This window comes from Taurulus bubalis, assembly GCF_910589615.1.
Source record: "Taurulus bubalis genome assembly, chromosome: 12".
Classification (NCBI taxonomy): Eukaryota; Metazoa; Chordata; class Actinopteri; order Perciformes; family Cottidae; genus Taurulus; species Taurulus bubalis.
Window position 1 is genome coordinate 16,844,134 of NC_136600.1, and position 143,098 is coordinate 16,987,231.

At 41.0% G+C, this 143,098-nt stretch overlaps 13 protein-coding genes across 15 annotated transcripts in view; 2 read left to right on the forward strand and 11 right to left on the reverse strand.

Annotated features, from left to right (window-relative positions):
* Positions 1–342: 342 nt before the first annotated feature.
* On the reverse strand, positions 343–4,951 carry LOC306744520 (uncharacterized protein). Its single transcript, XM_079227179.1, has 11 exons — positions 4,930–4,951; positions 4,678–4,747; positions 4,438–4,495; positions 3,993–4,103; positions 3,668–3,811; positions 2,474–2,570; positions 2,220–2,278; positions 1,564–1,680; positions 1,282–1,304; positions 1,095–1,200; positions 343–870 (listed from the first exon to the last, which is right to left on the reverse strand). Exons 2-11 carry the CDS (start codon positions 4,744–4,746, stop codon positions 539–541), a joined length of 1,116 nt encoding a protein of 371 aa, XP_079083305.1. The 5' UTR covers position 4,747; positions 4,930–4,951; the 3' UTR covers positions 343–538.
* A 4,571-nt stretch (positions 4,952–9,522) lies between these two features.
* On the reverse strand, positions 9,523–19,780 carry iffo1b (intermediate filament family orphan 1b; the record flags this gene model as incomplete). The annotated part of the gene is made up of 9 exons (XM_079227654.1): positions 9,523–9,622; positions 11,502–11,632; positions 12,140–12,229; positions 13,295–13,421; positions 13,511–13,698; positions 14,064–14,204; positions 14,742–14,837; positions 15,882–15,942; positions 18,810–19,780. The coding sequence occupies 9 exons, from the start codon at positions 19,778–19,780 to the stop codon at positions 9,523–9,525; spliced, it is 1,905 nt and encodes a 634-aa protein (XP_079083780.1).
* A 4,339-nt stretch (positions 19,781–24,119) lies between these two features.
* opn9 (opsin 9) lies at positions 24,120–27,689 on the reverse strand (the record flags this gene model as incomplete). Its single annotated transcript, XM_079227279.1, has 8 exons — positions 24,120–24,250; positions 24,366–24,897; positions 24,974–25,054; positions 25,797–25,911; positions 26,063–26,227; positions 26,454–26,627; positions 26,777–26,927; positions 27,569–27,689. The coding sequence occupies 8 exons, from the start codon at positions 27,687–27,689 to the stop codon at positions 24,120–24,122; spliced, it is 1,470 nt and encodes a 489-aa protein (XP_079083405.1).
* Positions 27,690–29,882: 2,193 nt separating this feature from the next.
* gapdh (glyceraldehyde-3-phosphate dehydrogenase) lies at positions 29,883–33,512 on the reverse strand (the record flags this gene model as incomplete). 2 transcript variants are annotated; one of them, XM_079227847.1, is made up of 11 exons in its annotated part: positions 29,883–30,210; positions 30,292–30,389; positions 30,478–30,561; positions 30,914–30,988; positions 31,095–31,250; positions 31,367–31,448; positions 31,672–31,787; positions 31,907–31,997; positions 32,118–32,224; positions 32,377–32,476; positions 33,490–33,512. In XM_079227847.1, the coding sequence occupies 11 exons, from the start codon at positions 33,510–33,512 to the stop codon at positions 30,141–30,143; spliced, it is 1,002 nt and encodes a 333-aa protein (XP_079083973.1). In that variant the 3' UTR covers positions 29,883–30,140. The 2 variants fall into 2 exon arrangements, with proteins under 2 accessions (XP_079083973.1, XP_079083974.1); XM_079227848.1 differs by lacking the exon at positions 33,490–33,512 and having other exon boundaries at positions 30,914–30,992; positions 31,099–31,250; positions 32,377–32,471.
* A 4,652-nt stretch (positions 33,513–38,164) lies between these two features.
* nppcl (natriuretic peptide C-like) lies at positions 38,165–38,756 on the reverse strand (the record flags this gene model as incomplete). The annotated part of the gene is made up of 2 exons (XM_079226946.1): positions 38,165–38,461; positions 38,658–38,756. 2 exons carry the CDS (start codon positions 38,754–38,756, stop codon positions 38,165–38,167), a joined length of 396 nt encoding a protein of 131 aa, XP_079083072.1.
* A 2,338-nt stretch (positions 38,757–41,094) lies between these two features.
* ncapd2 (non-SMC condensin I complex, subunit D2) lies at positions 41,095–59,940 on the reverse strand (the record flags this gene model as incomplete). Of its 2 annotated transcripts, none has more annotated exons than XM_079226899.1 (31): positions 41,095–41,287; positions 42,189–42,314; positions 42,414–42,582; positions 42,674–42,857; positions 43,588–43,668; positions 43,873–43,967; positions 44,053–44,230; positions 46,131–46,286; positions 46,997–47,120; positions 47,284–47,395; positions 49,252–49,412; positions 49,498–49,713; positions 49,803–49,878; positions 50,410–50,542; positions 51,305–51,441; positions 51,629–51,713; positions 52,381–52,555; positions 52,666–52,869; positions 53,265–53,383; positions 53,498–53,696; positions 55,383–55,470; positions 55,565–55,699; positions 55,782–55,979; positions 56,913–57,060; positions 57,195–57,318; positions 57,482–57,609; positions 58,549–58,694; positions 59,223–59,398; positions 59,508–59,566; positions 59,654–59,729; positions 59,823–59,940. In XM_079226899.1, 31 exons carry the CDS (start codon positions 59,938–59,940, stop codon positions 41,205–41,207), a joined length of 4,209 nt encoding a protein of 1,402 aa, XP_079083025.1. In that variant the 3' UTR covers positions 41,095–41,204. The 2 variants fall into 2 exon arrangements, with proteins under 2 accessions (XP_079083025.1, XP_079083026.1); XM_079226900.1 differs by having other exon boundaries at positions 42,183–42,314.
* Positions 59,941–61,469: 1,529 nt separating this feature from the next.
* ing4 (inhibitor of growth family, member 4) lies at positions 61,470–65,363 on the reverse strand (the record flags this gene model as incomplete). The annotated part of the gene is made up of 8 exons (XM_079228154.1): positions 61,470–61,827; positions 61,931–61,992; positions 63,133–63,277; positions 63,402–63,513; positions 63,621–63,735; positions 63,846–64,012; positions 64,796–64,867; positions 65,327–65,363. The coding sequence occupies 8 exons, from the start codon at positions 65,361–65,363 to the stop codon at positions 61,788–61,790; spliced, it is 750 nt and encodes a 249-aa protein (XP_079084280.1). The 3' UTR covers positions 61,470–61,787.
* Positions 65,364–65,990: 627 nt separating this feature from the next.
* Positions 65,991–71,833, reverse strand: nop2 (NOP2 nucleolar protein homolog (yeast)). The gene is made up of 16 exons (XM_079227217.1): positions 71,759–71,833; positions 70,717–70,831; positions 70,564–70,606; positions 70,401–70,486; positions 69,917–70,245; positions 69,389–69,602; positions 69,101–69,300; positions 68,837–68,926; positions 68,412–68,499; positions 68,177–68,317; positions 67,641–67,780; positions 67,457–67,546; positions 67,232–67,354; positions 67,046–67,143; positions 66,825–66,961; positions 65,991–66,733 (listed from the first exon to the last, which is right to left on the reverse strand). Exons 2-16 carry the CDS (start codon positions 70,820–70,822, stop codon positions 66,297–66,299), a joined length of 2,322 nt encoding a protein of 773 aa, XP_079083343.1. The 5' UTR covers positions 70,823–70,831; positions 71,759–71,833; the 3' UTR covers positions 65,991–66,296.
* A 295-nt stretch (positions 71,834–72,128) lies between these two features.
* emg1 (EMG1 N1-specific pseudouridine methyltransferase) lies at positions 72,129–74,101 on the forward strand (the record flags this gene model as incomplete). Its single annotated transcript, XM_079227027.1, has 5 exons — positions 72,129–72,278; positions 72,412–72,513; positions 73,137–73,278; positions 73,441–73,649; positions 73,732–74,101. The coding sequence occupies 5 exons, from the start codon at positions 72,129–72,131 to the stop codon at positions 73,843–73,845; spliced, it is 717 nt and encodes a 238-aa protein (XP_079083153.1). The 3' UTR covers positions 73,846–74,101.
* Positions 74,102–76,943: 2,842 nt separating this feature from the next.
* On the reverse strand, positions 76,944–81,481 carry kel (Kell metallo-endopeptidase (Kell blood group); the record flags this gene model as incomplete). Its single annotated transcript, XM_079227280.1, has 18 exons — positions 76,944–77,287; positions 77,375–77,464; positions 77,550–77,710; positions 77,819–77,886; positions 77,984–78,073; positions 78,157–78,263; positions 78,435–78,512; positions 78,604–78,702; positions 78,797–78,892; positions 78,983–79,100; positions 79,208–79,368; positions 79,449–79,640; positions 79,743–79,814; positions 79,919–80,077; positions 80,296–80,417; positions 80,519–80,818; positions 80,902–81,175; positions 81,467–81,481. The coding sequence occupies 18 exons, from the start codon at positions 81,479–81,481 to the stop codon at positions 77,141–77,143; spliced, it is 2,349 nt and encodes a 782-aa protein (XP_079083406.1). The 3' UTR covers positions 76,944–77,140.
* An 881-nt stretch (positions 81,482–82,362) lies between these two features.
* zyx (zyxin) lies at positions 82,363–97,301 on the reverse strand. The gene is made up of 10 exons (XM_079227864.1): positions 97,030–97,301; positions 90,481–90,716; positions 89,317–89,579; positions 88,330–88,425; positions 86,889–87,476; positions 86,383–86,524; positions 85,741–85,910; positions 85,305–85,483; positions 84,672–84,792; positions 82,363–84,571 (listed from the first exon to the last, which is right to left on the reverse strand). The coding sequence occupies exons 2-10, from the start codon at positions 90,701–90,703 to the stop codon at positions 84,458–84,460; spliced, it is 1,896 nt and encodes a 631-aa protein (XP_079083990.1). The 5' UTR covers positions 90,704–90,716; positions 97,030–97,301; the 3' UTR covers positions 82,363–84,457.
* A 7,525-nt stretch (positions 97,302–104,826) lies between these two features.
* On the forward strand, positions 104,827–122,153 carry fam131bb (family with sequence similarity 131 member Bb; the record flags this gene model as incomplete). The annotated part of the gene is made up of 8 exons (XM_079227173.1): positions 104,827–104,854; positions 115,229–115,266; positions 116,789–116,824; positions 117,234–117,336; positions 118,774–118,998; positions 119,164–119,304; positions 120,885–121,195; positions 121,881–122,153. The coding sequence occupies 8 exons, from the start codon at positions 104,827–104,829 to the stop codon at positions 122,151–122,153; spliced, it is 1,155 nt and encodes a 384-aa protein (XP_079083299.1).
* A 5,748-nt stretch (positions 122,154–127,901) lies between these two features.
* The window catches only part of clcn1b (chloride channel, voltage-sensitive 1b), a 23,644-nt gene continuing 8,447 nt past the window's right edge, over positions 127,902–143,098 (reverse strand). Inside the window, exons 2-23 of the mRNA XM_079227813.1 lie at positions 141,698–141,917; positions 140,403–140,534; positions 140,143–140,271; positions 139,861–139,994; positions 139,381–139,458; positions 137,411–137,489; positions 136,648–136,773; positions 135,631–135,715; positions 135,382–135,483; positions 134,832–134,916; positions 133,627–133,782; positions 133,426–133,495; positions 133,228–133,338; positions 132,423–132,636; positions 132,186–132,319; positions 131,095–131,276; positions 130,930–131,011; positions 130,752–130,834; positions 130,419–130,463; positions 130,189–130,293; positions 129,133–129,219; positions 127,902–128,877 (exon numbers count right to left, since the gene is read on the reverse strand). Of these exons, the coding sequence (XP_079083939.1) occupies positions 128,413–128,877; positions 129,133–129,219; positions 130,189–130,293; positions 130,419–130,463; positions 130,752–130,834; positions 130,930–131,011; positions 131,095–131,276; positions 132,186–132,319; positions 132,423–132,636; positions 133,228–133,338; positions 133,426–133,495; positions 133,627–133,782; positions 134,832–134,916; positions 135,382–135,483; positions 135,631–135,715; positions 136,648–136,773; positions 137,411–137,489; positions 139,381–139,458; positions 139,861–139,994; positions 140,143–140,271; positions 140,403–140,534; positions 141,698–141,917 (2,904 nt within the window). The 3' untranslated portion in view covers positions 127,902–128,412. The remainder of the gene's footprint in view (positions 128,878–129,132; positions 129,220–130,188; positions 130,294–130,418; positions 130,464–130,751; positions 130,835–130,929; positions 131,012–131,094; positions 131,277–132,185; positions 132,320–132,422; positions 132,637–133,227; positions 133,339–133,425; positions 133,496–133,626; positions 133,783–134,831; positions 134,917–135,381; positions 135,484–135,630; positions 135,716–136,647; positions 136,774–137,410; positions 137,490–139,380; positions 139,459–139,860; positions 139,995–140,142; positions 140,272–140,402; positions 140,535–141,697; positions 141,918–143,098) is intronic.

Consider the following 143,098-nt stretch of genomic DNA (forward strand, 5'->3'; position numbering starts at 1 on the left):
GTGCAGTATGTTTCTAAATGCAGGTATGTACTATTGTACACAAATGTTAGAGATATTTCACATCTTAACATTTATAGGTGTATTTATAAATAGACTTTTCAGATAATACATATCAAATGTGAATATTTTTAACATGCATTTCTATTTAGTTTTCTATATTCTAAATAAAATTGTGCTTTAATCAAAATGCTTCATATATGCAAAACATTAAACATTCAGGTCAAATACTTGAAAGCAAGCTGACAGGGCTTATTAAAGAGTATTTACATTATATTTTAAAGAATAAGTTACAAAGCAGATCACCCTCCAGCTGTTCCTCCAGAGTTAAAGTTTCTGGTGTGTTTTCTTGGAACCTGCCCATAAAATTGTCTCTGCAGAGCAGTGAGATGCCTTTACAGTTTGCAAAAGACGGAGATGGATCTACTCCACACTCATCTGTGGTTTCACAGTTTTACAGTTCCTTCCTTTAAAAGAATACGTCTGGGATGAGTCTGAACGTAACCACCAACACAAATCTTGTTGGGTTTTTTAGGATCCATCATAGCGACTCCTCTTTGGACATGTGGAAGTCTTTCCCCTGCTCCTGGGAGGGAAAAAAAACGCAGTCAATCTCCCCGCTCCTCTCCTCCTCGGAGAGGTGGATGCTTGGAGAAGATGTGGGATGAAACACAGGACAGTGTTTCTCTTCTTCTTCTTCTTCTTCTTCTTCTTCTTCTTCTTCTTCTTCTTCTTCTTCTTCTTCTTCTTTTTCTTCTTCACTAATCACTCCTTCAGCTGTCTTCTCACATTCAATTGTCGGTCCAACTTGGCCTGTAAACTGACTGAGTAAGCTAAAGATGACCGTCCCTGGATTGTGGACATGGACTGGACCTATAGGGATCATAACAAACAAAGAGTGCACTTAAAGGAATGTTTTAATCGATCCATTGAGGTTCATTAAAATATAGTTTACAGAGTAGGAAAACTCAGTCACAACTCAGACTCATTACAGTGACACAGCTGCATATTTTACATGTTTATGTTTTATTTTCTTAATGACTCCACAAAGTGAGCCAAGTATTTCACATGAAAGTCTTCATTTCACTCATCAGTACCCAGATTGGCTGCTGAAAGGAACGGTGGCGGCTGCTTTGCACTGAATGAGTCTCTGGGGAGCTGATGAGTTGAGTCAGTTGGCTTGTGAGAAGCATCTCTTCCTCCCTAAAGAAGAACATGTCCATCAGTGATGTGCAAAAAAAAAAAAAAACATGATATGGTGAGGCTTGGAAAATAGCTATTTACCTTATTGCAGATGTTTTTAATAGCTGGAAAACAATAGATGAATTAATTAATAATATAAAGTCAGTTTCTTTACACATGTCCACCAATGATGAATCAACATGTATATGATTTATAAAGCAACTAACAGTCTAAAGCTAAAAACTAGAGCTAAAGCTCACGATACATTTCAGGAAACTGTTTATTGTATCCCAGAAGGGGTGTGATCATAAAGTTCAAGGAGTTCGATTGATTAAACTAAAACACCAGAAACTGACTTTGTCATGGATGTAAACGCCACATTACCTTGCTTGAAACATGTTTCTTCTCTGGGGCGACGAACAAAGAGCAGGATCACAAGGGCCACACATCCCCCGACAACCACTGGACACAAGATGGCCGCCAGCTCATTGTTCGTTTTGTCTAAGAAAAATAAACAAGACGTAAGACTCTACAGCCACTGCTGGGCTATTAGCTAAATACTAACTTGCTCGCAATGACAATGTTAACATGCTGAAGTGCAGCAGGTAATATTAACAGGTTCACCAACATCGCTAAAGCCTGTTAGCATGCTGAAATGAGCTAATTATCACCAATCATAAAGTTCAGCTGAAGCTAATGTTATTAGTTTTGCAAATGTAGTCATAGACTAATTGGAGAAATTAGAATTTTTCCATTATGATACCGCAAAATCCAAAGTCAGGGATGAACCAGATTTCATCTAGTAGTTTGAGAGCTAGAGGGAACCTTCTGGTGGTGCCAGAGGAAAAGTCACGGCATCACCAAAGTCAGTAGGAATCATCCTCTCTGGGTCGTGAATGTCTGTACAACCTTTCATGACAATCCATCAGTCTGACCGACATTGCCATCACTAAGTCATGGTGCTAGCGTGGCAAAAAATCAATCATTGTGCCTTTTCAACTATAGAAATCCATCCAAAATATTGTGCAGTCTCCACATACCATCCCCTCTTCTGGGATGTGTGCCATTTCCTGCCGCTTGGCCTGACTGACGGCCACACCTGTGTGAGATAAGGATGAAAGTGTGAGGTATTTCAAATATGTGACCTTGTGAACAAAGACCGACTGCAATGTCTGAACCAAATGTTAAAATAATCTTAATGAAAACACTGTAACTATGAGAGCATTGTAAGTTATCTAGAGTTTGGGTGTCAGGTATTAAATATGTACTGTATCTAAGGAAATCCATGACATACTCGGGTAATCGGCAGGGTTTGGCGGAAGTGCTGCTTTGTCCGGAGGAAGCTGAGGATGGAGTGTGTTTATCTTTGCCTGAAGTAACAGCGGCTACTTCTGAAGAACAAAAAAACGTCTTTGGTTTGGTTTCAGATTTCAGGGGAAAAACACAAGAGCAAACAAAATCTCACTAACATGTCTTTGTAATGGCAACAAACTGTACAGCTATACATGAGAAACGTGAAAGGTGTTTGAGTCACACCATTTCATGGACAGCTGCTTTGTGTGGAAAAGTCAACGTAATACAAACACAATTCAAACCATTACGAGGGATCTGAGAGTTTAAAAAGAAAAATGTGCTCCACTAAAGTGAAAGTGCAGCTTGAGGCAGATAATATATGTGAGATGGGAACGTCATTCCTCATCGTCATCTTCTATTTTGGGACTTTGTTCTAAATTACTCCATTTCAGTTTTCACGTTTTCACTTATCTGAATACATTGAGCTGACAGCTGTAGTTACTTTGCAAATGATCATTTTACATTCTTCTTCTTAAAATAAGTATGAAATATCCCTGTTGTTGTGTAAAAGTCAAATTGATTGTTGTGACTCCCTGGGGGCCTCAGGGTGAAGGCTCAGACCATGAACTGCACTACTTAACGTCCGGTCAACGCTGACGCTCAGACCTTTGTTGCGTGTCATTCTCTTCTCTCTCCCCCTCATTCCCTGTCATCGCTCCTCTGGCAACTCACATGAAATGCATAAAATGTTCCACAGTTTTGGGAAAATCTCACACTTCATATATCTATATTTATTTGTGAATTTGCAATGTTTCATTATTTCTTATCAGCAACATTGAATATGTACATGGCTCTGTGACAGAAACCTTCTATCAAAATATATACAATTACTTTTTTATGTTTAAGTATATTTTCCTGCTTATACTTATACCTTACTTGGACTTGTTAAATGGATTTGCATTAATGTAGCGCCTTGCTAGTCTTCTGACTACTCAAAGTGCTAAACACTACATGTTAACATTATGACACACACACACACACAAACACACACACACACACACACACACACACATACACACACACACACACACACACACAGAGGACTTCAGTCATTCTCCTACAGTCAGTGAAAACTGTCATGAGGCCCCCTGTTGGTTGACAGAATTAAACCTCTTCCATTCTGCTCAGTATTTACCAGTCGTGGTTGTCCCTTGAATCTGGACACAGTATCTGCAGTTTTCAGAGTATGGGACCATTTCAGTACACATGAAACCATCCTCACAGACGCACTTCACATTTGTCTCTCTGGTGCAGTTCTGAACCACCTTCAGATGAAAATCTGAGACAGTGGAAAACAGAGAGAGATTTTAGAGATGTTAAATCACTCAAGAATTTCAAGAAATGCAAAAATATTTCTTTTCTTCTGTTTAATATAGAAACCCAAGGTCACATTGGGATCATCCTCATCAGTGATGGATGAAATCGTTAAATCAGTAGCAATGACTCATAGTTTTTTTTACCTGGTCTACAGTCTCCATAGCAGGGATGGCAGCTGGGCTCACGGTTCAACTCAGTTGTGTAATGTCCAGCAGGGCAGGACATGCACTCTGTGCAAGACTTCTGATACTTACCTGACAGATTAGAAAGAAACACAGGAGAAGAAACAAATGAGAACAACCGGATGAGACGGAGAGCAGAGAGAGGCTGCTCGCCCAGAGCACATATCAATGAAGGATGTGGTCATACAGCAGAAACTTTGTCTGCAGCGGGCCTTGTTTTTCATCAAGACAAACAGAGAGACAGGCAGAGAAAGATAGATATCGAATGCCTCAGTGCTTCAGAGTAATTTCCAAAGATGAATAATCACTGATTCATTCAATAAAAACAGTGAGTCAACACTAAATGAGGAACAGAAAGAAAAACAGATACAGAAATAGATGACGCTCACACCAGATATCATCTTACCTGCAGGGCACATTTGACATGTTCTGCCGCCCACAGTGTAATACTGGGTCCCATCCGTCTGTTAACACATTAACACAATTAGATACAAACCTCAATACTCCAGCAAAGTCCTGATTAACTTGAGTATTCATGTTTATATATTTGACAGCTATTTGTTATACTATATCAAACAACACTACTTTTTATTTATTTTATTTTACAATTATGTAAAATCGATAAACTGAAGATAAAGTTCACTACCAGCGGAAAGGTGAGCGCCAACTGTGCAGAGGACATCAAGAGGATCATAAAACATTGCACAAGTTTCATTCTATGGAGAAACATTTTGAAAATATTAAAACAAATGACTTATATCAAATGAGCAGTGAAAAAAAAAAACATTAAAGGAGCTGGTTCTGTAAAGTTTGGTGCACCAATAAAATATATCATATCATAAATAAGCTGGGACAATAAAATATCATGGAACATGAAGAAAACATTTAGTTTTTTTACCTTTGATATGATGCGCCCTTTGTTCTCCTTCTATAGTTTTGTTAACTTCCTCAAGGTGCGACTCTCTTTCTTTCTTTCTTTCTTTCTGTCCTCTCACTCACTGTTTCCTTACCTGGTGATTTCTTCCGGTCTCACGCCTACTGATCTCTACCAGTGAGCTGCGGTTCTGTTTACACGTTCGGCTCTCGCATGCAGACCTGTCTGCACTCTGACTAATGTTTCTGAATCAAAGCCTCATCACTTTCCGTGCAAACTGCAAAACCTGACAATGTTGAAGGAACAGACCATTTTTTATAGCGACGGTTACAATTTCATTTTTGATGACGGTATATTTTCAGTACATTACTCAGATTTCCTACACATTGTAAAATATGTTCTCTTAAAAGGTCAGTTCACACAAAGTAAAGAATAGAATGACTGCCTTGCAGATGAAGGCCTGCGCCAACCAGTCAAGTATCACTTTATATACTGTACTATTAGTCATTTGTGTAAACATTAGCAATTCAATAATTGAGTTATAGCCAAAAGTGTGTTTGATGCGGCCCCAGTGACCTGTGAAAGTCCTGGATTGAAAATCCTACTTGAGTGAGAATTGTTATCAGCTAAATATAAATCAAAAATCAAAATAAAAGTACTTGTCCTGCAGCAGTGATATATATATATATATATATATATATATATATATATATATATATATATATATATATATATATATATATCATATCATATCATTATATTTAGTTGGTTGAGGTACAGCTTTGTATAACTACTTTATATACAATTTGGTAGTTAAGGCCGGTGGTTCCCAACCTCTGGGTCAGGTCCCCTCAAAAGGTCACCGAATAAATAGGAGGGGTCGTGTTATGATTAAAAGGAGCAGGAAGAAGACAAACCAGAAAAGGTTTTGCCACTCAAAATTGTATAATATTTGGGGGGGATTTTCTCTGATTTTCTTTTTCTGTGTAAATCATTAGATAATCTTACCTCTACAACAGTTATTTGAATTAAATCATTTTAGAAGTTTAGAAGGAAAATCTCTCCTGCTAACCAGCTTCTAACAACTCATCGGACATCTGAAACATGACATTACCAACAGGTCCCCACCAGAAAGCGTTTTTCATTGGAAATCTTAAACATTGCGTCGTAATTTATAAATAAGTAAAAATATATTTTTGATATGATGACAATCTTAATCTGAAAAGTAACTAGATGCTAAATTAATCTACTGGGAAAAAATATTTTTCTCTGGAATGTGGCAAAGTAGAAGTATGAAGTAATGTAAAAATGGAAGCAACTCAAAACTATAGAACAACATTTCCGTAAATATACTACAATACACCTCTGCAGAAAGTTGGTGAGTTTCATTTGTGTCGCTCACATTTAAAACATCTTTCCAAAACAGTGTCCATACAGGGCTCACCGTCAACAGTTCCTTCTGACTGTTAATGCTAATTAACCAGAGCATCTGAGACATTATTTCTGGAAAGAGATGCTGCTGTTGGTTTGTTTTAATATAATTACGAGCCCAACAAAGCCAATTCCTTTCACCTCCATTGTTTCTTTTTTTTTCTAATTTTAGGTGAACCGAACCTTTAATTTAAAGACAGACAGAAAAGGCTAAACGGAAACACATGCAGTATGTTCCAAGTAATAACACATAATGTTGCTCAGTTGCATCTTTTATTCTTTCAGTCTCTCTTGACACGTTACATACTGTAGCTCTGCAGTGAAGCTTTTATTTAAGCCTAAATTACTGTCTTGATATTTAAAGCTGCATCGTCACACATCTGAAGAACATGATCACAAATCAGGATTATCAATCAAATTGTTCTGCGACACAAATTGAATCCATTTATTTTGTCTTCTCTTTAAAAACATTAAAGAAGGGACAAAAAAAACATCATATCTTGTCATTGACCACCATCTTTTCCATTGAGAAACAAAATAGGGCCATCAGATAATTGTATCTTAGTTCAAATTTCTTTCTGTGTGTGTGACTCTGGACATTCTTTGCTTGCAGTCTTTGAACACAAGTATATATTCAAAGCTATATTTCCTTTACACATATAATATCAAAGTCATTGTACAGTCATTTCACGAAAGCATTTGCATTTCAGCAGTTTTTTTACGCGACTTATTTTTAAATTGACTTTATTTGGCAACCATATACACTCATAAAGAAAAAGTACCGATGGAAAAAATAACTCCATTGTCATTTGATTTAGATACCTTACATTTTTGAGGTGATTATTTTTTAACAGAGAGCTCTGTCCCAAATGCCAAACACAGAGACAATATCAAATTGGACTTATGTTTCCTTCTTCTTCATGTTGTACATTTTTCCCAGTAAAAGTATTTTTAAAAACACTCACTATACAGACATAACATCCCAAAACAGACACACTGGCACATGCATACATAGAGACCCACTCAGCGCGTGAAAGTAAAGCTATACAAAAAGGGAAATGGCGTGTTTTATGTCTCACACAATTGATCTCTGGCATCCTCCTTCTGTGTTCAAACAGTAGCGGAAACACTGCGATTAGCACTCAGCTGAGTCCAACAGCCACACATGCATGAGTTTATACAAGATTAAATGATGTCCTCTTAACGTCTTTAAAGTGTTGAAGAAATATTTCAACTGGTATTGAGACAGAGAAGAAACTAGAGCCAGGACTATTTTTAGTGTCTGATAGAAGAGCAGTAAGGACAGTGGGGATTTACAGCAGTGTGCTAGTATATGTTTTACTGCAGCAGTGTACAAAGTTCATTGTTAAATGTACCTAGGAAAACATAAATAAAGTAAGAATGAGGTATGTGTTCGTGTTAAATTCATTATTCTAGTTCCCTACCTGCAACATGTAGAAGATTAGTAAACATAATAGAATAAATACAGTTTTCTATTTCCAGCATGTCGACATCTTTATGTTACATGTTTTACAAGTAATAGTGACGATTGTTTCATATACATTTTTGCTCTGCTCTTCCTTTCTATGTGCAAACAGGCTCAAAAATAGGTTTAGTTATATACATCAAGCACCTTGGTGAAATAGCCTCGGCAGCTATACTAAGTCTTTTTTTTCTTTTTTCTTTTTTTTTTTCAGCAACTTCCTGTTGATTCACAATCTAACCATTTTATTTTGGCACTAAATGGCTAACTTACTCTATTTTTTTGACTTTCTTTTGTTCTCCTTTAAGTGATTCAACCATGCAGTTCTGCTCAAACAATCCAGGACCTGACTCTAATCTTAGACATGAAAATAAAACAAATTAGTAATAGCGACACAGTGCATTTAATCACACGGTATGATTATTCCCAGACAGCAGAATGAAGAGCCAACACTGACTCTAGATCAGCTACATTTAAAACTGAAAACAAACATGCTTCCCTCGGACACTAACAACAACCATCTCTGCTATCACCTGGAACTTTGGGTTTGTTATGAAGCACCATTAAAAAACATGTGATGTTCAATGTATTTCAGATGTTTTTTGTTGTTGTTATGAAAAAAACAACCTTTTTCGTGCTCTACTTTGATATTTTCCAAATTAATTTTAATTTTTAATCTGACATTGATGTTGGTGGCTAATAATAATTCAAATGTTACCTTTCGGTGAGCCAGGAAGTCCAAAGCACATCAGCAACGAATAACATTGCTACTTTTTTACAGCGGTTTTTTTCCCATAAAATCTAGTTTGGATTCATGTAATTCACAGCAGATAAATGATGGATTGAAATGATTCTATTTCCTGTTTTCAGGATCGTACCCAATTCATATTTATGAAATAAGGTCTTTGCTTGTGGTTTAATTGGTTACTACACTGATGTAAAGCAAGCTCTGAATCTGCAGCTGAAAGGCAGGAAAATGCTGAATCATGACATCTTATTAGACTTTAAAGACTCAAGCTCCTCATTATCAATATAAAACTGACCAATCAAACTCAGAAATACACTCCAGGACAATCTTTGTTTCTTCAAGACTCAAAGTATCCCTTTTGTGTGTTCCTTTAGTGACACATTGTTAATAACAGGCCTGTAAATGTGTGTGGAGTGGACTTTACAAGGTCCTTACATCTACTGGTTGTCGTATTTGCTCGATTATCTTTAAACGCAGAGGTTATGAAGTGTGTTTACTGTGTTTAGATTAAATTATGCTATGCTTTCTAGTAGCATGCAGCACTGCACTGCAAGGACATCAGCCCATTTATTTACAATAATTCCTCTACTTTCTGAATCTTCACATTCCATCATAAGATTCACTTTTGAACTACTGCTGGCAAACATAAGGTGACAAGGTCCGACTATCAGAAGACTTCTCCCCTCTGCGGGACATCAGTGACATCTACATAAAGTAGTAATGACAGAAATCCAGATACTCAATCACAGTTTCAGCGCTAAAAAGTCTCCTCAGACCAAAGATGACTTGCGTGGACAGCAGGAAGAATTAACAAAATAACTCCCTACATGAAGAGGTTCATGTAAACATGGTGTTGCCATATTTACAGGTGCGTATTGCATCAGTGTGGTACTGTAGCTGGATGCGGGGCAGGTCACATGAGCACAACCCCCATTGCTGCCGGAGTGAGGAAGTGTCAAGATCGTCTAGTGCTCGAGGAAGAAGGCGCCGAGGATGATGACCTGTCGTTTTCTCTCTGGTCACCGCCCTCAGTGGACGCAGGCGCCTCAGAGTCACTGTGCGACACAAACACAAACATATGCTGGAATGTAAATAAATGCAAAAATGTGATTATTCACGTCTCACTCTTCTTTTTCAGTTTTTCTGTTCTTTTCTTTTCTTTTTCCGCCTCCAGGGGGTCGATAGCTTGCCAGTCAGGCTTTTTCTGTGTGTATATACAGTATATATATATGTATATATATATATATACATATATATATACATATATATATGTATATATATATATATATATATATACGTCAGCCTAGCTAAGATGCTAACCAACGCTTTGACTTCGACAGGCCCAAGAGGAGCGACGCGGCCACGGCAGTTCACGTTTTTGTTCCTGTAGTCCGAAGGAAGAACACTCAGTCTGAACAACAGTAGCTTTTTAATTTTTTTTATTATTATTTTAACAAACAAGCTATACCAGAAGTTGTCCGTCTGAAGTCTGTTTATTTTAGTTAGTTCTTGTAAACTTCTTTGCTGGCTGAGGACAGAGAACAGGAAGGTGACTATACTATCTGATGTCAGTGTTCTTCATTATTGATTATTATCATTTATAAACTTCACTCAGGAATGTTATTTTTTTTTATTGCCATTTAAAATTTGTTTCTAGTGATTCATTAATTAAACATGACTCATGTTGCTCTATATATGTTTTTAAAAGCAATCATTTAGTTGTGAAAAAGAACTGAGTGTTGCTAAAAGTAGCTCTTTGTAGTCATAAAATCCTAAAGATAGCTATACACTTGGAAAGAGAGGGGGAGCAAGGGTGATGTTGTTGCTTGCGATCTGAAATCTCACCACTAGATGTCACTAAATCTCACACACTGTTCCTTTAAATCAGGGGTGTCAAACTCATTTTCACCCCAGGCCACATCAGAATCATGGTTGCCCTCAAAGGGCCGGTTGTAATTGTACAGTAGCAGGCCGTGGATTTTCTACCTGCGCTTTCAGTGGATCAGCTGTTCGGCGCCCCCCACTAGCTAAAAAATTGAATTTATCTGTTACTGTGACATAAATCGATTTAATTTAGGGTTAAGAAACCCACATTACTCTATCAAAGATACGCACGTTATTATATTAACTTTGTTCAAAGCTTTTTTGTCACAGTTGGGAAGGACATAACTCTAATAAGAATATGCATGTGGTCTGGGGCAGTGGTTCAACTGGTCTGGCTGTAGGACTCACCATCACCCCTGAATGACCCGCCGAGAATATTCAATTCAATTCAGTTTATTTTATATAGCCCAAAATCACAAATTAAAATGTGCAACCTGTACACATAACTGTGTACAGCTTGCTGTTCCGGGACCTCACATCGGATTCAGAAAAACTCCCCCAAATAAAGATAGTTAAAACCCTTTCACAGGGAAAAAAGAAAGAAACCTTCAGTAGAGCAACAGGTGAGGATCCCTCTCCCCGGATGGACAGAAGCAATAGATGTCATGTGACCAGAATGAACAACGTAACAGAGTTACAGAGCATTACATGAATATGACAGGAATTGAATAAACGGCACTCTGCTGCATTAAAAATTCCCTTCAAAATAAAAGCACAGGATTTATTTATTTTGCCGATGCAAAGGCTCGTGACCGACTGAAAACGGGTCCACAACCCATTGAAAACGGGTCCGCGAACGACTGAAAACGGCACCGCGATTTCACGGCTTTCAAGCCGTCGCGGGCCACATAAAAATACGTGGCGGGCTTTGAGTTTGACACGAGTGCTTTAAATGTTTGTATACTGCCTATAAATGTTGTAAGGGGACTAAAGGTGAAGTCTAACGCTGTGGAACTAAAGATGGAATGTTACCAAAAGAAAAACAAATGGACCGACAGGACAGGCAGATAGATCATGTAGACTGAGAGCCAGCGTGTTTGTGTGCGTTACCTGTCTCCACTGTGTGTGATGAGTCTCCTGCAAGTCTCCATCTGAACATCTAGGCCTCTCTTCATCGAACACATCTCCATGTACTCTTGGAGGTGCCGGTTCATGTCACTCTTTGCTGTGGCCAGTTCCAGCTGGAGTCAGAAAACACGCAGTCAGTCATATTACACATATTAAATTATAAATGTTATGTGTGTTTACCATTAAAATGTTTGTTTACTTCTGTAAAACACTGTAAGGCGCTGGCTACATGCAGGACATACAGTATTACCACGCTTTACATGGCTTCATGTCTTTTATGTCATGTCAAAATAAAGAATAATTTCAGGAGATGTTTGTTTGCACATGTGGGATATGAAAAGAAAAGATGCAGTACAAAACAATCTAAGAAGAAAACAGGATGGACCAGTGAATTAAGTGGCTCTTGAGCCTTGGTTCAGGAATTCATCAAAGCATCATTAAAAGATGGAACAACTCTCTGTCACTTAATCCTGAGGCATCATGTAAATCATCTTTTGTGAATGTTTGAGCACTGAACCTAGACAGGACACTGGAATGAACAAATAACACTGACCATAAAATGAAAGAAAAAATTGACATGAGCAGGGATATTTTTTTAATTAAAAAAATGTGTGTCTGACCTCAATCTGGTCAATTGTCTCTTGGTATTCCTTCTCTCTGGACTTGAAAAGACATTCTGTGTCATTAATCACCTTTTCCAGACAATCATCCTGGTAGATAGAGAGAGAGAGAGAGAGAGAGAGAGAGAGAGAGAGAGAGAGAGAGAGAGAGATTTTTAATATGTTTGTGGTCAGGATATGGAAATACATGGGATAAAATGCTTGCAGTAAACAGAACATGTGTTTGTGTGCTAATCATAGCACAATCAGACTTAGTGAGGTGATACAACTATCAAAGTACAGATGGCTTTATGCTCCAATCAGCTCAAATGTCACCTCTCCTCAGCTGATTGTTCAAATACCACACAGCGGTGAATGAAATCCAATACCTACATGCATTTCTAGGAAACAAACACACTGAATACCAATACAGGCCAGACACAGCATCTGTCTGTCTGTCTGTCTGCCATGCTACAGTAGAGCAGTGAAGGTCAGTGTCCTTGCCTGAGACAAAACTGTATCGACCATCATATCCCGCTGCTGCTCTGCACATCCACTCAATCAGAACTTTAAAAGCTTCTTTGAAATCTGAACCAACAATATCAATACACAGCTGTTTGAAGGATGATAAGTAAAAAAAAAGGTTCAGATCCTGATCACAGACACAAATTCTACTTTCACAGTGTCATCAGAGAATTATAAAAAAAATAGATTAATAGGATCCTTTCTGTATCTGTAGGCTAGGCATGAATGATTTGTAAAAGTAAGATCAAAGAACGTTGGTGTGCATATGTATTGTTGTTAGTATCCTTTTAATACGTTTATCGTGGCAGAAAGTGTAACAACTGGTTTTCTTCTCATTGCTAACAAATATAAGACAAATTATATTGCAGATTTCAATCAATACAACTGGGACTTGTCATCAGGCGACTGTATGTGTGGACCGCTTTGCAAATCAATACACAAACGACCACAGAGCTAAATCATTACATCTCTGACACAGTTAAGAGTGTATTTCAAATGGTAGTGTTATAAGCTTCACAAAGTTATATGTTGTATTGAATTGCATGATGTGGCCTAGGTCTTGCCATTGCTTTTTCCATCCCCTGTATTTAGGCACAAGTTCATTCCTTTAAACCTGATCTCATTGAAATAAGTTCTGTGACAATGGCCTACTTCTCCTGGTGGGTGGGTGGGGTCAGGAGGCAGCGTGCATCCTGGGAAGTCCTCCCAAAGAAGAAGTGTCTCTTCAGTCTCCTCCCAAGCCAGACTGTCGCAATCATCCTCAAACTCACATTCACGTCTGAAATAAAAACATTATGTACACACACATTGGTAAAAAGGACTGACGGACGGTAAGATTATATCACATTTCAAAGTCAGACCACCCACAGTTGGTTCAGCATCCTCTGCATCTCCTCATTGATCTGATTGGCTGATGAGCCACAGCGCTCGTCATCTTTGACCACTCCCCCATCACTTTCAGAGGTGCTGACGGGTTCGTCACACTCGCTACCATTGAATGACAGAGGAGTTTGTTTCCGGCGGAGGTTTAGGGATGATTGGTGGTGCGGAGCCTGCTGGGACACAATCAGGATATATCGGCTTCAATATACCAGACACACTTTACCACAAAGTGACTTGATAACTCATGGAACTAGGGCTTGGCAATAATTCAATATGATAATGTATATCTTTCATTGGAATCATGTTGTGATGAAATCATATATCGAGGTATTTTGATCCACAATTAAGTTGTCTCGATCATATAAATAGGGTATAGGTATATAGGGTATTGGGTAAGAGTATACAGGCTACACAAGTGTAGAAATAGGCTTTACCGTGTGGTTATTTCATATAGACTATGTATTTATTGAATGACCAGAAAACATGCTATATCGTGATATATATCGCTATGGAGATATTGAATGACTAGTCCTGGTACCTGGTACATCTGGATCACATCTTCACAGTTCCTCTGCTGAGCTACGTCACAGAGACGAGCGGTGATGTCGATCCTGCGGCAGATGTCCATGTCCACCTTCATGGCTTTCTCCTGGATCTTACTGTCCAACTCTGACAAGTTCTACAGAGAGGATGGAAGGAACCATACCAAGAAACGTACCAATGCTAAATCAATGCTGTAAATGAATGCATTACTCGTGCTTCACATAAGCTCTTAATAAGAACAACTTTTGGGCTGCCCAGTAAAAACCTATCCGTCTGTTTTATAGCCTCCTTCAGCATGGCTGTGTTTCTATTACACACCTTTTTTTTAGGTGTTATGAGGTCAAACGCTATATCAATGGGGTCTTCCTCATAAACTAATGGGCTAGTTAAAAAGAGGCTTAAGGAGGATACACACTACACCTGCCAAACATGGCAACCCATAGTTGTTCTTATTACTCATGTATAAAGCATACGTAAATGGTCCAATGACTATGAGGTCACACTCAAGCCCTTCGTTACAATTTATGAACAGTAAATTATAATATCATTTTTCTGTAGTTATTTTAAGAGTTGAATTCCATATACCATCCACTGAAAAGCAGGAAAACATATAATTAGTTCTTGTGTGCATAGCTTAGAGATTATGTGACTGTATGGTTTGTACTGCGCTCACATTGCTCATGAGGCCTTTGAAGAGAACCAGCTCTGCCTTCAGCTTCTGAACTCTGACAGCCAGCTCGTCCTGACAGCCTTCACTCTCTTGCAGATCCTGCACGCATTAAAAAAGAAAAACATAAAGAACAAACATGTACAAGTGCAAACACGTAAACACCCACATGTCTTGCTGCATCTCTTTACAGGAAATTACAGGTCACATTATGCAAGCAACATAGTTAATAAAAGTCTATAGCTGCAAAGTGCACAAAACATTGTAAATCCTAAATGCATGATGTCCTCTGTGTAGGTCTAGATTTGTCTCATGGCATCATCATTCTCTCTGTTGACTTATTTATATCCTACAATATTTAAATCTTAAGTGTTTTTTTACTGCTTGTGGTCTCCTGTTGATGTGCTTTCTGCTAAATGGGGGCAGGTACAGATTCCTGGCAATGGCAGATGTGCTTTTCAAACACACCGGTGCATGTGTACCCACACCTACCCCCACACACACAGGAAGCACAAATGACAAATCAACCTGACAGCAGGTGAATTTGATATTTGTGAAAAGGGCTATTTCATTCAAAATACATAATTTCTATTACTTTTAAATGAGAATGGTTGATGCATTTTTAATCAGTTAATGGTCAGTGGCCAAAGAAAAAAGAAAACAATAATCAAAAGAGTGAAACAGTTTTGTATGATTTCGGACTTGAACCAGTGTCGTAGTAACACTGCACAACAGAAGCAATCCATTGTAGTAGCTGCAGCATACTGTGTTCAAACTAACTAATATTAATATTATCAGTGTAGCAAAAAGTCTTTAAATCTATTTAACCACTAACACACTGCTTATTGTTGAAGGGCCAGGAAAACACACATGGTGTAATGTTCATGGTATTTATAGTTTAGCTAAGCCACAGCTGAAGTATCAGTAGTTTTAATGACTCTGCCTGATGTCGAAACTTTCAAATGTAAAGTGAAGACTCAAAGACTCAGTTTAGACAGACTGCATTGTTGGGCTGCAGCCATGTCTAGTCTGCCCGCCTCCAAACCCCCCCCCCCCCCCCCCCCCCACCCCCCCACCCCCCCCCCCACCCACACACACACACACACACACACACACACACACACACAGACACACACACACATTTACCTCTTGTAGATCTGACATTTTCTGCTGCATATCCATCCTCATAGTGTATTCTTCTTCCCATCTAAGAGTCACATTGGATATAAAAAGTAAACAATATTTTAGTGGCTTGTAATGTAAATAGAGAACATACAGGCCAAGGATTTTACACACACATTTTTTAATGCATCTTCAACACCCACTTAGAAAGGCCACTACAGTATAAAGTTAAAGAGAACCATGACATGACAATTTCAGGAGGTTGAAAAGTCAGACGAGCTGAAAGGTACTTAAACCAGATGTTATACAATTTTAAGTGCATCTGACTAGCCATATAAAAACTACAGAAACCAAATTCCTCAGATGACGCTACTGTCAAGGATTTAGGATGCTGAACTACAGGTTGCAGTAACGTTTGAAGATAATTATGTAGCAATGTGGCAGCAAAGAGGGAGAAGAGGACGAGTGTTAGCGAGGTAAACATGGATGTGAACAATGCTGGATGCAAAATATACTTTGCAATTGCCAACGCATTTGTGAGACCTCGGGATACACACAGTGTGTTTTAGTGAGTAACAATGAACATAAACTCAACTTTTGCTTGTTTTACCTAGAAAAGAAAATCATCCCATAAAATTGCAATTTACAGGATCAGTCAACAGTCAGTTTAGTTCAATGATATTAGGATACAAATCTGGACACGAGTTAAATGAAACCATCAGATTTAAATGGGAAACGTGTGAGTGAGAGATTTGCTTATTCTCCCAATGATGAATTGCTTGTTTGATGAATTGTGTGCTACCGTGGTGCAGCCCAGATGGCTCGCCCATGAATCTGAACTTTAATACAGTTAAAAGGCCTGAGCACAGAGCCTGTATGTAATCTCAGATTCAGTGACTTCATACGGCACATGTGCCCAGGGGAAATAGACTCACCGCAGAGGATGTAGCCTCTTATATAAATGCCGTTTTAAATGCAGAATGCTGCGGCACATCGGGGCCTTTAGGGAATACTAAATCTGAAAGAAACTGAGTCATGAATCAGGAGTTGTTGCCGTTGTAGAGGATGTTTGTTTTATCAGTAAGGTGAGAGCGAACAGAAAGCAGAGAGGTGCATCCTTCTGCAATCCAGCAGTCACGGCGTGCAGAGCATGCTGCATTGCAGATACAGTGTGGAGTGTGAAGTGGGGGATGCGCAGTAGGAGAGACGAGAGGCAGAGAGCTTGAGAAGTGTTCAGTGTGTCTAATTGTGTGGGGTTTGTGTGAGAAAGACAATGTGACAGTACGTGGGCAAAGTGAAGAGAGTGAGGGGCCGGGGCTCTGGGAGGGTTAAGGGGGAGAAAGAGAAGTTGTCCTTGAATAAAAAAGAAGCAAAATGCTCCAAAAGTATGAGATGAATTAATTCATAGGTGAGTTTAGATACTAGAAAATGATTCACAGGAACAACAGCAGACATTTCATTATTATATTTGACTGCATAGGTAATGGCAGTAATGGAGTTTCACTTGGAGAAACAGGCTTTAATGCCCCATTGTTTCGAGGAAAACTGATACCTTCAGTTAGCACACAGAGGTTGAGTCCCCTAACAGAGGGCTGAACAGAAACAGGTTTGAACAATAAGTGGGACACGTATGTCACACCCCTTGATTCACAGGTAGAGACACAAAACACAACTTTTCAGGTGAGCAACTCATCCGCTCTCAAGTCTCTACAAACAAATAAATTGTGCATCTTACGTCACACATATTTGGGCTGTTGGAGTCGTCCCTCCAACTCTTTCACAAATAACCCACTATACTGTGGTCTCCTCTGGGAAGAATGCATGGCTGCTCATTTAGACATAATATGAGGGAATTCAATGCGCTGGAACATGGAGCTAATTGAGTTCACTCAGGACGGGTCCTACGTAATCCAATTGTCCTTCAAAATCTAGCTAGGATTTAACAGATGTGGGTGGTTTTCTCCAATAAATTCATAATCCAAACAGATCTCAATGAGTTATTCCAGTGATCTGCAAACGCAGACAGCCGTCTCCCTAAATTGGAAATCAGAGCATCCAGATCTGGACTGGTGATGTCATCGTGACACATTGTTGTCAACTGGTACACCGATGAATAAGCGATTGTGGGTTCAGAGATGTAACATGATGCTGGGGCTGCAACTATTGATCATGTGCATTATTAATCATTAATTACTTTATTTAAATTAACTGTTATAAAAATGTCCATGAAATTTCCACAAACATTTCTGCTTTAAAAATAACTGCGATAATCAACTATCAACTAATCAAGTATTTCAGCTCGAGGTCAAACTTAAAGTTTGTAAAGCTTACAGCTGTAGATCTCAAACGTCCATATGTCCCAGTAAAACACTGTGGGTGCTGCTCCAGCATCATAGGGTTTGTTTGAATATTCACATTGGCCTAGCTGGACCACCTCCAGAGTCTCTCATTATATGGGACCATAATAAGTATTTCATCTTCTCAGAAAAATAAATGTTGGCTATAAAATCAACCAAATTCTATTTCAGTATGGATTTCTCCTAATAGTCCTGTAAACTAAGCCACCCATGGGTGAGTCATCTTGGGAGCAACATGAACTCTGAAGGGGACATTTGTGCAGCAGACTGAGCTCCACACATCCCCGCTAATATTTGACCTTCATTCTTCTTTATATTTAGCGAGTGACGTGTTAATTTCCTTGGTGTATTTCTAGCAGCAGCACCTGCCTCTGTGGTCAGACATGAAGTGGATGCTGGGTCAGGCTGGATGTGATGGATGGAGAGGGCTTTGTGCTGACTCTGCTTCTGTTGGAGACAGCTGGTCTGCAGTTGCTTTACAGCTCTGCTCACTGCTCCAAAGTAGAGCATTACACACACTTAAGGAAACTACAGTACAACCTCATGCCTCTGTAGGCCTGTTACAAGTACAATAAAAGAGTTTTACTCCACTTACCTGCGTTTATACTCGTCTCTCTCCCTCTTCACCTTAGCCAGGACGTTATACAGGGCTCTTATCTCAGGGGTGATGGTGTCAATCTGGACCCCGACTCCGTCAGGGTGCACCCAGGAGACTCCTGGGCTGGTCAGGCGGTCCCCACTGGGGCCAAACTTGCGTGTGTGGTTGTAGGACCAGATGGTGCCCGGGAGAAACCGTGGAGGAGGGTTGGTGGAGCTCCCTGGACCTGCGCTGGTGTTGGAGAACGTTTTAGAGCCAGAGCCTGGGGAGTCCACACAGGGAGAGGCCTGGCTGATAGTGATGGCCGGGTTACAAGTGGCATTTGTTTGGGTTGAACTGGAGTTTTCGGAAGAGAGTGGTGGTGTGAACAGTGTTGTAGGCCTCCTGGCTGAGTTGTTGGTGTTGTGGAAGGGGAGGGAGCCGGGCCTGAGAGGTACGGTCCCGACAAATCCGGTCTGCACACCTGCCTCCTGGGTATGTCCCCTGCTCTCGCAGCATCCACCCTGACAGCCTTTGTTGACATCCAGCGCCTGCTGCAGTTGTTTCTCCAAAATCTTATTTCTACGCTCTAATTCATGCACTTTTGCTAAAAAGCATCTGAACCTCAGATTGAGAGTTTTGAGGACGCTGATGTTGGATCCCAAGTCGTTTCTCAGAGCCATGGCAGCAGGAGGGTGCGATGCAACGCGATGGTGGTGGTGGCTGCGGCTGTGGGGGAGGTAAGGGGAGGTCTGTGAGGGTGCGGTGAAGTCAGGCCCCGGATGATCGGGCCCCGGCCCGGACTGCTCACCCAGCAAAAGGGAGGTCTGGTCCGATCCACCGAAGATGGTGTCGGACAGGAGGGCCGAGGGAGAGTCCGGGTGTCCGGGAGCTTGACTCTGCTGCGGATGCTGTTGGACATGCGTGTTTGCCCCCAACAAAGGATTCATGCTATGGTATGGAAAACTAAAGCGCTGCAGATCTGGCATGAAAACGGACGGGAATTGTCTTGCCACAACAGAATACAGTGAAAAAACAAGCTGTTAAACGAACCAGAAAAAAACATGCGCTCAAAACGCCAGTATTTTTACCTGATTATATAACCGCTTCTAAATAAGAATCTTATCCTTAAAGCTGAGAGGTCTTAACGTCGGCTTGATGGATCAGTGCTCTCTGACCGTCCATAATAAAACATCCAAAAGCGAATCCACACGGGCTGCGAGCGATAAGGATACAAAATGCGGCACCACTGGACCGGCCCCTCGGTGAGATGTTTTGCAAAAATAAACGGTGAATAAATGAAGGAAATGACGCAGAGCGTGAATAACAGATACAAATCCAGTGTCACTGAAGTTCTGGCAACAAGATGTGACCGCAGGCAGGAGGAGCAATGCTGCGGGATTGGAGGAGCACTGCTACCGTAAATCCTGGACTAGTGTCGCGCTGATCCATTAACTGTTTTCTGTGCAACACTTAGGACGGTATTACCTTGTTGCTTCCCTTTATTTAGTTCAGATTTTGATATAACTGGGAGTCAAACGTGGAAGAGTAAATACAGTTATAATGATAATATTAACATCTTCAAATACTATGTGAAATATATAAAGGATACTAAACTGGCAATTCAAACACCTGTCCTAAAACACACACACAAAAACACGTTTACTGTGTCTGTCAACTGTTTTATGGTAATTTGACTACATCACAACCACAATATGTTCGAGGTCGAAAATAAATTTTTGCCCAATCCCAATGCCCCCCTCAGGCCTCAAACCCTGAATCCTCAGGGACTTACTGACTATTATCATAAACTAATAGGATTCATATTGATGAATATAAATAGACAGCGACAACCCTTTCATTTAATTGTCTATGTATTTATTTAATTCCAACATGTAACAAATAAGTTAAAAAAAAAAGAAAGAATACAAAACAAAATTAACAGTAAATATAACAAACTGTCAATAACACTAATTCTCAATCATAAGAAGCATCAGTAAAAATAAAAGAAACAAGCTAGGCCTATGATAAAATATTAAACTGTTAAAAAGGAAAATATAACCTAACCGTCGAATCTACATTATTGCACAAAGAAAATATTGATATATATATATATATATATATATATATATATATATATATATATCAATATTGAACTGTCTGTCTGTCTGTCTGTTTGTCTTTCTATCTATTTATACTTATTTTAGATAGTGCTGGATGTGGACCACTCAGATCTCTCCTTGTCTTCTGTCCAAGGGCGGTTTGGTCTCAGCATTATAAAAACAAATTACTTGATATTATGTTGAACAGGCAAACTTGAACATTTGTGTAACTTGGAACTGATTTAAACATAATAACAGTATGAAATATAAATCTATTCTGCAGCACTTAATAGGCTATAAAGTGCTTTCCTACTTTATGCAATGATTAGCTACTTGTATTTTCTTTTCTTTTGATGTCTTATTAAATACACCAAAAAGATACCTCTGTCTATTATTCACAGAGATGAACTGTTGGCCTACATCTTTAAGATCAATCTTGTCCAGAGCAATCATAACTTCTTGTGCTGAAGTTGCTGTACTTCGATGAGTTTGGGGTCAGGCTGGTATGGTTCACTCCCCATGTCCAGGACACTGCTACACTGACTTCCTTGACGATCACTGTGGCTCAATTTGACTGTTTCCTAAAAGCAAAGAAAACTTAGCCTTGTCTGGCCATGCATGTTTTAACATAATAATTTGTTTTGTGCTGAAAACAGGTAGGACATTTAATACGCCATGATAATGCACCTCAACACAGAATCGATGTAAGACCTCACCTGAAGCCCTGATGGTCCAGCTGCTGCTTCCTCAACCTGCACCACATCTGCACTGGATTTCTGAGGATGCATTTCAAAATAATACCTTAATGAAATGTAGACCTTATACAAGTAGTATATGTATTTAGTTTGAAACCAATTTAGAATATTTAGGTAATAGGTTCAGGTTTTATGGAACAGCCTTGTTTTGTTATTCAACATCCACATGATTCACAATCCAAAAGTGCTCTTGTAGCACCCTGAAATATGTTATTTCATATGTCATACTGATTTAATACGACTGTTTCCATTTATAATCATTTACTTTAAATGTGTGTTTAAGATGTGCATCCCACAAATCTCCATCAACTGCAAGATGCTATCCTATCAATATGGGCCAACATTTCTAAAGAATGCTTTCAGCACCTTGTTGAATCAATGCCATGTAGAATAAAGGCAGTTCTGAAGGTGAAAGGGGGTCAAACACAGTATTAGTATGGTGTTCCTAACAATCCTTTAGGTGAGTGTAAAGTAGCTATAGTGAGGAGATGTTATGGGAGCAAATTGTAGTATTTTACTTCCTTATCTTTCAGATTATATCATGCATCTTTTCAATCAAACTGAAAACACATCAGAACAATAAACTTGATCAATTTGAAGATCGTTAATGTAATTGATAACTAAATCAAGTTACAAGTGATACAATTATTTAATTTTTAAAACCAATGGCTTCATGGAAAGTAGGATAAATATTGTACGTTTTATTTTTGTAATTGTAGTAAAATAATAAATTAATCACAAACTCCCCTGCAGAAACAATCAGCCAAACCACCTCATACTAAACGGGAAAAACCCAAAGTCATTCTAACAGAGATAAAGTATAACAACAACAATAACAACGCACACATTGCACTGCATTGCGTTGCTCACTGCACTCCTCTTGCAGCTGACCCATAGTGTCTCGTATCATTTATGTTACATACAAATGTGGTTTTTAATGAATAAATGTGACGCTAAACATTCACACTAATAGCACTGGGCCTTGATGGGCAGCAGGGTCTCTCTTTCAGATACGGTCCACATGGAGGATGATGTACATTTACACGACTACTGTACAATTCTGAAAAATTTGCACTTTCATTTCATGCTATTTTCTACTTCTACTACAATACATTTCTGAAGGACATATTGTACTTTTGACTCCTGTAAATTGACATTTATAGTTAGTATTCACTTTTTAAAAACCTATGATTTATATAGGTGGCCAGTGAAGGATAAGCGGTGACAGATAATGGGATGGGAACATGTGATGTGCTTATATTATGTGATGCTGTACTAACAGTTTAATCTACCAAGTACTATGCAGAGGATTTAAAACCGGCTTCTCATTGACGAACTATAATACTAAAGTATTCTTATATGTATTGGTTAGTGATAAGAACAGAATAGTATAATATTACATAATATCTTTACACTTTGAAAGCAGCTATTGTGTGTCATGAGGTTTTTCTATGTTTGTTATTTTAAAGCAGGGCTCTCAAGTTTTTAAGACAGGTAAGAGTAACATATCCCCCCCGCGCAGGGACCAGCCCCCCTCCCCTCCATATTATTATTAGCTTTATTTTCATTGGTTGCTGGATTACATTTCACCCAGATACAACAGATACGTTTTTCTGATTGGCTATTTGTGTAGCCCATTTCTTTTTTTTGATTGGCAGGGGATTCGGGGGAGACGTGCTTGATTCCTCCATGGTGAGGGCAGCGCGACCAGGTCATGTTTGTGCGCTGCGGCACATTAAATAGCCTAGAGTTTTTTTTCAGCGTGAGAAATACGATGTGTGGCGGGAGGGCGTGACTTAAGACCGAAATGCGTGACAGTCACGCTCAATGTGTGACACTTGAGAGCCCTGTTAAAGCTATTGGTAACTTTATTAGAAATATTTGTTCTCTGAATGCACGCATGCTTCAGTGGGTCAACATTATCTGTTTTTACACTCTCTTTTCTGAAAAGGGCAAACTTTCCCATCATATTAATTCATGAAACAACTCAAAGGAACGAGGGAAAAATGTTGCCTGGTCTGATGAGTCTCAATTTCTGTTGAGACATTCAGATGGTAGAGTCAGAATTTGGCGTAAACAGAATGAGAACATAGATCCATCATGCCTTGTTACCACTGTGCAGGCTGGTGGTGGTGGTGTAATGGTGTGGGGGATTTTCTTGGCACACTTTAGGCCCTTTAGTGCCAATTGGGCATCGTTTAAATGCCACAGCCTACCTGAGCATTGTTTCTGACCATGTCCATCCCTTTATGGCCACCATGTACCCATCCTCTGATGGCTATTGTGCAAACTTATTTTTTCGAATTGGTGGGGACAATTGTGTCTTTCCCAAACTTTAGTCGTGACTAGTCCCTATGGACCATAATGCAAACCTATAGGCCCTTCTGTCCCCGGATGCTGTGGTGTCTCTCTGTGCAGCCTTAAGTGTCCAAACAGGCAAACAGTGCATTATCCCCCCACATCTCATCTGCTTAGGAATCTGTTCTTCCTCCTATACTGTTACCCCTGCTTTTTTCTGTTTCTTCAGATTTCTGTTTTTTCTTTCCACCGACAGGGCTCCTTCTCCTCTTCCTGCTCTGGCAGTAGGAGAGGCTGATGCTCCCTGAAAGAGAAGATACAAAACAGACTAACAATATGGCCTGTGTGGCAGGAACCTGAACGACAATTTTTCTGAGAATCAAGAGCCAGTAGTTAAAGTGTACACTCCTGTTCCTTACTTTCACATAAGCTTTCCTTCCTCCCCTGCATTCGCGTCCTCTCTGCCTTCCCTTGGCCAAACACCATCGCGTAGATGTCATTCCTGAACTCCTTGTTCATGATCTGGTAGATTAAAGGGTTGATCATGCAGTGGGACTTGGCAAATATGGCAGGGATCAAGGTGACTACAGGTGGGAGACAGGAGAGCGGCGGGGGGCTCCTCCCGGTCATTGCCTCAGCTTCCTTGGACCTGAACTGGGCGTCACTCAGGCCGGGGATGGAGGCTGAATTCATGTTGTTTACGTTGCTCCACTTGTTCTCGTGAATGTTGTAGATTTGTCTGTAATATTCTGCAGCGGTCCAGTTCAGCAACGAGGGGATATTAAGGATCTTTGGAGCACTTGGAGAACTCAAGGCCATATCAGTTGACTCCTCCACCACAATTTGTATAGGTGCTTCTTGATCATCTCTGGGAATCAGTGCAGAGACCAGAGACAAAGCAGCATAGGGCATCCAGGCCAGGAAGAAAGTGGTGCACACAACAGCAGCTATCTGAAATGAAAATATGGCTTTATTTTTCCTGCAGAGTGTCATTAATGAACCTGAAAACAATCCTCACAGGGTTTACCTTTGTAAGTCTCAGGTCTTTGCCAGTGTGACTGACAGAGGAGGACTCTATAGACGCCAGAGTGCGATTAGATCTGAAGACCTGAAAACGGAAGAAACAGGTAATGCTGCCATTTGCAATTATGCCCCAATTCACAAGCACTGACAGAGTCAACATACACAAAAACTCCCATATTAAAGCCATTTTAAATCATTTAAATTATAGCATATTTGAGTATTTATGAGTGTTTTGTATGTTAACATGTATGCTGCCAAGTCTGTGCGGTTCCTCATCCTGATTGTCTGCTGTGTCTATTGTTGAACGAGGTACTCAGATTTAGACTGAACTTTTCAGAACTTTATGTACAAACTAATTTGCATTTACACATATGTTAACGATTGTCTATTTAGAGTTGTGTTTGCCTTTACTGTGATGTGTTCGAATATAGAGCAACCACAAGTTGTTTTCCTTTGTAACTTATATATTGCTTATTGTATGTACCCAATTTCAGTTTGTCAAACAAAAAATAACTAAATTGCTCAACTCCAAGACGTTTAATGTTAGAATATTAAAAACCTGAGAGAATTAATTAAGGACCTTTTAGGGGCCTTTTCATGTGTTATTCCCCTGTATCAAAGCGTAGGGAGCGGTACTGCGCATGCATTGCTGTCTGTCACAGTGTATCTTTCAATACTCTCACTAGGAGGTGCCAGAGTTGCACTTCTGACATTCTACACCTTGTGGCTTTAAACAAGTGACATATACAATACAATAGATCTGAACAAAATAGTTACAGAATACACACACACCCTCCATTTTGTGTTATAAAGCAACTTGTCCTCACCGTCAGAAGGATGGCCAAATATGAAGCGACGATGGTGAGTGTAGGAAATCCAAAGCATAATATCAGGATGAGGACAATGTAGATTTTGTCATTCAGAGATGACCTCATGCTCCACCTTTAAATGGGTAGACAAGGCAGACTGGTTATCACTCACATGATTGTTTACAAATACTTGAAGAAATCTGGGAATACACAAATATCTGCAGATTTTTGTAGTAGTAAATAATAGAGGATTGAGCACCACTGTAAATTAAATTAGAGATTACCAGTTGATGGTACAGCTGGTCCCATAAGGTTCTGGTCCATAACTTCCAAAGCCAAAAGCAGGCAGCAAGGCCCAGAACAATGCATAAACCCACACCAGCACGATGGACAGAGACACATGGCGTCTCTCAATCCATTGACCTAGAGAGCCAAGAAGCATGAAACCACTTAAAGAACTTAATGTGAATATTTATGGGCACTTAACCCATGGTTTAATGGACCTTTACGCTCACTTTAGCAATTATCAATTAATAAATTACTTTTAAATCAATAACGCTTTGAATCAATACATTTCTTTAAGAAAAAGAGGGTCTAGTGCAGAGACTTTAATACGTATATTGTGTAAGTAAGGTTATTCAGAAAGAGTCAGATGGATTTAGAGTGCAGGTTGGCCTGAGTGGATGGTCCATAAAGATCTCAGACTTGCCGTATCTTAAGCAGCAGATCTTCAGGCAACGGTCCAGAGAAATGAGACAGGTGGTGAGCAGAGAGCCGATGCCAAACACAAAGCCCTGAATGCCGTACCAAAGGCACCCTGTCTCCCCAAACACCCAGGCATGACACAGGCTGAAAGAGGCAGAGAGAAGCTTAAGTTTCCCCGCTTAATAGATCATCACCTTCTGTCTGCTGCTGTTCTAGATGTTATATTATACTCACAGTGACATCACACTGGATTCAAGCCTGGCTTCTTATTAGTTGATAACAAAGTTCTGTACCTGGAAATGATGAAAAATGGCCCTCCCAAGAGGCTGAAACCAAAATCGCAGAGGGCCAGGTTCATGGTCATGAGCTCTGGAGGTCTGAGCTTCTTTCGTCTCCTGCAGTAGACTAGTAACGCCACGCCGTTACCCAGCACTGATGCCACAACTGTAAAAGAGTAACAGTGAGGAAAAGAATGAAGACGTGGCTTTAACTTTGCTCTTTCAGTCCTTAAAATACCAGTTGTGCATGATTACATGAAGTGAGCTACCAGAGATTGTCAGAGTGGATCAATGCAGTTATTCGCCTTCAATCCTCTCTTTAACACAAACTAACCAACTGACCAGCATCCACCAAATTAACACATTTGTCTGAGAGAGCAGAGTTGATCTGTTTATCTGTAGCTTCATTGATTTGTTGCGGAAAGAGGCAAAGAGTATTTAGTAGTGTTTTGTTTGAAGACAGCCTGAACTGCCTGCTTTAACGAGGTATTGTCTGGTTTGGTCTTTTTGGTAAATAATAAGTTGGTCACACAGGACATACAAACTTTGAAATTTCACAAAACATTGTTATATTTGGATACATCTTCAACAGTATGCAACCGTATACCTTATATTACATTCACTGTAATACAAAGAGTCAAATAAGTTATGATGATTAATAATAACTTTTCCATATATTTGGTATTTTTGGATCAATTCCAGCGTATTTAAGGGTCCCTCGACTTCAAAATAAGTGTGGGCAACTTCTCTCAAAAATAAGCCGCCTGAAATTCCTATGATGATAAAAGAGCCTCAAACCATGGTGACCTGTGAAGGTAAGGAAGACAGCGACGGCGAAGTCTGCAGAGGGGGACAGCTGGGAGAGGAACAGCGGGGGAATGGACGAGGGGGCCAACCAGGAGCCCCTCTGTGAACCATTGTCTCCCATGGATGTACTGCACTGACCCACAGCAGCATGCAGAGAGGAGCAGCAGCACCTAGAGCCTCAAAGAGCCACTGACGGCACAAAAACAGAAGAATTAAAATACTGTGACACCATGACAACTACAGTGGAATTAGAGTATGTGGAAGTAATCTTTTCTCATCAGGGGGGAAATGTCCTGCAGCACATATTAGTATACTGACAACTATAGTCTGATCTCTGCATGGTTTCAGCGGACGATTTTCACTCAATTTTAATCCGCTCTTGCTGTGCAGACAGAAACAACAGAAGAGCAGCAGCTCATTTCCAACATCCAGCTTAAGAGAGCAAAGGGAGCGTAACAGGAGTGGGAGAAAGACAGCAGGATATTTGGCAATCCAGGGCTTTAAGGTTCAACATCATAATACAAATAGCATTTTTCTGCCACTGATCACACAGTGCATGTGTGAATTAGATTAATTGAGAAGTGTTTCTTTCGACAAAGCATTATGAATGACTAAATTATGATAATATGTGGACCATTATAAAGAAGATTTATGTATATTAAAACAGATCGAGGTGATATTATGTCATCGTGACACAAATGGCGGACAGATCTTCTCTGATGGCGACACAATTTGCAGCTTTATTTGGGAAAATCTGAGTTATGTTTCCATTGATTGTTATTTGTTCAGGATTATCACGGAAAAAGTGTCGTAATATAAGTTACTTAAGCATCCTGTTACTAAAATAAATAAACGAATCATGATAATAAACAAAGGTTGTCACAGGGAAAAACTAAGACCTTTCTTCTTAATCTTTTGTCCCTCCAGGATTTGTATGTTTAGTCTCATTACTGACACAGGTGTCCAAAGGGTGATGAATTCAGTGATAAATAGATGAAAAAACACATCAAGACAACAGGGAAGGTGATCAAACAAAAGAGGGATTTCTTGAAATAAGAAGTGTTTTTTAACCCTTTTGTTCACAACTCTCTCTCTGTCCAAGATGCACAAATCCAAACACAGACCTGCAGGAAAACATCACACTTAATTAATAAGCATCACCTCTCACCTGCTTGTCTGTTTCTCAGTCCTTCCTGCGGTCTCAACTGGCCACTATAGCAGAGATCGTGTCTTGTATTTCATCTTATTCTAAACACTCTCTCCGTAAATCCATGTGGCATTTCTCTGGAGAGACGATTCACTGTAAACAATCTGGCATTGAAGAAATGATCAGAGAGAGAGAGAGGGAGCGAGAGAGATGTTTTGAGTCACTGATCCGCCTTGTGTCTCCGGCGATCTACTAAATTCATATTATCCCGGTGGTTTAATTTTGAAAATGTCAATTAATATACGATTTTCTGTAGATTTGGAATATTAAAGGATCTTTAAACATGTCACAAATTACTGATATTTGTAAATAAATGTGTTTGGTTTAAGACTAACTTTGATGAAAAAATCTTTAATTTGACTTAATTTGAGTCCGTTTTTAAATTAGGGATGTATTGGAAGAATTAGTCACACATCAGATTCATCGTTTTGACCAGATATAAATAATTGCATTAGCTGTAAAGTCATTTAATTTTACAAAAACCCCATTTAAAATTTCTTTAAAATTGAACCCACCACTACATCTCCAACACAATATTCCTCTTCTAAATAATATTCCCATATGTATGCATGTGATGTTATTTAAACGATAAATCCTTTTTATTGTATTCTTAAGGAGCCCCCAGTGATTCAGGCCGATAGACGGATCAGTGAGTAAGAACTGCAATACGTTGTTCAATTAATTTGCTATTCTTTACCCTTTTGAGAGAGCAAATCCCCTGTAAGTATGATTCATAAAAGCCTCATATTGAACAACTACAGTGGGCTTTGTGTTTGTCAGGCTACAGAACCCTCCCAGATAGAGAAGATATTGAACAGCACTAAAGAAACAAAAATTAAGAGTAGCTTATATGACTTTAATAAAAGCCAAATGGTGATGCAAGAATCGATTAGAGTAAAAACTAAGCGCCGCCAGTGTTTTCCCATAGGAGGAACACTGAGCTGTATGAGAGAGACTTCTTTGATCCATACAAGAATCCATCTGCCGAGATCAGCATTTATCCCAGTGGAGCAGTTTCTAGTATAGACACGTCTGTGCACTGACAAGAGAAAAAAACGAGAGCGCGATTCTCACAAACAGAGGAATTTATTCCATCACTGACTGCAGTACTTCAGCACTACAGACAGACAAATACTCACAAGAACAGAACAGGGAACTTTACAAATACAAAAAAGAAATTGGTCACCAATTTAAATCTTTTTCGTCTGCTCTCTGTGGGACCTTTCCTCAGGCATCTGATGTGGGAACTAGCCAAAGTCATAGATAACAAACTGTTTGTACAACTCTGGTATCAGGAGAATGTGAGTGATGTGGCGTCATGCAGTGATGTGGCGTCATGCAGTGACGAGCGATCAGCTGGTTGTTTTACTCCTTGGTAGCCATATGGGCCATCAGGTCGCAGACACGGTTGCTGTATGCAAACTCGTTGTCGTACCTAAGCAAGAAGAAAAAAATAGTCTATGAGTCACTGAAAAGAGACATTAGGATGTGAAAGTAATTAATGCTGAAGGTTTACCATGAGACCAGCTTGACAAAGTGGTCGTTAAGGGCGATGCCGGCGCCAGCATCAAAGATGGAGGAGTGGCAGTCACCGTTGAAGTCTGAGGAGACGACCTGCAGGAAAGGGAAGAGGAGGACGCCACGTTACAGACATTAAACGACAAAACAACTTAAAGATCATATACAAGAGAGACACACATACCTGGTGGTCTGTGTATCCCAGAATGCCCTTCATGGGTCCTTCAGCTGCAGCCTTCACAACTTTCTTGATGTCCTCGTATTTGGCCTGTTAAATGTATTATTACCGTCATTATCATCTTACTATGTTTATTAAAAAGGACAAGTCATGAATTATTATTATTTTGTCTACAAATCCCATTAAAAGACCAAAATCCATGTTCACTCTCTCAATACTTTCCGGCTACTCGTCTGTAAATTCTGAACCTTTTAGTTTCTACTGAAGATGTACACTTAAATAAATACGGTCATGAATATACAAGACAACACAAAACGGGTAATTTAACACAAAGAAATGACACAGCAAAACCTAAAGACTCAGAAAAAAACTAATTGCATGACTTGCAGTGAAATTCATTTCTGATAAATGTTATGAATGCTTTTAGTTTGTGGTCACTCACGGGTTTCGCCAGACGGACCGTTAGGTCAACCACGGACACGTTGGGGGTCGGCACACGGAAGGCCATGCCGGTCAGCTTGCTGCAAAATACAAATGTTCAAGGTCAGAACCTAAATTCACTAGATTTAGCCCATGTTTTGCTCATAGAATAGCATACGATGATGCGAGAAGGTTTCTGGCACCGACCCATTGAGCTCGGGGAGGACCTTGCCGACAGCTTTGGCAGCACCAGTAGAGGCGGGGATGATGTTCTGACTGGCACCACGGCCGTCCCGCCACAGCTTGCCGGAGGGACCGTCCACAGTCTTCTGGGTGGCAGTAGTGGCGTGAATTGTGCTCTGATGGACAAAGACACAGAGGAGGATTAAATATGGCCCCCTCTCCAATTTTGTAATCTGGTTTTAAGGGCAACTCGGCATGTCCGCCAGGTTGTTCACAGCGTTTTAATCCTCACCATCAAGCCCTCAATGATGCCGAAATTGTCATTGATGACCTTGGCCAGGGGTGCCAGGCAGTTTGTTGTGCAGGAAGCATTGCTACGGAGACGAAAGTGACGGCATCAGTTAAATGAGAGTTTTCAAAATAACGTCGTCAACATACATTTTTCTGTGACAAAACTTTTACACATCACATAAACAATAAGTGAAACCCTCCTTATTTCACATTTTCAACTTAAATACTAAATTCCAATTTTCAACCCACTTCAATATACAAAAACATAATGACCAAACAGTCTGTGAGATGCTTGCTGGTTCTTACCTGACAACCTGGAGGGACTTGTCGTACTTTTCATGGTTGACACCCATGACGAACATGGGAGCATCAGCGCTGGGTGCAGAGATGACGACTCTCTTGGCACCACCCTTCAAGTGAGCCTGCAATGAGTTTTTAAAAATGACATTTCATTCATGTCCTTTTTGACAATTGCATGACAAATGTTTATTTATCTTTGCACATGCGGGGGGTTGGGGGTGAGATACACATATATACGTACAGAGGCTTTCTCAATGGTGGTGAACACACCAGTGGACTCAACCACATACTCGGCACCAGCAGCCCCCCATTTGATGTTAGCCGGGTCTCTCCTGATAAAAATAAAGAAAAGTTGACAATAAATTTTTACTCAGTTCTTCTCTTTTGCAATGTGTGAAGCTTTACTTAAGCTGACATGCTTTCTGTATGAAAAGCCTGATTAGTGAACATACTCGTGGAAAACAGAGATTTTATGTCCATCGATGACCAGCTTGTCTCCCTCCATTTTGACCTCACCCTTGAAGCGGCCGTGGGTGGAGTCATACTTGAACATGTAGACCTAAAAGAGGAAATGTGAAGAGATGAGAAGACAGTTTACACCACATTACAGAATATATTATAATAGTTATAAAAAAAAGGAAATGCATGTCTCCGACTACAGAAGCCTTCATTAAATATTGAATTGAGCCAATGCACATCTCCTTTACTTACCATGTATTCCAGGTCGATGAAAGGGTCATTGATGGCCACAATCTCCACCTTCTTTGAGGTGAAACCAGCGCGGGTCACCAGACGACCGATGCGGCCAAATCTGAAAAGTGGAGAGTGTTGTTTCTTAGTCTGGCCTCTAGATGGCGGTATGATGCCATGTGACTGACCAAAGTGATGCGAGACTGCTCCTCATGTCCCACAATCACAGAGAAGGTATGAGGTATCAGTCTGATAATCAGTCATTAATATGCTGAACACATTGTTGACATTGACTTCAACCTAAGCATGACCTACTTCACACTACTGTTGTAGTGTTTTTCCTTTGTGTGGGGTTCTTAGAGTCCCCAGGAGACCTGAAAGCACTGACAAAGAGATGGCAGGGTTCAGCAGGCGGGGCAGAGGGAGGTGTACACCTCATAGCTTATGGCTGCCCAGCTCTCACTCTGCCCACTGGGGGCTAAAGTCAAAATGAACCTCCAATGTGCAAAGCCTGGTGATGGCAATGCACTGTTTGATCAGTGTCCTAGTTACTTTTTAACCACGGGTCCAAAATCCTGGCACAGATGATAGTCTGTCCTCAGACACTGGGGGAGGAGGCCAAGGAGCAGAGAGATAATCAAACAGATAGGGAGGACTTTAACTAAACACTATGCCTGTTAACAACCTTTAAACTACGCAGGACCCCTTCTACTTGCTTCAGACAGCAGAATTCCCTGTTGAATGACCCCCATGTCGAAGCCACTGCCCATATTGTTATCTGCTCAGGGGCCAAAGTTCAAAGATCAAGAGAAACATGAGAAGAGGTTACTGTTGGTGCAGTTGCATCTGCACGTCCTCCATTACTAAACTCTCAGCTGCTTTATGGCAGCAAAAAATAACCACAGAAATATATTTTAATATGCAAACAAACAAGCTTTAAGCACAGGCGGTGCATTTTGAAAATGTAACCAAGGGAGCAAATACACAACATCTCCTGAATGCTCCCGGTGTACACAGATGAGGTGTGGCATTGAGAGCTTGAGGTTCAGCAAGCTTACTAATTGCAAAATATGTATGTTGAAGCCCAATGCGTGTGGATTTGATTAATGTGAGTGGATGAAAAAGAGCCCTTACCCATTGATACCAACTTTCACCATTTTTCCTGGGTTGTCCTAGTCCTCTGGAAGGAGAAATGAGAGGAGATCATGGGAAGTGGAATAATAATGCAGCCTGTTAAATATTGATAAAGCAACATTTATGGTGCCATATATTAGCTTTCTCTTGATGGACAGCACCAATAGTGTGCGTTGAGATAAAGAGTTTATGCAAAATTATTCCACTGATAAGATATGTGACCACAGTCCAAGTAAATGTCAAGGTAAATCTGCAGTTATACTCAAACTCTCCCTGCAGGCTCATAAATCACCAAATATGTGCGCTGAAGAGCAATGTTACATCCTCATAAGCAGCAACAATTACATTTAAAACAAGAGTAAAAAGGCAAGTGAATTATTTTTAGCTTTATGACCAGAGGTGTCAAAAGTATTCACATTCATTACTCAAGTAGAAGTATAGATACTAGGGTTTAAAAATACTTCTGTAAAAGTTAAAGTATCAACTCAAGCTTTTTACTTAAGTAAAAGTGTAAAAGTACTGGTTTAAAAACTACTTAAAAGTATAAAAGTAAAAGTAATGCAAGGGAAATGTTTTTTTCCCATTAAGGACAAACTCTTAAGCCGTGTCTCAGGGGCCTATAGTGCACTACCCCACCTCCCCCAAAACAATCATTTTTATAAAGGCCATAATGTTTTAAAATGTTATGTTGAAAAATGTGGGATGTACTAGTCTACCCATTTCAGCTGGATATATGCCCATTTAAAATGATCACATTTTATTACAATGCAAATACATTAAAGTACCACTGAGCATTAACATGCGTTTTATGGAGCGGAAGACATGATAACTAGTTGCCTATAAGTATTGTAATAGTGCAAAATAGGCGGCGACTCCGACACAAACACTTAAAGCTGTGGTTCTCAAACTTTTTCTGTAAATAACATAATTGTGTGACTCATCTGTGCTTTTATAAATAACAGAATAAAGACAATTGCAATCACTTTCAAGTAAATCAGATAGCAGGAAAAGACAAGCTCACGGAGCTCACGTCGTCGCGTCAAATCGCGCATGCGCAAGCGTAACCTGTTAACGGCGTACCGTAACCATTTACAGGAAAGTACAGGCATTTGTCCATGTATTTATTAATGACTTAGTCTTATATCCGTGTACTTTCTACTTGTGTAATATGTGAAGCCAGCAGTTCATTGTTGGTAGAAGACACGCGCACTTTGGCTCGTTTCACCTGGAGCAGGAGAGCTGCTCCGGGTTCAGAGAGCTGCTCCGGTGCGAGGAGAACTCCGGTTGCTCCTCACAGGAGAGCTGCTGTTGCATCTTCACCTGGGAGCGGTTAAAACGCAGATATAGCGGTCTACTTTTCACGCGACATATTTTTCGACGCTCTCTGTCCGCTGCTGTGTGTGCTCAGCGCTCACCTGTTTACGCGCGCACGTATCTGTGGGCAACGGGGCGGAGACGTTTTTTCTGTGTGTGTGTGTGTGTGTGTGTGTGTGTGTGTTTTTGAACGATGACAAGCCGGAGTGAAAACAAACCAAAATGAAATAGTAACGAGGCTATTTTCAAAATGTAGGGAGTAGAAAGTACAGATATTTGCGTGAAAATGTAAGGAGTAGAAGTAAAAAGTCGTCTGAAAAATAAATACTCCAGTAAAGTATAGATACCCAAAATTTCTACTTAAGGTAACGAAGTATTTGTACTTCGTTACTTGACACCTCTGTTTATGACCACATTTAGACCAAGCTGATTGTCCCCAGGTGATCGAAATAAAGTCCTGCAGCCTGTTGCTGAGGCCCTGCAGGTTCCTGGACATCTGTCTGAAATAATTTAGATCCTGAAAGTATTTACCGTTTGTGAGATGCCTCAGTCTGTCTGGCGACTCCGGGTGTGAGTGGGGAAGAACAAAGTTAAGCAGTGAGATTTATGATTGACCTGAGTTTAAAACCACGCCCCCTTAAGGGGCACTGCTCCTAGCCCCGCCCCCTGTCTGTGAATATCAAGGTCGTCAGGTCGCACAGAGACTTGCAAACAGGCCTCTGCAACTCGACTTCATGTGAATTAAATATCTTAGAAGCTTCTTTCTCTTCATCTCATTTCTGCTCTGAAAAGTTCTGCTTAGATTGACATAATTTCTACAGAAGTTACAGTATATAATTAAGCCTCTCATGTGTCTCCACCTCTGTCAACTTTAAGACTGTTTATAGATATTCAGACATTAAACTGCTCAGATAATGCTGAAAAAAAGAGAGGGGTCCCTCACTGACCTTCTCAGTAAATACAGTCACACAAGGGATCACATCTCTGTCTTCCTGACTGTGACATTTAATGTCCAAAGACCATGACCCTTCACTTTCAGACTGTCTGTAGCGACTGATCATTCCCTGCCTCTCCATCGCCTCAGCAGGAGTCACACATTGAGTCTTGGTTGACTCAGCATGAACACAAGGCCATTACGCATGTGCTGAGTCTTCAGTCTATTTGAGTCCATGTCAGGTAATCTAGTGACACATTCTGAATACAAAAAAAACAAACATATTATAGAGTTGCCTTTATTTGAATAAAAATGCTGTTCTTAAGGTCTTGGTCAAATGTTTGCTGCAAAATTAAATGTCTTGACTTCTATTCATTGCCCACACAATATTTGACAAGACATGTCAGAGTTTATCTGGACTCTTTTGTTCTGTCACAGGGTTGGCATTTGAAAGAAGAAGAAAACAACACTCCAGAGGACGATGTACAATATTAAATTGGAATAAAGTAAATGTCAGTTTAAACCAGAAGGCCATGTTGATGACATATCGCCCTGGCTGCACACTAAGGCCTCCCCAACGGGCAGTCCAGAGAGATAACTGAATCCTTAGCCAGGGCATGGCATCTTGTCAAAACAGCAGAGCATGACACATGGAACTGGACCAAACATGGCATTCACTAACACACAGTGTGTTTCACTTCAGCGGATCATGTGGTCCTATTATAACATTTTGCAGCGGGCTTTTACAAGTGTAGATCTGCATCAGACGGTGACAGTGCTGGTGTGTTTCATGGCTGCGGTCCAGAGGTCTGTGCATAGCTGAACTATACAACCCTGTGGGCATGCCAGTCTTGGCCTCTACTTTGCCACTTAAGGACAAAAAGGGAACGCAAAGGTCAGGCCAAGATTAGACGTGGGTTGGTTAGTCAACACTTGTCCATTTTATATTATCTCAGTATTGTAAATGCTGCCTCATACGGCTCATACATCACAACTTCCATTTCTCTGCTCACAGGAAAGTGAGCGGCCGTGAAAAACAGGATCTTGGGCATTATTTTATTTTTTTGTCTGGTCACTGTGAGACTTAATTTACAGCAGCATTTATGTAAATTAGTGTTATTTCTCAACATAAAAAAACCCACTCTGGGTAACTATCAGTAAGTGCAGTAACAACATGTATGGATTGCAGTTTGCTGATCTATGCAGAAGTTTGTCTGCGTTGAAAAGGGGCCCTCAGCGTGTTTCCCGTCTAGTGCAAAGTCCAGAGGGCAGCTCTGTGTGGTAAGGAACAAATAAACACATGATGGAATGAGACTGCCACCTAGTGTCACAATGGAAAGCACTATCTATTAATGTCACCTTCAAAATTCTACTCAAATACCAGAATGAATAAGTATTATGCAGACTATGGTGGATATCATAGGAGAAAATAAATAACTTTTGCTCATTCTTGACCTTGGAGAATTGTTAATTCAGTTCTTTTCTGAGAATGAAGAAAAGAAACCCACAAGGATTACTAATTGCGATCATGCGATACTTTGCAAACTACCTCCAAGTAAAAAAAATGAATGTCTTGCTCTCAAACTGAACATATTGCTGGTACAAATCCCATCAAATGCACAATTGCATCATATTTATGTACGTATTTTCTATTTATATCAGTTGGAACATCATATGAGATTATCCACCAACATGTTTATTTTGGTTTCCCTGTAGAATTATTCAAGATTTTTGCCCCAGGACATTGGCTCTAGTGCCAGAGTAAAACCAGTTTTGGAGGCGGCAGAGGATCTGTCGTTCCCGAGATTGGGCGCCCATTCTCCAGAATGACGCAGGAGGAAATGGAACTTCCTCGAACAGCCACATGGAAGATTGAATAATGTATAAAGGACACATTGAGATGACGTGTGCCAAACAAACTGATGCAAAACCCAGAAAACTGTAACTGTCAAATCAATTTATTCATGCAAATCATAAAACAAAAACCAGCAGGAATCACAGGCGCCATCATATTTTAATATCTACGTCCATTACACCCGATTTTACACACTCAATCCATAGATTTAACAAATGCCTAAATTACATTTACTGTACGAAGACAAATGCTATAAATACATAAAGTGCCAATTTACTTCAAAACAAGCCCAAATACCAAAGATGATCATTTGATGTTAAATACAGCTCACACAATGTTCTAATATTCAGTTTAATACTTACACATGGAATTAACTACAGCTGCTCTGTCAATACAGCCACAATAGTGTGAAGCATCTGATCTACGCTGGATGAAACCACATTAGCAACGCTGCACGTTTACGCCACACTACACACATGGATACATCCTTCAGTGAACGTGAACACCTTTGCATGTGTGTTTTTCCGTATTATACTCTAAGAAGGATGTCATCAGTCTGTACCTTCTCTCCACTAACAGCCCAGTCCGCTCATGGACCCGATCCGATCCAGTTTCAGCCCAAAGCATCCTCGGTTCCATCCCCTCCGTGACCGGTCCGGTTCTGCTCGCTTCTGATTTGTCACAGCTCCCTTCAGCAGGCGCAGCCACGGGCTCTCAGCCTGTGTTTGGGCATCAGCCCATTTGGGGTACTCGGCCGCTTTGACGCCTGCGGATAAGGTGGACTGCTCCTCTGGTTGGCTGTTCAACAGGTTCTCCAGGTCGTCCAGGGTCAAAAGGTCATTGTAGCGTTCCAGAAACTGCTCCATAAACTACAGAGGGGGGGGAGATTCAATCCAATCGTCAGTGAGTGTACGAGGGAGAATAATTCAATCAGTGATACATTTCCTCTGATTCTTTCCTGCTCTCCCTCCCTTACTTCTGCACTATTCTCTTATGTCCGTCATCCACTCTGAATTCTCCTCTTTTCTTCCTTTTCTATTCTCCCGGCTACCCTCCCCTTCCTACCTGCACAGCATCAGGCGGCGGGCGCAGAGAGCGAGCCTCCGTGATCTCCAGAGGTGTCAGGAGGAGCAGAGTGGCACAAAGCAGCACAGGGAACAGCATGGCAGCAGAGATGAAGCACAGGAAAAACTGGAGCAGGACTGAAAACACACTGCTAAGACATGATAAAGAAATACATGAAGATTACTTTAGCAGAAAAAAAAAAAAAGCGCATTGCACAGTAATCCAATCCTCAAAAAAAAAAAAAAAAAAAAAAAAAAGTATTCATTTCAAAAGGGAGCATACAGACAAACATCGTTACAGAAAAGCAACAGTTGTGATCTATAGAGGACATCTAACAGGAGTTCATTTGCAGCCGCCTGTTCCTGGTTTAGTTTTTGAATCTAGATTAAAACAGCCAAACAAATAGAGCAGATAAAACGATACATACATTACAAATTTTGTTTCGAGTTAAATTAAATGGCATACAATTTAAAAAAAGTATTAATGAAGTGATAATCTTTGAGTTAAGAATACTGTACAAAAGACCTTTGGGAGACACATTTGAGGATTTGCTTTCATCATAAATATACCTTGAATTGTGCAAATGCATAAATAAAAAAGACTAATTGATAACTCTAAATGAAAGAATATCAAAATGCATAACATATATATAACCATTTAAGAAAATTAGAGTGTGCTCACCGGTTTGGTTTCTCAGAGGGTCTCAGGGTGTCTTCTTCACAGACTCTTCTCCATCTCTCTGGTTCTCGGTCTATCGGGTACCTCTCACTTGTTGGCACCTGCAGGGAGCATCACTATCTCACTCCGTTGACTCCTCCTACTCTTCGCTCTGATGGAATTGAAAGGATTTTTCTTCCTCTTGCGTCTGCCCTCTTGGCAGAAGCTGAATGTTGGGGCATCAGCTGGGATGCTGCAGCGGTTTTGTAGAGCAAGAGACGACGACACCCCCCCCGCCAACCCACCCCATCTTCCTCCTCCTCATCTCCTTTCTTTGGAGTGATGTCATAGCCTTGGAGAGAGTGATTGTCATTGCCAAGGTCACTGTGTACTCTGTATGCCAAACTGTGCTGCACAAAGCAAGGTCAGAGGGCAACAGCAGGCTAATGGCTCATCAATGAGATCGGTGAGTTATGAACTAGCTCGAAAGATTCACGAGTTTTAATGTCACGAAAATCAGAATTATACATTTCCTGTGTTGTATCAATGTTCCACATGCACATCAGCCTCCCTCTCTCCCCTTTGTCTCCGGAGTCTTTCCCAGCATGCACTAACCGCCCTTCTCTGTTAGATAAGTTACAGTCTGTCAGTGCCATCTGCTCCCTGTACCCCCTGCCGCCAAATTACTACACTAGGAGCTGCACAATCTAACACACCGAGCTCAAAGTTCAGCAGCCTCTGATTATTTCAAGTAAATAAATCCCCAGCAGTTACAAATGTACGTCAGAAACTGGACAATGCAGTCAGTGAAGATTTCCTCTGTACTTAAAGCAGCTTCTTGAAGCAAAATGTTTGATGTTTTCATACCTGCACAAACAGGTTTCGGCTTTGTAAATCATTAAATAAAGTTACTAACTAGGCAGATTTACGTGACAATTTAACTACACTTGGCACCAACTGAAAACATTTAACACCAAATTTGTCGTCAGATAAAACCTAAGTGCTGCTGCTATTACACCGTAGCCTGTTGTTGGCAAGTGTCTTTACATAACGTATCAATCACATACAGAAATGCACCTCTCATCTTTTCGGAAAGGACGTGTGGGAGAGGGAGTAGGCGAAAAGGAGAGATTAGCAATGAGGGGAGGGAGGAGGGTTAAACTAGCACGCTTGCCATGCAAGGGAAGAGAGGAGCACTGTAAGAGGAAAAGTAGGCAACAGAGAGTAGGAGGAGGTGGAGGACGGGAGGGAGGAAAGCACCAGGCAGAGAGCGGAGGGAAACCTACAAAAGAGATTGATTACAAGAACAGAGGCGGTCAACGAGGCAACAGCAAATGTGTCAGACAGAATAAGAGGGAGGGGCGGGGGCATGATTGTAAATAAACAATATGCAGCCACACGCATCGTTTCTCATCTGATAAAGACTGAAATCCGATATGAAGGATCATGCTGTAAGAAAGGAAAAGAAATTCAAGGAAATCAGGTAGCGAAGCACGTGGGGCAGTAATACTGTCTGGGCAAGCTGTGACAACCCATTAAACATCGCTGTCCAAACACATGATACAATGCCACTTGTAAGGGTGGTGTAAATTTACTTGACATAACCCAGCAGACACACAACCCTTCAAACATTTCTTTGAGTCAGCCTCCCGCAGGTTCTTCAGGCCGGTGACGCAGCTCAAAATGAGACAAGCGAGAAGTTCTTATCAAAACCAGAAACAGGTTTATTAAAACACGCATCGATTCTATGTAATGAGATACGTTATAAGACTAGTTTAAATTGGTGCTAAGTAGCAGTCAATATCTTAAAATATAATATACAAAAAGATTTAAAAAAAATGCAATACATCATTTCAGATTAAAAAAAAAAAAAAAAAAACGGAAGATGGATCAGTTTCTGAGGCGAGCTCGTCGAGATGTGCGGGCGATGGGTGTCGTCACTTTAGGGGTCTCACTCTCCTCCATTACAGCATCTGGTAAAAAATGTACATGAAGATTAGAAACTGATAAAGCAAGACCAGTCATGGACAATCAAAAGTCATAAACAAAAACTTGACTCAGGAATAGATTAGCATTCACTAGAAAAAAAAAAGTCTGTTAAAATGTTGAAAGATTTAATTAGGAGAATGCGCAAAGAAAAGAAAAAAATGTAACCTCCGTATAAAGACTATTCAAAAAGCCAGGTACGCTCCACTTTCTCCATATAGATCTGATTTGTAATTTGATTGATTCAATCCTTTCCAGTTGTTTTCTATCAAAGCCATTAGAGAAATCCCCAGCTCTTGGATTAGTGCTGCAGCAATGCACAGTTCCCTTAAGAGCAACAGTCCCAAATCCTCTTAGACAGACGCCTAGTGTGCTACAGGCCAGTGGTCCAGAGACTTTGAACTTTGTGGTATTGATCTAAAGTATATTACTGACTTCTGCCAAAATACGTGGGTCCAGTCTATGTGTAATAGTAACGGCTGAAAAGAGTAGTCGATTGGTAGAGAAAAGAAACCAGATAGTTATTTGTGTCTACTTTGTTAAAGTAAACGTGCCCTGTGCATTGTAACTGAATATCTTTGGATTTGGAAAGATGGCCAGACAAAAGAAACAATTTGAAGATGTTTTTTTGTTGTTGTTTTTTTTACTATTTTCTGCCATGTTATAGGCCAAACAATTAAGAGAAGTGGCATTTTATTAAATAAAAATATGTAGTTGCAACCCTAGATACAAGTAATTTTTAACATTACATACCAAGTATGTTGTTTGACACAAAACATCCGGATCAACAACTGATCATGTGTAAAAAAATAAATTATAATAGGAATCCATAAAAACTATTTTCACTATCAGTGATTCTACTTGAATTTATGAAGTGGCCACACTCACCCTCTTCGTCCTCCTCCTCATCCTCCCCACTACTGAAAGTGATCACAGGTTTCTTGGACTTGCGAGATCTCTGAGGCGTCACAAAACTCTCATCGCCGCGGCCAGAAACTGATGGCTTTGCTTGACCTACAAAATCAGAATGTATTGTCAAAAAAAAGGTTTTCACATTTTTCTCTATGCACATATGAAACAGGACCTGTGAATTTAAATCCTGTGACCACTGACCTCTCTTCGGCCTCGCTCGGCCTCTGGTGGGCAGAGGTGTACGCATCACGGTCTTCTCAGAGGATCCTCCTTCTTTTGGGTTTTCCTCATCCATCTCAGGACTCTCCACATTTTCCAGCCCCCGCGTGTGAACCGCAGTCAGACGCTTCTCAAACTCATCTACCTGGGCCTGGGGACACAAGTTGCCATCAGTAAACAAAGATTGCATCAAAATCAATAAAAAGCACCTATCTACTTGGAAATGGAGATGTAAGCAGCACCTTGAATTGGGCTTTGGCCCCACGGCGGAGCTTGGCGGTGATCGAGAGCAGAGGCTGGTAGACCCCCGGCTCTGTTAACTTGTCGCTGTAACACTCCCAGCATTCCTGCAGCCTCTTAAAACCACGCTCACACATGGACAGCAGAGACAGAGACATGGCCAAGTCACACCACTGACGCTCCGTCCTGAGAGAGAGAGAGAACGAACGATACGCAGAGGAATTACAGACTAAACCTGCTTACAAACTACATGAAATGCAAAGACATTCAAGCGCCTCAACATTACAAACCTCATTACAAACCTCATTACTCATGAATATGGCTTTTCCTTGACATTTGGACCTAATCTCATTTTCCAGGAACCTTTTGCATCTAAATTAACTTTGCAACTTTAATACAAAATGTCCTTCCTTAGAGTATGGGTGAAGCATGAGTCAGAGGCAGCCTGAAGACTGGCCCGACCAATGGGTCCCTATGCAATTCTAAACTTAATGGGAAGATGTTTTCCATGACAAAATGAATGAATACAATGTCAGAGTAGGTGAACTGCTTTGCAAAAGACAGATACATTTGTTTGTTTCGGACTTTTCAACAACCAGTCAAATCAAAAAGGGATTTCTGCTTTTGTGAAAGATATGAATGAACAGGGTGGAAGGATGATTCCAAATACTTATCTTTAAGATTCTGAATTGATTCACAACTTCTACTAATCGTGATAGTGCTTAATATGTAAATAATGAATTCAAATGATGACCTGGTGTTTATGGAAACCAAACAGTGTGTTAAAAGCCTTCATTGCTAATTTAAAGTATTTTGTGACAGGGCTGAAGATGACTGAGGACTGACATGCAATCAAATATTTCTTAAATTTCCTTCTTTTATCCATGCCATCCATGAGGTGTGGAGATTTACTCACTTGGCAGTCCTAAAGCGCTGACACAGCTTCTCCACTAGAGACTCTGTCTGCCTTTCCTTGGTGATGTACGAGAACAGCTGTCTGAAGACACACACACACACACACACTACAGCATCAAACAAAAACTCCCAAAATAGCAAAGATGTCAACTTTCCCCTCGAAAGCTTCTTAAACAAGTCACATTTTCTTTTCCCTTGGCCTGCTGAGTCCTGCTCAGAATGGTCAAATCCTCAGTGGAAGGCAGCAAATGGGACGAGACAGATACTGAAAAGCCATGCAACTCACTTCATGATGGTGTTGAAGTCCTCTGAGGTCATGCCTCTCTCTGGGTCAGACAGGCGGCTGATGATATCTGGCAGCAGGTTGTAGATGGCATTGTCCTGATGGGTGACACCAAGAGTTAAAGACTGTCCCAATTATTCAGGCTCCATTAAGGGTTATGGATGAGAGTGTGTGTGCGCGTACCTTGGAGGCCAGCTCATTGAAGAAGTTCAGAGCCAGGCTGGTGATGTGATGTTCGGGGTCAATTAGCAGCACGGCCACTTCACTGACTTGACCTTTGACCTTAAGCACATCCTTAAGCACCAACTGAGTAAGAACCGTCACAGCTGTCTGCCTCACTGAAGGAACCTCGTCACTGAGCCTAGAGGAGAAGAGGACGTGAGGTCACTGGCAGATTCATTTGACATCTTCTAATTTTAACTTTGATTCTTGCTAATGTAGTCATTAATATTTGAAATCGCTGAGAAATGAAAACAATTGCAACACAAGTTGTCAGCGGCTTTAATGCATCAAAGTAGTTACACTTCATCACTACAAAAACATACCAGTCAACATGCACAACCAGTCAATCGTCGAGATATTTCAGTCTGGACCAAAAGGGTTGAACCAACATTAGAGTTGTGGGTGGCGATATAAAAATGTAAATAATTCTTGCCACTTGTGCATTTTGTTTCGAAGTCGATTAAGCTTTCTGTAAAGACTGGGTTATTGGGCAGAACATTACTGGCACCAAACAACTGTCACAGCTTTGGCTGAATACAATGGGATTGGACATGCTGTGGCAGAGCAATCTGATAGCTTTCTTCACCCTCACCCAAAACCACAGAACAAAAGAAACTCATTAACCATTTCTCGTTAATGACAGAGCAGGCCTCCGGGCAGAGGATCAGACACTTGGACATGGCACCTCCATGAGGCAATGGAAGGAGCTTGCAACTGCAACGAAGCAGGGTAATTATTCTTAATTCGCTTATCAGGAGGTTCCAGGGCAGCAGCCCAGAAAACAGTGGTGGTGCTGTGTGTGAGAGACAATTAGGGAACGCTATGTAACGCTTATCAGGTAAAAAACACGAGGGCAATGAGCCTTTATAAATGAACAGCATGTTTTACACATCCCAAACCAGTCCGTGTGAGCATTATCAACCATTATAATTAAAACCGCACTTCATCAAATAGAGAAACTGCAGCTTCTAAGTTTGCGAAAGAGAAACAAGACTGAGACCATTAAGTGTTTTTAAAATGAAAGCCTACCTACAGGCGTAAACCCTTGTAGAACCTCTGTCTTCACCCAAAATTATTCCCTTCTGCTCAGCCAACCGCTCTGTATAATTACAACACTCTCGTCATTTGTTCTACTCACAATCTGCAACACACTAGTAATTAAGTTGTTCATTGTCTAAAAGTACCCGTGTCTGAGACGGTCAAACGCTCCACCCCAGTTCACATATGGGGGTGGGTTTATCTACTGGCCATGAAGCGCTGGCTGGTTCCCATGGCGACCGCAGAGGTTGAGGTACAAAACCGATATCATTGGTGTTTGCGAACACAAAACATCTCAAAGTTTGTTCCTCCCATTAAAAAAAGAAAAGAAAAAAAAGAAGAAGTTGTGATGGGAAGAGTAAACTTTCCCCATCATGTGGCTCAGTGGAGCACGGTGACAGCAGCAGCACTGCAGTGGCCAAGAGGAACAACACACTGAGACGTGATCCGGATGAAGTGTACAAGCTGAGGGGGATGTTTGCCGATATGGAACGCCATTTACAGTACACCCACTCAGCTGAGCCACCAGGCGTAGGCTAACCTTACAATGGTGGGTGAAAAAAAACAAGCAAATCTAGAGATATTGTGAATGTCCAGCTAATTGGAAGAGTCGATTAGTGTAGTGATGAGCTGCTACTATGATAAATTAATGTTTCATCACTGGGCTGATTTAAAAAAAGGTCAACTCCAGTGTTCTTTTCCAGATTTTTTAAACACCCACTCAGTAATTAGCAAAAAAAGAGTGACTTAGGTCACCAAAGCAAGCTAATCAATAAAAATTAACAATATGTCAAAGCTAGCCCTAGCTGAGACAACGTTAGCTGTGCTAAGTTAGGAAATAACTGAAAGGGGTTGGTTTTGAATTGGAGTTTTATGAATACACTGGCAAGATAAAAACTACTGTTTTCAATCAATGGAGTCTTGTGGTTTTGAAGAGAGCGATAGAAAGGCTTCAGTTCACCAACGGAGAGGGAGGTCTTTAAAATAACTCGTCATATTACCTGCCATAGAGATTCTGAGTCCACGGCTCCAAAATGTTTGGAAAACGGACGGTGAGATCTCCCAGGGCTATTACGGCATTTGCCCGGACCACAGGGAGAGCGGAGCGCTCCAGCACGGTAAACATGAGACGGACATTTTCTTCACACACCGATGGGCTGATAAAAGACAAAAAGAAATCACAGCACTAAAAGTTATTTCATTCATTCAGGTCAGTTTGTTTAGAGTTACACTACATTTAGGGTTGTAACCTTCTAATATTTTCACCACTCGTTAGTTTATCAATCAAGTGATTTATTGTTTGTACTAAAGAGTGATACATTTCCCAAACTTTTTGGTATTTGTGCGAACAGAACAAAAGTTATAGGTTTAATATCAAAGAGAGTAAGGCCGAATTTTTGCTTAAAGGACTTCAGATTATATATATATATATATATATATATATATATATATATATATATATATATATATATATATATATATATATATATATATATATATATATATATATATATATATATATATATACACATTATAATGTTCATGTGAACTGTACCGCCTTGTACCGAGCAGTGTTTACATATTTAAAGCAATGAGGTTAGACTACATCCGTGGTTCTCAAATGGGGGTGAGATAGGATTCTTAAATGGATAAAAATACATTTAAAATTGTTATTTCATAAATATAAGTGTATGTTCATGAACTGAATTTGATATATTCTATATTAAATCAGACATTGATGGCCCAAAGCTGTGTATTAATTTTCTTTTTTAAATATTTCACAGGGGTTACATAACTGAAAAAGGTTGAGAACCAATGGATTAAATAACAAAGACTGGAAAGAGGGGAATAGACAATATGTGTTTACCTTATCATCATGTACTGAGAGAGCGCTAGACAGGCAGCAGTGGTGAGCTGTGGGTGGGAATAGCGTCCTGGGGAGCTGCAGACTCTCACCAGCAGGGGAAGGAATGCACACAGCAGGTTCTCCTCTAAACCGACAGATAAGAGGGCGAGAAGATGTTTAATATATGAAGGCATTGCATTATTATTTGGAAAAACTAGCTAACTAGGTAATGTTTGGTGTATGCTGTCAATTATAATTCTTGGAATGAAAATTGCCGTGGGTGCACCTCGAGCTGAGTTTTTCCTTACCAGCGAGTAATTCAGTCTCGCAGATCTTTCTGATGAGTTCAGCCTCAGTATCTTCAGCAGAGGCACCCATCAAGCCCAGCTCCTCCTCCATTGTGCTCTCATTGGCGGCGTGCTGTTGGAAAAACAAAAGAGCTTTACAAAACAGCTACTTCCCCATCTTAACATATTTCTAGAAATCATCATGAGCCGTCTGACTTGAAGCACATTCAGCTGATTGTGCAGTCATTCAGACGATTTTTGCTTCCAAATCATTTCCATGTGTTTTTCACTGACTACATTGTGCAAGTTAATTTTGATCTCACTGCAACTTAATTGGTTCTCAAATGGGGGTATGTGTACCCATGGGGGTACATGAAGGCACTCCCGGGGGGGGGGGGGGGGGGGGGGAGAGAATAAATAGATAAATAGATATCCTTTAAAAAGTTTTCATTTAATACATATTCAATAAAATGTAAGTAAATTCATGAAGATAAATGCATATATTCTATATTAAAGACACTGTATGACCGTGCTGTGCATTACATCCTTAATTTTTTCCACCCGAAAATATTTTTGCAATGGTTAAATTGGCTACTTTTACTTGGCGGAAAAAAATGTTTCAAAGGGGGTACATCACGGAAAAAAGGTTGAGAACCACTGCTTTAAGCGATATCTTTCTTTTAAAGTATTAAACACTGCCAATAGGTTTGAAATTTGGATATACGTAGATAATCACTAATAACTTCTCGTTCTGGTGGGGAAACCATGTGAACGCAGCATTTAGCCCTCTGGTTATGAGAGAAGAAAAAAGATGAAAATGAAAAACGACTCGTGCTAATGAAAACACATTTATTTTCTTGTTCCCTGATGAGCTGAACAATTATGAGCCATCACTCATCTGACTGTCACTAAAATTAATCTAGGGAAGCCATCCTGTTGAGATTCAGTCTGTCAAAACAATGTTCACCACTCAGGAGGTTGTTTTGGCGTCAAAGTAATTAAAATATCGTCAAAGTACTTTTTAAAACTCTAGTATGAACTGAAATAGGGCTGCATTTTATGGTAATTTCTTGAATAACGATACATGTTTTCATCTATAAAATTGTGAAAATATTGTTTCAAAATAGTTGCCAATTAACTAATCGTTTTAACACCACATTGAAGCTATTTGATGGCATCGTGCAAAAGACATTCACACATGTTTTTGATCAAATTCACCACAAATTACCTGAAGACTTATGCTGCATTCACGCCAAAACAGTTGCGAAATATTCGAGTAGATTACACGTTAAGTCAATGCACAGACGTGAATTTTTTCACCGGGCGGCACGAATGAGGCGAAAAAACTTTGCGAATATTTGCCGGAGTTGAACCATTTCAACTCTGCCGAAAAATCTGCCCGACGCCGAGTCAGAGTTGAGAAACTCTGACTCGGCCGTCGCTGAATCAAACTGCTGCTCGTCCGCCTGAAGTAGCGCAAGAAGCGGCTTCATGCAGACACTCGTCCTGGAGGAGTCGGAGCTGTGTGCGACTACGGATAATATTATGAACCCAGACACGGGGGTGTTTGATGTTCCGACGTTCGTGGGACTTCCACAAAAAGTATAAAGTAGACCTAGTGGTTATTTCAATGGTAAATGGCGGAAATAGCAACCGTTTTCAGGGAGTAAAGCCACAGAGATACCATTAGAAATAGTTGTTATTCCTCCCAGGGTGGATAATGGAAATGAAAACTGAATTACGGAGAAAGCCGCGCACCCTTTCCGCCGCGAATGGTTGTGAAAAAAACACACAAAGTTGAGCGACTAAAAATCAGGCGAAGAAGCGTTGCGAAAATTCACAACTCTTTTGGTGTGAACACGGCATTAGTGAATAATCACAGGTTAACTAATGGTTTAGCTAATATAGAACTTCCATTCAAGAGCATTGGACTGGATTGTTGTATACTCCTCTGTGTAAGTGTACAAGTGTTATATACATCCTCATTACCTTAGCTTTGCTGGATGGACCCTTTTCCTTCTCCGCCCTCTCCTCAGTCTCTCCTCTCCTCCTCCGCAGCTCAGCACTAACACTGCGCTCAAGGTGAGACACCTGCCAAAAAGCCACGCAGCCACACAGCGCTAACAGCTGGGCGAGACACACGCAGTTCACTACAGGAGAGAAAGACGCATGGATACGTGATTAAGAGTATGTTGGACAGGTTACACAGAGTCAAAGCAGACCAAAGAGACTCACCTTGTTCAACTGGCTCATTGGACTCTTGAGATCCTTCTTGCGTTTGGCTAGCGTCCTTGCCGAGTTCGCCACCTTCTGCAATCTGATCTAGTAAGAGGCGAGCGCAGCGCTGGAGCAGCCGGGAGCACAGCTGGTCAGGGGATTCAGCCATGAAGTAGAGGAGCCGGACAGCCTGTTCCATGAAGCTCTGCCAGTAAGGGTCTTCCATCACCACACCTGGAACAGTCAGGTCAGAGGAAGAAACCAGCGTGAAGTGGTGAAGGCAAACATATTCCTTAACAAACGGCACATTTGTCTACATTTACCTTCAGCAATAGCCTGTGTGAGGCAGGTGAAGAGCTGATGATCCTGTGGCAGTCTGAATGGAGCACCTTTTGATTGCTGTTAGAGATAATGCAGCAGATTATGTTAGCATTGTGTTGAAGCCCTCTACATGTACAATATTTCGACCACAAGAGAGTTTTCTCTGCCCCAGAGTGTATAAATAAACAGCTTTTCATGCATTTAATTTATACTTAAAAACATGCGATAGTGATAGCAAAATACAAACCTAATGTGAGAAAACTGTGGTTGGAAATGTCAAGGGTTTGATACCAGTCACAGTTGCCAACAAATACGCTGAATATTGCCAGCAGTTAACGAGTGTGAGCATAAGTTGTGACTCATTTTCAACTCAAACAGGAAAACCCTTGTGTTTTGTTGACAAAAGCTTTACTTCATTGTTGTTTGGAAAGTACAGACATCACCGTTATGTATATCAAATTTAATTGCAAAAATATGATGGTGATAAAATAATGTGTTTAAGGCTAAACATTATGGTTCAAGTCTCTATGTGTAGAAGAGCTCATGATAATGTGGCCCTCTGGTCATTAGGCCCTGCTTAAATGCAAATCATGAATGATGTCTCCTTACCCTGACATGGTTTGTGATGCTGGAGATCGTTATAACTGCATCTCTGGCCAGAAGAAAGTCTTCAGTCACTTTTTCTCCCAGAGCCACGGAACAAAGAGTGTCCAGATTACTGAGGACCACCTCCCTCTCTGCCCTGTTGGATTTGCATGAATAGAAAAAAAAAACAGTATAGATTTTACATTTCATAATGATTATGCAGAGTGAGGTAAATAACATCTGTCCTGCATCACCCCAACCGCTGGCCTTGCCAGTGCTCAGATAATGCGTGTAGGAGGATGGGTTAGGAGAAGCGCATAAGATTTAATAGGTTACGAACAATGCTGGCTGGATAAAGAGAGGCAACAGTGTGGGTGGACTGCAGATAGTCTCTTAACACGCTCACTCAACCCTACAGCTGTGGCAGTCTTTGAGGTAGATTGAGGAGGAGCACAGTGTGTGTGTGTGTGTGTATTCAGTGAAATGAACTGGCAAGAAGCCTAGTTATATGGTCGTGACTTCGATTACAATGAAGAGGAGCCGAGACTGAGCTGGTATTCTGACTAATGAGGGGATTTGCTGAATGTCGAGTAGCTGAGGCCGGATCAAAATGTAAAAGAAGCGCCTCTATAATACAGTGAGGGAAAGTGCAGATTAGAGTTAGACAACTGAACTTTAACACCTACAACAATTAAATAAGATGAAACTGATTCCTGGCCATTCTGATAACCAGCATAAGGTTCAGAGTGCAATAAATTCAGTTTACACCTGCATTTTAGGATTTGCCACAAAATTCTGCAATGGTTTATCAAAAATCCTACTTTAATTTGCTACAAAAAACAAAATAAGGTTTAGGGCTGTAGTAATATTTCGGAGAAGTTGTTTCTTAGGAGCATACCGAAAGTGGTCCATGTCTTACCGTGCAGCCATACCCAGCAGTAACACCGCAGCTCGCCTGTGTAAGCCCGACGTTTCTCGTTTGCCAGTAAACCTTTCCCACAAGACCTGCACGACAGTAGACTGGAGATTGCTGCCACTGCCAAAGAACTCCTGCACCTGAAAAAAAACACCAGAAACATGTTACAATTCTTCATGTTTTATACAAAATACAGAAAACTAAGTAAATAAAATGGACACTGTACATTTTATGGCTGGTCCCCTTAATATTGTACATAGTTGTGTTCTATAAATGACAATTTCCCTCAGAAATTATCCACACAAGCGTAATAGAAGTGTGACTCACTATTTCCTCAAGACACTGGATTGTTCCCAGAGATGCATCCACCATCAGTTCAGAGAGACTGTCAACAAGAGTGTGGGCTTTCAACCTAATGAAAGATGAGAGCTACTTTAAAAAGAACTCAAATCTTCTGCTTGCATCACAATAATATCACCAGTAATATGTACACATAATGCAACAAATCATGTGATTGCATGGCATGTTCCGTTTTAACTATAGTTACTATTAAACCAGGTCCACAAACTTTACTGTAATTCCAACAGTGAGTTTTTTTAATGAAGCTTTTAATGTCTGTTGTATAGAGTCGTTAGATTGTCAGATCGTTTTTGTTCGGCTAAATGACAACCAATTTGGATTGAGGCTGAATATTTTGTTAGAACAAAACATGTTACGTAAAGATATTATTTATCATCATCAATTTCAATAAAGCTCAACTATCGGACTTTAAACAACCACCACTAGAGGCGATTGCTATACATAGTATTTTACTAATATTTGATAGGCCTTATTTTTTTTAAATCTGAAACAGTGCAGAAATACCAGGTTTAAACAGAATGATCAGACAAGCAAAAAAAAAAAAGAAGCTGCACAGCATTCAAATGTATATTTTGAATGTTAACGTTATGAATGGATTTTACTCTTTAGTACAGCCCCACAAATATCCATCAAAATAAATGTATCGGCTGAAATCACATTAAATAGTCAATGTTAAGGCCTTTCATATCGTCATGCATGTGTGAGGTAGTTTTACATACCTTATGGTGTCTCCCTGAGGGTTCAGGTACAACCGCTTGTAGGCCTGAACGACAGCATCTTTAATGGCAGCGTCAGCTGACCAGACCAGAGGCAACATCCTCCTCACCCCGATCACAGAGTTGGCAACCCTGAACTCGCATACAGTCACACAAAACTGCACAGCCTCCTGGACCACTAAAACCAAAAACTGCAGTTGTCAAATGTGAAAATATTTCTTTTATTACATAAAATATATTGAAAAGCACAAGCTTGAGTAGGTTTGCGCTGATGAATATGGCCTCTACCTGAAGTGGTTTTCCAGTAGAGCATGCTGTTAATGACAGAGATTGCTCTCTCCACTTGTAAGGCGAAGGTTTCTGTGTCTTTCAGGTACTGCACCAACATCTCTTGCTTCTTCAGCTCCCCATCCTCTGCCTCCTCCTCCTCTGTCTCTTTCTGTGGGGTTGGTGGCACGTTCTGGCTGAGATTAGAGGTGTCCTCGTCCGAGCCTGAAGAAAACACCAGGTGTTGTATTATGTACAGTAACTACAAAGGAATTCAAATAAACCACTTTTACATTGCTGCTCGATTACTCTACTCTTCATGCAGCTACTGTACAGTAATGAAGTTAAACTATTCTCTTCACTGTGAGGCTTTTAGCGTGTATAAGGCAGCCACAGGAGTGTTAGATTTACATTAACAGCATACTAAGGAATAAGCCATCAATTATTTTTTCACTTTTTGTTCTGCCAGTATTACAGGGTCCGAGTAAGTACGATGTATGAAAATATATATACTAGTCAAAGTGTTAAATCATGCTTCCATTCAGATTCACATCAGAAAGCTCTTATGATGAGTATATCCCTGGTTAGAAATTATCAAGGGAACCGAGTGCAGGTTTTACCTTTGAATATCAGAGCAAGTGTGTCCATTAAAGTCTCAGGGGTGACATCAGACAGAGAAGCAAACAGTTCAGATTCAGGGAACCAGCCGTAGCCTTTTATACAAAGACGCACAGCATTCCTGCAGAGAGGGAAGACAAAAGAAATGTCACATCATATTGTTGGCCAGTTGAAAGTGTGGGAGGAAGAAATCCTTCAGGTAGTGACTCTTGGTCAACTTGGTGATTAGCGTCACCTGTATTTGTTGACACGGAGGTACTGAGCAACCATCACTGCAGTCGCTCTGTCGTCCTCTGCCTTATCGTCTTTCTCTGCATCCCTGTCATCCTGCTCCTCTGCTGCTTCTTTACATATGGGCTCCAGCTCTGCCATGACAGTGACAAGCAGCTCAGGCTCCATGGCGGCCCACAGCTCGGATGCTTTAATCACTGCGACTGCCGGGAGGAAAATTCAATAAGGATGACTCAGCTAATAGCTACAAAGAAAATGAGGAACAACTGACAGAAAAAGGCCACAAATTAAATTAATTAGCAGCAGTAGGGGAGCATGGTAAGAGAACGGTTCTTTAGATATTATAACATTTTGATATTGGACTCTAGAGTGCCAGCATTTGATCATATTTTGTTACTGTCACATTATTCTTTTTTATGTTAGACCAGTGGTTCTCAAACTACCACGACCCTCTAGTGGGGCGCGGGTGATGTCGTTTATTACAAATAAATATAAAAAAATTGTATTTTTTTTAAATATAATTCTTTATTAATCCCACAATGGGGAAATTATTCTCTGCATTTTACCCATTCTTAGTAATTAAGGGGCAGTGTGCTGCTGTGAAGTGCTCAAGGACACTTGAACATGCAAACTATGGGAAGAACCGCTACCTTGTGGCTTCAGGACGAGCACTCTCGCCAGGAACATGATAACTTCACAAAGTACACAGACATAAAATGTCATTAATAAATACATGGCAAAATGCTTGTACCTTCGTGGAAATGTTTATGTTACGCCTTTAACAGGTACGCTTGCACATGCTTGACTCGCCGATTCTTGGCGGTTTGTCAATAGCCCTCTGAGATCTCCGTGAGGTCTTTTCTGCTGTTGCGTCTCAAAACAGAATATATATCTCAGCTCAACATTGAGCCCGTTACAACCCCGTTTTAAAAATATTCGTAGAGGAAATGAGCTCACTGCAGCCACTAATACAACATCTGCACTAATTTTGTTTTGCACAGGTTGAACGTTATTGTTATTATCTTGAAAATATATTCAGTACAAAACACATTTGCAGCCACAAGAAGTTATTTTTTGCACAGATAGAACTTTATTTGCATTATTCTAACAAAGTGATTGCACATGTTATTAGTTTTTGTCTGATGGAGCACTCTGGTTTACTTGAAAGGGATTTCAATTTGCTTTATTATATTATTTGAAAAGGCACAGATGGAGGAGTCACAAAAAGTTGGACCATTATGTTACAATTTTGTTGGGGCGGTGGGGCCCCGAACATTTTTCTTCCTCCAAAGTGGGGCGTGACAGAAAAAGTTTGAGAACCACTGTGTTAGACACACAAGGTTGTGCTCTTCATAAAGCTAATAAATAAATTGTATTTAAAAATAATTGTGGAAGTTAAGGGCTATACAGAATAGTTGGAAGCTTTATTCATAACATCGACATTCAAAATGTAATCTGACAGAAAAAAATCCGTGACACAATTTTTCACCATTTAGCATTTCAAAAACAACATTTGAATTGCCCTCAAAATACAGTTTTGCATACAAGTTTATGAATTTAACCCTCAGATTTCCAAATAAGCAACTCACAGCTGACTGAACATTGAGAGCTGGGTGAGCTCCTTGTCCCTTGCACACATACTGTCAGCTTCATACCCGCGATTACTCCACTGAAACTTTAAGGAGGACTAATTTGGGTGAAGCCAAGTCACTGTAGGCAGGCCCTTACAGCAGAGCAGGAATGCTCCTCTGCACAGCCAAGATTACCTGCCAATAGAGGCAAGAAGAACCCAGCTCCCCTCCAGTAAGCTCGTATTCGCCTTGGACTCATCACTGGGCAAAATGTCACAGAGCATAAAGGAAAATAAACTTCACTGGGTTCATTCTTACCTGGTGCTTTCCCCTCCCGTTTCTCTTTCATCTCTTTCAGTTTAGCAGCCTCTTTCTCCAGCGGTTTCTTCAGATCTGCACTGCTAAGCTGAAGAGACAAGAACATATTTCAGTGAGATTGTGAAATGGAAGAGAAAAAAAAGCTATTGTGGGTCTTCATTAATAATGTTGCTTTTAGTGACCTTGCAGCTATATGGGTTGTGTGCGATGAATGCTGCCAACAGCTGGATGGCGCTCTTCACTGCATTTATAGATTTGTCCATCAGTCGCCCCACGGAAAGCTCCATCACTTCACTGTACTTACACAGGGGCAGTGCCTAAACACAAACGATTGTAATTATTACCAAGTGGAGCATTTAATAACATGCATTTACAGATACTTAAGTGAATGAAACCTACTTTGCTGTTGACTATGCGTGCGTAGACCTGCAACACACGTGCCCGAACATGGGAATGTGTGTCATGCAGATGCTCCTGCAGTGTGTCAAAGAAGCGGTCGCGGTCAGCTTTACCAGAATCGTCTAGCTTGTCCCCACACAGGACCCGCACAAGGATCTCTCCCAGTACCTCACACACAGCGACGCGCATTGTGTGGCTCTGGAAAACAGTTGGAAAAAGGGAATAAGTCTGCATCTAATCTTGTGTCATTAGCATCATTTGTTTCTACAATAATCATTGACTCTTTAATGAGGATTTCTGTATCTTGGCATTTCATGGCAAATTAAATACAACACATTTTACTTTGTGTCCAGTTGAGTTTATAAACTCTGCCCTCAGATTACCAAAGAGCAACTCATTGCAAACTGAACAACAAAGAGAGCTGGGTGAACTCCTCGACTCTTACACACACACAAACACGCACTGTTAGCTTCATCCCAGCAATTACTCCGCTTTGACTGTCGAGGAATAATTTGGGTTGAGCCAAGTCACTGTAGGCAGGCCCTTACAGCAGAGCAGGAATGCTCCTCTACACAGCCAAGATTACCTGCCAATAGAGGCAAGAAGAACCCAGCTCTCCTTCAGTAAGCTCGTATTCGCCTTGGACTCATCATTGGGCAAAATGTCAACTGAACAGGACGGGGGGAAAAAGCTATTTCTCAAGTTCTCAATGAAGGGTGATGCATTGTGCCAATATAACAGCACAGCTTACACCTGAGCAACGGAACTTATTGACCAGAAATTCATACACGATTGCAAAAATGTAATTTGATGCTGGGGAGTCCATGTTATGTGTGAAAATATTGCTTTAAGTTGTCTGTTACCCTGTGAAGCCATTGGTGCACATTACTGCACAACCCAGCATAATTAAATTAAATGATGTATCCAACAGCTCAGTCATCCTCAGACTGGCAAACTACACAAACCTCTACACAGAAAGTCTTGAAGGGCACAAAGAGCAGCGGTTGTAAGGAATGGGATGTCTCAGCAATAATATTGAACATTTATATTATTTGACAACAGCGTTCCATTCAGGAGCTGTAAATAAATTATTCAATGTTTGCAAGATGAACATGTTCAAGTATTCAGTACCTCTCCTTCCAGGTGTGTGATGAGCACACTAATGTTGGGGAGCATTAATTCAGGTACCAGGGAGCCGAGTTCTGTAATGAAGGAAGAGAAAGCTTTGACCCCTGATGCGTCTCTAGCCAGCTCTTCACTGGACCTCTGACCAATCTCCCTAAAGGAATGTGGGGGGGAAAGAGGTATGAACTTCTATAACATGATTATTTGCAGCCAAAGATTAGATTAACAGATTTACAAACAGAACTATTTGTTCTGAACTCCATATGCAGACAAATTAATCTTACTGACCGTATAACTTCTCCTATGATCGCCCTGACTCCATATTCTGTGCTCCACACAGACACTGCCTGGGCAAACACGGATGACAACTGCTCAAAGTGTTGTAGTAACTGGATCACCTTTACACTTGCACCTGTAAGAGTTAAGAGAGAGTATACACTAAAAATAAATATGAAATGTATGCTGAATAGCAATAGGTTGTTTTATAATACATGACATTTATTAAACTGAAAGGGCTTACATGCCCCCTCAGTTACAGCTGTTGCTCACAGGTGCCGCGTGTGACTGAGACTTACCCAGAAGGTGGTTGTACTTCTTGATTAGAACTCCCAGTAGGTGGATTATACAATCTCTGATGAGTTTGCTCTTGACATGGCTGATGGTTGGGTTCTCAAGTAGTTTATAGCAACAGCAGGTCACACAACTAAGAATAAAAAGGGACAAAACAAGAGAATTTAAAAGTGTGTTCACTATTACTACACTAGTCTCCATTAGTTACTTTGCAAAACTATACCGTGTTTGTGATGGTTCTTGGGTCCAACCACACACACACAAAAAAAGATTTTAAAGGAAGGACTGAGGAAATACTAAATAAACATTAACTTAAGCAATTGAACAACCATCTAATAGTGTTCAGTTTGATGCAACAGCATCAATGGAAAGGTCATCTTCATATAAGATCCAATGTTATCAGTGCCAGGAAAACATTCTGAGAAGAATGTAGAAAATGACACCAACTAACTGAATAAAGAACACCAAGTCTGACACTACTCTTGCCTAGAGCTCACTAATCAGCTCTGGAAAACAGTCGGTAAAAGGGAATACGTCTTTATTTTGTTTCTACAACAATCATTGACTCTTTATTGAGGATTTACGCATCTTGGCATTTCATGGAAAATCTTGCAAGAATGATGCACTTAAGCAAATTAAATACAACACTTGAGAATAAGCACCTTACTTTGTGTCCAGTTAGTTTATGAACTCTGCCCTCAGATTACCAAAGAGCAACTCATTGCAAACTGAACAACAAAGAGAGCTGGGTGAACTCCTCGACTCTTACACACATACAAACACGCACTGTTAGCTTCATCCCAGCAATTACTCCGCTTTGACTGTCGAGGAATAATTTGGGTTGAGCCAAGTCACTGTAGGCAGGCCTTTACAGCAGAGCAGGAATGCTCCTCTACACAGCCAAGATTACCTGCCAATAGAGGCAAGAAGAACCCAGCTCTCATTCAGTAAGCTCGTATTCGCCTTGGACTCATCATTGGGAAAAATGTCAACTGAACAGAACAAAAAAATAATAAAGACAACCGAGTCTGACACTGTACTCTTGCCTAGAGCTCCCTAATCAACTGGGTACCTGATGAACTCTTCCTCTACCAGGGAGAGGCTCCAGAGGGAACGAATATCCAGCTGGAGGAGCTGGACGAGGGCCTGCAGAACCTTCTCTCTCTCGCTGTCCCATTGTAGGAGTCCGTCACCGCTGCCTTTGACCTTTTTACCACCCTGTGTAAGACAGACGAAGCCTGATAAATTAAATGTGTTCAGCCTAATAGATACTCAACTCAGACAATAAAAATGGACTCCTGCAATTAACGTTGAGTACATGCCCTCAGTTTACCAAAGACTGTAATTCATACTTGTCAAACCAACGATAGATTATTGCTTCTTGCCAGCTGATCCATGTACATTCATACAACACACAAAGACAAACAAACAGCCACACATTGTGTGTCATCTCCAACCTGACCCGACCCCACCCCCCCCACTGCTCTTGGGGGGGGCAGAGGTTATCGAAGGTGACAAGTTTACTGTGGATGGGCCCTTACAGCAGTGCAATAAAACTCGACCACACCACCAAGATTACCCATCTAACAGCCGGCTAGAAACAACAAATCTCTTGGTCTGATTGAATCATTAAACGTGCCATGATATCATCATGCGGGCATTTAAAATGGTTTAACATAGCAACAATTCTGTGTCATAGCCAATAACAAAAGTGTTTCTTAGCTGCATGTTCTCTTATAAACATACCTTCCCAGGTGCCATGACAATGCTCTGTCTACAGGAATCACCCTCAAAGATCTCTGTGAGTTTGCAGAGCAGGTAGACACTCATTTTAACTGCATTAAGTTTCTCTTTGCGCTCTGCAGCTGAGACTGAGGTGGAGACCAGAAGTGCTGGCAGGGAAGCAGCCAGGCCACTAACCACTGAGAGAGAGGGAGAGAGGGAGGGAGGGACAGACCAAATGTCATCACGTAGGCATACCACAGTTGTATCGTTGTCCATGTAAATGTAGAAACATGAAAAAGCTAAAACCTTGTAGTAGTAACTCCAAAGTATCCTCTTTCACACTCAGGTTCACTGCGTTACATTGCCTGAAAAAGAAAAAAAGAGCAGTTTTGTACCCATGAAGTTCTTAATAATAAATAGAGCACGTTATATATACACAAATCAATACTTACTGTAGCACGCTGTAGCCTGTGTCAAAGTGCTCCAATATACACAAAGGGCCCTGGCTTCTCAATGCAGCCTTAAACTCTGTGTGGAAGAGAGACAGAAACCGGTCACAAACCAGCCCAACTGAAGAAAAAAAACATCTCCACAACTTTAACAACCTAACCAACTACTTACTACAGATATAGGGTGGCAGCTGTTTTGGGGGCACCACATCCTGAACCACATACTGGTTGATCCCCCCGGTCTTCACCAGGTCACCGACGCACACAGGCACAAAAAAGTCCCACGACATCCCTGAGAACAAACAAAGGAACATTATATTTGGTTTTCCTGCATCGTTAACTTTGCATTCTGTCCGCATTTCAAATGGGAACGATGCAATAAAACTACTTTAGCAAACTTGAGAATAGGCACCTTGCTTTGTGTCCAGTTAGTTTATGAACTCTGCCCTCAGATTACCAAAGAGCAACTCATTGCAAACTGAACAACAAAGAGAGCTGGGTGAACTCCTCGACTCTTACACACACACACGCACTGTTAGCTTCATCCCAGCAATTACTCTGCTTTGACTGTCGAGGAATAATTTGGGTTGAGCCAAGTCACTGTAGGCAGGCCTTTACAGCAGAGCAGGAATACTCCTCTGCACAGCCAAGATTACCTGCCAATAGAGGCAAGAAGAACCCAGCTCTCTTTCAGTAAGGTCGTATTCGCCTTGGACTCATCATTGGGCAAAATGTCAACTGAACAGGAGGGGAAATAATATATAAATAAACATTAACTTAAGCAATTGAACACAGCCATCTAATTGTGTTCAGTTTGATGCAACGACATCATATGAGCTCCAATGTTATCAACGTTATTAATATATTCAGTTCTTAACGCTAACTAGGAAGTTAAAGTGCACGACTTAACTCTAACTCTGTCAGCTAATATTACCATCTATGACCGATTCAGAAAAATATAAATAATCTTACTTTTGTGCAAACATTACTGGTGTGTTGTGAGTCAAACTAGCAAACAACGAACTGCGCGCAAAGCTAGCTAGCTAGCTAGCTGCTAACAGCGTCGCTTCACTTGTTGGCTGTAACTTTAATTTGTACTGAAACAAGAGCAGTTAAACTCAGGCAACTACTCTGTTCTAGTAGGTTAGAAAGATAACACTCACCGGTGCCGGCTGCAGTCCCTTTCTCCACAATGACGACCTCTGGAGACTAAAAGTGTGGCGTGTTCTCTCCGCCGCCCTCGAGCTGTTTGAATCCGCAGGTTTTCAAATTTATTTGGATATCGCGCCAAAGCAATGGGACTCTGACGTCACACGCAGCACCACCCCCTGCAGTCGGATAGTGAGTACTGCCCCCTGCAGGAGGACTGTGAGCACTGCAAAACGACGTCAGTTTCAAAGGCAGACTTTCTGATAAAACACACACAAAGGAACACAGAAGCATGTTTGTTTTTTTGAGGTAGTAGCTGTATTCAAATGATTGACAACACAATCACCCCCTCTCCATTGTTCCAATGTTTCAGCTACAGAAATGACAATACTTTTCACGAAATGTCTTACTTTCTATACAGCACTCAATCAAATGTTAAAATGAAATGGTTAACTCACTACCCAGAGATGACTAATACTGTTGGGATGCAGCATTTGTCCTTGTGTTCGTTTGCCGTCTCCTTATACTTAAAACATGAAAACTAGTGTTTTAAGGCTACGCACAAGAAACTAACTATACAACAAAGCAAAAAAGTATCCATGGCCTAACGGGTTTCAGAAAACATTTTGTAGTACATGTGAATATAGGATTAAGTATTGTGACAACTTGGAACTGTTAAACCACTGGGGGCAGTTGTAGTGTTTATTATTCACTTGTGAAACAAAATGTAAAAAAATAAATCACAATAAGAGCACCAAAAGTAACGGGAAAAAAAACTGTTAACTGTTTGAAAAAACAAATATTAAATACATTTGTAACCACTTGGCTCTTTCACACACACACCGCATCAGACCAAGGCAAATTACATAAACCAAAATAAAATGCACCAAATGTTAAGGAAGATGAGGAACAAAAATTCTAGTAACTAATGAAGAAATATTCTTCTCATTTTCCATCTGATCTGTGTCCATGTTTTTTCCAGTTGTTTTTATTTTCTCTTTCTGTCTTGAGAGCATCGTGGACAATACCTGCATAATAAAAAGAAAACACCCAGCAAAAAAACGATTTAGTTGACTTGAATGAGTAACAATTCACACTTCAGGATCGTACATTACAACCTGGGTTTCTTACCATTTGCCTCTTGGTTTGGTTGTCAGGCCCACACATGCAAAATGAAACCACTCAATGGAGCACTGGAGAAAAGACACACAAAAAACAATGTTCTGTAAGTATTCCTGCAAATGGAGCACTTAGTCAAAGCAAAATATAAGATCAAAAGTCAAATCAATCTTTTCAAGGACAAACATCTCATACATCGTGGAAAGTGTTGCATCTGCTAATTAATCTCTTGCTCTGTTATCTGTGACCTTATCTACAGAGGATAGAGATATATATATATATATATATATATATATATATATATATATATATATATATATATATATATATATATATATATATATATATTATAAGGGAAAGGATGTACTTGTACTCTATGTACAATAACACATTATTGATATATAACATTAAACCTTTTTTGCATAATTCTTATTCAATCTTCTCAATTTCAGGCCTGTACCATCACAATTGCATTGTTGTTGACCTTTGTGATACTTATTTGGTATTTAACGTTAATGTTATTGAAAGAAAAACAAACATTAAATCATAGGTTGTTTAGAAAGGTCATTCAAATGGCGTGTCTTCTGAACTGAAATAAATACATTGTCTGTGTTATCAGATGTAATGCATGTCCAAGAAAAAATATTAAAAAAACACAATTATTTTTTTATGAATATAGGCAATGCAACTCCTCAGGATAGGGAAAACGCATATAGAATCCACAAGGTACAAAAAAAACAAGGAAAACCATGATTTTCTCTATTGTCTTTTGAAAAATGTTTGTATTCATTTAACATTTTCTGTGTCTATTTTTGTCCATTCAGGTCTGTATTTGTATTTGCAACGAGAACCATGTTGTGAGCTCTTTTCTCCTATGTTCTACCCTCTTTTGTTGCCTGTTAAATTCTGTTAATCCTCGTTTGTTTTTCTTATATCTACGGTTTGCGTTCACAACATCACCGACAACCAAAATGTACATGGATAAAACATTTCCCACTTTGTTCGCCTCCGGGAGGTGCAACTGATGTCAAGCATTATTATTAATTATAAGTAAAGAGCAATGTCACTGTCCTTTGTGGAATGTTTATCCCACCAAATTTTCAATATTTTAACCTAATCCTTGTTTAATGCAGAAAGATTTGGGGAAATTACAATCTCAAAAGGCACTTCATGTGACCCTCGACACTGAAAGTGGGCAGAAAAATCAAACTCACATCAGTGTTGTCGCAGCCGATCATCTCGCCGTAGGATACCTGATGACACAGACAGTAGGTGGGTTCGTTGGGGTCCACGGGCATGTCCAGCACATCAGATGGGTGCACATTCCCAAAGTTGGTGGCAGGGCTGTTGAATTCCCCTCTGATGATGGAGAAAAGTATTGAAAGTGAGAAAGGGAATATGATCATAAAACTAAAATCATAATTTCAAACACGAAAAGTAAACGCATGGTCATCACAAGCTGGAAATAAGATACACAACGTACGGTTGAAGGAGTTTGACTTTCTTCTGTGCACTCTTAGGACTTCCATCTTCATCTGAGCTCTTCACTTTAGACCTTGTTTTAGCTGTCTTCTTTTCCTTCTGTCTGGTTTCAACTGGAATTACAAAACTACTTTATTATTCCACTAAATGTGGTTTTGGTTACCCTGACAGTCCAAAAAAAAAAAAAAAGAGATATCAAGCCAATATAGAGGACACACACCTTTCTTCCCCTTGCTGGAGGTGGAATCATAGTCCGTGCTCTCAATCTGCTTTTCCTTCAGGTCGGCCTCAAACCGAGCCAGGTCTGTGTCAAGACGTCTGATGTGTTTGTCGACCTGCAGAAAATAGACCTTCAGCCGACTGATTGAGCTATGACGGGTCTATCTCAATCTCATTTTACAGACAGATGTATGTCCAATATTATGTCTATTTCTAAGATACTAACCATCTCATAGGTCTGCATGGCCAGTTGTACTTTATCATCTCCAAATTCCTTGCATTTACTGTAAGACTGCTGAATCTGCCTCAGTATGGATAGCTTCTGTTCAGAGGATAGAGTCCGTGCGTTGGCTGTGTACTCTTTAGCCAGAGAGTCTATCTGTCCCTTTAGATCTAGAAGACAGACAAGTGATACTTAGTAGTGCAAAACATCTAAAACAACATTGTAACTGTCAAAAAGTCAAAGTACTTGTCAAAAAATATACAGATAATAATTGCAATCATAATTTACTTAAATTGTAGGTGTCTGTTTTCTTGTTTATCATAAACAGCTTCTGTTGAGCAGGACATGAAATAGCTTGGTTACTGGCTAGAATATTTAGTTATTTTAACATCACTCTAAACATATTATAGTAAATTGACAAAAGTCAATTATTACCTCAAGGCTGTTATGGAGTATGCACTAATATTCTACTGCAGATCAATGGTTCCCAATCTGTTTGGCTGGTGACCCCTTAACATTTAGTAATGTGTTTAGACTTCAGACAAGTTATTAGTTGTGAGCAGTTCAATCAAAGAATGGTGCCTCAGTCTTGGATTGTTTTAATTTAAAGGGTATTTTTTTGTGAGCTGAAGAAGTTTACTTATCTTCGAAAAAAGGGGCAAACATTAGAGATACAAGAATAAAAATGCATATCCAATTTTGTATCGTAAATGTTTTTACCCCCCAATTTTCGTAATTATATAATCATAGTTTGACCCCTCAGTCTCCCCTTAGGATCCCTTTGGGGGACCACGACCCCTAGGTTGGGAACCAGTGCACAGATCAGTGTTCAATCATTGAGACATTGGGGTGGCGCAGCGGGCTCTAACACCACCGCCGATGTGCGCCTTCAGCTCAGAAGAGTCAAACAAGAGTAAAGATGTACAGTTATTACAGCAGCTCATTGTTCTCACCCTCTGTGCGCTGATCTAGATCCCTCATTAGATTGAAGTTTCTCTGCAACTCGAAGGGCAAGTTTTCGATGCCTGGTGTTGTGAAGGTGGAGACAACAAACAGTTTAATCCCGCTTCCAGTGAGACCAACATGCAACAGTAACGTTATTGCGAGCAGGACAGCGGGATGGATCATGTGCGCTGGATGACGCTTCAACGAACATTCATATATCGCAGCGGAGAGCGAAAGGAACCAAAACATGCTGCATGTGCTTGTGCAATGAATTAAAATAAGGCCAAGTGACTTGTTACAGTACGATGTGTGCGTGCAATATCAAACTGCATCCTCTGTCGTTCGGGTGCGACGCGTTAAAATGCGACCCCAGCAAATAGACAGAGCCTAAATCCGCGGACCGTTAGGAAACGGTTACATCGGTTCAACCCGCACGAGGACCGCGCGGGGGCTTCGTTACACAACTAAAGACAAACCATAGCGCGAGCCCAGTAGCACGAAATGTTGTTCAGCATTAAGACGCATAATAAATAGCTTACTGTCCAAATAATGCTCCAAATACATCCCCGCCGCCATCTTAGAAAATGTAAACAACACAGCTTCCGGTCCGAAATGGAACAAACTGATTGGCTGCTTCCACAGACTAAGAATATAAAATTGTCAGAGAATTGTAAGAGAATCAAACGTAATCAATACTAGTTGGCATATGGCACGACTAACAATCCATTTGTCTGCAATCCATTTAGGACCCAGTACAAACTTTAATTCAAGAATATCCAATTACATTCTGATTTATAACAATGAATTGGATTATTTTGAGAATCTGATTACATTTTTCAATATCTGACATTGTAGGACTCTTTACATTATGACTAGTGAGAACTTACATTCAAGATACCTTGAATGGAGTTCTGAATACTCATAATTACAATCAAAGACATCAACTTGGATGTTTAACAATTTAAATTGTAGATATCAGAAACTGAAATGATGAGTTATCAAAAGTAAATTGACAAGTCAAACTACATTTGTAGATGTCCAATATGTAAAAAGAGATGGTCAGGTGAAAGCTATTAAATGTACAAAGTGTGTACCCTAACTGGCTTCAACATTGAAGCAATACGCATCAAATGACCCAATGATCTTGACATACCCAAAAGACCCACTGATGAATAATGAACCGAACAAGTGATGATCAAGGTATCTTAAAAGATTTATTAGGTTTCACAGATTCATAGATTTCTGGATGTTGTCCCGACCCTGCAATTAAATCAACAGACTAACATTATGAATATTCTGGAATACATAAAAAAAGAAGGGAGGACCCAATTTAAGTTCTAGCCTCGCCAACCAGTTTAAGTCACTTGTACATGGGCATTACAGATAACATCGCTGCTTTGAAATAACAGCACACACACACACACGTGTAAGATGAAGGGAGCCGAGTCTGCAAGGAAGCTCGGCAAAGCCTTTACATAATCTGGTACGATTCATCACGGTGTACACACGTCATTCTCCGCCTTTTTTCCCCAACATAATCTTCAACTTTCTGAATTTATTCTTTCCCAATCTGCCCTTTGACTTCATGGCAGCGCTTCTGTTTTTGCCTTGCTTTTTCTCAAATCTGCTCCCCTCCTTTTTGTCAACCGTTGAGGCTTTCGTCTCGTCAGCCGTCTTCGCCGAAGGCTTCTTGGCTTCTGCCCCTTGCACAGTCTCGCCATCCATCTTGGCAATCTTTGCCTTTTTTGGTCCAGCAGGTGAGTCCTTTTTGCCTTTTGGCTTGATGTTTGCGGTTTTCTTGGATGCGGTTCCATTGGCATGGGGTTTTCCCTTCAAGCCACCTGCCTTGCCGGGAACAATCTTCTTCTTCTTGTCACTTTTGGATTGATTCTCCTCAGAAGAGCCGGTCACAGCTGTCGCCTCCGGAGCATCTGTATTGTCTTCTTCTACATAAATAACAGACAGAGAGTGAGTTCATGTTTAACATGTTAACCAACATGATGAAAGTTGGCAAGTGCTTGTCAGAGAAAGTGTTACCTTTTCCTGTAGTCACAGTTGGAATTACATTGGAGAATTTCTTGAGCTTGGCCACAAAAAATCCATCCATATTGTGGGAATGAGGGTAAAATCGGCGAGACAGTCGCATAGTAGGATGGAATCTACGTTCTTTGAACCTGAAAGAATGGAAAAACAAATTTAGGGTTGAAGATCAAAGTCCCTGCCTTTCAATAACTCAACCACCAAGGTATCATATTTACCTGGTGAAGCCTTCCTTGCCAAAGTCAAGTCCAATGGGAACTAATTTTACATTTCTTTTCTTTAAAGCGTAGTCTACCACCCATTCGTTCTCCTCCACCTGGTGGAATACATTTTGATCAGTACCCAAACCTCTCTTCTGAATACTCACATATAACATGTAAACCGAAGAAGGAATTACTATATACCATTATTGAACATGTGCAGTAGACCAGATATCCTCCTGAAGCGGACTCGGCATTGACAGAGTCAATGGCAGACAGAATCAGTTCTTTCTGCAAGTGAGCAGCCCGCTGGATGTCGGCCTCATCCTGTCAGGTAATAAGTGGGTGGAAGGAAAACAACTATCAAAACCTTGTTGAAACCAAAAGAATTAATTTGAGTGCATATGTAAGCAGTGAACGGTGTTGTACCTTGCTGGTCTTCACAGCTGGATCTTTAGCGATGACTCCTGTGCCTGAGCACGGAGCATCAAGCAGCACTCTGTCAAACCCACTCATCACCTGAGGGCAAACGTTTTCAACAAGTTAACACACTTTATAAAAATTGAGGGTGAACCACAGAGATCAGGTTTTTCTACAGATGTGTGAACATCACCTTTGGGAACTGCCTTCCATCGTAGTTGCAGATAACCGTGTTGGTGACCCCCAGGCGGTGGACGTTGCCCACAACACTCTTCAATCTGTCAGCGTTGGCGTCGTTAGCCACGATCATCCCGGTGTTTCTCATCAGCTGAGCTGAGGGTGGAACGTTCACAAATGTTGTAAAACAGATTTAACTTGCACTTGACAAGAGGTTGCATCCGCCATGTTTCTACAATGGCCCAGAACGGACAAAACAAACATTTGCCACCAAAGTTCTCATTTGGTTTTTAATCTGCAACCTCACAGCTAGATGCTCTAAATACTACAACTTTAAATCATGTTGCGCTGTAGTAAATTTAAAAGGTCATTTCCCACAATTGTCTGGCATTTTATATACGCAACATTTAATTCATTAATCCAAAAAAAGAATCAGAAGATTAAACAGGGATGAAAATAATCAAATCATTAGTTGCAGCGCAAGTCTACATTAAACAGTTTAAAACACCTCATAAAATGAGTAAAACAATGAATAACTGCAGCACATCTTACCAATATAGGTTGTCTTGCCTCCTGGAGCTGAGCTCATGTCCAACACCAACTCTCCCTCTTGTGGAGAAAGTGCCATGACGGGCAGAAAACTGGAGGCTCCTTGCAGCATATACTGACCAGACAGATACTCTGGAGTTGCACCTGTTTTAAAACATGGAAGGCATTGTACAATTATAACTTGTGTGATCGTTAATAGCTTCAGTCAGATTGTTGATGTGAATGTGCTGAAACGTACCAACAGGTACTGAGGAGTCATAGATGACCAAACCAACTTTAGACCATTTTCCCAGTGGATCAAGGTTCACTCCTCTGTTGATCAAAGCCTAAAACAAGGAAACACAGGCCAGTGTTCAACATCTGAGGACTTGAAGGCAGCATTTTTCTGGGTTAACGACATACTCAAAACTAAAGCCAAACAATTAACATTTGTATCTCTTCATCTTCCATTTATCTCTGCCATTTGTTTTCTAAAAGGCTACACTATGTGTAGTTTTTGTTCAGCTAATGGCAGAACTCGCATTTTTATGTTATTTCTTTGACAGTGTAACATTCTCTAAACAAATAAATTATATTACTACTTTATTTGTGCTTTTTAGTGAGTTGACTTTTATGAAATACACATTAAGTATTTAAAGAATCTCTCCCAACCCGAGCTGTTACCTGGGCAAGATCCCTCCTCCTTGTTTTCAGTGTGTTGGTCCGAATAGTGACAGGTCTCTGAATTTCATTGGCCTCAAGGAAATCAACCAGCTGTAAGCAAGAAAGAAGGAAAAAACAGATTCTTTAAAAACAAACTTTACAGCAAAAAAGTATTTAACTCAACACACATTCTCAATCAGGTCTTGACAACGGCAACATGTTCAAACATGAGAAGAACATCACAATGTCTGTAACTACAGAGGAGAAATAAATAAAATCACCCACCTCTGAGAGAGGGAAGAGGTCCATTAATTTCTCAATGAGGAAGTTGTTGTAGCTGTAATAAGTACAGAGATCCTTCTTCAGAAGAGAGATGTACTCTGACCTTTCTTTCCCTGCTTCCCTTTTTGTGGAGAAATTACATAGGACATCAACGTTGTCCTTAATTCTTTGATAGATGGTCTTCAGATCCAGGGGAAGGATATCTGACAACGCGGATAAGAAAATCATTTAGACCTCTTTTGCTGCTTTAAAAGAGAAGAATATTTTTGAAACTAATTGTAAGTTACTCACTTTCTCTCTCACTTTCCTCTACCCCAGGTAGCCTGAAGGCATCCATTTCATCCATGTTGGCTTGTACTGTGTCATCCTCATCAGAGTCAGCAACTGATTTCTTTTCCTCATCACCACCATCTTCATCCTCCTCCTCATCATCATCATCACTCTCTTCAGCCATGGTTTCCTTCTTTTTTTTCTCTTTCTTGGCTGCACGCTCAATGGGAAGAAGCTAAATGTGAAGAGAATAAAGAGGAAAGTTGTCACAAAAGCAAATTAACTGTTTATCACATTAACCTAAAAGACACACTCCTGGAATTTGTTTCCACAAATATAAATGACACTAATATGTCTCTCTCACACACACACACACACACACACACACACACTGAAGTGAGAGGACATTTTGAGTCAATCAAGGACTGTATGGACACACTGGCAGTTTTGGCCAATAATTAAATGTAAACATTTGAGTCACAATTTGTCAAATTTCAAGTCCTAAATACAGAGAAACACAACAAAAACGCATCGAACAATTTCACATACTTCCTCTCCATCACTGTCTTCTTCCGCTGCTGCTTCTGCTTCCTCCCCGCTGCTTTCATCAAGCGCACCGTAGTCGTCAACCATTTCTTCATCATCATCATCATCATCATCATCCTCCTCCTCCTCCTCCTCCTCCACTTCTTTATTTCCTAGTTTGGCACCCTTCTTTCCTTGGTCCTTTGCTCCCTTCTTTGTCTGTTCCTCCTCCTCCTCCTCCAAATCCTCCTCTTGCTCCCAGTGCTCATCACTGTCATCATCACCTTCAGCTTCATCAATTTCTCTCTTCCTCTTTGCTGGTGTCAACCATTTACTATTCTCATCAGTGAAGCCTTTAGGATAAAAAAGAAGCATATAATAAATTCCACGTATTTATTCTGTGATTCAAAATAACTGGAGTTTAAAAGGCACATCAGTTGAAGTCAAATACACATTTATTGTTTTCCTTCTATTCAGGACCTAGGTCGTAATTATCTGCACTTGTTACCTTTCTTGGGCTGTTCCTCAGCAGCAACATCAGCAGTAGCAGCAGCGCCTTTAGGCTTTTTCGATTTTAGGACTCTTTTTGCAGCTCTGTAGAATGACAATATGAATGAGCAACTTGTAAACAGTCATGTTATTTTACGTTGTATAATCCGTCAACCTCTTACCTTTTCCTGCCTCTACTTGACAGGCGTTTTGGTCCCGCTTCCTCTGCAAAAAAACAAGCCATAATGATGCAGTCAGCCAAAAGAAGTGTTCGTAAACTTTATGGCATAGATTTCCAAAGTTATTGTGTGTCTTTATAAATATCTGATAATTACCATCAGTTATAAATTTGGCCAACTCAGTCTCTGCTCCTTGCTGCTTCTTGGATTTTCTCCCTGGCCCTCTCTTCACCTGGCTGTTGGGATCCAACTTCCGACCCATGACTCCAAGCTACACAGAGAGGGAAATAATGTTTCATCTTTTCAAATCCTGTGCAATAAACAGTCAGTATATATGAATAGATACGAGTTTTGCTGCCCTGCTGTAATGGGATGCATTTGCCTAGAAGCACATAACTTTTACACATACCTACACACCGTAAGTTACAGCTTGTTGTACTAAACTTAATTTAGAAAACCATTTAACCCGTGGTGTGTTTTAGGGCAGCTTGTTTCAATTGTTAGGATAAAATCTGAAGCAATGTAAAATAGAGGTTATATGTTCAGATAAACAAAATAAATATTCTTGACTTTATTGAACTCAACATATATCTTGGTTGACACTTAGTTTTAGACAAAAATATAACTGTTTTTCATACAGTGCTTACATTGTATTCAAATTGCATTGACAGTCGCATAAGGATATAAGAGCTTACCTATAGTATTTTCTTAGAAAGTAGCTCATCATGACAAATAATGTTGAACAGAGAAACTGTAACGTTAAATTAAGTAAATTAAATTAATCTATGATGACGGAGCGCTGGTGAAAACAGGCCAGCAGACCAACTGTATGACTTGATGTCAATTTTTAAAGGCATCCACACTTCCATGAGTGAAGTGTTCAGGAGTTGGGCCGCATAGCGACTCACACATGACGCAGTTGACCAACTATGTTTTACTTTCTACGAATTGTATTTTATATGGATTACAAATTTCATTCCCGGAGACACACGCACCCTACATGTTCACTTATAATGCGTGCAAATGCTTTTGTTCTTTAGAAGTGACATAGTACTGACAAAATAAGGTGAAACGACCAGTCAGACAGAGATTTATCGTAAATTGACCCAACTCCGCATGTCGTGTTTGCAATTAAAAATTAGGACTTCGACTATAAACACTACTTAATGATCTCAGCAGTAATTATCCACAAACTCACCGGTGAATCTGTTCCTTTTTTATCAGACTTCTGCTTGTACGATGTAAGATTAAACTACCCACACGTGAATTTTCCTTCAACACGTTGTGGAAGAACATCCGTCGCACATAAGTGACGTCACGACGGCGTGGTCTGGCGCGCGCGCACACATATATATATATATATTTTTTTTTTTTTTTTACTTATCCAACATAAAATAGAACGTTATTATAATATTACCGTAGCTTTTGTTTAGTTAGCTAAATTTAAAGGAAAAACTACGCTCTTATTTGTTTAAGACACGCACTCGTGAACGCGAACTTTTTTTGTCTTTTATTTATTTATTTTTACAGTGACGCACCAATTCTGCGACAATCCATCCACAGGCATCATGGCGGCCCCTAATGAGAAGAAGCGTGGTCTTGAACATTTGGACGAATATGAGCCGAAACCTGCTAAACATCTCCGCAGCCTGCACGACCGCATGGCAGATAGGAGACTGGTTGTTATTCTGGAGGGAGCTTCGTTAGAAACCGTGAAGGTGAGCCGTGAGGGTCGTTTGTGTGTTGTTGTGATGCAGCTCCTGCCTCCTACCAGTGGAAGTGACGACAATAGCTATACCTTTCTTTAAACTGGGATAACTTCACAATAATGACATGTGTTGTATTGTACAGGTCGGAAAAACATTTGAGCTGTTAAACTGTGACCAACACAAAAATATTATCATCAAAAGTGGAAGGAATCCGGGACATATAAGACCAGACATCACACATCAGGTAAGCACTCATTTAGAATGGTGTGCGCAACTGTATTAACTTAGGTCTGTCGTGACCTTTAGTCGGAGAGAAGTCACGTTTTGTTTCAATTAAATATGATTTAAATCAGAAATTTGAGGAGAGATTATGAGGTCTGGGATGACTCTACATTCAGCATCCAACGTGTTATCCAATAAGTGCATTCAACCATGTGGTACAACCCTGACATGTACATTAGTCATGGAAGTACATCAATTGAATCACATATGATGATCTTCAGCTTGACTCTGCCTATCACAGGTATTTTGGTATCGCCGTGTATGTAAGACAATAATTAAGAAGGAAGTTGTTGACTTTTATTATAGAGATGATAGAAAGTGTCTCCATTTACATAATTGGTTCGTCAGAGACCAATGACACATGTATTTGAATATACTTTATGGAATGCATATAAAAAGTGTTTTATAATCTAAAAATAAAATAAAAAACAATCCATATTTAAAGCAGTAATAGTGTCAATACAATTCTACTGCCACTATTTGTTTAAATGTATAATAGTGTTGTTGGTCCTTCTTTGTCTTTACTGTGTTGTATCTTTTTAAATTTTCATAAATAACTTAAATATTTATATTTCCTCTTACCAGTGCCTGCTCATGTTGATGGACAGCCCACTGAACAGGGCAGGCCTGTTGCAGGTCTACATCCATACAGAGAAGAACGCCTTGATAGAGATCAACCCACAGACCCGCATCCCTAGAACCTTTACTCGCTTCTGTGGCCTTATGGGTAAACTATTATTGTTGAATGCTTTCTGTGTACATACATGAGTTGAGGTTTGTGCAGGCAAAGTAAAAAAACGTTCAGTCCCCTCTTATTGTTTCATGTCCTAAACCCTGCCTTTGCTTCGCTGATCTCTTGATCATTCTTTCTTCTCTGCTTGTATCTTAGTTCAGCTGCTGCACAAGCTGAGTGTCAGGGCCTCTGACGGCCCTCAGAGGCTTTTGAGGATGATTAAAAACCCAGTGTCTGACCATCTGCCTCCCGGCTGCCCCCGCATGTCCACCTCCTTCTCTGCTACTGGAGAGGCCGTCTGTCCTCGGTCTTTGGTGCCAGAGGGACCGGCTGCAGTGGTGATTGGAGCCTTTGCACATGGAGCGGTAAGAAACGTCTATAAATGGTAGCTTATTCACTGCTCTGAACATCAAATATCTATGTTACTAATCTCTTTGTCTTTATTAGGTGAACGTGGACTACACAGAGAAGACGGTGTCCATCAGTAACTACCCCCTCTCTGCGGCACTGACCTGTGCAAAGATGTGCTCTGCCTTTGAGGAAGTGTGGGGTGTCCTGTGACAAAAGGTCAATAAACTACTGGTGTTGACCTGGCAGAGACATGGACCTTTTTTAATGGACTAGGAATGGATATGATGTCCATTCCGCATAGACCACAGACATGTATCCTGTTATACACTGAATGTGTATACTTGTATGATGGTGTTTGGCCACCATTTGGAGAAAAAAACAAGTTTCTGTACCAAGTGTTCCTCTTTCATTTAGGAGTGTGGCTGTATGTTATATCATTTTGAATTGCACCATTTACTGAGTTTTGAATAATCAATCAATGCATTTGCATTAAAATATTTGCCTAAATGATGAGTCGTTTTCTTTCATACAGACTGAAGAGTGAAATACCCAGGGGAGACAAAATATTAAGAGATGATGGAGTACCTGGATTACCCTGAGAACATGGAACCTAGTGTACGATAAAAATAAGACGTTATAAAGTAATTTTCAACTCTGGAGATTCATTCAAAAGAAAATATACAATTTCAGATTGCTTGAACGGTTTTAGTTTATTACTGCATTACTCTGAATGCTAATAGTAGTGAGCTCTTCTCCTGGCAACCCGACATTGCTGTGTTTTTTCATCTTAGTGGCTGCTTTCTCCAGGAAGTAATCTATCGGCGTCTGTTTTGCTTTGGTCGACGTCTCCAGACCTTTGGTGCCTTTTGTACCCGGGCTGCTTGGTTAATTGCATATCTGTATTTCTTCCCTGCTTGTGTTGGTGATTTTCTTCTTGCTTTAGGTGTCTTCCTTCTTGGTTTGTGTGATTTTCTTCTTGCTTCAAGTGTCTTCCTTCTTGGTTTGTGTGATTTTCTTCTTGCTTCAAGTGTCTTCCTTCTTGGTTTGTATGATTTGGCTGCTGCTTTGTGAGTCTTGCCTGTTAGTTTGGCTGCTGGTTTGTGAGTCTTGCCTTTGGGTTTGGCTGTTGGTTTGTGAGTCTTGCCTTTTGGTTTGGGAGTCTTTCTGGCCTGTCTCTGTAACTTTCCAACTCTTTTGAAGGATTTGCTGGCTGTTTTTCTCTGCCTCAGATCAGCTTTTGAGTATGGGGATTTCACACTGCTTGTCCTTACTTGCGTTGTGCTTGTCTGTTTCTGATTTTTTTTTGGAGAAAATAAAGTAATTTTTGAATATTATTGACAAGACAAACCTGCTGTCTCTAAATTGAAATGTAAAGGTCAAGCCAACACTGTATCGCACAGGGAAGAAAACTGCTGCTGCTCTCAATGGATTGAAACTTGTAAGCATGTTCCACTTTCGGCCAACTCTCAATAAACTATGAATACATCTACAGTGCATTTAAGCAGCAATTTTCTGTCCTACTGTTTGTCCTGTCAACTAAACTGAAATTCAGATGCAAACGAATTATCACACTATAAAGGAAAAGGTCCTTTTACCTTATTGTTGAGTCTGACCGCTGCATTCCTTGTAGTTTGAACAAGTGTTTCATTGTTAACCGGCCTTTGCGTCAATACGTTCTTCTGCTTGTTGGTCTTGGTGACATTGTAGCCTCCAGCAGCCAGCGCCTGCTTGAGCTCTGCCATGGACATGCCACCTCGTTGTTTGAATTGGGAAACCACACCGCGGATGAGCTGGAGGACACGAGGCGAGTTCGGCTTTGCTTTACGTGTCTCGGGTGCATTCTCAGCCGCAGTTTTAATCTGATGCTTTAAAAGGCGAACAGGAGTCTCTGAAAGATCAACAAAGATGAGAAGGTTGTGTTAAGTCAAACATTTAACTAAATTAAATACATTTTGGAAGAGTAGAGAGTGTATCTTGTTCCAAGTATCAAATCCATTTTTGATGTGTTAAATATGAACTTAATTCTAATCGAATGTATATTTTATTAAAGGGATTTGAGTTTAACGTTAAATTAAAATAGATATTGCTGGCCGCTACTCACTCGGCAGAGAGCCCTTAGCCCTCACTGGAGGCTCCTGGTTCTGGATGGCTCGTTTCAGAAGTCGGCCCAAACGCTTGGCTCCGGCTTTCCCGAGTCCTTTCCCGGGCCTCGCTGCGTTATGGAAGAGAGAGTGTATCTTGTTCCAAGGATCAAATCCATTGTTGAGTGTTAAATATAAACTTAATTATAATCGAATGTACATTTTATTAAAGAGATATTATTGAGGACACTGAGATCATGTCCTCTTACATTCTTCATACTGGGCATTTTATACATTTAATCTTGTTTAAGGCCTGTATTTCAATATAAGGCATACACATTTTAAATAAGTACAGGCTACAGCATTTATATTCTTTAGGTTAGAGAATAAAAACGTTTTTATTATTTTAAAAGTTAATTCATTTGTCACTGAATAAAATGTAATTGACACAGCTACTTTTGAATTGTGATCTTTCATAATTTTTCTTGTTTTTCCACCAAGCAAGATCAAATGTAGGCTGTCGTAAATTAGCTAATTTATATATATGTATATGACTTATTTATATATAAATATTTATATATACATGTATATATATTAACATATAATGTATTCATATATATTATATATATATACAAATATAAATATATTATATATATGTGTATATATATTAATATATACATATATGTATATATTAATATAAATCATTTTTAAAAATACTAACTTTGCCAAAAGAAAAGTAACTTTAAGTGCTCTTGAATTTAACGTTAAATTAGAACAAGTATAGCTGGCCGCTACTCACTGGGCAGAGAGCCCTTCGCGAGACTCTGGTCCTGGATGGCTCGTTTCACTTGGCGGCCCAAACGCTTGGCTCCGCCTTTCCCGAGTCCTTTCCCGGGCGGAGGCCTCGCTACTTGTTTGGTCGCTTTTACCGCTGTGTGGTTTTTCGCGTTTCTCCGCGCGCCTACAGGTGAGGTTTTCTTCCGCATCCTGTCTGCTCGCCTATTTCTTATCAACAGACGACTCTCTAAATCTCTCCAGCTGATTTTCGGAGAGTTTGAGTTCTTCTAACAATAATAATGATTTTGTTGTCAGAGGTGATTGTTTTCATCGCCTCGGAGACAAGCTTTTTTTTGTTACCATGGTAGCTATAGAGCGAGAAACAGGAAGTGAAAACTGTTTTTCAAATGTTTATTTTATTAACATAAATATATGCAACAGAGTGTGCAATCTATGGAAATCCAAACATATCTTAACTACTGATACAAATGTCAGGTTTTTATTTACCTGTACATACTCCCACCATCAATGTGTAATAATAAACTATCTTTGTAACAATATTTGTAAACAAGTGTTTTGTCAGACAAATCATAATACTAATCAATAACTACAAAAACAACCCCTGCTGGTCTTCAGAGCAGTGGCACTCAGCATGTTTGTAATGAATGCTGCTGGGTTTTATTGGGGCACTGCAGGCTTGTGGGACACAGGTCAGATTTGGCACAAATCACTGTAATCAAGAATGAGGGCACCAAGGGCATAACTTGGCTGTATGGGTCTGAGACACAGTGAACCTGGAAAGGGAAAATAATAAAATACACCGATCAGTAGCAGCGAGGAAAGGCGATGGCAGTTGTAACCTAATAATAGAACCACTGTACCTGTGAAAAAGATGTGAGAAACAGACGAGTGTGTGATAGCCCTGAGATGGAGGTGTCACTCGGATGGTTCTTAAGACTCTGATGATAAGCCTGTGTGGGGAGGGGGGGGGTGTGGATGTATAAGCTCAAATATTGTTATACACACAGAGACAAATGCCTGACAGTTGCTGCTCACCTGTAATGCTATCTGCAGGGCAGAATACTGAACCCACACCTCCTGCTGCTGCGCTGCTGAGAGAGAAAGCGCTCCACCTCGGCCCGCTTTGTCTGTCACAGTGAGGTAGTGAGCCCACACACATTCCCCCACAGCATGCACCATCTCACTCTGAGAGTAAACTAAAACACAACAGACATATTGTAGATTAAGGTGAGTATAAAGAAGGCTGTTTGGATATCTGAAAAACTGTACGTAACCTCAACATGACAAATATGAGCTTCTCTTACCATCAGGCAAAATCAAGTGGAGGATAGCTTTGGCGATAAGGAAACCTATCACACCATAGTTCATTGATCTGTTTAGAAAGAATACAAAAAGTGCAGCTATAATGTCAAATAAATCTTGAACCCGTGAAAACACATTAAAGGTTTTAAAATCAGTGTACACTTTACCTAGGATAGGCAGGATGGAAGAGAGGAGGGATAAACATTCCCATAGGAACGAGCAGCTCATCACCCAGGAGAAATGGAGTGACAGACAGACTAAAGAAAAAGGGAAAAGACTAAATACACGCTCAAAACATTTATTTCAACTCTCAACATTAAGAATCGAGGCCGACGCTTACATATCAGCCGCCTCGGCCTTCTCAGTCAGGAGTGTAATGCGTCTCTTTTGCCACAAGGAAAGTGACTGGACATAGTTGGAGAAGAAGCTATTTGTGCCGACTGTCACCTGGAATCAAAACAAATTAAAAAGAGGTACTTCATATTAAATGCATAACAGTTACGTGTAATACAAATGACATGTTGAGCGAGTTTAGATGGGTTAAACCAAATAAGAGGTTTAACCTAATAAAGAGGTTAACACCTAATTTGTTGGAGCCAAAGGAAGTCTGTAAAGTACCTTGGAAAAAAGCAGGTCGAGCTCAGCCTCACTAGAGATCTCCTTTGTGGTCCAAAGTGTTGGATTTAAAGACTGAACCTGGAAGAGGAGAGGCCTTTAAAAAAATATCAAAACAGCATTTTGATGCTGTTTCAGGAAGTAAAATGACAATCCCTGCTTCACTTATTACCTTTTTCATGACAAACTGGAGAGACTTCTGATCTGTCCACTTGAGTTCATGTAATTTGGATTTGAAGGAGGAGACTATATTTTGAATAATCTCCTCTGCCTGTTGAACATTAGAAATCTTAAATACACATCAGCCTTAAAATTCAATTGGTGCGCAATTATTTAGGTCCTAAATCACCGTGACGGCCACTCACCTCTCTGTGCGCTGTCCTTTTACTGAGAAGGTGGGTAAGAACTAAGTCAAATCCTTTCTCAGTCTCTAAGAGACAGTGTTGCCAGCGATCAGCTACCTGGTGAAGAGGCCCATGAGACTTAACACACCAACTCACAGGTGTCATCTTTTTTTTAAAGTACAGGAAGCTTTGTCGGTGATGGCTCACCCCTTCAGCGTCGCCCAGAGCCACAGACAAATTCTTTGCTGTTTCAGAAAACCTGGAGCCTAGAGCAGGCATCAGGGTGTGCAGCAGATAAAGGACCATGTACGTATGAACGGGACCACTGAGTGGATCCCATTGTGGCAGCACATGGAAACAAAAAAGAAGAAAACATAACAGGAAAGGTCTATGCATGTTTGATCGTGGTTGGTTTTGTGCCACTAACCGTACCTGGTGCTCAGCTCACGCTTGTTCAGCCATTTGCCAATGATGCGGGACATTTGCACGATGTAGGGTAAGTTATGCAGAAGGACATGATCGTCTTCGACGAGTGGCAGTGGATGGAAAGCGGCCTGCAGACAGCCCAGCCAATCAATGGAAGGGGCCTGGTTCTGTTGGCGGATTTACGTAAAAGAAAATCAATTCAGTCCCAGTATGTATTGCATTGCGACCTATTCCATTCCTTTTGTACCTGCAGTTCTCTGATGGTCATGCGCTGATGAAGCTGTCCTTTTGACAGGCGAAAGTGCAGAGGTGCAGCAGCCACAGCGAGCTGAGAGGACAGAGACATGAACCTGCCTACGTGGATCATGCTGCTGCTGCTGGGCGGGGCCCCCAACAATGCCAGGTAGCTCTGACAGGATGCCAAGAAGGGACGTAGCGTCTGGATGAAAAATGACAGGAGAATGATGAAGCAATGCATTAGTGGGATGGATGAATATTGTTAGAGGATAAATCTCTTTAGTGGTTGGACGAAGTCACCAACCTGAGTTTTAGCTTGAGACTTCAGTGTCTTGCTGTTCCATTCGATGGGGATCAACAGATCTGGCTGATCAATCTGTTGACAGAGAGGAGACTTGAGTCAAAGCAATAAGAGGAAGCCTACTTTGCTATGGCAGTGCTCCCACCAGCATAGGACAAATTACTCTAATGGATACGGGCCTGTATATATCTTTTGGTGGTCCCGCGGGCAATTTCATTTGGGTCTTTGCCCACATAGAGGTTGAAGAATGGAAATGTGGCGTAGTCTCTCATGAGCAGGCTCAGGGTGGAGTTAAAGTCGGTGCGATTCCACTGGCCCGATACTGCCCAGCCCCCGAGCTGCATACAGAGAGAGATAGAGACATAGGTTATGGACAGTCATTATACGGCCTCCTGCTACGTTAGTGGAATAATACATCATTGTGTCCTGTGTTGTATAACTGACTAATTAATTCCCCCTAACCTATGCAGAGAAGTGACAATGCAACATTTAACAACTTTTCTATTGGGATACATCAGCCAAAAGATCACAAAATAAGAGCATTTAATTATCTCACTGTCTGGATGAGTGCGAGGAAGGGCTCTGCTCCAGCTGTCTCTATGGATTTGGTGTCCAAACAGGAATGGTAAAATCCTTTGGCCTTTTGCACTGCTGTACTACCCGGTCTGTCGTTTGATTCTGACAAACAGAACAAGAAAAAACGTAATAAAAACAAATAAAGCAGTACATTGCAGAGTGGTTGGTGTACATTAGAGGACATTTAGGTTGCATACTAATACCCAAAATCTCCCTAAGATACTGCATCAGCACAGTTTTTCTGTCCGGTATTTTCTCCTTTCTCAGTCCTCTATCTTCTCTCTCTTTACTCCGACCTCTCCTCTCTATCGGCACAGCCTTTCCCTTCTGGTTCTGTGGATGTCCAGGGATGCCCTGCCCTCTTTGCCTCCCCACATTGTCCGGTGAAAGTATACCTGACCCACACGCGGACAAGAAGTAATTGCAGGGCTGCGTGAAGGGATCAGCAGATATGGACAGACGGGCTGAGGCCCACTGACAGGCTGGGGAGAGACATGGAGTCGCTATGGGAAAGGGGGAGAGAGCAGTTGGACAAAATGGCAAATTCTGAGATAATGTGTAATTTTGTTGTGTTTCTCTGGCCTACCTTTGCCTGCCTGGATATTGCTATTTTGATGATTATAATGCATATAATAAACAAGTCCCAGAATGGCACCACATAAGGAGAACCCCAAAAGGAGGAGAAGCAGCCTTCGATGATTTATCCACACTAGCTTTGTGTGGTGCTGGTGCTCGGGGTTGGACTCTGACAGCTGCAGATCAAGTTGGAGCTGCGTAGGTTGATGGGTGACGGAGGTATCTTGGGTGGCGAGTGGCAGCTGAAACAGAGGTGGAGGCTGGAGCCCCCTCCCAGATTCTGGCTGTGGCGAGGGAATGTATATAAGTATCTATGAATATATATCCATAGATACTTATATACATTCCCTCTGATCATTCACCTCTCCCTAAAACACATCGATATGTACTCAAATAACCACTACTTTCACTACAGCTGGCTTGTAAGAGCCCACTCAGTTCAGAAAGTAAATATTAAAGTTAACGTCACTGGCACTGGTCAGCAGCTCGTCTATGAACAACATGTTTGGTGTCTACTCTTTTCCAAAGAGAAAATGCTGACACAAACAACACAAGGTTGTATTTTCAATAATTACATTTTCCAGGAACATAGATGGCTCTGCTCCACTTTCCAGCAACTGAAACACTCACGTAAGCTTCATAACCATGTCAACATAACAAATACAAACACAACTTCTTAAAAAGGTCAGCTTTTAGTGTTTTTGGAAAGATCCTACCTCAAGCTCTGTTGGAGTTTCACTCATTCTTAGCAGATGGATGGTTTTCTTTTATATTTGATGTTTCACATGTGCTCCCGCTTCCTGCTGTCCTTCCGTCAAACAGCTGTCAGCGCTCTATCTCTCCTCATCACTCACCTCTCTCTTCATTGGACACTGATAAAAACCACTCTGCGGGCTGCGTCTTGCTCTCCTCTCCAGAACACAGATAATCAAGCAAAGACTGTGGCTCTGCTCTGGGACATGCATGTGGATGTTTTGTGGTTCGTGAACACGGGATAAACTAGGTATGACGGCTTTGCAACTTTTATTTTCACTAATCCACCTAACTGCATTGTAAGAAGCTTGAGAACAGAAGGCGTTGGCTGCTAAGTTGAGACCAACAAATCGCTTTGGCTTATACTTCGTTACATTGCAATGAATGAGGGCAAGCACTTTATGGAAAGTAAACACTCGCAGATGCCTACGTCTGCTGTCGTCACTATCAGTGCAACACATGGCTGTCAACAACTGATAGAGCAGTTTAGCGTTCTGGAGGTCATGTAACAGTGCAGCACATCATTGAGTCATGGATGTCACATGGAGCCCGACCAGAGAGAGAACATGATGGGAACAACAAACATGACAAACTCAAAGTGTGTGCAGCTTTACAGTGACTATACTTACTTACACCCTTTCATGGATTGTAGGTGGCCAATCTATACATTTGTACAGTCGACAGTCAAGAAATTAAACAAATCAATTTGGTATTTAGCATTCTATTTATTTGTTTAATACAGCCAAAGGGGGAGAGGTGGGCCTAAATAATGCTTTTAAACATATACACAGTCACACATAAACAGGAATTAATAAAAAAAGTTATACGAAAAGACAAGGCATCCAGATGTCATACAATAGGACATAACACAACACAACGCCAGATAAATGCAACTGTGAAGGCATCATCATACGTTTAAAATCACATAGTGATGACAAAGGCAGAGCCACAAAGGTGGAATATTTGGTGCAAACAGAAGACATTATACTAGAAGAAATGCCACCACCACCTACACAGATCACATGCAATGCTGAATAACTATTGCGATGTTAAGTCATTCTGGTGATATAGTGCACCAGGCTCAATGCAAGCACAAGTAACAACTATTTTCTTATTGTGGAATGAATTTCTGTAGCTACAAACCAGGCTCAATTTCAAAAGGAACAAGGGTATACAACAGTGGAGAAGGCACATCTCCAGGTTCAAGATGGAAACAATTAATTGTAAGCATTTATCAACAAAATACAGTACAGTAAGATAGGAATAAAATAGTTTATAACCAACATGATCAGACTTAAGTACAAAAGAGGAATAATAGAAAGAATAGTGGTATTTACTGTAATAATATAATAGATCAAGACCAACAAAGCTGGGCTTGAACACAAAAGAGGTGAGAAAAACATACATGAAAGTCAAAAAAATGTAACCTCATGTAACCGTTTTATTAACCTTAATCCTGCCAACAGCGCTGAAATATTTGGTCACTATTTTAACACCTGTTATTTAAAACTCTAAGCTATTGCCTCTACTGATCTATTATCCTGCTTTAATAATGCTTATATTTTAGTACTGGTACACATACAGTATAACCTTATTACATAATAATAAAAAAGGTCTATAAATTATATTATTTAAAGCAAGGGATTCCAAGGAAATGCATATCAAAAACTACTATTATGTTTCTCAAGGGTGTCTACTAATACAAAATTGATCATGTGCGAGGGGCTTTAGAGTCAAAGTGACACTTAAAGGCTATTTTATTTCACTATGGAACTGTGCAATGGTCACATGATAGGTCCTGCTTTCAGCCATGCAGCTGACATTTATAACCACGTTTTTTTATTTTTTATTATCCCTGGAATAAAATCTGTGCTCGTCCGTTTGTTCAAAATGTGTGCATCCAAAAAGCATGCATCTTAAAATACACAGTTAAATCAGCTCCAACCCATTTTTGAGAAGAAAATGGTTGATTTTTGTTCTAATCTTGCCCTTATACAGTCTGTATGATCAAAGAAGAGAGAGCAAAAAGACATATTTTGAAGCATGCCTGTAAATGATAACGTTCACATCACAAAAAACCAAGAGCAACATTCACTGTTTTTATCTGTTTTTGCAGTCAACGTTTTGCCCTAGATGACTTTAAAATGCTGTAGAGTTGGCTGATATAAAGCCTTTTCTAGGCAGGAAAGCATAATTAACCACGCTTGCAGGCACAACAACTGCCAATGTGTTAAAGATGAGCTCTACCAAAAGCCAGAGTGGTCAAATGGGAGGTCTCTGGTTCTCCTCGCCCTATGGTAACAATCCATCTCAGTATCACCACTATAGTTTCAATGCTCATAGGGACCAGCCAGTCAAAGTCTTTAGATGGAAATATCTCAGTGTATGGTGCTACTAACAATATTGAGGCTAGAGACAAAGAAAGGCAACTTTATATTCATCAGACTGTTCTTTTGCCCAAACTATTCTTGTGCAAGTTTTGCTGGAAATCTAAGCGTAAACATAGAATTGGCACAAAAAAATACGTTCTAGTACATAAAGAGGACTAGATGAGAGATTGGAGAGTTTGAGATTGGGAATAAAAGATGAGGGGAGTTTATTTCAATGCAGTACATTACTTCTGCACTGAAGTGAACAAAGACGAGGAATACTACACTGTATTTGCATGCAAACATACCTTTTCACACAGCACATTCACACCGGCGCACATATACTGAATACAGCCCTGTTGCAAAGGCAAAACGGCAGCTGAATGAATCCTGTGCTTTCGGATTTTGGTTCATAGTTAATCTGAGTCGCGTTGCTTCAGCCAATCACTGCGCAGCTTGCTTGGCTCGCTGGGTGTGGCACTTCATACACAGGATCTTACCATCCAATGGATAGCAGCCATTCTCATCTGCTTCTATGGAGAGAGGGCGAGCACAATCCTATAGGGCAAAATACATTTGTTTTAATTAATTAACATTTTCTCAATTTTTGTAAGAGTTATTGAATATACACAGTGTGATGTATACAATTGTGTTTTACCTCGCAACGGTAACACTTAAGGTGGAAGTTCCTGTCAAGAGCCACAACTCTGACAGTCTCCTCGCTGCCCTGGGCTGGAATAATGGGTTCATTACAGCTCACACACAGAGGGGAGAAACGCCTGAAATAGAAGGTGGAGAGCTGAAGGTTGGTTGAAGGCCTGAAGCATATTTGCACACATTTACTCGCATAGTGAAGGAACACCAAAAGCAATATATTCTCATGAAACCAAATCAAATTGGCTGCTTCCCGGCATCTCAACTAGTGAGGATTCATTGTTATTATTTATCCACAGTTTAGCAGTCTGTGTGAACTCTTTATCAGCAGGAGATAAAAAACATCAAATGAGGAAAATGTATGGCTGTTGCTGCCTCTTTCGTCTCGCCCACTTATCAGTAATCCTGATTAAGTAAGATGAATAGGGTCCACATAAATCCATACACTGCTAAAATTGTTTTGTCCTCCAAACACATCCCTGGGCAGCTAATGCTTAAACTATACAAGTAAATGTCATGTTCCCACACATGCGCGTTTGGTAACATATATTGCCTTGCAAACCAATCACTTCATCATAGGAAATGACTAGAGATGATATATCTCCTTATCATGGAGGAATCAACAGCCAGCAGCTACCTGTGGTAATCCTGGACACAGTAGGGGTTGTTGTTGTCATCAGTGATGAAGGGCGCCCCCTCAAGTGTGCAGGAACAGGTGCTGCAGCGGAAACAGTGGGAGTGGAAACACTGGCCCACTGCCTTCAGCACACGGTCTGTGATCCTCTCTCCACATCGGGAACACACTGCCAGGGAACTCTGAGGAGGAGCAGGAAGGTGGGATACTCGATGTGTATACATTGATCAGTACATTCTACACACTCAAGGGTGCACTGTGTACATTACAACATGGGAGAAAAAATCTAAAAAGACATGACATTAAACAAAAAACAGGTAAAAACGTGAGTAGCTACAATGGAAGTACAAATAATAAAAGACGTTTCAGTGAACAACTTTATGTGTGAGCCATTGGTCTATTTGCAGAGACCATTAATTAGCTCTGTGCATCTGCTCACCATGTAGCAGTCCTCACACTCAGGTGCGCCATCCCTGTCATAGAACTGCATGCCCTGCAGGGGGCGATGACAGCTCATGCAACAGAAGCAGTTGGAGTGGAAGAGTTTATCCATGGCCCTCACTGCAGGCTGGGTGCGGGACAGAGCCTCGCCACATTTCCCACAGACCTCTAAAATGACAAAAATGTACAAACAAGATTATTCACAAATGCACCCATCTTCCCATAATTGCGTTAATTACAGTCACCTCCTAACTAATGAGTATAATATTGTAGTCAACAAAGATATTTCCACAGATGATAAATTTGCATCATTTTATGGATTGGTTCAGTTGTACACAATCTTTTTCTGACATTAAGTTTCATACAACGCACATAGCTTAGATGGTCATGTATGAGAACCACTGCAGAGATAAATAATAGTCCACTAGACATTCATTGTTAAATATCAGAATGAGCGTTAGATACATTTCCATAAATGTTTTGCATTCAGCCGAAAAACTACAATTTCTTAATCTCATTTTCAGTGTGCGATATGAAAACACTTCTCACATTACAAACCATTCATTTAGAAATGACTAATGCATGACATTGATGTTAGTTTGACTATGAATATTACAGCTACCCCTCTGTTTATGTGTACCTGTAGGAGGGGAGGTGATGACAGGTGCATGTGTGTCCATGTCTTTAATGAATTCATTGGTCATTCTCTCCAGCTCCTCCACTTCCCTCATATTCAGAGGAACGCCTCCACCTGGGATACGAACTGGGCCAGAGGGTGAGGGCTGCTTGTACATGTGTACACACACACACACAAACACACAAACAAACAAACCATGAGTATGTGTGTATATATTATTTACACAACTTCATAAAACATACCTTATAGAGCATGTTGTTATTTACCGTTTATATTGTTATTGCTTTCATTGTTTCTGTTTTTACCGTGTAAAGTGCCTTTGAGTACCTTTTAAAGCGCTAATAAATAATAATGTTATTTACGATTGAGTTGAGAAGTTTACCTTTGAAATCACGGTTAGTTCAGGTCCATATCTCTGATCTAAACTAAATGATTTGTACTTCCTGTTCCTTTCTACTGTACATGCAATGCAAAGAGTGTCACTTAAGTAAAATGAAACTGGGACATACTGTTGATGCAGGAGGAGTTTTCATTGGCTGGTTAAAAGAGGAAGAGGGAGATGCCATCATCTTGGGTTGAGGAGGAGGCATAGCAGCAGGAGAGTTTTGGTTGGCATTCACCTGACTTGAAAAGGGGGAACTCTTTAAGTGATTGGAGGCCGGGGCAGCTGCCATATTGTTTGGTAAGGTAGGAGCTGCAGGAGGAGCTGCAGGAGGAGCTGCAGGAGGTGGAGGAAAAGAGCTGGTGGCAGATGAAGGGGAAGGTTTTGGTGCAACACTGATTGGGGTGGTGTTCTGGTTCAGGTTCTGGTTCAGTTGTTGGGCCAGAGAGGTTGATGACATTGCTGCTCTCCCTCCGAAAGCAGACTTTGGGGCCACAGCCGGGGCCTTAGCAAACGGCTGAGGAGCAGAGTTTGGGGCAGAGTTGTGATTGGCTTGTCGGTTTGTTCTGGCTTTGAGTTCTTCTGCCCAGGGTGCTGGTGCCGGGCGGTCTCCCATCTCAGGGGGTGGGAGGAAGGAGAGAGCTGGTTTGGGAGCGGTCGGGGGAGGAGCTGAAGGCTTGGGTGCTGGTGCTGAAGACTGAATACTGCTCGGTAACTGGAGATAAAACGAAGACGACAACAATAAAATTATCTCTTCACAGGTTATTTTATCTCAAAACCAAGCGTGCGCGCACACACACACACACACACACACACACACACACACACGGAAATGAAAGGCTATTGTATACAAGCGTTCAGTTTGTTCTAAAACATAAAACTTCCATTTACTATAAACTATTACAAAACAGAAGGAAGTTAATATCACTGAAATGCTGCAAGCAGACACTTTCATTATATTGAATGAGGTACTTTGATTAAAGTAAACATTGGAAGCGTTCCACAGTTTGAGCTTATCAGAAGTGCTTCATCTGTCTGACATTTATTTTGCAGTTTTGAGCCAACATTATTCCGCCATGATCCAGTACCTCTCAGTTGGATAAAAACACTCTCCATTTATGGCCCTCTCACTGGGTCTCTGGCAGCACACACTGACTTCATCACACTCGTGCTTTTCACTCAATTCTGTGTGCATCACTATCTCTCTTTCACTTCAAGTGTCTCCTCTCTCAGTGTGAATCAGCTGCTACCTCACTTTTTGTTTTCTCTTTCAGTCCGGTGTGCTGTATGTGCAGTTCACTTATCATTGAGCTTTCAGCCTGAACAGATGAAGGGAGACTAATGAAACCAAGCTGGCATCTTTCCAAACTATTTCCACTGACCTACCTACCTCTTTTTTGTCTTTCCTTTGCTTTACATGACTTGTTCTCATTTTCTACAAAGCTGCTCCTGTGAGTCAAAGCCAGCTGAAAAGTCTCCTCTCATCCACGCTTTAGATTGTCTTTCTCTCTGTATCCTAATGTCTTATATTTGTTACAGTGTATTCTCCATCCCTCCATGCTTTGTACCTTAGGATTGAAAGGTCCCCTGGTCTCCATCTCGGACAGCAAGTCAGTTAGAGTGTCAAGCTGTTTATCGAAGCTTGTCTGCTTCTCCACCAGCCTCTGGCAGTGGAAGATGGAAGAAGACAATCACAAAAAGCACATTTATTTACACAAGTAAAGTGTTCACAATGAAGCGAAGGAGGATGAGGTCATAATGAGCCAAGAAAGGTGGATGATAATGAATTGTTACATACTGTCTGTTATGTTTACATATTCTTGCCTGATTAAGAATGTGTTTGGTTATTTTTTCTATTCCAAAATGCAGAGTGAAAAAATATGGTGCTTGCACAATTACTTGTATAAATTACTGGAGTGGAAAACCCAGAATGAAAGAATGATGAACAAACAAACGTAATAAAGTGACTAATGATGACGATGAATAAAAGAATAATACTATAATTGTATTTCCCTGGTTGGATGAAAGAGAATACTAACTGTTCAATTATTTAATTTTTTATTCATTGGATTGTTTGCAGTGGAACATTTTAGCATAAACTCTTTGACGATTTAAACATAAGGTATACTCCTATTTTCATCTTTTCCAGGCCATTTTTAACCTTTTACTTTTTAACAGTGTCTAACACTATCTAATTCCAACATTGATGCCGTATAGCCTGACAAAATAGCTGCAATTGATGCATTCCTACTACAATAAACATCTCTACTATAAACCTTTCGTGGGAAGTCTAAAAAGTCTAAGCATGAATGGGCAATAATCCAGTTGGATGCATGAAACAGGGTGATTTAGCCCAGACAAATGCTAATATAATTTGTGGGAAAACCTAAAAATAAAAGTTCATGGACTCCCTATGGTCCCACAACAATGTCCTCCAGTGTCCTAACTGATAATCAAATTATACTGAAATGCAGTTACATGCAGCCAAAAGAGGAAACATGCAGACAGGGAAAGCAACTTTAGACTAATTTTGTGAAGATGCCATCATAACTCACCTGTGGGTTTCCAGCAGCATTGGGAATACTGGTACCGGAGGCAGGGAGAGGTGGAGGGGGTGGGGGAAGAAGGGGAGACGGGAAGGAGGGCGGACAGTCACTCTCCTCAGGGGGAGCTGGGAGGGGCAGGTCGTCTGCTACTGGAGGTGGAGCGGGGAAGGCAGGAGGGGGGGCCTCAGAGGCAGAGGGAATGGTGTGGCATTCGGGGGGAGGGGCTGGCAAATCATCATCCAGTGGAGGAGGAGGAGGAGGGGGTGGGAAGTCTGACAGAAATGAGGAGGGTTGATTGGTTAAAAGCTGTAATGTAAAGTTTCTTTATACTCAGTTTGTATAAACCATCCAATCCGATTTTCACTGTCAATGCTTTATCAGATATACCGAGTGGTAAACAACATCTGCTTGAAGCAAAAACTAACAAACAAGACAATCCAAATTTCATTTTAATAAAAAAAAAAACTTTGGGGAGAATCTAACCCATTTGGAAGGTAAACAAATAAATTATTTCTTTGGTGTTTCTTACTAAAACGCATTGTGTGTATGCTTGAGTTCTAACAAACATGTTGAATGCATTTTCTTCCTGAAAAGTTATTTGGTACATTTTGTGAAAGAAAAAAAAAGAAATCTTTTGTTAACCCTGCACCGTTTATGTACGACCTGAATAATGTGAGACCAGCACCATGAACACTGTGCATATGTTTCCTCATGCCTGCGTGTAATCCAAACAAAACCGGGGCCCACTCAGAAAAAAACATTACTTCTAGTGGTCTAGAAGTCCACAGGGTAGCTTTAAATTTGGTGAGGTTGTCAGACTTTGCCCGTGATTTAGCTCAGGCAATTCAGAATAGCGGTTGTGCATACGTCTCAAAGTAAAAAGTGTAATTCACCCGATAAGCAAACTGGTCTGATACTTTTAACTATCTTAACATTTTAAATGACTCAAAGACAGGATTTACAGTACAGTGACGTAATGTCTCGGAGAAAACTCATTAAAACGTCAGGACCACACAACTGATGTGTTCTATTATATACTCAACTGTCAAGCTCTGCATGCGTTAGCGTAAAAAGCAGCAGGGGGTTGGGACAGGGAATGGCTGCTGACTGAGAGAACATAACTTAAGATTGACACAAAATAGGTTCACAAAATAATACAAACAATGCACATACCATCACAGAGCGAAGGGGGCGGCGGAGGCAGATCTCCCACTCGACCAATCACAGCTGTGCCTATTGGTGTCGGTGATGGAGCAGAGGGAGGCGTCAGACTTTTGGGCCGCGGTGGTGCCACAGAGGCAAACTTCTTTGGCTGGTTGTAGAAGGACGGGGTGGTGACTTTGAAGTTCAGAGACGATGTCACCATGAACGGCTTGCTGCTGCTGGAGTCCTCCATTTTGTGTATTTATCTGAGGATGAACACAAGAAACATTATTATCAACAGTTGGACACCGCACAGGAAAATACAAACTCTGATGTGAGTAGTTGTTTTATAACAACGGCATAAAACAGGTTGCAGTGAAGTTAAAACTACTCCGGACTCAGGAGTTTCACTCTCACACCCGAAAGGATGAAATCAATATTAAATCAGCTGACTAAAGTCAAAGGGCTTGCAATCCATTGCAGTGCAAGCAGGACAGGTTTTTTGCTCGAGAATTAGTGGTGATGACACATCAACAAAACATTTGGCCGAACATAATTCCAACCTACACACTAATTGAAACCAGATATTGACGATGTAGTGCCTTTACACTGAAAAAGTGACTAAATTAACTACCCTCATGATATGTCAGAATGCAGACTTGATGTGCGTGATGTTTGAGTGATGTTGATGGATAGTTGTCCTTAAATGCACTGCAAAATGGAAACAAAGTAGAAATAGTGAGAGCTGCAGGAAGAACTAAAAAAGAAGAGTAATAAATCTCTGGGAGAACATTTTTCTTTGCTCCGTTAAGGTTTCCAACTTTAACATTGGTAGTTACTTTCTAAAATTGCAGTTTGATCCAATTTCTGCATATTGTTTTCACATTTTCGGTTAGTGCGAAACATTAACTTCTTTAATATTAACTGCCAAAGCAGTACACTATGCAGATTTGTACCTTTTGTATACTTTATAACTGGAACAGCACAGCTGTCTCGACTCTTAAAGTCCAACAAGAACTAATTAAAATGGAGGTTTATTGTGGCTTGAAGGATCTCCTAAAATGTAGTTTGGACTTCATTATTTCTTGATTTAGTGAAATAGCAGTAAAAAAAAGAAAATAACAACCACTAGGCATTCTGCAAATCCAGTATTACTCTTTAAACAAAAGCTTTCGCAAATGGTCCACAGTGGAATGAGAGTGTGTGAACATTTCCTCAGGCCACGTTTACGAAGCAGACTTAGTGGCACTCCCAGATGCCAGAGACAATTTACAATATATAACACACGGCTGTTTACCGCAACAATAAATAAAGTTTTGTAAGAGGGAGGCCAGTTGGAAGCCGGGATGATAGCAATTATCATAACATTTTCATGTGAGGTGCGTCAAAAAGAGGGTGAGCTCAAATATTTACCTCACACATGTTGGTGTTTAAACAAACGTTGATGTTACTTTGGTATCTCTACTGAGATTCTTCACAAAGTCTGAACATATTTCTCAGAAGACCCCCGGCCCCCGAACTTCAGTCAAAAGAACGTTTGTTCTTTCTGACCCCATCCACCAACACACTCCTGTACACTCACACACATCTGTACACTCACTCTCACACGCGCGGTTTAACAAACTATTCCAACCCAAAGCTCTGAAAAAGTTGCTTAATGATAATGATGAAGATAATATACTGTGGAAATTAGTCCATCAGTGTTCAGACTATTTATAATAGCCCTTTAATAGGTTGTGAAAGATAAAATGTCATGCAGCCACAACACGTAACCTGACAGACAGGTGAAAGAATTAAAAAAATTGGAGCGAACATTTTCCAATGAACAAACAATATGTCATTCTGGTCTCTTTGTTGGGTTTATTACTATTACTATTTTTATTATTATCCTCTACTTCCTAACATTGATATCTCCATAAATGTAATTTTTACCAAAAAGGCGATAGTTGTCGAGTCATTGCTTTGGCCTCTATACTAAAGCTACACAAACGCATCTGAAACAAAGTCTGCAACCATATTGGGAAACAATGATTAAGGTTGTCACTTGTTTCTTGAGTTATCTTTAATATTTCTACATAGCTTTCCTTAAAAATGGAAAAGAAAGAAAATGTCCACGTATGTTGATATTGTTGGCAAGGTTTCCTCTCAACACTACAGAAATATGATCCCTTAAATATCAAATATTGTGAATACTGAAATAACTGAATGGTCTTTTTTTCTCTTTTTTTATTAGGGCTTTAAAATGTAGTTATTGTAGTTCAACGTATTGTATCTCTGCTTTTCAAAGTTGTTCCACTCACATATCCCCTGTGCACATGATGCCGAGTAGCTGCCACATAAGCCACATTGATAAGCTCAAGCTGACACATTTTAGTGTGCACTGTGGGTAAAATGTATATCAGTAATTTCCACCATTTATATATAATTGGGTTTACATTTGGGAAATCAAACGTTGCAGGACGAGATCAGGCCTGACATGGCCTTGAAAATCACTATGTAGAGTAGACTTATGGTAAAAGCTAAACTAACCAGGATAAGCTGAAGTGTTTCATCCTCATTCCACTTTGTTGGGAAACAGGCAACGCTTCAAGTTCTGACAAGACAAAGAACTCCTGAGAACTCCTGAAAGTATTTATTGTGCTCATGTCATAACCAGCTACTATGATGAGGAAGCAGTGAGACCTTCCCTCTTCTGCTTTTTGGGTTAGCTTCCTTTAAATCAATATGGATGTTGAATACTTTTGACCATATGTCCTCTGGGCGTGTGGAGGTGTCAACATCTGAGTTGAAATGTATTAATCCTACCAAACTTCCACCAATCTTGTTCATCAGGAAGAAAATCAGTTAATACAAGTTAATACATATTTGCGGGCAGGTTAAAAATCTATTTAAACTACTGTAAATAACAGGCTCTGAATTGGTGATGTTCGTGAACAAGGCATTTAGGCATGCCAATTTCCAAAACGCTATCTTGTACACATATTGCTACTAGTGTGCCATTAGTTGAGCTACCACGTGTCTAGGTTTGCAAAGCCCTGGTCAAAGACATCCCATTCTTTATGTGCTCTTTATGTATATAAGTATGTATGTTTTATCATGTAAATAAGATATTTTAAAGATATCAAGAAACAATAAATATTTGTCATAGGTATTAGACAGACAAGTAAAACAATTGTCTTGTTAAAGATGCTGCAACAATCAGCGGGAAAAAAACTTCATTCTCAAATGTCACTATCCTTTAAGTGGAGTTAGAAAAACAGAATACCGAATCTTAGCTCCACTTCAATATCCAACATAAATAATTCAGAAAATTGCTGCATGGATCAATAAGGGGAGATGGTGAGGCTCTAATGGAGATGCAAAGTTTTCTGGTAATCAACTTTCTGCAGGCACACAGGGACATTTTGCAGAGCAGTTTGCACCAATTGAAAAATTAAATAACAAACCTAAAAGAAAAGAGAGAAAGGACAGGCGTTTTTACTCTTAGAAAATAGATGGCTACTCGTTATTCTAGTATTAAGGCCTACTTCAAGTTGAATGGAGTAGACACTTAAAGCAAAAACAGATTGACTGGTTAAAGTGAAGATAAAGCTCTTGTCTTTAAATAAGGTTTGCAAGTCTGAAGTACTTTGAAAAAAAAAAGAAAAAGTAAATTGAAGTTCTCGAAATGGAACACTTGGATTTATAATGGCTTTCTAAAAGGAGGCTTGACAGTGTTGGGAATAGACTGTGATTTAGTATTTTCATTACAGTACTTCAGCTACGTTGTTTCTAAGAGACAATATACACCAGTCCCCTCAATTATTCAACAATGATTATAACTTGTGGTCAGGTTCCATCTGGTCCTTGATACGGTCGTGGGGGATTTAATACGGTGAGATCAGCTCCACATTGAACTCCAGACATCTTACTGCAAATCTATCTTGAAACCTGATCTTTGAGATGAGAGACCCTCATCTAAAGGAAACATATTTGGCACTACACCTCAATGACATCATTTTTTTGAATTCCCTCCAAATAGCCTCTCTTTCTATACATCTTTGCTGCCGAAAGCGCAAGTGCTTGAATTAAGCTCTCGCTCACAATCGGACCACAACCATTTCTATGTCTTTTATTCTTGTGCTTTCCTCTACTCATTCATGTCACTCACACATTACATGAACTGAATGGCATCACATGCATTTCATCATGTATACTTTACAGCCGTGATGTAGGATGGCATTGTGTGGCCTTTAGATAGGGCCCCAGCATAAATCACACACTGTACTCTGTAGCATTTGGACTTTGTATAAACTCCACATGGCTAGACAGCTTTTAGAGGCTAGTTGGTTTTCATTCCACCTTATCAGGGACTAATTTACACATGGCATCGAGGGCAAATGTAATCTACCTCGAAGGATATAAAAACCTAGCTGATAAGTTTGAACACCCACTTTCCTCTGAAGGCACAGAGCATGTGATGCAGGAGCTGTTAATGGGGAGTTAGTTTACAACACGTTTCAAAGGAAAACTCAGCAGTGGTTCATTACTTTGAGGTTATAGAGGAAGTAAATTGGGTTTATATACTGTGCTACTGCCGTTTTAAAACACCATATATGGAAGCATCATAGTATGGTGCCTCACAGAACTCAAATCCCCTCAACAACAAACAAAAAAACACCAACATTAGGTACAGTACGTCTTCACAGTGATATTTTCATGAAGTACCATATAAAATCCAATGAACATTTTTGGTTGCAGTTTTCCTACCACAAGACATGCCTCTTTTTTTATTTAAACAACACTGGTAGAGGTAAAGCTTTAACAATAGTAATACGCTCATTACTGCCTGCCAATACAAATAATAATAAAAACAATGAAGAAATAAAATCTGAACTGTAATTCTACAACAAAGCAGGTAGGTTCCCAAACAGTTCAGAGAAGCTAACTTAACTAACTTCTTCCATGTCTGGTCACTTATTGCATCAGTGTGTTGTTGATGAACCTCTCTATTGTTCTGATGTTAATAACACACCCAGTTTCTGGGAAAGCGTGTCTAGGCCGAGGGTCGCTAATGCTGGGACAAACGACCCTTTTGAGGCCAATCTTACAGGTCACTGGACATGCATTGAGCAACAGTGTTTTGCTCTCTCTCAGACTACAGCTAGATGGCTGATTGAGCAGGCAACATTTCAAAACGGGTAATAACATCAGTGTCAACCAAACAACCTCATCTGCTTGCACTAACATTACAGTAGAATGAAAAAGGATCACAAGACAGCAAAAGATCAAATCAAAGAGCAACACATGCAGTGATTTGGGGCAACGGGACGCCCTAAAATAGCTTGTGTCTCCCTCATGGAGGCTACAATTAAGGAGCATTCCTCATCACCCCAGTCATAAACGGTAGCATACATCCATCCATCCGTAGATTATAGTCACTCGCAGATTTCCATTTGCCTCTTCAATTTACATTGTGACTATCATCCCAGTCTTTTCAAGAAGAATCCCCACACAAACCTCTCAAACAGCTCACTGTGGCCTTGAGTTGAGAGGCTGGGGCAAATATGAGAGGCAGGGCACATCTGTGTTTCGAACACGGATAGGAACAGGATTATTACACTGTTTATATTGTAAAATGCTGTGCTAAAATGGCCATAATAATAATTCTCCCTTCCAACCTTGTTTATTAGTGGGCATCCTCTCATCCATGCCACATTGAGTCCCAACTAGGGTATAATTTATAGGCCATGCAATGGGGAAGGAATATAAAACACTGATAACCAGATTTCTTTTCACTTGGCACAATTAGTCAAACTGTACCTTGGTGCTGCACCCAACTGATTACCCAACTGTTAGCCAATGCTTTGACAACTGACAGCACGTGAAGACAGACAACGAGGTTATTCAATACCACTGATTAATGCCCTATCTAGTAAGATACGCAATAGATATCAGCGTAGCCTGTTCGCAACCCGTCTGTCTGACTGTGGCTCACACCAATGTGAGCGTGCGTTAGCTGTAGCTCCGCTCGCGCACCTCTTCATCTCCCGTCAGTTTGTTTCGGTGACTAATTCCGGCCCGTTGTTCTCACCTCTCGTGGCAAAGCAGACGGCTCCTCGGTGCTGTCATTCAGTTTGATATGTGTGCTCCTCTCTGAATTAAAATAAAAGCGACCCGCTGAGTTGCTTAGCTAGCTAGCGTTGTCAACTTTTTTTTTTTGTGTGAGCAGGACTTCCTGTTGGAGCTTCCGCATCGCCCCTTCCTTATCTGTGGTGTCCATCAGCTGGTGGTGCGTTCACGTTCACTACACGGCCTCTCGGCGCAGGGGCACAGCGGGACCCCACCTACCGAGAGAGAGCTCTCGACTTGAGTCTGCGGTCATATTCAAATGTAACGGACACGCTGACAGATCAACACTAGACATCACGAAGAAACCATTTCCTGAGGCGTGAACCACCGTCCCATTGAGTGATAGCGTATCTCTGCTATCATGATACTTTATTAAAGAGTATTGCCTGTGGCAATCCGCCCCCCTCAGAAAGTGAGATATGCTATCTGCTCCTATTACACCGATTCACAGCAAATACAAATACTTACCCTAGTAATACAGTTGCAATGTGTCTCTTCCTTTTTCTTCCCCCTCTTCCTTGTGCTCTTCTTATTCTCTTGGTCCAGGCTGAGTAAGAGTTGACTGTAATGGTAACTTCTCTTTCTCGCTTCCCCTCTCCAGCTATTAGACCCTCCCCTTGTGCTTTCAGTCTGGAAAAAGGAATGACACCATCCTTCCAAACAAGTTCTCTCTCGTTTTACGAAAGAGTTGTGTATTACTATGTAAACAGCATATCTCTCTCTCTCTCTCTTTCTCTCTTTCTCTTCTCTCTCTCTCTCTCTCTCTCTCTCTCTCTCTCTCTCTCTCTCTCTCTCTCCATAAACTGTCCAGTCAGACCCCTCCTCCTGCTCTTTTTTTCTCTCTGGATTCTTGCAGCATTCTTCATTCAATGACATCAACCCTGTTGCCTCTCCTTGTAAGGTCAGACTGAGGGAATGAGGGAGCGAGAGGGGGGAGAGAGATAATGGGGCCAAAGGCTTGATTAGATACAGACACTAAAAGTGCTCAGGGTTTTAAACACAAGGAGGTACAGTGGCTGAAGAAAGTAGGCTGGGTTTGGCAATTGTAACTTTATTAGTTTGGCAATTGTAACTTTATTAACCATGCAGGGGAAACACATTACAGTTGTGTTGCCTCTCTTGCACTTGCCTCAACAGGCAAAGCTGGGAATCAGATTGTAAAGGGGTTATTTTGTCTGTTGCCAAGTATGCTGCCACATTGTTGTGTTCTTTGCACTAAGGCAGTAAACATGCAAATACTTAGATGGTTCTCTGTACTCGATAAGTGTCGTATTTGTTCACTCTAACGCCGCCCTCAATCTGGTGTTAAACGACACCTCACATCCTGCACATTACACATTTCTATGACTTAATATCCTTTTATGTCTCACCCACACTCACCCACGTCAAACACCTTGGTGACTCATGCAGCCCACATATTTGAGTCAAATCACTTTCAGGTGGAGTCATTGCTTTTACAACGCAAGAAATCTCTCATCACACGTCTATTATTCAGTTCAACATTTTGAAAATATTGGTATTATTATTCAGTCAAAACTTTGAAAATATTGGTATTTTTCGTAACATACATAACATAGGTACAGTAAAACTCAGAGAGAGAGAGAAGAATTTAAGATTTTACTTGAACCAAGTCTCACCTTTACCTAGTCAATCGATAGATACATAATTAACTATTTGAATAACTTTCAATCAAGCATTCCAAAGATGTGGTGGTTTCATCATCTCAGTTTTGAGAATCTGCTGCTTTTCATTCTCTCATTTGATAATAAACTGAGTATCTTTTGGTTTTAGTGTCACCCGAGGTTGTACTGATCAATCGATAATGAAAATAGGGATTTGCTACATATTTCTAGATAATATTGCAACAAGAGAGTTATTGGAAAATATATCAGTTAGCTCGTACTTGAAATAAATATTGTCCATGTCTTGTCTTTGCTATAGAAAAATTGACATTAAGCAACATTTTGAAGTGACTCATTTTGCACATGTTACATTGCCACCAACTTCTAGGTCCCTGTGTGACATTTCGGATGAGTCAGAACAGAATTGCTCTTAATTCAGGTTGTGAAACTGTAGGCAGATAGATATGTCCTCTGCAGACCTCTGCCTTAGCTATTGTGCAAACCTGTTGCTGCCTGATTCATGGCCGTGAACTTAAATAAAGGGAGTGGTCTTTGGGGTCTTTGATAGCTCATTGTCCCACAAGGAATGTTTCCACTCTCTCCCCACTTCCACTGGGACAAAATATGTTTCCAGTCAGAGATTTCCACAGCAACCCTGGTGTTGTGCTGGGGAAAAAACAACCATCCTGGCTTGCCGGCTCTCAGGCAGGTGGCATGCAAGAGGAGGTCAGTGTGTGTTTGCTGTTCCAAATTCCAGCTAGTTCACACATTGCTTTCTGACTGAGCAGTGGCGGGAGTAAGGAAGCTGAGATGAACCATGTGTAAGGCTCCTCAGCCTGTTTTCAGCCAGCTGCAAACAGCGGGTGGTGCCATGGTGACTGAATTTTAGAAAGTTTGGATCAGGCAGGGAGAAGGCAGCTTCAGGGTCCCGTCAGTCTGGAGGTAAAAAAGGAAAACAGGAGGCTGTCGAAATCAGAGCCAGACAGCCTGGAATGCAGCCAAACCTTGGAATGAACAGTTCCTTTCCCCTCCTTCTCTAACGTGCCATATTTCTCCTTCTCTCTGACATGTTTTTTTACCTCTTTTCTCCCCGATCTCTCCATTCCTCAGTCTGCCCCCTGCACTTTTATTTCCCTTCCATCTTTCCTTCTGCTCCTCCCTCTCCACCTCCCACTGCTCATGTGAGTCACTACCTGCCTCATAATACCTCAGTTAATCTCTCTCTCTCTCTCTCTCTCTCTCTCTCTCTCTCTCTCTCTCTCACTCTCTCTCTCTCTCACTCTCTCTCTCTCAAGGTAAAGTTTAAAGCAATTTGAATGCATGGTAAATGTTTGGAAATGCATGTTTTAAAGGCATATAACATATGCGTAGCAAATATGCACCATCTGAGCAGTTTGAAAGTTATAAGTTTGTATTGCTTTCCAATCTTCCTCTGTTGATATATATTCCAGCCACAAATATAATTTTCAAGCTTTCAAATTTTAAGAAAGAACACACAAATACACAGACACTGCTTGAGGCCCTCCTATACACAAATATAACATGAAAAGACATCACTATGAACTAAAAACAGAGTTTAGACTGCTGCATTTTGTAATAACAACTCCACCACTGATATAGAGTTATATAAGGTCTTGTGTTCCTCTCTAAGACCATATGTGAACTTTGCAAGGGGAATCCAGCTGTTCCTTTCAAAAATGATTTAGCTGGAGACAGATGTCATTACCATACACTTTCTGGCAACACATTAAGCTAATTTATAAAACCTTCTTGGATGTTATTTTATATATGACCAGTCTTTCCCAAATTACATCATAAACAAAGTCTGTGTTCATTCCTATCATTTCCCCATTGTGTTTTGCCAGAAAGTGTGACTTGAAATAAACATCCAGGTAGGAAGAAAGAGTCTTCCACAATTTCCACAATTTTGATTTAGGATGTGAGGTAAAGTTGATGATGAATTTTGTAAAGCAAAAACTATTAGGCCATCAAGCAGAAATTCCAGGCGTTTTTTATACAGGATGATAACCTGCAAACTTGAGACAGAACATGGTTTCTTCACTCAGCATGTGAGGAAAAACCCCTCTGCTGCAAACTGGCTCCCAGTCAAAGCCATTGTTAGACTGCAGTACTCCTGCTCCCCCAGCAGGTGTCAGGACATACATTACTGTGGCTGCACAGCCAGACCAAAAGGCCTTGAGGGAAGAAGATTTTTTCAGAATCTCTTGAAATCAAGCAAATCCACATCAGCTAGGGATGTAATATAGCACAGGAGGGTGTTTAGATACTGACATGGCTCTAAAATAGACTGATAGGCTTGTTGAGGAGAATGGACACATGAGAAGCTAGACACGGAAGCGTCACTGGGGATAAACAGTGCAGTAGTGGTGGTGGTCTAGACGAGGAGGACTGGAGCAAAGAGAATGCAGAGTGATTGCAGAAGAACAGGAAGGAGAATTGTAAATAATAGAGAAGAGTTGGGAACTCCTCGTACGCAAGGTTTGCCTTGTGTAAGAACTGGAGTGCACAAACACACATTCAGAGTGCAGAGACTCAATACCACCCACGCAGAAATACATGAATATATAACTCTGTGTGCTGAGGAATTCAAGCTCGAAATGGTGAACTGCCAGCCCAAAGCATCAACTAACAGTGCACATTAACTATCTCTGGCTAAAACAAAGTTAATCACATAAGCACAGTCATTGGAGAACACCTTATTAGAGGCTACCTCTTTTTATAGCAACGTTTATATCACTCCCTCCTCCCCATCCACCTCCCACGCCCCCGTTCCTCCTAAAAGGCAAACCACAGAGAATTCCCCCATCTTTCTCTCCCCCATCATCTTTTTCTCTCCTTGTCTCCTCCCTCTGACCCCCTCCTTCTCCTTCCACACACGGCCCTTTCCTATCCTCCCTAACACACGCACATTCTTCTGTAACTAACTTGGTGGATCTTTAGGGGCAGATGTGTAACATGTGGCTCCAATTAATACTGTAACGCACCAGCAGCAGTTTGGTTCAGCAGAGCGCATATTAAATACAAGGATATGGAAAGCAGTGGGCAGTGAGGTGAGGGTGATGGGAGGATTGCATCTTTTAGAGGAGTTTAACCAGTCTGAGCCAAACGGCAACCTCCGGTGCTGATAAATGAAGCCAAGAACATTTCTTCAAATATCCACTTAATGCTGGCTTTAAAAGCAACTCAATCTTCAAAGACCATGCATGTTAAAATGCCCAATTTAACAGCAGAAATAAAACAAATGTACAGCCTGGCACATAAAACGGTTTTGGTCTCAAGCTAATTTCCCCGTTCAAGACAACTATAGAAGGAGGTTGATTGTAAAGGCACAGTCAGAATGTAAGGCATGGCTGTGATGTAGTCTAAAAAGGAACAAGCCATATCTCTACCAATTTTTGGATTAGCTGGCTTTGGCACAAAATGACCGGAGAAATCCATTTTGAGCTTCATAACGACTCTTCAGAATCCTATGAGTGACGTCACCGAGAATTGGTCCATATTTTATACAGTCTGAGCAAGTGTTATAAAACCTTAGGAATGACTTTGGAAACAGGACAGGCATTTTCGTTCATCAGCACAGGACATCTTGAACGAGACAGTATTAAAGCTGTTATTCATTATCCTTGAAGTGCAACCTACAGAACAGCCAGGAGCTGATAGACAGATAGTGACAGGTACATGAAAGTCACTGATGATGAGGTGATATGAGATCATATTAAACAGGGACTGCTGCATTTGAATTCAGTGCAGCATCGACCCAGATAGGAAAACAAGAGACGTGCCGACAGGAACACAATAGAAGTCGCCTGTGTCATGTGTTGCAAGGCGGTTTTGTGTTGTTGTACAAGCTTTCTTAGCACTGGTGTAGAAATGTGTGTGTGTTTGTGTGTGACAATGAGAGGCAGCCATTTAAATGGCCCATGTATCACAAGTGAGATTAGTGTCAAGAATGTCTTCCCTCTGGTTGACCTTGTTCCGTATTGGCGGACCATATCGCAGATCACCACTTTGTCACAGGTGGTCTGTATTTGCATGCATGTGAGTGTGTGTGTGTGTGTGTGTGTGTGTGTGTGTGTGTGTGTGTGTGTGTGTGTGTGTGTGTGTGTGTGTGATCGGGCTGCAACTAACAATTATTTTCATGATCAATTAATCACTTGGTCTACAACACTGAAAAATGGAGGTCACGGTTTTCTAGAGATCAAGGTCACGTCATAAAATGTCTTGTATTGTTTGACCAATACTTCCAAACCAAAAGATATTTAATGTATTGTGACGTAAGAGAAAGAAAAGCAGCCCATTTAATAAAGTCTGATCAATCACATCCAATTGAGATTAATCCCCAAAAAAAGGGAACAGAAGCATCATCCTTTGAACAACAGCCATCAAATATTGTCCTCCAAACTGACTTAAACAGGGAGCTGATTATCAAAAGTAATGAATTGAGTAATTGTTGTAGCTCTGGTGAGTTTGTTTGCATCTCAGCAATCTGTCATAGTTTCTGCACAATTTAAACATGTCCAACCTTTAATAGAGACGAATGAGCAAAGAAAATGAGGGCCAAATATGAATTGTGTTGTCAAGGAACAACATAAAGCAGGATAGATACACCGAGATCAACCGAGGATTTCAGGAAAATGCATGAATTTCCATGAGGCGTCAAGCGAAGAGAGTGAATGACTGAATTATTATAGATACTTCCAGACAGTGATTTGCACAGTGATGGGCAGATGGAGGGGGAACTGAGAGCCAGAGAGGAAGATGGGGTCGAAGACAATATACTCAGTCTGCAATTACCCATATTAGAGGGGGGGTAGTACGTTTTTTCCCCCAACCAGGTTCAGCGTATGTGAGCCAACAGCCCTAAAGGAGGCTGACCCTTGCATCAGCCTATAGCCTCATCTCCTCTGTCCCAGTGGGAAACTGCAGAGAGCAAACACACATCTATATATAAACCAACAGTGCATGTGTTATGTCTGGCTTTGCCCTTTATTGATACATCAAATTAATGCTTTTGCATCTCTTTTTTGTATCTATTCAATTCTTAAACTGATTAGATTTTTGTCTTTTTCCTCCGTCCATTCTGAAGTGCTAATTTATTTATTTTCTTCACACAGCATCATCCTCACACCTCTCCCGCTCATGACTCAACTGTTCTTTGCTTTCCTTCCCATCACTCCCCCCATCTGCCCATGTCTTTGTCTCTCTGTCCCTCCATCTGTCGAGCTCTCTTCTTCTTCTTCTTCTTCGCCCAAATGTCCGTAAAGTCAACAAAACAAGAGTGACCACACACACCCCGCCACCCTTCACTCTCCAGAATGCTCTTGCGTCATTTACTGGGAAAACACTTATAGAAACAGCACATGAATTTGTTATCAGCAAAGAGACAGGCGCAGGGGGCTTCCCGGACAGAAAAGGAGTAAAAATAGAAAGAAAGACAGGCAGGTAGGGAAAATAAAGAAGAGTGCAGGTGTTGTTATGACACAGGTTGTTACAGATGCAAGTCAAATGAGAGAGAGATATGTATAAAAGAGCCACTCCTCTAATGTGTTTCCCCAGGGAAGAGGATATAGGAAGAAGAAAGGAAAGGATGCGGGGGGAGCAAATACAAAAAGAGAATCAAGGAAGACATGGGGATGTGATTCAGAGTGAACAGAAAGCAAGAAATAGGTGCAGAGACGACTGGGGGCGGATCAATACTGAGAGACGACATAGAAAGAGGTGGAGACTCAAGCAGCGGCTTGACTGTGAAGGAAAACCCTCAGCTGTTTTTTTTCTCCCAGGATTGTTTAATATTGGTGTATGTGCATACATTTATTTGTTTGAGAAAAGGAGGAGGTGATTGAGAGGAAGATGGAGAGAAGGGAGAGGAAACCGCTGCAGCACATTGTTAGGCTGAGTGCACACAGGAGAGGGAGACAGAGAGAGAATCCCCCATTTTAGCTCAACAATATTACGGCAGTGCAGATATATCTACAACAATGGCAGCCCGGCACTCTCATCACTGTGCTATTGATCTTGTAGTGGCAACCCAATACACATAGGCAATCTAATTGTTGTTTTAACCTCTCATTAGATTAATGCCTGTGGTTGTTTTGATCTTTCTCATTAACAAATTACCCAATCATAGTGTCATTGTCAGTCCCAACAACTGAAATTGTTTAGATAAATGTAATAATGGCTCCAAATTGGATTGGTATCTCCTATAACAGGTAACATATTGATGATATTGATACCTGTTATATATATATAAAAAAAAAAAAAATCTGTTTGAATAATACTAATAATGCCTCGTCGCATCTTTATTTAGTCCTAATCTATTACCCCCAGGCATACTGACTTACTAACCGGATCTTTTCTAAGACACTGCACCGGAGAGAGAGAAAGAGCAGGGGGGAGAGAGAGAGAGAGAGAAAGAGAGATAGGGAGGGAGAGAGAGAGAGAGAGAGAGAGAGAGAGAGAGTGACCGAGCAAGCGCAGAAGGGAGAGAGAAAAAGAGAGAGCACAGGAGAGCAAGAAAAATAAGCTAGAGCTGAGAGAACGAGAGTCGCAGGAGGAAGAGGGAGAATGCACCGTGTCTGGGTAACACTTCCTCGCTTGTATCCAGGGCCTTTGTGAATACACCATGGGATGCATCGGCTCCAGGACACTGAGTAAGCCTTGCTTCTCTTCCCTCGCTCATTGCGGTCTAGAGGGGGGTTTGGGTGGGGGCGGGGGGAAGGATGAGGAGGAGGATGGGTGTCTTGCAGGAGTGAGGGTTTGTGTGGAGACTACGTATGGACAGGCTTTGTATATATGTGTGTGTGAGGTGCTTGCTTCTCTTTCAGTGCAGTGTATAAGCAAGTTGTAGAGTTCTGGTCACAGAAGCTGTATACACAGAATACAGGCAAGATGTCACAGACAATATGTGTTCAAATGTACTACTGTGTGTGTGGTTGCATCCCCCGACCTCCCTACTCCCATCCCTTGATTTATGATGCTGTTTGGCAGTATGTATATGTGTGTGAGTAGGAGGCAAAGAGGGGTGGAGAGGAGAGAGAAACGCTGTGATAGTGCTTATTTATAGGGCGGTATGGCTTGGAGAAAGAGAGGAAAAAGAGGGATAATGCCTTTGTCAGGGGCGTTTGCACAGTTTGTTATTATTTGCATGTGTAATAGGGATAGAGGGGGATGAAGAAACGAGCAGCAGAGGAAGAATTTCAGCGCAGGCAGGCAGGCAGGGAGGAGGGGAAACGGACGGATGGCGATGGAGAGAGGGGGAGGGAGGGGCAAATACGTGCAGGCGAGGGGGGGATTGATGGTAGTTTTCAGGTGAGGACCCTCCTTGATCAACCCATAGATGACATGTTAAGGACGACCGCTAAGTAAGGAAATACTGGGAGGGGTTTAGTCATCTTTTAGTTGTTTGCATGAATATAGTTCAAATATATAGCAGTGCATAGTCAGGTCCTGCATGTCTGTGTATGTATGAATCACGCTCAAAAGGTAAAAATAAACAGAGACCTCCTTTGGTGTTGAATATTAATGAACCACTTAGCACATCAGGCTCTTTAACATATTAGTTGCAGAGCATCTCTGAACACATATTTTACGCCACTCTGAAAAGTGCATAACCTTTCCAGGGGTCATGGATGTCAAAGCCAGGTTACAGACAGGATCTCCAGTGTGCTTGTGCCTCTTTTTATTTATTTTTTAACTAAACATCAATTCTTGATGAATTGGACTTTAAATGTAGACTAGAAGGAGTACTCGAGTACATGACACAGTTAGGAAGGTTATAGGAAGGCATGTGTGAAGCGAATACAGCAGGAACAGTGTTACAGAAGCTCAGGCAATGCAGATTATAGTATTTGACACATTGCAGAGCAGGAGAGAAGGTTAGGGTCCTCTGTCAACACTCAGGTTAAGACAGGAGACCGTGCAAAGCCCAGAGACTCCAGCTGCTGCAACAATGTGATTGAAGAGGACAGAGGGCTTTTGAAAGGTGCCACATTAATCTGATTGTGAGCCACCTGAATACTTATGCTTGTTTTTATAGAAGTGATCAGAGATGCTCAAGATTTCAATAAGGGTTCTCCAGTAAAAGCAGTTTAGGATATAGGATAAGTGATTAAGCTGATGAGCTTCATCAAAACAAAGGAGAAAACACGGTACAAAGTACAAATCCAAAAGTACCCTGTATAAACCGTCAGACACAAGTAGTAGAGACTGTACATCTACTTGGCCAAAGCAAATGTTATCTCTAGCTCTGTGCACTGTAATCTAACATGAATGTGCAAATAAACAGTTCTTAAGAAAAGGAGGATTAGGCGTTTCCAAGCAACTTGTGTGCCAGAGTCTGTGAGCATCAGAATCAGCAGCAGTCTAGAGGCATGGTTGTGTTTATCCTGGGTGAGAATGGCTTCAGTGTGTGCTATTGATTGGCCTTCTCAACTGCAGTCCACGCTGCCAAGCAGAGATCAACAGGAGCAGCAGGATTGGGTCTGTCTCTGGATGGGAGTAGCCCTGATGTACTGTATCTGTCTGCCCTGCGGTAACACTATCTCTCCCAGCTCCATCATATCTGAGAGTGGGCTTTGTGGTCAGGCTGTGATATCTGTTACACTGCTGTAGTATGGCAAAAATCATGCCTCTGTGTAATATGTCCAGATATGTGAGGAGTTCTTCCTACATAGTTTCCTTTGTTTTGGATGTCATAGGGGATGTGACACAGGAGACACTATGATGACATCTTTTTAGTAATAGCAACACTAATAGAAACCTTATTGTCCCCTGAAGGGATAACGCTTTACCCTACATATCACTTTTTATTAGAGGTCTGGCAGTTTAGATCTTTTTCATACAGAAAACCCCAGACGTAAAAAACTCTAGGCCAAAGAAATAGCATCATGGCAAATGTTGCAGACACTTTGCAGGCTATGAGGGTAGCTGTTCATACTGTATGTGTATGAGTTTCGATTGTTAACTCAGACCAAGTTGAAAAAATGAGGGCTGACATAAATACCAGGATTGGGGTTTGTTCAGTTTCACTTAAAAAACCCACTTCAAAGATATTTAAATTTAAACTATTTGAAATTAGCTGGGAAAATACATTTTGAGACATATTCCACTAGTATTAGGATGTGTTCTCAGTCCTGTTCTCAGTACTGCTCAAAAGCAGTATTTGTTTTCCCAAGATATTTATTCTAAAAAGTCCCTATGTCTCACTAAAATGTTACTTGTTACGTGACTGTGTCTTATATAAGTGCGATGAAATATTTTTGACGAAAATATTCTTGGTGATTACCTGTTTTTGCAACACTTCAGCGGTTTAAAGCGTTAAAGTGTTTTTCAAAGATTCAGTCTACCAAGAATCTACTGAAGTAAAAAATCCTTATCATTGAAGTATACTGCATGTTAACGGTTACTTTGGGTTATGTTTCAAACCACTCTTTTTAACCTCTGCTTTAGCCAAGCTTTCCCTCGCCACCACTGTTACTGGTTCAGGTGAAGACACAGGGATGTGCTGTAGATGAGAGGTCTGCATCCATCACCCCTTCAGAGAGCTAAAGGCCTTGAGAAGCAGTCGATGGGAGTGCACATTATTCTTCCCCCATCAGCAAGGAAAAGGCAATGAGATCTACAGCAAACTAACTACAGTCAGTGACTCAGCTTGTGTGTGCACTAAACAGCTTATATATGGTTCATTGAGAGCACATTTCCACAGCTGCCAAACATCATGGTGTTACAGCACCATGATGTTGATCACATTTCTAGATGTGGTTTTCATAATGCTAACACCCATAATTGTGATAAAAGCTGCTCATCAGAGGCATTTTTCCAGGTCGCCGTATGCATGTGAGTGCTGGAATCATTAATCACTCTATGATTTAGGGCATTGTATGCAGCGTGAAGATAACTGCTTTGGGTCAGGCTGCAGTGGTGAAATTATAGATATGAATGTGGGACATTATGACAACTCTCACCTGTGCTGTCTCTAAGCAGACTCTCATTTCCTTTTCTCAAAGTTAGCTCTGGTAATGAGCCACACCACTTACAGATCAATAAGCACTAAGAGACGCTGCTGTCTGTGTGTGTCTACTAACTTAATTGTGTTTGCAGAACAGAGTATCAAGTGTTAAGAAGCTGGCATCAAATGTTTGGTCATATTTATTATCTTGTTTCTTTTCATTTGATCAGAGAGACTTACATCAAAATGTTGCCCATTTTAGACAGAAGCTTGTGTTTAGACAACATTTAAGTTTGACTTCTTTTACTACATGAAGAAAGATTTTACTGAAAATCCTGTTTATTTATAGAAAATCCTGTTTCTATTTCTCAACATTAGGGTTGTCCTTGAACAAAGACGACTATACCACTCATACGATTGGTGATTAATCGATTAGTTGATTAATTCAATAGTAGTATTCAATCTGTAAAAGTTGGTTTCTTCACAAAGACTTGTACAAAAGCAACACTTGTCTTGTGTTTACCAGAGTTGTGCCTATAGGTTTCTCGGAAATAAGTAATTCAGCATGAAAAAAGCATAAAAAACTATGAATCGATTAAGGGAATCTTAATGTACGAAGATCCAAACAACCGATTAGTCTAATATATTAAGAGGGGGCAGCTCAACTCAAGATATAAAAACATTTATAATTTTGGCATCATACAGCTAATATAAAAAAAAACAGTACCCAGCATGAGTGGCCGCATGCTCTCGTGTATGTATGTTTGTGTTCATGCATGGATGCATATGATCTCCCTCTTGCTGCTATATTTATATGCACGTAGGCCCATGTGTGGGTGTGAAAATAATATAGGCACTACTGTTGCTTTCCCACTTTGTTCCATCACTCGTTTTGACACTGCATTACAGAGAGGGATTCCCTGTCATTCAATTCAAAACACCCCCACTATCACCGTGACTTCACACTGATACCACGTCCCGCGTTCGCCAGTTTGCAGTCAGTGCAAACTGGCAAATCCGGCCAACATAGAGATGGAGGCTGATTGATTGGCTCCTGTCCAGGTTGGAAAAGCCTTGCACACATGAACACATTCAAGGTGAATGACTCAGAGATGTAGTGCTTCAGAGACAAGGGGGACCTGATGGCCCTTACCCGTGTGTGTGTGTGTGTGTGTGTGTGTGTGTGTGTGTGTGTGTGTACACCCAAGGACTCCAATGTAGCACATAAAGCAGCATAGGGTCATACATATAGATTTATGTGAGTGCCGATGTGTCATATTCTCGACTGCGTGCTAAATGGTTTGCGTTGTCACATCACATGATGTCATGTAACAAACCTTATGGGAGGGTAACTGATTAAAATGTATATATCTGTGTGTGGGCTAATCCTTACACATATAATTTTCAGCCTGTACGTGGAAGTTTAGAAATAAGAGGCCTGTGTGTGGGAACATGATGGCAGGCGTTTCTGTAAACAAAGTGACTCAGCCACAGAGTGTGTTATGAAATTGAATAATACTGTGAAAGAGAGAATTTCCTCTCTAGAATTTGATCCATGTGGGTATGTGTGAGTGTGTGTGAATCTATGTGCATTTGTGGATACACTCCATAGTATTAGTGCGAACCATGATGTTGTCTCAGGTTGTCTGCAGCTACTAACCACTTCTGTGCTGATAAAGAGAAAGGCCATGTTTCAAAGAAGAAGGGAAGATTCCTTTGAAAGCAAAAAAATAAAGATTTCCTGCATACAATGTGATGTCTGCTGTAGGCTAAACGTAACTCACTGACTTGCCCTGCCTCTGCAGGTTTTCTTCCCATCATCTATTCTAAACAGATTAGGATAAAAGCACTTCTTCTGTTTCTGGGTTTAATATTCATTACATATTTAGCAGGCCATTAGGATGCTTATGGAAATGATTGAGTTGATGATGCTGGGCTGAAGCTGCCTTTGCCAAGATACTACACGCTGTAGATTGCTAGATATGACAGTGCACCAATGACTGCTGTAACCTATTTACCCTGTATCAGTGATAACGATCTGCACAGGATGGCAGCCAAATTCATGCCTGTACAGATTGATGAGGTGGTCCGGTCTGCCAATGACAGGGGCATGTGGATTGGGAATGTCATTTCACCAAGTCAATGGCAGTAACTCATGCCCCTGCATGTGTGTGGATTATGTCCAGAGACACACTTAGACCAAACTCTCCCAACCATCTGGGCTCTGGTCCTCAGCTGTCAGCTGAACTCTGGAGCTCAATCCCCCGACATCTGCGCATATCACTGCAAGAGGGCTGCTATCCAAACCGGTGTCCCTTCCTGGCAACCAGCCTTACTGCAGCTGTCATGGTAAACACTCACCAAGCACCCTGGTTTCCTCGGAGCTATTGCTGCAGGGCACTGGGAGTACAAAAAGGCAGATGACTCTCAAATGCTCCCCACTTCAGCAGGAGCCGTCAAGCCACTACAGTCAGAGCTGGAGATGACAGTGCAGCCGCTGCAGATCCTTGGTTGTTCATACGCTCGGCCGCTCCCTCCTTTTTCTCCTTTTTCTCCTCCATCTCCTTGGCATCCCTTCTTGATTCCTTCTCGCTCCTTCTCCTCTGCTGAGCTAAGCCTGGATCCCCTGTGACCGCAGGGGGGTATCCAGTGCCGCACCGCTGTGTGTGTGAGGGCAGAGGGAGAGCGCTAGGGGAAGGAAAGCTGGCTCACAGCTTTGGTCATGTGCTCTGTTGTTGTTGCTGTTTCCTCAAGGAGGGATCCTGCCTGCCTCCTCAGAAGCAGAATTAGGCATTCGCTTACTGTGCTGCTGAGAGCTCAAGAGCATCACCTTCCCCGGGTGCAGAAATACAGAGCGTGCCATGGATTAAGAAATCACAGAGATTCTGGATAATGACTACGGAACCATCATCTATGCATATATTATAAGAACTATAAACAACTAATCACAGCATGGTACAGAATCCCATACCCTCGTGGCTCACTTCACAAATAGCAAATGCTTTGATGTAATCTCATATGAGGCACACACGAGATTGTATGCATACAGCTACAAAGGGACACAAACTGTACTTAATGTTTCTGGTCCATTGCTGTGGAAAGGCTGGAGGGCTTCCCAGTGGTAGTTTGCAGCCTATACTGCTGCAGTCCAGCAAACTCTTGGGCCATATTGTGACTCATGTGGGGGGAGTGAATGCTAATCTACTAATTGGACAAACAAGGCTGAAGGATGCAGAGGGGAGAGACTGAGAAAGCTGAAGAAAGAGAGAGAAACAGTGGAAGAAAGGAAGTAGTATTGGGTGTAATCTGTGCCCTGTATGTTGCTGAAGGCTCGATATATGTGGGCGTGCATACATGTTCATATACAGTTTGTGTTTGCAGGGTAGATTTTTAACCCAGATGGGTTAAAGAAATCTGGGACACTCTCTCCCGCCCAGGCAGAAAACGAGACATCTCTCTGTCTAACTGATATCAACCCATATGTAACCACCTCACACCGCACTCCTCAGTGCCAAAAATCAAACACGGCCGACTAATTCTTATGAGGTCACACAGAGTTCATTTTTAATAGTGAAAGTAGTGCTTGAATATAAATGCATCCACTCTCTCTGACAATGGCAAGTCCTGATGCAGTTGTTTAATTATTTCTGCTGTTTGGGTAGTGGCCATCAACTGCTTTTTTTTTTCAGGAATGCTTTGATCACACTCACGGTCCCTCACAGGTGATATCATAAAGGTAGATTTTGAGCAAAACAGGGAGTGCTGCTCGTGCTTTTAAACACGATTAAAACGCCTAGACTGTAAAAACATCGATTGGCAGCATAGCTGCCATTTGTTCGGACCGGGGCTAAGATTTGCCCTTGAATGGTGTAATTTGTCACAAGTTAAGTTGCTTTAAGTACATTATGTTTCCAAAACAGTCTAAATTGAATTTCACAGGAAGAAATATTTTCAGAAAGAAACACATTTACGTGTTACTGTCAGGACCTTATCATCAGTGAACAAAGGCATGTTTGGCTCACTATTTTACATCAATCAGTCAAACACTGAACCACTGAAAATAGAACACCTCTTGAACCCGAGCGCCCACACATTGCATAAACACCAGATACGTGCATGTTAGCAACATAATCCTGTATAGCCACATGACGGGAAGATGCTGGGCCCTCACAATAACCATTTTTACCGAAACAAAATACAAATCCAACACCAAAGCAACTAAATGAACATGCATGCGGGCATGGTGGTGCTAAGCAAGTGCTGCTAGAGACTTTACTACTTTACTAACTCACTTCACTAACTACCAGCCAAAAAAGATGAAATATAAACTTAACTTTATACAGCCAGAACCATAAACTATGTCTTACCTTTGCTGATGTGTGATTAAAAGTTGTGTTCAAGGGAATATCAACGCTGCTAAAGGCTACTCCAATGTCTCTGCTTCATTTTTGAGTAGATTTCAGCCTTGCTTGTGAAAACACAGTCTATGTCTCCATCTTGTGGACTCATACACTCACTGCCCTCATCTTAAAGATAATAGTCTTCAATACAGGCATGAGCTGATCAAATATACCAATGGGTTATGGTTATCTTTGAATGGGAACATGCATAGAGACCTGGTTGATTATATTAAGAGGAAAATAATACCAGTGACATGCAAATTAAATTAGTTTTACAGTACCTTATGATACCCAAATGGCCAATCTACTAAAACCTCTTCAACTTTGCTCTGCTTGACTTCATTAGCATCCGTCTGTGCACAGTTAATGTTTTGTGCAGCAGAACTTAATGGACCATAATACACAAAAAAAGATTGCATTTTGTATCTGTCTCCCTACTTCTAAACCTGGAGCGAATGGTTGATACTTTTAGTCGGTATTCATTTTGGACATTCATTTGACCAGTTTTGTTTTTGTGGAAATATGTTCCCAGCAAGGAAATTTACTTGACGCATGGAATTGGTGGAGTGTCCCTTTAAGGTAAATTTACTCTGGTAATGTACAACCATACCTATTTATACATACAGGAACTTCATGTGCCTTCTGTGTATGTCCAGAGGTATTCAGGGAACAACAAGGACTACGACATAAAGTGGGTCAAGGGAAACTGGGTCAAACTAAAAGGGAAATAAAACACTTGAAGTTAACTCCTCAAACATCTTTAATATCACAGACTGATGATATAATGATACTGACCGCTGAAAGAAGAAGACCCCAGGTTTGAGTACTATATTAATATACAAATGAAGCGAGGTGGTCCTGATTTGTAGTTGAAACACCCTCCCCTGTGCGAGTAAAGAGGGTCAGTTTCTAGAACGAAGTCTGTCCCTCGTCTCCTGCCCTCGCAGTGATCTGATGCGACTGGACGGAGTTCAGAGAGAAGGGTAATTTCTAAGACCCAACAGAGACAGAGTGGAGCTGATGTTTCTGAATCACTGGGTCAGTGGGTCACAGACATCACTGGACATCCAGAGAGCCGACAACTCTGTCTTTTCTCAGAGATGCAGAGGACTCGCTTATGATTGCCAAATCAACACACACACACACACACACACACACACACACACACACACACACACACACACACACACACACACACACACACACACACACACAGAGTGCTGACACAGGAGCTAGCCCCTCTAAGGGTTGCACACAGACCCTCTGATACAGAGAGCAGGCACCTAGAGACTGACGCTGTGTTTAAACTCCATTACCAGTACAGTCTCGCTAATTAAACCAATGTTTTAATTAGGATTTGGACAGCCAGGATAGAGGAGGGATAATAACGTTCATTCATCCAACAGAGAGTGTCTATTTCAGATGACTCCCATCTGTGTGCTGGCGGATAGCTTTGTGTATGATCTGCCACTGACTCCTTGCAGCACATTATCAACTGAAATGCAGGTGTGATTTACATGTAGGTCATTAAAGAGAGACTTTAAGGAAGCATAGCTCTACCAGAAAGATCCTCTGGAGTCTAGACGCCAGACACTGGTGGTGGAAGAGTGAAGCCTGCATGTGGTTGATCTCTCACATTTAAACCAATTTGATTATTCCCCACAATGAAGTTAACTCATGAATAAAGTTGGAAGAACATCTTTATTCATTTATAAATTGATTAGTAATGTGGGACAGAATTGGGAGGGATTATATCTCCCGGCTGGCCTTGGAACGCCTCGGGATCCCCCAGAATGAGCTGGAAAGTGTTGCGGGTGAGAGGGAAGCCTGGGTCGGCCTGCTGAACCTGCTGCCACCGCGACCCGACCCCGGATAAGCGGCTGATAATGGATGGATGGATGTGGGACAGAATATATTTGACCAGACAAACGCTTTTTTCAATTACAATTCAAATTGGTTCATATATTTGACACCATGAGTGGCTTCATTTGATTAACTCTAAGTATTCTCAAGTATGTCCCAGATCTAAATTAAAAGTGGGAAGTTTATGCATATTGTAGGAACTGTATTCATTTGTCTCCTTTAGAAAAATTATGTTGAGGAAACCTTGATCACACATATACTTATTAAAGTACTCTGTTGGACAGACAGTAATCCGCCCTCTGTATCAATGTGGTTTTATCAGTTGTTATGTATGTGTTCCTTGTGAAAAAAATATGTATAATTTAAGAAAAATGTGTTTGAAGAAGTATGGAAATATCTAAACCGGTCACTGAAAACAACATTACACTATTATTTTGGTCTTTGGTGTTTTTATTTAGCTTTTTGTTCTGTGTGTTTGACGTTGTTGATGCATTTATCTGGTATACTTATTATTACTCCATAAAACTTACTTGGAAGAAATTATTGTTAAGGGCGCAAAAGTTTGTTTGTGTGCTGGTCTTTTTTTTTCAAAATAAAGGGGGTTGGGGGGTCATGAATGTCTTCGGCATTGTGGCAAAAGAAGGATGCCAGGGATGATTCACGCAATGAGAGAACACGAGAGAAAAGATCTTCCTTGTTGAACTTCAGCCAAAGCATCATGAATGGTACGAATAGGCTTGAAATCATTGTGAGTTGAATTCATTTTCCTTCTCTCTTCCCTCTCTCTCTTCTCCCTTCCTCTACCCTGCTGTCAGCGGGAGAGAGCGTACCAGTCCAGAAGGATGGGGAGCAGGTAAGACCTCAGTAGTCCTTCTGGCTCACCTTTCTGGTTGACCTTTCCACTCCACCAGAGGAACCAACATGGCTACGGATTTAACCGGCGACATGAGGAGCTGCAGCAGCTCACCTCACTAGTTCTCTGTCACTCAAGGTGCCAGTGCTTATGCTCGTAGATTAGTGAAGTAGCACATGCATCATGTCAGTGTCAGTCGCTTAACTTCCACTACAGCTCCCCACTAATTTGATGGGGTGTCGTAGCTGGAAGACTGAACAATTCTGGTTTGGTTGGCATGTAGCTGTTGCTATGACTTCCGTTGCTTGATGTCCATCTGACTGAGTCACTGCTCAGTCCTGGGTCAAAAGAAAAAACAGGAAAAGCATCACTCTGTCTTTCTCCAACTTCTTACACACCATAGCCTTTTACTTCTCCTCTCATTTTCAATCGTCTCGTCACCTCTCCTGCTGATTTACTGATCCTGTGCTCTAAAACGGATCCATCTGAGACAGGACACAGGAGAGGAAACCATTTTGGACTAAAATGTAGCGAACTCTACTTTTTCACCAAATGCACTGTGGATAGATTCCATCATTTATTTATGCACGTGCCCCAGAATGCCCTTCAGTCCTACAGAGAAGGGAAACACACACACACACACACACACACACACACACACACACACACACACACACACACACACACACACACACACACACACACACACACACAGCAGGAAGGGGAAACATTTGAGCACAACCACTAACATACCAGCGTCCCCAGTCTAGTTAGTGTCTGATAGAGAGGAATGGTGAGGCACAGCCTGCCGCTTATCTGCTTTGTCCCCAGGATATGCCCTCTCTCTCTCTCTCTCTCTCTCTCTCTCTTTCTCTCTCTCTCTTTCTCTCTCTCTCTCCCTCTCTCTCTCTCTTTCTCTCTCTTTCTTTCTCTCTCTCTTTCTCTCTCTCTCTCCCTCTCTCTCTCTCACACACATACACACACACACACACACACACACACACACACACACACACACACACACACACACACACACACACACACACACACACTCCCCTTCCTCCTGATAGCCCCAGTCCCCTGTCTGTCTGCAGCATCAGATACCGTTCGACAGCACTGACATCTCACTCCATTTTCTGCTGTCTTTCAGTGTTATTGACAGCACATGTAACCAAAGAGAAGACTCATTCACCCGTAGCGTATTCACTCTGCTCTACATAACCAAGCAAATATACTGATCCGTGTTCAATTCCTCCCCCTTCTCCCTGTCATTCCGGTCCTTGACTCTTGCCTTCTTCGTTCCTGGAAAATCCTGTGTATCTGTCTCACTTCTTCCCCTCTCACCTCTCTTATTTCTATTCCTCTGCATGTCCAATGTGCAATCCCTCCTCTGTCCCTCATCTCTTCTTCCTCTCCTATTTTTCCTCCCATGCATGCCAATGTTCTCTCTGTCCTGTCACTCTCTTACTCTTTCCCGCTCCTTCTTTCCCCGTCCCTCCCTCCTCCTACTTCTCTTCCTCAGCATGGACGTTCAGAATTTTCATGGGAAGGAATCAATGTAAGTGTTGTGACACCATTCCTTCATCTACTACTTTTCTTCCTCTATCTATTTGTTTCCTTCAGCTGTTTTGATTTAACTCACCCTTTAGTCATGAGCTTTTTCCTCCTCACGACCCCCCTCCACCTTTGCCTTACCTTTTCGGTTTATTTTAGTGGTGCACGGTAGTGAACACAAGCAGAATGACGTATTGGTGCAGAATGAAAGCACACGGTTAACTTGGAATCAGGATCTGGGTAATGCAGATGTTTATCTTTTGTATTAAACCAACATCTTCATCACTTGTCTCCACTCACCCTCTCTAACACACACTGTCTCGATGTCTTTGTGTGCCCTGTCACACTTCCCATACTATCCTTTTCTCCACACTTTTCCCCCTCCTCCATTCCTCTCTCTTCTCTCCTTGTAGCTGTCTATGGAAGACACCACATCAATCCTGCCTCGGCTCAAGAGGAACTCAAATGCCTATGGCATCGGGGCTCTGGCTAAGTCTTCTCTGTCAGGTGTGTCAGGTGTGTGTCTGTGCTGTAACTGGTAAACCGACCCCATGTTGGCTCGGCCCTCAGCGGGTTCTGGAGTCAGCATGGTACCCGAAACGGGTTCCCCTCTATCACTTCCACTCCTCACTGTGTTAACACTCGTCAATGGCTCCTCCTGAGTCATTGATGTACTTAATTCTACATAATACCACAAAACACACACACAAACAGTGCATCATCATACATCTTGTTGCTCTAAGAAAAGGTGAGTGGTGAGTGGGAAGTGTAGTTTACTTTGTTAAGTGGTTGTAAAACTGTGTTGTCCTGAATTATTATGGACGTTTTGAACCGTGTAAACTGCCGTGTTGAACAGATTTCAGTGCAGTCTAGTGCAAAGTTTCTGGTTTAATCCAGCTGTCTTGTGCAGTGTGGTTTATTTGAGTGCAGTGAAACGTATTACAGTGCAGTTAAGCGCAGTGCAGCCGTACTGTGTGGTGTTAATTTATTCAATTTATTCATGAATCTCATCTTCATTCGCCACCATCAGAGAGAATCAAACAACCAGGGATTTACAGTATGTCATCATGTATTGGTCACATGAAATATGGAGCACAGCCATTATGCTATTATCAGCTGGTGTCAGCGTGGTAGGAGGAAATTAATTTCATCTTCAAAAGATGTTCTGCATGGTTTGCATGAGTCAAGTTCTCAGACAGAGAGCGAGGAGAAAGAGAGCAGTTTTCTGCTTACCCAGTGCAGCTTAGCAGAGGTGTGAAAGCTATTATGTCAACAAGCCAAGCTCTCATTACTTATGCCACACAACCACCTCACCCCAATTAACCTATTCCATCCCATGATGCACCTTTGTCAGACAGGACACATCCATTCCCTCCTCTCCTCCTTGTAGCCCATACAAGAGTCTCATTACACACATAATGTCACCCCCACAAGACACAACACTTCGTCATTTAGCTATTTTCGAGCTACGTGTGCATGAAGGCCCTCATTGAACTACAGGCGTTTCAGAAGTAGGACTGGACAGACAGTGTGTTTCTATATTGGTTTATCTTTGTTGGAGCAGACGCTAGTCAATTGACCATTTTGTTCCCCAAACATCATCAAGAGATTCGGTTAATCATATTCTTAATCTTACAAAACTACATCATACACATGTATATATAGTTTAACAATTTCTAATCCGCCTCCATGGTAATTAAAGATATAATTAGATAAACTGTCCAATTTCATCCTCCCACACCATTTTCATCTACTCGATATCCATAGTTTCATAAACCATCACAGCATCCACGACCAAAGAACAAGAACACATTTGATAACATATCGTCTGTCTCTCCCCTTTCTTTCTCTTTGTCCATCCACCACTTTACCCTCAAAACAACACACTGCTTCATTTCCTTCTCCCTCATCTTCCTCTCCCTCCTCTGTCTCCCATGTCTTCTCCACCACCAGGTGTGAGCCGCACCATGAAGGAGCGGGTGACCAAGCCCACAGCCATGGCCCAGGGTCGCGTCGCCCACATGATTGAATGGCAAAACTGGAGCATGACCACGGTGGGTGCAGGTGGCGTCCCCCAGCCCCGCATCACTACCCAGGAGCGGGAGAAGGAGCGGCGGCTGGAAAACGACGCCTACAGTGACCTTAGTGAAGGAGAGAAGGAGGCTCGTTTCACTGCAGGTTGGAAACACAAGACAGATGCTCCACAGAGCCTCGTGAACTGTCATCTGCAGAATTATGTGCTTCTAATCTCACTTTGTGGGATGTATGCCGGTTATTCAGCTAACTTAATACAATGCAGGTCCTTACAATGACGCGGGCTTGTCCTTTGAATCATGACCTCAGGTCTCCTGCAGCAGTTTGCGATCACGGAGGCGACACTCATGGCCTGGGGATCGATGGATGGAGGGAGCCCGCGGTCAGGCTCAAACCAGGGCAGTATGGCTCATCTGAGTGAGCTCAACCAGGAGAGCATCAGCAGTCGAGGTAAAGGACTACAAAGAACTGCAAATATAGCTGCAGCTGAAATTCATAGTGGCCTTTGTTGCAGAACAATCTATACATGTGCGTGTAAGCTAAATTGTATTTTACAAAGGATTAACAGCATACAAAAAAATACATTGTAATTGTAAAAGATAACCAATTAAAAGTAAAGCAGTATTATCATCAAAGTGTACTTTGTTAAAAAGTAGTTGTTAAAAGTAGTTGTGCAGCATAATTTTCCTTGTCAGTTATTATGTTACATTTTAATTGCTAAGGAAGTACTGTGTTTGCAGGATTTAATGTTGTAGCTGATGGAAATAATATTTGTTTTCTACTTTAGGTACGGTTGGGTTGTTGAATATAAAACAGTGCATCATATTATGTTCCCTGATCATAAGTTTTGTATCTTGAACTTAGTATCTTTCAAATAAATGTTGTGTAGAAGTTGTAATATCTAAATTTGAAGTATAAAGTTACAAAAAATGTAAATACTCAAGTGAAGTAGAAGTACCTCAGAACTGTACTTAGGTGTAGTGCGTGAGTAAATTACCTTTTCCACCACAGGCGTACATTATATTTAGTATATGTTGTATATTATTATATATATTTTGAATACATACGTTAGGCCGTGTTAAAACAGCTGTGAGTGCCTGTGTGGGTGCAGAGAAGCAGCTTGCAGTATAGCATGTGTCATGTTGCTAAGTAAAGAGAACATACTGTTCCATCTCCTCTCTCCAGGCTGGAAGGGAAGCTCATTATTAATTTCACATTTCCAACATGGACTGTTGGAAGGTAAACCCAGACACTGCATCTGTATATATATAAAGATTTTGGATATTCGTATTTCACAGCACCGCAAACCTCTTCTCATGAAGTTAGAGGTGCAGATGATTATAATGAGCACGTTGATACTTATTAGAGTAGATCCATCTATGATGCTTCATTAATGGATTTGCATCAATTCATCAAATAAACTCTTAGCGCAGGGTTAAAATGTGTGTCTGCTTTTTCCCTTGGGCCCCATTCATACCTTTCCTCTTGAGAAAAAGATAAACTGCACCAAATCAAGGCTGCGACTGCGTTATACAGTTTGACACAAGTGATGAATCAACAGTGGAAGGTCTGCCAGTGTTCAAACTGTATTCGGTACATCTAGCTGCTGTCATAACACTTACTCAGCCAACATGGATATTTTCTCTGCAGTAAGTGAGTTTTCTTTCATCAAACCTCCTTATTCTCATCAGCAGGCCAGATCACAGGCAAACTGATTAATCTGCTGTGCTTTGAACTCTTTTTAATTGTATGATAACAGCTTAAATCATATTACCCAACACAATTAAAGGTTAAATTGTTGGTCATTTGCGGCGGGATATTAAGCAACTTCAGTTGAAATAAAATGCTGATACTTTACTAGACCTATAATTTGGGGTTTAATTTTTTTTGTTGATATTATGAAGATCACATGATCAGGATCAGCTCATTATTGCACTTTTTGCAACTAAAATGTGACCAAAACATGTAAAATGTAACACATAACAACCAGTACCTCTAATAGCAACTGCTACCTTCTTCATTTCTTCCAGATCAGATATTGCACCACTCCTCAGCAGAGGTGTGGCCTCACACATACGTCGCCCAGGGCCACTACTGCCTCTCCTCCTCCGATGCCTGGGAGCCGATCAACAACGATCCGTCCGTCGTAGCGTCTCCCCCTACTGGCTCCTATGTTATGGGGACTGAGGGATATGATGGGCAGGCAGCGGCTCGCTTCCTGTCGCAGCAACAGCAGCAGCAGTTCACTCTCCAGCAGCAGAATCAACTACAACAGCTGCAGCAGATCCAACAGATCCAGCACTACCAGCAACAGCAGCTCCTGCAGTATCAGCAACAACAGGTGGAGTCTCACTTCTCTGGGAGTGACACATGAGAGTTAATAGATTTAGTATATGAGCACGTTTACTTTTGCACATCATGCATAAACGTGATGCGCAGTCCTTAAGAGTCAGGAGGTTGTGTGATTTCAGTGGGTCAAAATATTGTTACTGTCGTTACTTTTGAGATATTCTTTATCATCAGAAAACTCTGTAACTCCCAGATGTATGAAGCCTTTTAAACTATAACACCAACTAATCAGTTACAATGTTGTTGTTTTATGTTGAGTGGGGAAAATGTATTCTTGACCTTGGAAACAATAGGTTGACACAACAATCTGGATTCATTCTTTCACAGTTCTTTGTAAGTTTCTTGATTTATTTTGGCTTATAAAACACTTTACTTTATAGGTCCATTGTTTCCTATACTTTCCTGGAAAGAAACTGACACATTACTCTAAATCTATGATACAATTCCTGGAAAGGAAAATGTAATTTGGTAATAAATATATGACATCACCATATCACCTGATATAACCTCAGTATTGATCACTGTCATAATGAGAAAGAGGAAGTCCTATACTGTTAAACAACGATTTTATTGACTGCCGACATGAGGCGTTGTGTATTTTATCAAACTGTTTGATGCTGTGTGTGTGGATAGACTCAGATCTCGTCTCTAACTCTTCCCCCTCACCCTGTTTGTAGTCACTGGAGCACAGGCTGCACAGCGCCAACCACTCTTTGCAAGCGACGCCCAACAGCACCATCCACAGCCTGGTCCATTCCGTTCACCCACCATTGGTCGATCTGTGGAACACGGGGCAAATGGAGGCCTACCAGACGGACGCCGGAGGCTACATCGGTGTGGCGGCAGTGGTGGAGCCGAGCCTCTGTGTTCCCTCTGCAGAAGATATGGGAACAGAGCACTCTCCGCTACTGGAGCAGCAGGAGGAGGAGGAGGAGATAAAGGTGAGGTGAGGGGGAAGGGGATTTGATTACATATAATTACATCCTCAGTGTTTAATATTTCCTCTGTGAAGTGCCAAAGCACTGTAAAATACCATACTGGTATTACCATACTAATTATATGATCTACAAATCCTGTATCATTTATTATTTTTCAAATTATTCTGTAAGTTTTACAGATTTATTTCCAATCATCTATGTATGTATGTGGGTGGGTTTCAATTCATGGCTGTGTGGTATGAACCAGTGCTGAAACGACTGATTGATCAGTTAGTTGCAGCAGTAGTAAGTAAACAATAAGTCATCTTGTAAAAAGCGATGTAATTGTTGCATATAACTGAGACTCCACGAGTTAAAGCAGTTGGACAATGTCTGATGTGGTGTTTAAGGGAGCTTTCCAAACTACAGAAAAAAAACACAGCCTTTTTGAACAGATATTGGATATTGTATGATCCTGTTTCTGGAGCTTGACCGACACGCTGTGGCTTCGACTGTGATTGTGACGATTGGACGTTCTATATGTTTTCATCTCTATCTTGTGAGTCCTTTATGGAAATGCATAAAGTTGACTCAGACATCTTGGATAACGTCCAATACATTTCCATCATAACTAAGTGTCAACTGTGATGGATTAACCATTTCAAGCAAATCTGTGAATTCTTTCCACTTTGATCCTCATGCTCTGCTGGTTGCCTGAAAGATGAAGAAGTCGATAAACCTTTGGAAGTCTGTTGGCAATAATAATATAAGACTTGTAGTTAATGGGATAAAACATGCACACTCACCCGTATGTGCCCTTACTTATATTGCAATAGTTTGGTAATGTTTTTTCTAATGCGTCTGTGTGTCTCTGTCTGTCCTGATCAGGAGGATGAGATGACACAGTGCATGGAGCCCGAGTTGGCCTCATTGACTCCGCCCACGCAACAAGGGGATGCCTCTGGTGGCAGTAGTCCGGGGCAACCGCCGGCAGAGCCAATCACAGAACGGAAGTCCTCCGATGTGACCTCCAGCCACCTCCAGACGCTAGAGGCTAAGGACGAGTCGGAGGGGCAGGGTCCTGCTGCTTCAATGGCAACCAACTGAGAACCTGGGTGTCAATAGACTACTTATTACAAACTGACTGGAGAGTCAGCGAGGGATGAGTGTAATAATACAATATATATCTATTAATCTGTTACTTTTCAGGTATCAAAAACACAACTTTTTGGTTGGGAGATGAATTGGTGAGAATTAGATTTGGAGATGGACTCACAATGAGACAAGAGCTGATGCAACAAAGGACACCTATTTATTTGTAGGCCTTACATCCCAAAGGTATAATTGAAGGGAGAATGGAGGATGGAGAAATGGAAGAGGAGGAGGAGCAGCAGGAGGAGGAGGAGGGGGAAGGGGTGCACTGACTGACTGAGACATTTCCACCAGGAAAACGAAACCACGTTGCGATGAAGAGGAGGGGAGAGGAAACATGCATGCTTTTTTTTTAAGACAAGCAACATGACCCTGTCATCGCTTACAATAATAATGAAAATCTATCATAATAAAACATTATAATAAGAATAATTTTGTAATAAAGCAAAAAAAAAGAACAAATCTATGTATACGTGTATGATAAGATATAACAGTTTTCCTACGGGAGAACATCTCTGTTTACAGCTGTTACTCAACATATTAGATCAAATTAATTTTATTGTTGCAACGAACACATACAGTATACTTTCAAAATGGCAACCTAAACAATGTCACATGTAATTCAAAATAGAAAAATGTCAGCATTTCAGTGAAATGCAGATGAACCCTCTAAAATAAATAATTCTATAATGTTTGTGGCACCAAGATGCCCGAGGCACAACCCAGGGACAGGCCTGTCCTGCTGTCTGCACACACTAAACTGCACAGATAAGGATTGTACTGTAAGATAGTGTGCTTCCTACTGTCTCTCTGTATGCATGTTTCTTCAGAGCACTATGGAGTACCTGTACTATACAGCACTGTATAGACTTTGCACTGAACCATAGAATCCCGGGTGGGGCCACAGTGGGCCTGTGGTGAGTTTCATGACGGAGAAATAAAGACAAAGCTGCATAAGCGAATCTCTTTTGCACTGATGCAATCCAACAGATCAGAGGTTGCCTTTGGACTGTTGACGTTACCCAGTTCCCACTCTGACAACCAAAACCGAGCCACTTGACAACACAAACCCTCAGCTGCTTTTTTTTCCATAGACGTACGTAGTCGAGGATGATAACCACTATTTGAATGTACTGGAAGACACATGGCAGTACATGAGCGTTTGTTTTTGATATCTCCTCGCGGTCCACATGGGAGAGAGTCTTTCTTAAGAAACAAACAAGTCTTTCAAACGTGTGGGAGGATGTGGGAGGATGCGGATTAACTGCTGGCTCCACCACACCCACACACACTAATATCTAAATTGTAACCAGCAATAGACAGACAAAACACTGGCTTCCCAACAGACCAGTGTCAACTCTGTCGTATAGATGTAAATAGTCTGAGTATATATAAAAATCGCCTCTCAATCACAGTCACAGCTGTTAGAGTACAGTATGATTTCTTTATTTTTTTACACCTCTCAGTCCCACTTTATTTTGGGAACGCTCTCAAGCTTACGATTTAGGCCTGAATTTAGTTGTTCATACCACTACACAAAGACAAATGAAACGGAGGAATGTTTGTGTTGTAAATAGAGAAAGAGTGTTTTATCCGCCGAGTCCATCAGTGGGGGAAACAAAGACGGACTGTAGTAGGTTCAAGTTTACGGGAGAAAATGACATCCTGTGTGCTGCTCAATCAGCCAATCAGGGAATAGAACAGAAGACTAGGATTGAAGACTTGAGCCGAATAGACCGGTGTCTTCCTGCTCATTGTGATTACTGTGAAGCAGCCGCCTGGAGTGTGACAGTGATCCTAATGATGTTTGAGGAAGCATGTTGTCATTTTTTTTCTTTCTTGCTTTCACCTGAGAAAGACTGGGTGTTTTCCAGCGAGGAGGTTACACAGACAGTGAAGTCTCTGTGCATGACTCACTTTACAAACAACACAAAACTAGATTTGATCTTTTTTTTCTCTGTTGGGAAGCACCCTCTCCTCTCACTTTGATGATTGTGTGAGAAACTTTTAAGATGAGCAACAACAAAAAAGCAGTTTATTGACTTTCATTATTTTTTTGGTTCTTCTTTATGTACTGTTGGGGACAATGTTTATTTTTCTACTGACTTGTTGAAATCCCTTCCAGTATAAGTTAGAATAGTTGTCATGGTTGTAAAGCAGTCTTGTTTCCGTTTGGTTTTGAGCTCTTCGCAACAAGAAAACACACCTTGTTAAGAGATTCGAGATGGATAGTTTGGCAGCTCTCAATTATAAAAAATCTATCATCATTTTATTTCAAGAATCCCTGTTTAGTGTCTCATGAAAACAGGAGGGCTCAAAACTGCAAACAGATCGTATTTACACAGTGGCACATATTCATTTATTTATTGAACAATTACTTGGTGGGGAAAAATAGTGTGACGGCTTGTACAGAGTCTTTAATTTCATGTAGGTACCAATCCTTCTGGGAGCAGTATCTTTTTCTTTCAGAGTCCGTTTTAAAGGCAAGCAGTTGAGGGACTATTGCTTTATATTTTTTTATGGTGACAACTGCAACTTGGGTTTGATTATTATTCGCAAAAAGAAAAGAAAAGGAAACATGCCTTGATGAAAAGACACTGCTTCAATTTGCGTTGTTTTATTTCTTTTTCCCCTTTATTTTTGTTTAACGAAATCTCAATGAATGAATAAACTAAAAACAAGAAGCCAAATATATTTCCGTGGATGTTTAGGTTTTCTGATCACATCTTTGTCAACCGACCGGTTTGCAATTGAGTTCTTCTTTTTGTATAATTCTACTGCCATCTTTCAAGAGTTACAGTAACTTGTCTGCAGGCATGACGCTCAAAAGCTGCTTCTTGTCCTCTGCCTTTCTCCTTCTCTCTCTTTCTATCTCTTTGTATCTGTTCTGTATATTTGTGTCTGTCTGTCTGTATGTCTGTCAGTGTACAGTAAGCTGTCTTGTTGGAAGAATCACTGCCTGAAAAAAAAAAGAGAAAAAAAAGTTTTCACATCAACCAAAGGGGATTTGAGGCAATCGGCCATGTAACATATACATACAAATTGGAAATGTGTGCAAAAAAAGTAACCGCTGTAAAAAAAATCCTGCAAAAAATTGGATGGCTTCTGTAAAAGTCTGTATAAAACTGGATTTATTTGTTTGAAATGAGGCAGAGTGGCTTGTGATACCAGTGTACACTCACACCTATGCATGCTTGTTGGACGGTTGTCACAGGATGGTTCTTCCACGTGGTTCCCCTTCTCTCTCCTCCTCTGTCAACAACTCTCTGTTTCTTCCTGTTTCTCTTCCTTTCTCCTGCACGACAGAACCTCCAACACCCCCTCCAGCTTCTTTACCCGTCTTCTCTTCTTTTCCTCTGGTAGGGAAAGAGCAAATAAACAAACCAACAAATGGCATTTCTTGTGCTCATGTGTGGACATCTTTTCCAGGGTCTAAATAATGGATACTCTTTCTCTCTAGTGCCTTAACACATGGGAACTGTCTTTTTTTTAACCACTTTTGGTGGCAGCCGGTGACTACGGCCAGCTCGTTGGTGCTTGTCAGACAACAACAGTCACCAAGGAAGTGGCAGCGGTGTAATCCAGCCTGTCATGCTTTTCCAAACACATTTCTCTCCAGTCCTTATCAGGGATTTTATGCCAGGAGAATATTAATGACACATTTTCTGAGACAGGCCTCCTCTGTGGGACTAACTACTTATTTGTTCAAGCTCACATATAAATCAGAGACTGAAACACACTGTTGACCTTCACAGCACAAACACATGTATATGCTCAGAGATATTCTCTTTTCAAGCCTGAATGCTGGAAGGCTGATACAGTGATTTTTTTCACCTGAGAGGGTGTTTTGTGGCCGTCTGTTGGTCGGTCCACACTAAAATATCTCAACAACTATTGAGCGGATTATCATAAAATGTGGTGCACACATTCATGTCCCCTTCAAGATGAATTGTAATAACTTTAGTAATCTCCAAACCTTTCATTTAGCGCCACCATCAGGTAGAAAATGTATGACAAAGTGGGAGCTCTGATTAAAAAGAGGCCTGCATTTAAACCACACAAGAGGCTGCGTTGGTGTGGGTGTTGCTTCACACACAGGTGAGATATGAAATACTATCCAGGAATGCCCCTTAGAGTAACACATGAGTGAATATAATGGCTTATCAGACGCCGGTTGCTAATCTTTTGTCTCAGTGATTGTGAGCTAATACAGCGTTCATGTTACAATTGAATCAACCTGGAATGTGTGCTTGCATGTACTCGTTTGGCCACTAAAGCCTTGCAGGATAACATTGCGTTGCAGTCACTTAGTTGGGCCAGGTTCAAATTTTAGCTTGGGGCCCCCTTCATTGACATGCACGATGAGGAGGCTGCGATTTGCGTTTTATTTGAACGCTTGCAAAACTCACATTCCCATTTGCCTCACCTGCATGTTGTAATTAGTGTGGATTAGCAAATATTAGCATGCTACCACGGTGGCCACGGACACTGACTTAACACCCATCTGACTTTAGCATTTAGCTCAAATCACAATTTTCTTTTCTACTAATGGACATTTTTATTGTTTTGATAACCAAAATAAGGTAGTAGACAACGTTAACATTTATTATCTTTAAAAATTACAGATTGGCAATAATGATTAAAATATTTACCATACAGAAAATATCTGATAAATGTAAGTTATAATTTTAAATTAACCATAATCAGTAAACTTTGAATGCATGATCTATTTGACCTCTAGGTCAAATTAATTAAGTCACCATCAATATATCATTTCATTTTCATACAATTCATTGCTGTCAGTTAACGTTTGATTAAAGGAAATATGACACAGCTACATTCAAAATGTCCAAGATATGGATGGACATTGAACATTTGTGATATGTGCGACTGAACATGTTTGTCCGTCTGCAGTTCAAAAGACACAGGAAAGCCCCTGAGATTTTAAATGGTAAGAGTAGAAAAAAAATCCTGTACTACAAGTTTCAGGAGCTTCATGTGCACTAGCTCGTCCTGCTCTCTGAGAGCTGAATGTCTGAGGGTCTGCAGATGAGCCCAACTCCTCCACCCAGACAGCCGCTCTGTCTCTGGGGGGAAAAGGAGTGAAATGAAAGGAAAAATCTTTTCTCTAAAACCCAGTCTATATGGGCTCATCTGACTCCTCGCTCTCCCTGTCCTCCTGCAGGGAGGATAGTGTGAAGACAGGGCTGCTTGGTGACACAGGTGAGGCAGGAGGTGAAGGTGAGGTAGGGGAGGAGGTAGAAGGGGACGCCGGCTCCTGTGAATCACAGTCAGCTCCTCTTGTGGGCGCAGAGCTGCCACTGGTGCTCCTCACGCTGCTGGGGGAGGAGGGAGAAGTGTCACACCCGGGAGCTCCCCTGGAAGATGACGCCTTTCCTCTGGAATCCTCTTTGGACTCCTTCCTCACCAGCTCCCCCTCCCTCCTGCTCCCCTCCCCCCACAGGTCTTTGTCCCGAGTGGGGGAGGAAGGGATGGATGAGGGAGGTTGGTGCTTCTTGGTTTTCCTGCTGGCGTCTCTGAAGCTGGCCAGAGGGGGACGAAGCCTCACCCCACTGCGAGTTGAGCCCTCTATAGCTTTCTGTAACTGTGAGAGAGAAAGAGGTTGAAACATAAAGCGAAAAACCTGTGTTGAAGTGATCGCTAAAGCGAACGTCCGGGGAGATGAGTTGAAGGCAGTAGAATAAACGCATGAATCAGAGCGTAAAATATGATGCACCCAGTGACAGAACAACTGCCCACAACATGAGATCATCACAGCTCGCTGTCATACCGCATTACAGGATCAAACCAAGAGAGGCGACAAAAACATGCACATGAAGACAAAATATGACTTCTTTACCTCTTTTAGTGCCACGACACCCACCAGCTTTCCTATACTGGTGACATAGGCATGACTGAGACCCAGCAGGGAGAACAGAGTGTGGGTCTGAGTAATGAGAGAGAGGAGGACATGATCCAGTCAGTGTTAAATGTGTTTCAGCGTGACAGTGTTCTGCTTGCATGGCTGCACTGTTCATTGTAAACAATTCGTCCCGCAAGTTAAAAATTAAATAAATACAGAAATATAGCATGAAATTTAAGATTCAAAGCTTTATGGTCGTATGGACATAAATAAAACACTCCAGCAATTTAGTATCCCACCTCCATAAATTGGATGACTCACTGAAGACAGAATTTAAAAAAAGTATTTTCATAAAGACTAAATGCACTAATATCGATATCGGTCCAACGCTGATTCAAATGGCTAGATCGGGTTTCGGATACCAATAATTTAACAAATAACAAATCAGTACATTCATATCTATGTATTTATTTGTTTATTTGTTGAAGAATAAAAACAAATGAGTATAAAAGTGAAAGATAACTTGTGTTCCAAAAGAATAGTTTGCCATTTTGGGAAAACTTTTATTTTTCATTTTGCAGAGACATAGATGAGCGGATTGAGACCACTGTCACGCCTGTATGCTAAATATGAAACTACAACCAGGAGAAAGTTAGCTTAGCATAAAGACTTGAAATAGGGGAAACAGCTATCTTAAGGTACCACAAACCTATTAGCACCTCTAAACGAGGATTCAGCCCATAACAGCACTGAGGGCTGCGTTGTTGAGGTTTTTTGTTGTGAAATAATGAAATATAATCAAGCAATCAGTTGGAGTAACAAATTAAAATGTTGAAATCAGATGCCATGGCATGGCATACGTTTTTAATCACAGAAAACATTTACAACTCGTGCTTGTTTAAACTGATGTATAAGTATTTCCCAAAATAACAAACGATTTATTTAAAATATTCTGCTTTTAAATACTAAATGGTAATTGTCTGTCATATGTAATTGCATTATCACATTATTTGTACATGTAAAAACATGTCACCCAGGTGTTGCTGTGGTCACCTTGTGCAGAGACGTCCTTTCCACGAGCTGAAACGGGGAGGGGTCAATACGCATCTGCTCCATATCGATTGGTTTATCCAGCTCCTCCTCTTCCCAGGTTTTGATCTGTATCAGCCAATCACAAGGGAGAAAGATGGACTTAGAGTATACAGAGTTGTAATTATTCATTTGGATGGTTTTGGTTGTCTCATTGTTGTCTGTAGGTATGGTGAATCAATAACGTACAGTACCTCCTCTGGGGACATGCCGCCTGTCAGCGGAGGGGACGTGGCATCCTGAGCAAAGAGGGACAGATTGATGGGCAGTCAGTATGAAAAGCTACACAGATGATGATAAGGTGGTTTCATGGTATCACCCACTGTACAACATGTCAACTCCTTCATGCATGCATCATGTCATCATGAATGCCCCTCCCATTACATAAGCCAGGTTGGCTCCAGGTGCCATGTTGGATTGATAACCCCGTCTGAGCCGTCGCTGCCAACTCGACAGCAGATCAGTGATGCGCTGCTCCTTTGAGATTCAGGGGTAAAAAAATAATGAGTATGTTTGATTAATCTTACCTCAGTTTCAGTCTGGCCTGACAAAGATGTGGAGGAGAAGAGTCTCTGAAGGGCCGTCCTGACAGATGGCAGCTTGCGCTTGTCTGATGATATGGTATGGCAACACATGTCAGACAAGAGAGGAAGTGACATTTGATGGGCGAACTGGTTTTCATGTGCAGTGGAACTGCCGTGTTACCTGAACCTGTGTGGTTGATGGAGGGCTCCTGAGCTCTGGGGGATGGGATGGGCCCGTTACATTCTTCCTGTACTGGAGCCGCCTGCAGACACAACAAGGCTGGTAAATACATCTTTAAAAAAAAAAAAAAAAACTAATCAAGTTAATTTATAGGTTTTTTTCCACCTTGTCTGCGCTCTCCTCTACGCCATCCTCGTCTACAAAGGTGAAGGACTCCCAGCTGATTTTGGAGCCTTGGCCTGGTGAGATCTGACCTCTTTCAAAGACTCGCCTCTCTGGTGAGAGCCACCAGTCAAAGACAGCTTGAAGCTCCGTCCTCTCGATGGAGCCCAGAAGAATCATGGATTCTACAGAGAGAAGTGTTAAAGGAGTAGTGCAACATTTTGGGAAATACACTTATTTGCTTTCTTGTTGGGTGTTCGATGAGAAGATTGATACTATTCTGATGGCGCAATAAGAAGCTACAGACAGCAGGGTTTAGCTGAGCATAAATACCGGAAACGGCTCACTGTGTGTGTGTGTAGCGTTCCAAGACGTAAATCGAGAGGCTCGATGATGCATCGCAGATGCATCCCAGATATCAAGCATGCCAAATATCTGAACCTGTCAGGGAGTCTGCCGGGGGGCTACAGACAATGAGATGGGTTGAATGGGGGAACATGGGGGAGGGGTCACACTGCAACTGTGTGTGCTATGTGATGCATTTTGCAACAAGGTCCAAAGTCCTTGTAACCTCGAGGAAAATAGATGAATAATATTGACTTGTCTAAGCTATTCTGTGTAAACGTGAGCCAATGACAACATCAACACGCATGATGACTATGTGCATGCTATTGGTATGGTGTCACTTCTCACATGTGTTTGTGAAGAATGCAGTGTGAAAACTACATTGGATTGAAGAGTCCTGATTACAAGACAGCAAGTCGTGTAGAGTGAACAGTCCAGTTATCTGACGACTTGGAAAATTGGTAAGTTTTAACTTGGCATAAATAACAATATACCATGTTTGTTAAATCTGGACAAGAATGGAAATTAAAAAAATGACAATATGTGGTTAACAATTTTTCTATATTTTCCTGTGTGGGGCAATTTCATGGCAGAGAGCAGCGATTTCCTGGATTCCCTATCAGGGGTAATCACTGAGATTTAGTGTTGCTAAAAGATTGTGGTATGAATGAATACATTTCCCAAAATATCAAACAATTTCTTTCCACCTAAGCATCCATAGCATGGATTGTCATGATGATGCAAGTCACCTTTAGAGTCGACCAGGGGGATGGTTTTCAGAGTGGTGGTCTCTAGCAGATGGTTCAGTTCCCGATAGGTGGCTTGAGAAGATAGGAACTTAACTTTGCGCACCATGATGTCCTCCACAAAGATGTTATACTTGCTGTGGATGCAGAGATACTACAATAAACACCCGTTGTCCTACAATGACAGCTGCATGGAAAACGTAAACGCCCAAATAAGTTTTCTCCCAGTTTTAGCTTTACCTGATGTGCCCGAGGGCCAGCTCAGGCAGGTAAGGCAGCTTCTTCACCTGGATGATGGAGTCGTAGAGAGAAGGCTGCAGACCCTGGGCCACCATGTTTGCTAGGATGACAGCCACCATCATCGGCAGGATGTGCGAGATTTGACCGGTCAGCTCAAAGCAGATTACTGCCGTGGAAACCGTGTGTGTGACGGCTCCCGTCATCGCTGCCGCACCTGGTAGAGAGCAAAAGACAGGATATTTGAGAGAGAGTCATTCCTCTATTATCATTCATCCTCCATCTGATTCCTCTGTACCGGACCACATTCACTTTGGCCTTGAATGTACTTATATTATGGTAAAATAAGAAGAGTTCAACAATGCTGGGAGTCCTTGGTAGGCATCAAAGAGTAAAGTAGTAAAAATATCTATCCATCTTTATCCATCACATCCATCTATTTTACAACCTGCTTATCCTGTGGAGTCAGGGGGACTGGAGCCTGTCCATCCACATGTTTGGGTAAAAATGTACTCATAATAGCCTGAATTTAAGAAATTCAGTCACTTGCAGTGAAACACATAGAGCAGGGTTACAGCAGTGACTCAGACATTCAATAATTCCAATGACTTTAATTTGTGGAAATTCAAATGTTTTTGGGTCGAGTGAAAATGGTGAATCTGTTTCTAAACTGCTGCTACATTCACATTCTTTAACTGAAAGAAAAAAAGGCAGTAGTTCATCATATGTTCTCAAATCTGAGTCTTCTTTAAGTCTCTTCTATAAGTCCTATGGGACCCGAGCACAGCACTAGGGTTAGTAGACTGACCAATGACGGCGTAACCTCCCGGCAGGATACGGTAGACTATCCCATCAAACAGAATTCCATTTGGGAAAAGAGTGGCCATGATCTCCCCCACGAGGCGGCCGAAAGCAGCTCCTTGAGGAGAGAGAGATAAGACACGCTGGTAAAAACAAATTGAACTAAAACTCAGCAGGAGACACTCGCATTACAAAATCCTCTTACCTAATATGAACACTGGCATAAAGGCACCGGAGGGGATGGGCATCGTGGTGGAAAGTGCTGACATCCAGAACTACAACACAAAAAACGGATCAAGGACAGCTCAAGACCAGTCCCAGAGGTTTCACACACATACATATATATATATATATATATATGTTTGAATGTAGCACAAATCCTGTACACAGCAAAAGGGAGAGATACCTTCATGACGCAGAAGAGGAGGAGGATGACAAAGACGCTGACATGAGGATGAAGCCATGCAGAGGAGCGACCCAGGCCGGGCGGAACCGCAGATCCTGAGATTTTGGTCCAGGTGAAATTATCAAACAGGGAGTTGATACACTCTCTGGGCATCAGCTGCCAGACAGGACAGACGTACAGAAACAAAACGTTATCGAAACTGAACAAATGCACCGTTCAACCTCCACCAAGGCTTCATCAGGAAAAAGGCAGCCATGACAAAGTATATATGAACACAACACTTATTACATCTGGTTGATGTCATGGTTAAGTTGTCTGTCATGTACATTAGGACCCTTCAGATACCTTATCAAAAATTGGAATAGTTGCCCAAAGAAAAATAAGAGACAAGCTAGTCACAAAAAAAATAGACTGCATTTTGAATATCTATTGTAAATAAGTATACTAACTAATTAATAATATATTACAAGAGGGGTGCAGCTATGGTAGGAAACACAGCTCTATGAATTGCAATCTCATGAGCAACTGAACAGCTCAATTTAATGGTTCACATATTGAAATACATTATTTATTTAATAGTATTCAGGTTGCTTGTATTGAGTTGGTCAATTAAATACAAGAAACTCAAACTAGGCTTCTTGTAATTGAGTTGTTAATCAGACTTCTGTCAGGCTACATTTTGTCAATCACGGATTCTAAGAAAGAAATGAGAAATTGGAAACTGTCATGTTTTCTATTTGAACTGATTTTGGTGGAGAAACTAACTTTGTGAAACTAACTTTATGGTATTTAAATATCAACATATCTTTATTATTCCAAGCAGTCTTCTTTCTTGTCAAAACATGTTGACAGTACCCACAATGCAAATTGACTGAAAGTCAGAGAACTAAATTCACACTCCTTGTTTTTTCATTTTTTATTTTCAGTCTTCTAGTTTTCAGCACTAATCAAGTTTATTCACTTGAGACAATTCATCAGGCTTCCTTTAGCTCCCTATGGAGCCACAAAAGGTTTTATACAACTTGTGTATAATCGGTGGAGTTCCCCTTTAAGTAGCTCATAAAATTCACATCATTACGGCTTTTCTTTGCTTCTATATATAGCGAAACATAAGTAAACCACATACTCTAGACTCCACTGACCATAAATATTAATGAACACACATCAAAAAGAAGTTAGAGAGTGTGAGATTGAGTCAGTCTCACCTCTCCAGCCATAAACTGTCCAAATCCAGGTGGAAAGGTTAAGGTGGCGATGATCAGTGTCACTGCACCTGGATAGATCAATCGACTGGGCGTGCACACAAACACACAAACAGTCATTAACAAGAATGTATTCTTAGACAACAACAACAACAACAACATGGCAAATGAAGTGATGCTTGCAGCAGAAATAACTCAGTACGAGTGTGTAACCACCACTGGTTGTATGGCTCTCCTGGTGCTGCTGCTCTCCTCTTTCTAATGGTGGAGACTAATGTGCCCTGACTGTTGAGTCTCAGAGGATAAGTGAATCTCCACATTGAGGGAATAACTGGCTGAAAGGTTGTTAAGGCTTTGCTTCTGTCCTGCCCAGTGTTGTGAGACTGATGAGTTCGGAGAGAGAGAGCTGAGATACATTAAGAGGAATTGGATTTGAATGCACAAATGGTTTGACTTCATGGGAACATGGCCTGTGTGTGTGTGTGTGTGTGTGTGTGTGTGTGTGTGTGTGTGTGTGTGTGTGTGTGTGTGTGTGTGTGTGTTAGGATCTCACTGTTTGGTTAGGAAGCGTGTGAGCGCTGTCGGTCTCCTCATGAAGAGAACCACCTGTCTGTTCAGATAGACGAAGAACGCCCCCAAGAAACCACACGAGATCCTAAAACATGAGAACCAAACTTGTTCTTACTGCTTCTCCTGCACAACAACCATGTATGGGCACAACATTATTATAGATATGTATTTATTTCTATAAAAGTGGAGACACACAATATCATTGCACACACACATACACATTTGTATTCACCCTATTATTGCAAATGCAGGCAGCTCCTGCAGGTCAAAAGGGAAATCCATCCGGAAGTTAGTTTTGAAGAGAGCTGTGATTGTGACTGAGAGAAAAAGAAATGCAACAAAGAAAAAAAATATAAACATCAAACGAACATCTGATCTCAATCTCTCATTTCAGTGTTCAGTATCTTGAGTTTCCTTTATCATAAAATCAAAGCCAGGACATAAAGATATCATGGACTATATTGTGGGAAGAAAATACTTTTAGAAATAATATTGAATTCATAATGTCAAAACAGAGGATGTTTGGTACTTTAAACCTGCATGACTTATACAGTCTGGGGGCAGCGGATAAAAGCTGTGAACACAATATTGACATTTTGTCACCATTCAATTTGACATGTTGAACGTCCGAGGGAAATATCTGTCTCTTTAGCTGCTAAATGATCCACTAAGTTCACCAGCTATGAGCTAACTGTGTCTGTCTGCTGCTTACTGCTGAGCAGGCAGCTCACAGTGAGTTTATCAGCGTTTTCACAGATGAGAACTGTGAGTTTAGATTACATTATTTTGAAAATGAATCGCTATAATCTAAAAGATTTCCTCCATCGACATTCACCCTCTTTATAAAACTACTAAATATTAATTTAAACTGTAAGGAGATCAAATTTGACAACTGACTGAAGTTGTTTGGGAAGATGAACATTAGATGATTGTCTGGTTGAGTGAGAGTTGTGAATTAGTTTGAATATAGAGTAAGTCAGAAAATAGTCTTATAAATTGTAATACATTGTAAGCATTCAACTCTATGGTGCTGGTGGATTGTGAATAAACCGTATAGGCGAAGAATTAAGCAGACTTAAACATTAAGCAAATATTACTTAGCTGTCATATTCAGCTACTTTTCATAAAATGCCAGTTCAGCAGTCTTTTACAGCAGTGTGTGTGTGTGTGTGTATGTGTGTGTGTGTGTGTGTGTGTGTGTGTGTGTGTGTGTGTGTGTGTGTGTGTGTGTGTGTGTTCTGTTTCTCACCAGCATCCTTGTTCCAAACAGAGAGCACCCTGAATATGAAGGCGCTGAATGTGGCGGCAAAATATCCCCGCCAGTAATTCCTCACCGCAAAGTAGGTAGACGTGACCTCAATACTGAACAACACCCCTGGTGGTGGTGAGGAGAGAGAGAGAGAGAGAGAGAGAGAGAGAGAGAGAGAGAGAGAGAGAGGAGGGATTCAAAGGGGAGAAGGAAACAAGAGAAACAGGGAGGGGAAGGGGAAGAGGGAGGGAGAGAGAGAGAGAGAGAGAAAGAAAGAAAGAAAGATGACATGAGTTAAATAAGGAAAATGAGTCCAAAAAGACTTGATGCTGAGGGTGTAATTATACACAACAGGAAAACCACAGGGAGTGAGTACACACTGTAACAGAACCAAATACACACACATCAGTCACAGACATCAGTCACACACACACACACACACACACACACACACACACACACACACACACACAATGATGGAACTGGAACATGTGTGGTATTATTGATTTAAAACATTACTTAAAAGATTAATCTAAAAATTGTCTTTTTCACCCAACCCGTTATAATTGTCCTATTATAGAAGTGAAATACACCTGTTAGGCATTAATATAAGCTGCTCCGTCTAGGGTTGGTTATTGTTCTGTAAGCATTGACTCATTTCAGTTGATTCTCAAAAAGAACAGTCTCTGTACAGTATCCAGTACAAGGAGATGTTTGATGCAGGGGTTTTGTTGTATGAGGCCGTGTGCAAGTTGTACAGTACCTCCAAGTGGAGTGCCGAAGCAGCATCCTACACCCACGGCACAGCCAACAGTCAGCATATCTGTGTAACCATAAGGGTTCTACTGACACAGAAAACAGAGAGGGAGAGGGAAAAACAAGGAGGGAAATAAAGAGTTGAGAGAGACAATGAGCAATGAAAGGCGTGAGATGAGAGTGTAGACAGAAAGACAGGGGAGTGAGTTGGAGATAGAGAGAATAAACGATCAAGGTGGAGGGACAGGACAGGGATCCACAGGGGGGGGGATTGACAGAAAGGAAGCAAAATGGAATAAAGTGAATAAATATTGCTCACTTAAGCGTGATTTCTTTTTTTTTTTTAGTTATAAAGAAAAAAAAGCACATCAAGAGAATATAAAGCAGAAATACACACGGCAAGCAGAGAAATCAAGACTTAGAGGGAACAATTAAGCAATCAGGAAACAAACGGGTCACATCGTCCTTAAAAACAAATCCCTGCAACTGATTGCAGACCGAAAATTAGCAGTCATTAAATATTTCCTTTAATTGTTTAGACGTTCTGTGGAACTTTCAAAAATCACAATTTGAGTAAGAGAGAATTTAATGTATGATATTTTTGCTTAATATGTATTTATATTTTATTATTTACCACAAAGGGGTTGGGATGCAGAAAAGGTCTTATAGCAATAATAAATGTATAATTCAAGGCTCATGTGTTGCTGGCAGGGGGGAGGGGGGAAGTGAGGGTGGGGGGGGGGGGCACTTGCCTCCCACGGGGGCCGCAAAACACGTGGCCACTCCCACGGCACTCGCACACACCAACAGGTCCTGGTTATGGGTGCCACTCTGGGGTTAAGGGTCACAGACGAGCAGGGATGAATGGGAAAGCGGGGGGGGGATGAGGAGATAGAGAGAGCAGGGGAAGAGGGAGACAGGGATATGGGAGGTCACTGTTAATACACATGCCAGACATTACTATCACACTATTAATACAGTGAGACGCAAACACAGACGAGGTGCGAGGGGGCGAGCCAAAACATAGACACAAGAGAAACAGGGAGGGGAGGGCGCGAGCCGGGTGGGAGAGAGACAGATGGGAGAGGACAACAGTCACAGGGTTCCCACTTTCTCGTCAATATCATCATATTCAGGGACCTTTCAATGAACTTCATGGACTCAAAACTGGCGAACGTGAAGACTGTAGAGGCCTTGTTTATATATATAAAAGTCTTTAAAAAAGTGGAACAGAAAAACTATGTAAAATATTTCCAAAGTCATTCAACCATTTTCAAAACAAGAGTCTGCATAGACGCTGATAGTGATGTGCAAGTCATGAGTAACTCGTTTGAAACAACTCAACTAATTTAGGAGTCAGGAGTCCTCATCTCCAATAACATGTTCACTTACTCTCCCCTCCTACCTGTTGCTATAAACTCGCCCTGTTGTGAGAAAAGCAATAACATACTACTGCTAGTTCATTACTAATCATGAAATCAACTAGTCTGATTTATTTTCTTTACCTCAGAGTTGGTTTCAGTTGTTTAATGCTCCAGTGTGTGTTGGTCAACTGGTCTAGTTTGTTACTGCTGGAGTTCAAAGCTCCGCTAACTTTAGCTGCTAGGTGACTGAGTCGGTGACTCAAGTGACTTGAAAACTCTCATTGGTGAGTGACCCGTACAAACTTGAGTCAGTAAGAAGAGTCACGCCAACCATCTCTTCTCTGTGAGGCAGTACAGAGGCACATTGATGCTTTGAACTAAATGCTAACATCAGAACGACAGTCCATCCAACAGCTGAGATATTTCAACCGACTAACAGACTTCATCAACCCTTGAGCTTGGTCATAAAAATTAAGAATTTAAGGGCCAGTGGGAACCCTGTAATTACACAAAAGACATCAACAAAGCAAGTTATGATGGAAAAACTACATTTCACACCTTTATTAAGTGCATTAACTGTGGTCAGCAAGTTTTGGTCAGGGCCTCGGCTTACCTCATAGACTCCAGAGAAGATGGACATGAATTGACTCAGCACTGCGGCACAGATACTGGCGATGTGGACGAATGGACCCTGAGGGTGATACGGCATGACACAGATGAGTGACACGTTATGCTACATCCACAGACACTGACTATTGTCTGTAAAACATGGAGTCTAAACTGGGACATGTTGTATCAGAACAGATACATCACAGTATAATTGCTGCATGTGACAGTTACTCTGCTATGAAATGGGGGAAATGGATGTGCTCCTTTGCTGAGAAATAATTTGCTTCAATCCCGTGAGAGGAGGGAGAGAAGGAGAAGAAAAACAGGACAGAAGATGATTTATTACACTCCGAGCTTGGAGAAAGAGCAGATAGAGGGATGCAGAAAGAAAAACAGAGATGAAGGGGGTTGATGTTAATGATGCTGGCTCAATGAATAATGATAAATACGGAGAAAATCAGATATAAAAAGGGGGGTTGTTTACCTCTTTGCCTACTGGCATCCCACTGCCTAAGCCAGCAGTCAGCCCGACGACTTTAGCTACGAAGGCTTTGAGGGTCAGATACTCCTTCAGCACTACACCTCTCAGGATGGTTTTCAGCTCAGGAATGCCAGAACCTGTAAAAAAAAAGAGAGAAAGATGGAGAAGTAGACTAAAGAAAGAGTGTCACTCTCCTACAACAGGAAAACAATCAAAAGGAGAAGAGAGGAAATAAACAGGTGCTGGGAGAGGATAAGAGAGGCTGCCAGGTGATGGAGAGCTTACCGATGGCCTGTGGGGAGACCAGGTTACAGAAGAGCGAGGCGAACATGACGAGGATCATGGGATAGGTAACCCAGGCCAGGTACTGAAGTGGCACATTTCCCTTTAGCTCCACGTGCATCCACTTATATGCTGAAAGACAGAAAGACAACAGAGACAGAAAGAGAAAACACATGAGTACAAATGGAATAATTGCAGACAAAGTATTGTGTTATTAAACTGCAGATTGACAGGAATCAGGTCTCTGGCTTTGGCCGGTGCACCTTGCAGGCTCTTGGCGCTGGCGTAGTCCATACTCCAGCTGACCAGAGCCATAGTCAGTCCCAGAAGAACCAGAAATATCCAGTCCTCCCCCAACTTGGTCACTATGTACCGCCGCACACGAGCAAAACAATCTGGGACAGAAAGAGCAAATGGATGATTCACCTCGAATCCCTTTATCTTGATTAAATTACTGACAATTAGTTATCGTATCATTATGGCTTGAGTGATGATGCGATAGCTCATCATAACATGTAATGTCAACATTCAGTGATCTCCATAGATTTTTTGCTTTTTTGACATTTACAAATGAATGTGTGTGCATTTCCTGTAAAAAAAAATACATAAAACATACATAAGAACTTAAAACACAAAAATCACTGGCTAGTTCACTGATAGTGGAACGAGATGAACTATTGAATCAGAAAGCCACATTGAGATTGATACCTAAGTACTGAAAAAAATAAACTGAAAAGTAACTTTAGTTGTCAAAAAACAGAAAGTGAAAATGCAAATTACTTCCTGTTGAAATGTCATTGCGTGGCAGAATAAACTAACAAGAAAAAACTACTCATGTAAAGCACAAGTACCTTAAATATGTATTTAACTACAGTAATTGAGTAAATATAATATTACATTCATGCACTGGACTGAGTCATGTCCACTGCTTTTGTTTCTACTCGCTCTACAATCAAAATGCATGCTGGGATTTGATAAGCAGACTTCATTATGTTTTAGACACATTCAAATATTTTTTTTAGAATTGAAATGTAATCCTTCAGGATGGAGAAAGTTGTAAAACAGCATTTAGAGCGGCATGTTGGGGAATGAAATGTCCAGAACATATATTTCAACATGTGAATGATGAATACAAAATGGAAGATCCAAATAACACCTTTTAGATCATTTGTTTTTTAAAGTATGGGTGGGATTTCAAAATATGTCAAAAATCTTGTCTGACTGCCTGATGATCTGTGTGGCAGCCTAATTAAACTGTAAAAGTGCATCATATTTTATGAACTCAAGGAAAATCCTTATGTGCAAAGAACCAGCAACTGAAGCTATCAGATAAATACTGCTCTCTCTAGAATATAATGTCATAAAAGATTAAAGTTTCAAGTGAGCAGCCAGTACCAACATTTTTTTATAAATAGCATTTTACTGATTTCAGCTTGTTTCCTGGTTATTACATAAGGTTGGCACCATGGAAACGATTACCACAGTTTGCCTCTTTACAGAAAACCTAAAGCGTTTGAATGAGTGTGTTTGAACAGAATAACTCATTCTTGAGGGTCACCTTGGCATTTTGAGTAAGGACGAGGCTTTTTGGTAGTGGAGGCGTGGCTGTGATACGACTCCAGGGACACAGGGTGATGAGGATGATGATGTCGCCGCCCGTGCCCTGTTCGGCCGGCGGGGTTCTCCCCCGCCTGTCTCCTACATTGTCTCTCTGTCAGCAGACGGGCAGCCTCCCGTCTGGCAAAGCTTCCTAGCTGCTCCCTGTACTCACCGTACAGCTGAAACAAGGGGGACACCGACAATCACGACATGATGCATATACAGCAGAAATATATCACGTGTCTCAGGATTGCCGAGAAGGAAAACAAAATGACATAAGAGAGGAGGGGGAGAAGGGAAACGAAGAGTTAGGAGAAGGAGAAATACCTCTGAAAACTGAGACTTGGGAGAAGGATAAAACTAGATCCAGTGTGAAGAGTCTTGAGATAACGAGAAAGAGATGGGGAATGTGCGGCGTGTGTGTAAGGGATACACACCAACTTGAATACCCTGGCTGACAAAAATAGACAAAACGGGCATAGAGATCGGAAAAACCCCTCCCTGAGAGGAGGCAGGGGCTGGACAGGAGCCAGAGGAAGAGCCCCTGGAAGAGAGGACATTCCACATCTTCCCCTACGCTTAACACCTATAACCACACACACAACCACACACAATGACGCACACAACCACACACACAACCACACACACATGGTCAGAAAATAGGGCACCTTGTAAACCACAGAAGCTGTAAAATACTGCAGATCCAGGTGCAGCTAAGGTGTGGAACTGAAACCTATAGATCACATGCATCCCACCGCACAGCAGAGCAAGAAGCTAAATCATAAGGAGGGCTGGCTGCCACACATTACTGTCTCATGTTCACACAGGAAAGGAGAGCTGGCGCATCCAACCAGAAGGCCAAGGACCAGAGGACCGACACGAAAGCTCAGCTGGCTGCTCATAATCCAGCAATAATAAAATCAAGGTGCAACAAAAATCTACAATCTCTGAACTGAAAATATTCACATAAGTACAACATGACACAGAGAAGTTATTGCAAACTTTCTTTTGTTGAGATGTTCTGCACAAAACCTGCTTTTCACAAGCAGTCCCCTATAAGACATGAGTCACTAGAACCACATGACCAAGTGGCGGATATAGTAGTTTATAATTAATACACCACATAGCAGGTGGCCAGCTGTTACACTGTTAAAGGCTTTTGAAAATATTTGATGTCCCTAAAGTTATTTTAGACCTCACTACAAACCACAAACTGTTATTCATGCATGATTGACTTATATAATAATGGGGTTTGCTACTAAGAGCGTGGAAGAGTTTAGATCACACAGTGAAGCATGTAAAGTCAGTTAAGGATCTTTTTTTGGGATAGAAAACTAATTACTTGCACAAATGTGTTCAC

What these genes read in the sequence shown, in the direction of transcription:
- LOC306744520 (XM_079227179.1), bottom strand. Translation starts at nt 4,746, where the DNA reads ATGAAACTTGTGCAATGTTTTATGATCCTCTTGATGTCCTCTGCACAG. An exon ending in TCAAGGGACAACCACGACTG is followed by an intron (nt 2,571 to 3,667) that starts GTAAATACTGAG and finishes TTTGTTCTTCAG; the next exon opens with AAGTAGCCGCTGTTACTTCA. An exon ending in AAACCCTGCCGATTACCCGA is followed by an intron (nt 2,279 to 2,473) that starts GTATGTCATGGA and finishes TATCTCACACAG; the next exon opens with GTGTGGCCGTCAGTCAGGCC.
- nop2 (XM_079227217.1), bottom strand. Translation starts at nt 70,822, where the DNA reads ATGGGTCGGAAGTTGGATCCCAACAGCCAGGTGAAGAGAGGGCCAGGG. An exon ending in AGGCAAGACAACCTATATTG is followed by an intron (nt 67,781 to 68,176) that starts GTAAGATGTGCT and finishes TTCCACCCTCAG; the next exon opens with CTCAGCTGATGAGAAACACC. An exon ending in GGCAAGGAAGGCTTCACCAG is followed by an intron (nt 66,962 to 67,045) that starts GTAAATATGATA and finishes CCATTCTTTCAG; the next exon opens with GTTCAAAGAACGTAGATTCC.
- zyx (XM_079227864.1), bottom strand. Translation starts at nt 90,703, where the DNA reads ATGGAGGACTCCAGCAGCAGCAAGCCGTTCATGGTGACATCGTCTCTG. An exon ending in CATCACCTCCCCTCCTACAG is followed by an intron (nt 85,911 to 86,382) that starts GTACACATAAAC and finishes TTGTCATTTTAG; the next exon opens with AGGTCTGTGGGAAATGTGGC. An exon ending in TTAAGTGTTACCGTTGCGAG is followed by an intron (nt 84,572 to 84,671) that starts GTAAAACACAAT and finishes TTTGCCCTATAG; the next exon opens with GATTGTGCTCGCCCTCTCTC.